This window comes from Paramisgurnus dabryanus, chromosome 24, assembly GCF_030506205.2.
Source record: "Paramisgurnus dabryanus chromosome 24, PD_genome_1.1, whole genome shotgun sequence".
Taxonomy (NCBI): domain Eukaryota; kingdom Metazoa; phylum Chordata; class Actinopteri; order Cypriniformes; family Cobitidae; genus Paramisgurnus; species Paramisgurnus dabryanus.
The window spans coordinates 26,642,244-26,786,422 of NC_133360.1; the positions used below are offsets into that span (position 1 = coordinate 26,642,244).

General features: G+C 36.4%; 6 protein-coding genes and 1 long non-coding RNA gene across 8 annotated transcripts in view; 3 read left to right on the forward strand and 4 right to left on the reverse strand.

The window, feature by feature from the left end:
• Nucleotides 1–8,536: 8,536 nt before the first annotated feature.
• impg2b (interphotoreceptor matrix proteoglycan 2b) lies at nt 8,537–47,248 on the reverse strand. The gene is made up of 18 exons (XM_065259784.2): nt 47,182–47,248; nt 46,864–47,103; nt 38,512–38,678; nt 38,367–38,395; nt 36,277–36,332; nt 32,145–34,273; nt 30,577–30,738; nt 30,383–30,441; nt 26,886–27,160; nt 26,515–26,573; nt 21,256–23,244; nt 20,485–20,704; nt 19,097–19,307; nt 18,580–18,768; nt 14,714–14,915; nt 12,351–12,430; nt 10,056–10,123; nt 8,537–9,212 (listed from the first exon to the last, which is right to left on the reverse strand). Exons 1-17 carry the CDS (start codon nt 47,246–47,248, stop codon nt 10,087–10,089), a joined length of 6,171 nt encoding a protein of 2,056 aa, XP_065115856.1. The 3' UTR covers nt 8,537–9,212; nt 10,056–10,086.
• Nucleotides 47,249–53,215: 5,967 nt separating this feature from the next.
• Nucleotides 53,216–89,126, reverse strand: senp7b (SUMO specific peptidase 7b). 2 transcript variants are annotated; one of them, XM_065259694.2, is made up of 22 exons: nt 88,971–89,126; nt 88,300–88,404; nt 88,031–88,137; nt 86,319–86,519; nt 85,810–85,898; nt 81,878–82,056; nt 79,423–79,723; nt 77,393–77,490; nt 75,662–75,796; nt 73,899–73,932; nt 70,845–71,054; nt 69,725–69,957; nt 68,791–68,873; nt 66,395–66,511; nt 66,150–66,269; nt 65,914–66,006; nt 63,037–63,170; nt 62,187–62,251; nt 55,847–55,890; nt 55,474–55,542; nt 55,171–55,321; nt 53,216–53,529 (listed from the first exon to the last, which is right to left on the reverse strand). In XM_065259694.2, the coding sequence occupies exons 1-22, from the start codon at nt 89,010–89,012 to the stop codon at nt 53,383–53,385; spliced, it is 2,757 nt and encodes a 918-aa protein (XP_065115766.1). In that variant the 5' UTR covers nt 89,013–89,126; the 3' UTR covers nt 53,216–53,382. The 2 variants fall into 2 exon arrangements, with proteins under 2 accessions (XP_065115766.1, XP_065115765.1); XM_065259693.2 differs by having other exon boundaries at nt 85,795–85,898.
• A 4,423-nt stretch (nt 89,127–93,549) lies between these two features.
• On the forward strand, nt 93,550–97,090 carry LOC135741236 (myelin-oligodendrocyte glycoprotein). The gene is made up of 4 exons (XM_065259893.1): nt 93,550–93,698; nt 94,683–94,723; nt 95,259–95,579; nt 95,767–97,090. Exons 1-4 carry the CDS (start codon nt 93,667–93,669, stop codon nt 95,898–95,900), a joined length of 528 nt encoding a protein of 175 aa, XP_065115965.1. The 5' UTR covers nt 93,550–93,666; the 3' UTR covers nt 95,901–97,090.
• A 3,457-nt stretch (nt 97,091–100,547) lies between these two features.
• On the forward strand, nt 100,548–102,206 carry LOC135741265 (uncharacterized). The gene is made up of 5 exons (XM_065259913.1): nt 100,548–100,671; nt 100,751–101,071; nt 101,197–101,331; nt 101,410–101,513; nt 102,137–102,206. The coding sequence occupies exons 1-5, from the start codon at nt 100,626–100,628 to the stop codon at nt 102,191–102,193; spliced, it is 663 nt and encodes a 220-aa protein (XP_065115985.1). The 5' UTR covers nt 100,548–100,625; the 3' UTR covers nt 102,194–102,206.
• Nucleotides 102,207–108,350: 6,144 nt separating this feature from the next.
• On the forward strand, nt 108,351–109,048 carry LOC135741276 (uncharacterized). Its single transcript, XR_010529409.1, has 3 exons — nt 108,351–108,434; nt 108,660–108,793; nt 108,947–109,048. It is a non-coding gene; the product is annotated as an uncharacterized lncRNA (long non-coding RNA).
• A 24,572-nt stretch (nt 109,049–133,620) lies between these two features.
• On the reverse strand, nt 133,621–136,420 carry LOC135741237 (uncharacterized). The gene is made up of 3 exons (XM_065259895.1): nt 136,322–136,420; nt 135,205–135,317; nt 133,621–134,406 (listed from the first exon to the last, which is right to left on the reverse strand). Exons 1-3 carry the CDS (start codon nt 136,408–136,410, stop codon nt 133,718–133,720), a joined length of 891 nt encoding a protein of 296 aa, XP_065115967.1. The 5' UTR covers nt 136,411–136,420; the 3' UTR covers nt 133,621–133,717.
• A 6,909-nt stretch (nt 136,421–143,329) lies between these two features.
• Nucleotides 143,330–144,179, reverse strand: part of LOC135741100 (uncharacterized) — a 1,228-nt gene continuing 378 nt past the window's right edge. Inside the window, exons 2-5 of the mRNA XM_065259765.1 lie at nt 144,037–144,179; nt 143,793–143,936; nt 143,600–143,709; nt 143,330–143,446 (exon numbers count right to left, since the gene is read on the reverse strand). The exon at nt 144,037–144,179 is cut by the window's right edge and continues 178 nt beyond it. Coding sequence (XP_065115837.1) covers nt 143,417–143,446; nt 143,600–143,709; nt 143,793–143,936; nt 144,037–144,179 — 427 coding nt within the window. The 3' untranslated portion in view covers nt 143,330–143,416. The remainder of the gene's footprint in view (nt 143,447–143,599; nt 143,710–143,792; nt 143,937–144,036) is intronic.

The following is a 144,179-nucleotide window of genomic DNA, read 5'->3' on the forward strand; positions in this document are numbered from 1 at the left end:
AACTATCTGAAAAAGTAATCATTGCTCATACTTCTAGCTTTTACTGATAACATTAACAAATTTGTTATATTGCTATTCATCATACTTAAAGTAACCCAGATAGCATGCAACCATTGAAACAATGTTAAAAATCGTTGATTTGTCAATGTTAATACCATTGAATCAATATCACGTTTGCACCCTCCATTAATATTGAAAAAAATATTGAAATGTCAACAAATCACCATTATCGTGATCAGTGTTTGCTTTAGTTGGGCCCTTTACTCTTGTGTTTTAATGGTAAGTTTTCTTTGGCTGCTGAAGCAGTGTTTTAAAATACATCTGCTATTGCAAAGAAAACAAAGATCTAATGTTATCAAGTAGTTTATTCTTGTAGATATACCTAAGTGATATTAATGAAATACTGTTCAAGTTATGCAAAAAATTTATTTTATAGTACTAGTTGGAAACAGTGTCAGGTCTGTTATTTTGAGGATTATATAAACACATTTAAAAAGTTAAACTACTGAATCTATCTCTGACATCATGAATCGGTCTATGAATCTCATCAATGGTGACGATCAACAAAAGAAAGCTTCATGCTGCAATGCATGCTGGGTATCATCGTAGTACTAAACTAATTTATAACTCCCAGCATGCATTGCAGTTGATCGTTTTATATGAATTTGTTTGATGATTGTCACCATTGTTGAGATTTGTAGGATGAGTAATGATGTCTGAATGTGTCAGGAATTTTTCTGTTTGTCTTGTCACAGTGGATTTACAAACCAAAACAATTATAAATGTAAAAAATGGATCAACATAATCATGTAAAGCAGCTTAATTTTATATCATGTTGACATCTTCACAAAAAGCAATCAGGTTAAACTTAACTTTGAAACACATCTTTCTTTTCCAATGCACATGTGTTTCTACATATACACATACAAACACTAAAAAAGAAAATAAAGATTTACATTAGTGAATAACAAGAGTCAAGGACCCAACTAAAGCAAACACTGATCACGATAATGGTGGTTTGTTGAAATCTCAATATTTTTCAATATTAATGGAGGGTGCAAACCTGATATTGATTCAATGCAGTTAACATTGAAAAATCAACTGTTTTTAACATTGTTTCAATGGTTTGCATGCTATCTGTGAAGGGATTTGAACAAACCTAACCATTAGAATAAAACTTGGTAACTCATTGTACTAACATAATTATCTCAATAACCCAGATTAGGGGAGAGATGAGACTGGTAAATAAAAACACACGGACATATGGGCACATTTCAGATTCTAGGAAGTTAATGGGAAACTAGACAAGACTTTCGCTGTGTGTAAAATTCTCATCTCAGGTATATAATGGTCATTGTCTTAAAGCTGCTAAACTTCCATTTTTGTTGAGAATAGTTTTGCACTTGACTTTACTACTTGAAAAAAGTTTAGTAATAAGTGGTTGCTGTGTGTTGGCATAAATAATTTTATTGCTGGGCGCCTGTTACAATAGTGTGAGTGACTGCTTGTATTGCTTCATGACTGATGAAAAACGTGCCTTGTTGTGTACAGTAGAATTCTGATGCATCGTAGAATCGAATTTAATTGAATCGTTACCTGGTGAATCGTAATTGAATGGAATTGTGAGGGCAGTGCCAATTCACACCCCTAGCAACCGCACATAGCAACTGCATAGCAACACATTGAAAAAAATGAAAACTATCAGAACACCTTAGCATCTGAATATTAACACACGCACGCACACGTGGTTGTCAGTTTTGCACTTGCCAGCAACACTTACTGTACACCCTCTTTAAGGATAAACATCTACTGTACTGTAGTTAATAACATGTTAATAACACAATGTATAAATCTAACAACTTGTATTGGTATATATTTTTGTGTATAAACTACTAATCAGTAAAACATTTACTGTAATATTGAAATCTTCTGTCATAATCCCCCACCTTCCTTGAGATGCGTCTCTACAAAAAAAGAATGAATAACACATGCTTTTCCCAGCCTTGATCCCATCTGGCACTGTTGATCACAGGTGCGATTCGCCTGCTAATGCTAAATTTCATTTTCTCATTAACCTGAACTTTATTATAGTCAATATTTCACTATGACTAACAAATAAATCTCCATCGCTTATCACCTTGCATTCACTTATGTAATGGGGTCATTCAACCTTCCTGCATTTTTATTACATTTCATAGGGGTTCTGCAGGCTTTGCGGAAAAGTCTACACAGACAGCAAGCGTCATGAAGAATATTCAAAACATCCTTCTTTTTGAGTAATGCGGTTCAGACTGCGTCTCTGCTCGCCCCGGGACTGTATTGCATGGCAGTAATGCAAGAAATCCCACAGGGTGGCTCACGGCTCCGGGCAGGATTGTGTAAGATTTTCCTCATTGCCTAATTCATTGCTATTCCATCATTTACTCACCTCTCTGTAAATTGGTTGTGATATGGTGTTGGTCAGGGCGAACAGAAAAGCGTCTTTCAGCAGGTTTCACAGACAGAGATGTTATTGCGGTGTCTTGTCATCACCTCATCAAACACACTACTGTCCTTTGACAGATGGGGTAAAACATGTCAACGGCTAGCAGGACAGGTTGACGTGATCGCGCAAATAGGTCTACGGGGCTGTATGCATATACGTTTGCATGATCTCATCACGCATAACACCCTCTTCACAACATCATTTACACTCAACACAACACTTTGCCCAATCCAAGCCCCGAGGATGGAAGTCTGTATGTCATTTGCTTGTTGGATCTATTCAGCTAATAAACTCAAAAGCTCATAGCTTTGATTCTTCACAGGCACGTGAGACGCGAAAGAGAGAAATAATCCAGCCACGTGCTGCTGTCTCTGTCTTTCTTTCTGCTTTCTGCTCAGGCACTCAAATTCTGCTTAATATCACATACTGAAAAAAATACATTTCATCAAATGTTGCCTCGTTTCTTTCTTTTTCTTCCTTTATTTGGCTACATTTTACCGTGGCTAGACAGCACCACAGGTTTAAAATGAGTCTGTCTGCCTGACTGTCTTGGCCAAATTGCTGAGCAACTGTGGACTCAATTTGTATCTCAATTTAAGCACATTTAAGTCATTCTGCCAAAGCGTTTGGAGCTGCATATTATGACAAACTGCAATGTAGACTAATGTGAAGTAAAAATAGTGCAAGTAATATTTATAGAATATCGAATTAAGGAGAAATTAAAATAGAAACAAATGAGGCAATTGTTAAAATACATTATGAGTATCAATTATGTAAAATGACTTAGTATAGGTTTCCAATTGCTCTCCATTTGATCTCATTTAGAAATAATTGAGATATTTAAGATATATATTTTTCTTTTTTAAATGGGAAACTAAGAAAGTAGGAGATTAAAACAAAATTGAATTAAAAAAGTAATATTACATTTAAAAAATAAGAAAAATCTCATAACAATAATAATTTTAGATATTTGTACTGAATAAAAGACAAATATACTAAGCAAGGAAGTCTTTTTATGCAGTGTACAATTTGGGAGTGTGGCTAAGTCGTATTCAAGTTGAAAAATGTCACCTTTTAAGCACCTTTAAAGGGGACAGAGAATGAAAACCCATTTTTACCTTGTCTTTGTTGAATAATGGTAGTCTCCCACATTCACGAACATACAAAAAGTGCTAGACATGCTAAACATCTCAGTCTCATAGAAATTCCTCTTTTAGAAATGTCAGCTAGAAAACGGCCCAATCTGAAAAAATGATGCTTATGACATCACAGGTATCTCCCTGCCCCTCAACTTTAAAATAATTGGCTAAATTTAAAATAAGTGGCAGCAAAGTCAGCCAATCAGTAATGAGATTGCAAGTTAAGCCAGTAGGGGGAGCCAAATAGGTGCAAAACCACTTGTTTAAAATCCATCACCCTAATAGAGCAATCTGAGAGAGGTTTTTAGGAAGCTTCTAAGGCATTACAGACCCAAACAAAAACATTTTTGTCTACATGTCACATCACAGAACAAGGATAAATACACCTTTCAATCATTCTATGTCACCTTTAAATATTGCTCTCTATGTAATGTAATTAACCAATAAGCTTAAACCTCACAAAATTTGCATACATCAGCCAGTTTCAGAAAGCTGCAGAAAAAGCACTGCTCTACTTCTAAACTGATTGCTAAATCATCTTAACGGATGGGTTATTGCAAGAGCCGTGGCAACCAGGATGGACAGACACTACATTATTCACCTGCGCATTAAAAATTATCTTTCAGCAATGTTGCCACCATTCCGAAGAGCTTTCCCAAACTTTCCAGAGACTCTCGCAATGCTTCATCCGTCACATATCTGTCTCCACATACTGTACATGAAGTATGCAGCAGTGCGTCTGTTGGGGTTAATCAACGCATGGGATATGTTGCAAACACATCTATCCACGCTGGTGTCAAAGGCAAGTGTGTCCCAACAATGGATCAATCACATACGCAGCCAGATTTTGAATTGCTGGCCTCCCAAACCAAACTTCGCCTCAAGGACTTCATTGTAGTCTCAGCTGTGCAAACTCAGCATTCATGAGCTCAACTTCTGTGAGTCAAAATTCCGCCATGTACACAATGGGCATCAATCAAGGTTGCGCAAGCCAAAACTTCTCCTGGGTTTACAAATAAACAGCCAGGGGAATGTTGACATTAATATTGGCCTCTAATCCCAGCATTATGGGTTTGACGAGTCAGCTACGCGTTTACACTTCATGACATTTCCACCCTACGTAAATTAATGATTCACCCATACAGCTGCTGCGGCAAATGTTCCTCTTTCCCACAAGCTAATTTGATGTCGCCATCCAGTTTTAGAGGTGCGTGATTTGAAACGCAGCCACTTGTCGCCCATTCCCGGGCCCGTGTTGTGCAAGCGTTGCCATGGTTCTGCTGTAATAGTTCATAGGGGGAGTTGGTTTTTGGATGGGGGCTGACTGTGAAAGTGTTGTGGTTTTGAAGGTCCATGCTGCATTTTGTGCATTTCATCCACTGGAGGCAATTGTCGGAAAGGCCAGCACCAATTGGACGGCCTAGCCATTTTTCCCCAATCAGGCCACTGCTGAGTTACTTAAGATTTGCATGGAATGATGAAAACAGCAAGCTGGATACAAAGCAGAAAACTTTATTAAAGCATTAGAAAATTACAGAGAAGAGTTCACAACATAAAATATACCAACTTGGTAAATTAACCACATTTTTAACTAATCTAACCAGTTTTCCCAACTTGGCCAAGCTTGGTGTTTAGGTGGTTTAGATGGTTAGCCAGACACAGAAACCTCTAACATTCAAGCTACGGTGATCAGGGTGGGAGACCACCTAAATCCAGAAAATCAGTTTATTTTTATCAGTTAAAGATTTTTTCAGGAAAATAAACTTATCCACAGAACAGAGGCTCTCTTCTCAACAAGTGGGAGATTCCCTCTCCGGTCTCCATTTGTAGGGCTGTGTTCAAGGAGACACGCACATTACAGTCATTGCATATCCAAAGGTTAAGTCAATTGTTCCAGCAGAGTTTGGTAGATTTACCTAATACACCCGGGGCTGCCACAAGTACTGTAGTTGTGTTATTAAAGGGCACTTACTGAGTCTTCTGAACAACGGTCGAAAAGAGTTGGCACAGACAGAGAAAGGGAAGGAAAGAAGGTGATGGAAAAAGCAAGCGGAAAACAATAAGATAAAGAGAGTGTCTCTGGTAACCCTGTCCTCTCATTGACCTCGACTTTCTGGCCAGTCGCAGGATAAACAGGAGTAGTTGCAGTCTTAGTGTTGTAGTACTGACATCCGTTTTCCATAACCCGGTGCAAACCAATATTACATAACCTTTCAGTTACAACTTTATGAGATTGAATAGTAAACCACAACATCCAAACAGGGAAAAAGTAGGTTGATTTAGTAAAATAACTAACAGTTGGTTTGTTGAGTAATCAATGAGACTTGCTGATGGTGGAAATTTATGCAATCTCAACGGTTTCTCGCCTCTGAATGAGACGCACATGTTTTGTGCATCGTCCTGGTGGCAGTGACCTGCAATAAGTGTAATAGGAGTTTTTATCCTAATCCTTTCCCTAACCCTTAACACAATATCTCACAGGATTTAGGCCGTATTGTATCCCAACGAGCAAGAACCACTGTTTTCATCCTAATCTAAACTGTGGTGGCCGGTGACTTCTTATCGAGGGCACACAATGCGAAGCTCATCACAACATATATTTAACCAGCCATGTGTGTGGCTCGTCATTTCAAAATACGTATGTGTTGGGCGCGTTATGTAAACTTATGGGCATACTTGCGTTATACTAAATAAGATGCTCACGTTTGCCAGATACTCGCTTAATCTCATGTGTAATCAGAGTTTAGCGTTAGGTTAGTGTCTTGCGAGTATTTTGTAGACGGGAGCATCTCTTTTATCATAAACCCTTTCGACGCATTTGCAGCAGGCACATATTTTGACAAACCGAACATATATTTTGGCATGACAAGCAACAGACATGACACTCCGAACACATATTTTGAATTTGCGCCCCTCGGAAGAGAAGTCCCTGCCCTCAAAACTAACCCTAAACCCAACATCTAATGTGATTTATGCGTTTGCTGTATCCTTTCTATAGGTAAAACACCACATGAAGTCGAGCACATCAACTATTGCATGTTTGATAGATTATCAAATCCAAAAACAAAACCAATATGTGTTAGTACGGTATAAAAATTACTAAAACACTACAATTTAAACCAGGGGAGGGCATTGCTGGTCCTGGAGGACCACTGTCCTCCAAAGTTTAGCTCCAAACAAACCTGAGAATACCAATCAAAGGCTTCAGTACGAGTTGGAAATGACATTCAGGTGTGTTTGATTGGGGTTTGAGCTAAATTTGGCAGGACAGTGGCCCTCCAGGACCAGAAATGCCCACCCCTGATTTAATCTGTGTTCTCCAATAGTGTACACGAGCGGCCATCTTGTCAACAACATCTCGTTTTGACATCTCGAGTGATTCTGTGTGATTTAGACATCAAGTTATGCCCCCCAACGCAATGTGGTACCATTTAAACCCAATTTTGTTTGTTAATGGAGTGCTAAAAACGTGTAAAGCCTAATTTCAAGAAGTCAAGTACTGTAGTACTGGGACTATCTTTGTATATGTAAGGTTTTGTGGACCTGCTATCAGTCATAGTTACTGCCAAAGAAGAGACTTTGGATAAAAACATTAAGTTAATGACTATAAGCTAATAGCCACCGTCTTTAGCGTAACCACATGTATTTTAAAGCAGCTCAACCCTGTTATTGAGTAAGCTGTTGGCATGCGGCTAGCAGTGGCCGGTGTCTGGCCAAAGACGCAAATGTTATCTGAGGTAATCGAACACAGAACAGAGGTTAATCTGACAAAGAACAGACTCACAGCATCTGAAAGAGCTTTTCATCAGAGAAGTAAATAAACCTGCAAACCAAAGGTTTCGCTAACACTATTTAAATATTGGAACGGTCACAACAAACAAGTTATCATTTAAGATGTAAAGATTTCTAGATGGAATTTGTGTCATGTAACAACATTGTTTATTCATAATTGTTGGAGTAAATGTACAACTTTGAACTCTAATAGAAACCTTTTGACATTAAAGTATCGTAATTATTTCCTCACTGTTAAGAAACGATGAAACAAAACATTGTGTACTATTCTTTATTGAGAAAATAGGACCTGTGCTGTAACCAATGAAAATTACAGTGGAAAGCAATATACATAAATATAATCTGTTGTGATGACAGATGTTAACGTTAAAGTGTTTAATACTTTTGTGTCTGCGTGTGTGTCAAATGTTTTACAAAAGTAGAAAAAAATTACATCCGCAGGAAAAAGAGGCTAAACACGAAACACATTTCTAAAAGAAACATTTGAAAATTAAACTAAATTTTATTTGATGAAATGATTATATGTGATGGCCAAACATGTCAAATTAAAATTGATGAAATTACAAACATACGCATGAAGTATTCTGTTCTGCATTTGTTAAAATACTATTGCATACCGTTCTCTCTTCAGTCGGTCAGTCAGTCCATGTTTCAGGACATAATAAAAGATGTCCCACATGTACATGAAGAGTAACAATCAAGCCAAGGCACTGACAAACGAAAAGACCATACAAATACAGACTTTCCATTTAAAAAAAGAGAGGAACTTTTAAATCTATATGTTGCTCATACAGTTTTTTGACCAGGTCATGTGTATTATGTACATAGCTAATATATAATTCAACCCAATCTGAAGGAATTTTGTGGTATAGTCACTAAATATTTGATTTATTTATTCATCTTCATGGACACGATTTTCCTCTTTTTTTCGTGTCACTTAGCACAAATGACTATAGTTTGTTTTCGTGTCCCAGAGCACGACTTTCTTTTTTAAGTCTTTATATGTATTGGTTTCTCTATTTTTTACCATTGTCATTTGGGGTTGGAGTTATAACGACTTTCTGTTATATTTCAGAAGTCCTAACCCCAAGGGATAATGGATTTTTTTGAGAAACCAATACATAAAATGACACGAAAAAGAAAGTCGTGTTTGGGGACACGTAAAAACAATATATGAAGAGTTTGGTTCCAAAACGCGATAAACGGCATTTTAAAACATTTGTTACCTCCAAAATCACTATTGTATCAGGTCAGTATTAAAAAGTCAATTCTTCATTTTACGCAAAATCTGATATCCGCCGTGTAATTTTTTGTAATTTTTTTCAAAACGCGACAAACGTTGCGTTTCGTAACCAAACTCTTCAAAAAGAAATTCATGCTGACTGACACGAAAAAGACATTCGTGCTCAATGACTTAAAATAAAGAGGAAAACCGTATCCATGAACATGAATAAATAAATCAAATATTTCGTGCCACGTAATGTCTAGGGTTCTATAATTACAAAAAGGGCCATAACAACACAAACAGTAAACATTAAAACTTCATGCAAAACATCCTGTACAGTGTATTCATAATCCACATAAAAACACAAATACATAACTTTACTAAATAAGATCACAATTCGTATACTTCTCCAAAGTGTTTATCCATCCTTGTAATGGCTCAAAGCATGTCCATAAAAGAATATAATCACATCTTTAGTCCATTTACTGTACATCTTTGCAGATTACATCCCCGCAAAGTTTAATGTGGCAAATGAGGACCTCTTCTTGCATTCAAGAAAAAAGGCAAGTGTCTGTTGAGCATAAGACAAACAGAGTTACAGTACATTCAGCATGTAATTCAGGCAAATAACGTAAAGTATAAAGTGTTATGCTTTTTAAATAACTGCTAATGCTTTTATGCTAACCAAACTCTTTGACACATTTTACCAAATGCACCAACTCAGTGTAGTTGTATTTGTTTGTATCATAAGGCATATCATTATATTCATTATATTACACACATTACATTAGATATTTGGGGTGAATTAGTAAATAGTCAAGAAGTATAAATTCTGTGATCTTATTTGCAACACTTGACAGTGACACTCTGCAAAAAATGTTTTTTTTTTGTCTTGTTTTCAGTAAAAATATCTAAAATATCTAAATTTAGCAAATAACTTAAAGTATAAAGTGTTATGCTTTTATACTGATCTTAAAATAACTGCTAATGCTTTCACTGCAAATTTTCAAGAAAAAAAATCTTAGTATTTTTGTCTTGTTTTCAGTAAAAATATCAAAAAATTCTTAAATTAAGATGCTTTTTCTTGATGAGCAAAACGATCCAAGTAAATAAGTCTAACAAGCAAAAAAATTCGCCAATGTGGTAAGCAAAAACATCTTGAAAATTTTTCTTAAACACTAAATTCAAGAAAAATTTTCTTACCCCATTGGCAGATTTTTTTGCTTGTTTTATGCACAAAATCACTTAAATTTGATATTTTTGGTCTAAAAACTAGACTTATTTACTTGGATCGTTTTAATCAAGAAAAAGCATCTTCATTTAAGAATTTGTTGATATTTTTACTGAAAACAAGACAAAAATACTAAGAATTTTTTTTCTTGAAAATCATTTTTGCAGTGAAAACTTCAAGTACCTTGGGTTGAACGGAGATTTGGTTTTCAGCTTTATTTGGAAGAGCTCTCTCGTCGAGCATCAAGCGCCCTGCGATGAAGACACAAAAACTCTTTTAAAAGGTTTGAGTAATGAAAACAAAACAAACTTCTTCAGATAAGTGACAGAAGCTTGTTTACATATCAAATTATTTCTTTAACTGGTGACTTTCTGCTAGCATTTATAAAGTTGTAGGTAAGGTATGTTGTCAGATAAAGATGATCCCTCACAATATTAACAATGGTTTTATTATAGTATCCAAACATTTAACCATGATGTTTTTGTTGTATTGGTCATTATTTGTATTGTAAAACCACGGTTTTACTTCAAAACTCTGCTTTCGGTGATGTCTTTAGCCTCTTGCGCTGATTGGCCAGACTCGTGACTCCCAACAAATCAGATGGGCGGTGTGCAGGGCTTTGCTGTAGGCAACTGACTAGATTGCCCCGTGTTTTACGGCTTTCAGTAAATCCTTGGCTGCATCAGAGCCAAATAGCGCATTTCAAAATTACACTTTATCGGAAAATCGGCTTTTACAATTTGCCAATAATGGGCAAAATGCTTAATATTGACGTTGATAATCGGCCAGATTGATATTCGGTCGACCGCTAGCCCAGAGTATAGTTTTTTTACCTGTACGCAAATGTACACTCATGGTCGAAACATAGTTTATTTAACTCGTACGTGTATACAGACGTTTGACGCATTCGCATTGCGAAAAAGTGTAAGCATCTTCTAGACTACATCCTACATTCTCATGTACGGACATGCGTGACCTACGCATATAAAATATGCTTGGTTATAAAAATAATTGGCGGTATGAGGACCCTTGCATAAAACTGAACTGTACTTCTAGCGTTAGTTGACATGAAGTTGTGTAAGTAGAATGTCTAAAGTGGACTGTCGAAATAAAGTGCTACCAAAGAAAATATCTTAGTAAGCGGCATAATCTGAACAAATGTCATCCTGTATATATATGATGACTTAAAATGCTGACTACATAGGCAGCTCACAAGGTTTCAAAACAGAACCCGAGCGTGAGTGTGTGTGGCCTAAGTCCAAACTAAAGTGAATGATCTGCCCTATTCTCGCAGCTGGTATGACAGTTAAACATTACTCAACCCCAAACTTAATTTTTCAGTCTGGTACTCTACACCTGTCTGGAACTCTAGACGGCACCTGGCACAGGTAGAGCGACCAAAACAGGCCTGCTGTCTGGATTTGTCTTGCCATGCCATTGTAACTCAGAACACTGAGCTCTTTTGAAGACATATTACCCAGCAGAGCACAAAGACTTCAATTCATATCCAAAAATGGGCCGTCTCGAAAAGAAATACTTTCTTTGTGAAATAACAGAAACTAATCGACGCAGGCATGAAAATGATTTTTCAATTCACACCTCAGTCTTAAATACTGTTTTTGGATACGATGGCACCAGTTTCAAAGTCACAGGTGATAAAATACATTTTAATAATGTTATGTGATCGTGTAAATTATAATTTTTCTGTACTTTTAGGACATAGGAGCAGTTCTCAGTCTGTGGTCTGTACAGAACCCACATTAAATTGACCAAATTGACCGACTTATCAACTAGCAATGAATTTTAAGATCATGCTAACATTTGATTTGTTTGTGGTATGTTTTTGTTTACTAAATGACAGTTTTGCATCAGTATAAGAACATATCCTACACTACTTTGCATAAATATACATTATTGCATGAAGATACTAGCTGTTTATCCTAGATTTAGGATGGCGAGGTGGTCAAGCAAGAAGGTTATCATCTAAAATTAATTAAGCTATTAATTTGTTTTCAACCTGTTAAAGAAACACTCCACTTTTTTTTATAAATATGCTCATTTTCCAGCTCCTCTAGAGTTAAATATTAGATTTTTACCGTTTTGGAATCCATTCAGCTGATCTCCGGGTCTGGCGGTACCACTTTTAGCATAGCTTACCACAATCCATTAAATCTGATTAGACCGTTAGCATCACGCTAAAAAAATAACCAAAGAGTTTCTATATTTTTCCTATTTAAAACTTGACTCTTCTGTAGTTACATTGCGTACTAAGACCGACGGAAAATTAAAAGTTGTGATTTTCTAGGCAGATATGGCTAGGAACTATACTCTCATTCTGGCGTAATAATCAAGGACTTTGCTGCCGTAACATGGCTGCAGCAGGCGCAATGATTTTACGCAGTGCCTGAAAATAATCCCCTTGGTAAATTTCAATAGACTGTTTTGGTTTGAGCTCTGTGTATTGGTACATCCACTTACACCTGGTGATGTCGGACAAAATCTGCAAATTGTCGGTCTGTGGCGTAGAGCTCGATGATGCGAATACGGTCCTGGATTTCCTATCATGTGAGCATGGAAGATGAATGACAAGAAACAGACAGTTATGTAACAACAAGAACCGCCTTCAACATCTACATGTCTAGACCAACCATGTCCCACACTAAAGATAGTGTAAGACACAAAATCTTAAGGATAGTACAAGTTTATATCAGCACTTTAATATTCAGAAAGCACTTTCAATACACTGCTATGTTAGCGAAAATCTACATTTATATTTAAAAATAAAATAAGTTTTCATTTTTGGGTGAATTATTTCTTTAATTTTAACATGCAATATGTACAGGAAACAACCCTCACTGCTATAAGCAATATGATTGATCATAACCTATAAAATATGTTTTGCAAAGCAGACCAGGAGAAATGTTGAACAATTCTCCATATTGCCAGGACGCACAAATCACTCTGAAGTCCAAGATATATCAGTCAATCACATTCTGACAGTTTCATTGTAAAACTAAACTGCAGCTTTAGTTACATGCTGAGTGTTTAGTAACTTCAGTATTATTTTCCTCAAAAATCCACCACAGTAGGCAGTATTAACATGCAAAGTGATGTTGCAGACATTGTGAATAAACGCACATGCACAAAGACTTTGTGGCCAGTTGTGCTTCAGTGATATGGTTGTACAAAGTGTGTGTATTTGTGTTGTTATCAGTGTTTGGAGTTACTACTTGAATGGTCATTTAAAATGACTTTTTTTTTAAAGGGCCCCTAACCTAGGTGTGTCTCTGGTATCCCCAGAATGTGTCTTTAAAGTTCAGCTCAAAATACACCACAGATTTTTCATTATATGATACACAATGAACAATAAATGGATTTGAATAATAACAGGATTTTTCTGCACACACATCAGCGACTTATTTTCATAGGTAAGGGGGGCTTTAAAGGTTTTTCCAATTACTTAATTCATGATTAATAATAATAATCGACGTAACGTAACAATATACAAAAAATATGCAATATTCAAAACCATACACTGCAAAAAATGATTTTCAAGAAAAAATGTCTTAGTATTTTTGTTTTGTTTAGAGTAAAAATATCTAAACATTCTTAAATAAAGATGCTTTTTCTTGATGAGCAAAACGACCCAAACAAATAAGTCTAGTTTATAGACCAAAAACATCAAATTTAAGTGTTTTGTGCATAAAACAAGCAAAAAAATCTGCCAATGGGGTAAGAAAATGTCTATTGAATTTTTCTTGAGTTTAGTGTTTAAGAAAAATGTTCAATATTTTTTGCTTACGCCATTGGCAATTTTTTTTTGCTTGTTTTATAAAAAAAAACACTTAAATTTGTTATGTTTGGTCTAAAAACTAGACTTATTTTCTTGGGTCGTTTTGCTCATCAAGAAAAAGCATCTTTATTAAAGAATTTTTAGATATTTCTACTGAAAACAAGACAAAAATACTAAGAATTTTTTTCTTGAAAATCAATTTTTTGCAGTGTACATATATACCCTGTAGCTACTATAGCAATGCCATTCAATTTTGCATAATTACATACAACTAACCTTAAAACAAAACCTAACCCTATTGCAATAAACATCTTGTTACTGTTAATAATATTTCTCAGTACTTAAATGGAAAGGTTACCCAAAAATTAAAATTCTGTCATAATTTTCTCATCTTCATGTCGTTCTAAACCTGTATGATTTTCTTTATTTCTGATAAACACAAAAGAAGATATTTTTATAAATGCACACAGCTGCTTGTAACCATTGACTTCCATAGTAGGAAAACAAATATTATGGAAGTACTGTGTTGACGGTACCAATTGAATTCCATTGTATTTGTTTTTCCTACTATGGAAGTCAATGCTTACAATCAGTTATGTGCTTACCATCATTTATCATTATTTTGTCTTCATCAGAAAAAATACATTCATACAGGTTTAAAACAAACATAAGGATGAGATAACAGGATTTTAGAGTTTAACTACTTTAAACTACAAAAAAAATATATAAATAAAGATTTCAAAGTAAGTAACAAATCTTAAAGGTCTAGTTCACCCAAAAATGAAAATTCTGTCATAATTTACTCAACCTTATTTTGTTCAATCCCATATAAATGTTTCTTCTATAAAATACAGTACTAAAGGTGATTTTTTTATTAAAATGGCCACTGGCCATGGATAGGATTATGAAAACTAATGGGGATCTGGGCCACATATCAAAACAACTCCCACCCTTAAAACTAAGCTTTCATCCACGTCAAATAGGCAAAGCAAATAAAATATGGCGTCTATACCTATTAATTCTCAGACACACTCATACATGTCATTACCTCTTTTGTAAGTTGACTGTTCTCATAAATATGTTTGATTTCCTCGCTGCTGAAGTCTGTGGAGTTCTCAACACTGCCGTTGCTGTAAGCAGAGGCTTCTGGGTAACGACGGTAATACTGATTACAGCCCAATGTTGCTTCACTTTCAAACATGGGGTTGTATTTAGTGGCTCGCTCTAGAGATGGCATGCTGTCCAGATGCCTGAGAAGATAATAAAAATTACAAGTCAGTTTACAGACTGACCGGCATCATGTTCTGACTCCTCACTTCTCAACATTTTATTTTATTTCGGTACTGTATCTCAAAAATTAGACATGTACACTCTGTCTAAAGCAAATGTGAGGTGTGCTTGCCGTAGCAAAAAACTCAAGCCACGATATTACAACAATACTAACATGTTTTAACATGATGTTGGCATGATTAAACATGATGCTAATATATTTTTTCACTAGGCTAGGTTGATTTGTCATGATGCTTGAATGATGCTAACATGTTTTAACAATATGCTAATGTGTTTTAACTGGATATTGACATGATTTAACAAGATTTAGAATGATGCAATCATGTTTAATATTATGCTAATGTGTTTAACCGGATATTTACATGATTTAACATTATTTAGAACGATGCTAACATTTTTAGCATATTTAACATGATGTTAGAATGATGTTTATTTGTTTTAGCATTATGCTAATGTGTTTTAACAGGATACTTGCATGATTCAGAATGATGCAAACATGTTTTAACATTATGCTTATGTGTTGTAACTGGATATTTACACGATTTAGAATGGTGCAAACATGTTTTAACATTATGCTAATGTGTTTTTACAGGATATTTACATTATTTAACATGATTTAGAATGATGCAAACATATTTTAACATTATGCTTAAGTGTTTTAACCGGATATTTACATTATTTAGCAAAATTTAGAAAGATCCAAACACATTTTACCATTATGCTAATGTGTTTTAACCATATATTTACATTATTTAGCATAATTTAGAAAGATCCAAACATATTTTAACATTATGCTTATGTGTTTTAACCAGATATTAACATTGTTTAACATGATTTAGACTGATGCAAACATGTTTTAACATTATGCTAATGTGTTTTAACCATATATTTACATTGTTTAACATGATTTAGACTGATGCAAATATGTTTTAACATGATGCTAATGAGTTTTAACCAGACATTTACATTATTTAACATGATTTAGAATAATGTAAACAAGTTTTTACATGTTTAACATGTTTTAACATTATGCTAATGTGTTTTTACAGGATATTTGGATTATTAAACATGATTTAGAATGATGCAAACATGTTTTAACATTATGCTAATGTGTTTTAACCATATATTTACATTGTTTAACATGATTTAGACTGATGCAAACATGTTTTAACATAATGCTAATGTGTTTTAACCATATATTTACATTGTTTAACATGATTTAGACTGATGCAAACATGTTTTAACATGATGCTAATGAGTTTTAACCAGACATTTACATTATTTAACATGATTTAGAATAATGTAAACAAGTTTTTACATGTTTAACATGTTTTAACATTATGCTAATGTGTTTTACAGGATATTTACATTATTAAACATGATTTAGAATGATGCAAACATGTTTTAACATTATGCTAATGTGTTTTAACCGGATATTTACATTATTTAGAAAAATGTAGAAAGATCCAAACATATTTTAGCATTATGCTAATGTGTTTTAACCATATATTTACATTATTTAGCATAATTTAGAAAGATCCAAACATATTTTAACATTATGCTAATGTGTTTTAACCAGATATTTACATTATTTAGCATAATTTAGAAATATGCAAACATATTTTAACATTATGCTAATGTGTTTTAACAATATATTTACATTATTTAGCATAATTTAGAAAGATCCAAACATATTTTAACATTATGCTAATGTGTTTTAACCAGATATTTACATTATTTAGCATAATTTAGAAATATGCAAACATATTTTAGCATTATGCTAATGTGTTTTAACCATATATTTACATTATTTAGCATAATTTAGAAAGATCCAAACATATTTTAACATTATGCTAATGTGTTTTAACCAGATATTTACATTATTTAGCATAATTTAGAAATATGCAAACATATTTTAACATTATGCTAATGTGTTTTAACCAGATATTAACATTGTTTAACCTGATTTAGACTGATGCAAACATGTTTTAACATGATGCTAATGTGTTTTAACCAGACATTTACATTATTTAACATGATTTAGAATAATGTAAACAAGTTTTTACATGTTTAACATGTATTAAAATTATGCTAATGCGTTTTAACAGGATATTTACATGATTTAACATGATTTAGAATTATGCAAGCATGCTTGAGCATGTTTACCATGATGTTAGAATGATGCTAACATGTTTTAATATTATGCTAATGTGTTTTAACAGAATACTTACATGATGTAGAACGATGCAAACGTGTTTTAGCATTATGCTATTGTGTTTTAACAGGATACTTACATGATTTAATATGACTTAGATTGATGCACACATTTTAAGCATATTAAACATGATATAAAATAATGATGCTATCATAAATTAGAAAGATGCATTCATTTACTGTACATGATGTTACCATGTTTCAACCCTATCATGGCTCACCATGACTTAAGAGTGATTGTTGCATGGTCTTAGTATGATGTTAATATGATTTAGCATGGTGCTATTAATAAATCAATTCAATAAAATAAAATGTTCTCAACATGCATCAGTGACTGTTGAGATGTGCTACAGTCTGTTTGACTGCAACAATTTTGCACAATATGACGAGCCAACTATGGCAACACGCTTTTGCTGTGGGATCAAAAAACAAAGAGATTGTCCCACCTATTTATATTCGCCCCAGGGTCAGATAGATTAGACACGGGATAAACAGAACAATGTATCAGTATTTATTCCACTGTAACCTGTTGATCAGGATCAATGACAGATCCCCTGCAGAGACATTATGTCATGTCTGTCTGCCCGGACAGGGAAACAAATTATTTAACAAAGATGGCTGACGTTTATATCTAAAGAGGAGATCCAAAACTGAGATAAACTTATTAGTTTTATGAAACACAGAAAGTTTTGCTTACTGGGACTTGTTTTGAGTTAATACTAAGCAGTATATTTTATCTAGAACAAAGACTTTAAAATGACTTTTGTGATGTTACTATCAGAATAACGATCAATTGAAGAGAAAAACTTATGACAAGAACAGGAACATCTTGTTCGAGAAAGATAATTGAAACAACCTGCTTATCTTAAACCCGAGAGTTTTCCGTTTCATAATTACCAAGAACAGAAGAACATTACGTCTGTTCAGGTCTTTTCATACAACAAGGTCATGCAGGATAAAAACGTGAACGCTCCTGTCTTAAATACAGCCCTGCATCCCATACAATCTTCCAGTTTGTAGGACTTTTAACAGAACCAGAACTGAGCTTCCCTGTACTTCCAATAAACATGACTCAATGTTTAAAATAAACAAATTTAAATCATGTGCTGATGCTGGTATACGTTACACATATTTGTTGCTTTTGGGGCGTTCGAAGAAATCAAATCAAATTTCCGAGTAAACAAATCCTGATGTTTTTTCCCACCAAAGGCAATTTGTGTCTTTAAACCTGATAGCCTTCAGATGAGCGTGCAACTGACAGTACAATGTGTTAAAATGAACTGAACCACCCAGATTTGTAGTCCACTATGGAGTTCTGCTTATCTTGAGGTCTAATCCTTCATCCAAACAACATGATCTGCGGGTTTGTAAAGAGCATTGGGAGGGTGTTTGTTAAAGCTCTGTTCTCACCGCAAAGGGTCTTCTGAATCATCCGTGTCATATTGGTCTCGCAGAGTTCTGGCAAGGAAGAAGATCACGCCCGAGGCCACGAGGAGGAACCCAGCCACCGAGGCAATGGCAATGCCGACTACCAGCGGTTCTGACACATACTCCTCACAGTGTTCACCACGGTACCACCAGTTCTCACCAACACGACACCTAAACACAAGACAAATTAAGGTGTGGGACAAATGATGATGAGGATAATAATGCAACATTGGCTGCAGCTGAAAAACTCTGGTGATACCTCTTATTGACCTCACCATTTAGGCATATAAAAGAAAACCCACAGTCATTGCTATAATATATAGCAATTTTTATATAAATGTCTTATTTTGAGGTGCGTAATGAATCTTTAATACATTCTTCTTTTGCGTTAGACAAAAAAATAAAAGATTACGCTTTGGATATGCTAATATGCTTTTTTGATTGCGTAAATACTGGCAAGTTGTATTTTTGGGTGAACTATCTCTGAAACAGCACATACCTGCAGATGGCTCCCTTTCCAGGTATGATATCACATTTCCCATCGTTCTGGCAGAAGTCTTCCTGTATTTCACAGATGCTCTGACATGGGAGCCCATCCACGCTAAAATAGCCAGCGTCACAGACGCACTCCGCCTCGCCCGACCAGCGATTGACCAAACATTTCGAGAACTCATTACACGCTTGGAACTTACATGGATCTGCCTGTTCCCCTATAGACACCAGAGAGAAAAAGATATCATAAACACATACAGTATATACAAACTATATCTCTTATAAGAACTATAAGGGTGCGTGCACACCAAAGCTTTTAAACGTGGCTGAAAATGCCAGGCGATGCCTAATGGCATCTGTTTTTCAGCCGACTGCCAGCTTTCTTCAGCTGGTTGCTGTGATACTTCTGCTTTGTTTATCAGTCGGTGTACGATAAGCTGGTTGGTTGTTGTGATATTTATCCCATGTGAGAACTGACATTGACAAGCTAAGCTTTTCACCCAAATTTGAATATTTTGCAACTCTCTGCCCTGAGCGCAGAAAAAATGCAGACCGCCTGCAATCAGTGCAGCAAAAAAACGCTAGCTGCTGGCTTTTTGGAAAAACGCTGCGCTTACATTGGAATCAATTGAAAACATATGCCAGCCGTGTGCGTAAAAGCATTGGTGTGCACGCCCCCTTAAGCTTCACCCATGTTTGTCTGTGTTAATGCCAATTGCATGTTGTTAGGGCGTTTTCAGCCACTTTCAAAAGCTTTGGTGTGCATGCCCCCTAACTAAGCTGACGTCTTCAAATCTCTGAATAATATGTTTGCATTTGCTGCAATTGTTTTAGCATAATGCATTTGAACGCTGGAATGAGCATTGAGGGATGTTGTGTACACATAAAACAGCTAAGCAAGAACACACACACAAAATGTAAACACAATACACAACGTATGTGCAGAATGGAGTCACTTAACTATCAGAAGGGCGGTTCACATTATAACGTTAACGATAACTAAATTAGCGTCCACACCACCAGACGATAACTTTATGCTAATCCATACTCCCGCAAATCCTTTACCTTCAATGGCATTAACTAATATTGCATATTCCCTTAAATAAAAATGCTTGTAATTGTTCACATGTCATTAAATGTGTAAATATGCTGTTCTTGTTGCATTTAAACAGCAGGTATAACCATCCGAAATCGCTCTGAAAGTGATCCCAATGATGTATCTGTACAGTTACAATTGTGGCGTGAACTTCGCTATTTTGTTTAATATAAAACAAGTTATTAATATTTTTTATAGTTATCGTTATAATGTGCACAGCTATTTACTGATGCCGTCGTATTGCCTGACCTCTGTTTGCTTTCAATGTTTTGTGTGTATATGTATGTTCTATGAATTACCTGATTCAACATCTAGTGAGTATTTGTCTATGGCAAGATTCATTGTTTTGTAAGCGGTGTTACAGAAGTTCTCGAGGATAAGGTACACTTCTGTCGTCACACTATGGGGAACTGGCTTTCCAAATTTCATCCTGCTGTTTACAACAATGCTGCCATTCCTGAAGTTCAAGATCTCCAAATTTTGGAAATTGCTGAGGTTGTATTGTAAATATGGCACAAGCTAGAATTTTTTGGGAAAGAAAAGAAATACACTGAAAATGTGCAAGTTAAGAATGCAGATCAATCAAAATTGTGATTATAAATGAACAGTAAAGCTAACAGGTGTTTTTAGTTAGCATTTTATCTGACTTGCAAGTAGGGTGTAGTGGTATTTCGCGATACATACCAAAAAAACACAAATTTTATGCACAGCTCTTTCATGTACTGCTACTCTTTAATCATTAGTAATCTAAAATCTAAATGAGTATGAGTAGTTTATAACATACATTTGAGAAAGCAACACTCGTCAAACATAATAATTATACATGTTCTATATTATGATTAAAATATCTGCCTGTGTAATGGTACTTCTTCAGCAGCGCATATTGAGTTCCTGCATGAGAGCGCCCTCTGGCTTTGGATGTATTCACCATAATTCATTGAGAAGCATAGCTAGCAGAATCGCACGAAGTATCGTTACACCACTAGGTTGATTAAGGTCATTACTGCTTAACAAGGAGACAGTGGTCCCTAATGACATATGACCCTGCCTATGACTACCAAATAACTTACCAGCTCCAGAAAGCGCTGCTCGAGAGCCTTGTATTCAGTAGAGCTCTTGTTGAACAGATCTTCTGAAAACATCATGTTGGTGACCCTGAGACTGAAAAACACTACCAGTGCCCTGCCAGGACTGGCTGGCAAGGCAATACTTGCCATGTCCGTCCCATGAGGTAACCCACTACCACCATCTTCATCGTCGCTTGACCCATCATATGGGAAGGCGTCAGATGAAACGTCAATTTCTGTTATCTTGGAGTTAACAGAAATAGGAACATTAACAGTAGTACTCCCAGAGTTCACGGTTTCTGAAGGTTGGCTGAAACCTTTTCTTGTACTGTTTTCTTGTACTAAATCATTTAAAGTTTCTTCTGCATTAACATTCTGGTCGGTAGGTGTAAAACTTGGTTGATTAAGTGGTGGCAGAATCATTGAACTAGGGTTTGTCTCTGAATGTTCTGAAATGACAGTAATTGTGGATGAGTAAAATATTCCAGTTGAGTCCCCATCTTCAGCCTTCTTTGGTAAAATAGGCTCCTCTTGATTAATGAAGTGAGTTGCAGTATAAGCATCCACATAATTGTCTGGAGTCTCTGGAGTCATCTCTTTAACAAACAAATGAGTAGAGGATTGGGTGTGTGTAGGTTCTGTTATTGAATCTGGTGCAAGTTCATGCTTATCCGCTGATGAATGTGATACACGTGTAAACGGGGACTCTTTCTCAGGAATTAGAGATGTCGAATGATCTAAATTGAGTCCCTCTGTGACTCTTGTTGGAGTGGCTGTTGTTGCAACTATGATCTCCTCTTCAGCTAAATCCTTTTCAGAGAGTTCCGTCACTGAACTTTCGGTAGACAAAATCTTGATGTCCCCCAAGACTTCATCTAGAATTTTAACTTCTTCTGAATTACTGATAGTATCTTCCCCATACACAATATCAAGGTTTGGGTTTGCAGGCAGTTGCGTGGTTGAGGGGATATCTTTCATCTTTGTCGTTGAGGCCAATGTTGTACCCAAATCTTCCTGAATCTGTTTGTTTTCTGTTGAAGGAGTGTACTCTTCTGTTACCTCTATGGCTGTGCTTGGCGGCATCACCGTAGATGATATACTATCTGTGAGGTCCTTATGAACAGGTGAACTCTTAGTATCAAGACTTGGTGATCCATCCTCATCTACTGTGGTGTAAACACGTAGCAAAGGTTGATCGGTTACATGTGTAACCAAAGTGGTAGATTCATTTGGAAAATAATCATCAGGTGCTACTTGTGTCTGCATGGAAAGCTCGACAGTCAGAGACTTCATAGTCCAGAAAACCGGGGCTTGGTCAGCTGTCGTGTAGCGAGGATTGGCATGAATGCCTCGCGTCACAGGAATCATGTCCAAGAATGTGTCCTCACGAGTCGGTTCTTGGTGAGGAGGCTCAAGTGGTCCATCTATATGTTCTGGATCTTCCTTGGGTTGCTGTACCTCAGCATCTTTATCTGAGGCTTCATGGGGTTTTTCAGACACCCGTGACCAAATGTCAACACTTTGGTCATCCCCAGAGAAACCTGAGCCTGAACCCAGGTCTGTCAATTCACCAAGAGTTGCAACCTCCACACCAGGAGAATCTACAGGGGAAAGTGGTATGTCATTTGGCCTTTGTATTGATACTGCAGGTAATGCATCTTTAGTTGCAGTATCTATAACGGTACTAAGTGTAGTTGCAGTCTGTAGAAATCCCTCCTCTTCAAGAATAGACTCACTTTCTGTGCCACGAGATGGTACACCACTTGACGCCTCAGATTTAGATGTAAGCTCAAAATTCAAGTTCTTTAAAGACGTATCCGCAGGAGAAATTGTGGAACTTTCCTCAAAGACGATGACATCATTCACATTTGTGTCATCACCTTGTCCATCAAAAGTGGGAAGAGGGTCAAAAAAGTCATGATTTGTGATGAAGATGTCATTGCTGGATAATTCAGGAATGTCTGGTGGTTTCTCTGATGCAAGAACATTGTCCTGGAATGTAATATTAAATTCATAGTTAATTAATGTTTAAGTAAAACAAATTACAAATATTTACCATTTATTATTACATTGTTCATTAGCATATCATTTTGTGTTGTCATGGCCTTTTTGGTTTAGATATATGGTTTAGATATATGAACATTTATATACATTTACATTTATAAGCAAAGTTACCATACTAAGGAAAAATTTTTCACCATTGCTTCACTGGACAACACTGCCCAATGTGACAGTTAGTCAGTGTCGGCGCCACGAGCGGGCCCTGGGGGGCATGGCCCGGCCACTTGAGTCACTGTGCCCCCTTACTTCTCAAAATAACAATGAACTTAATAATTAAAAAAATGTGCTGCAAATACATTTGGTTATACAATGAATACTGATTAAAATTCGGAGTATAATTAATAAAACATAATAATTAAAATACTAACCCACAATGCAATGCTAACATAGTCAGCCAGTTACATACACGCAGCCACTGTCACGTTCGGGGGCTCAATCGCCATGCGTGAGAACTCATTTTCTGTCTAAATAATGTATACTTGTAAGTCTTGGCATTTGAGCAAGACGAAGAAATTTCGCGACAAATAAAAGGACCTTCTTAAAAAGTTGAAAAAAGTCCTCTCGTCGCCTGCAGCTCTTCTGAAGGTAAAACGCATAGTTCATTCTGGTGTTAGATATGTCAGTAACATTGTTTTCTTTTGCTGTTATTTGGTTATGTACTGGTCTTTATGATTTGCGTGAGTTATCCAGTCTTGCACTTTAACGTCTTTATAAGTTATGGTTTACTATAGTGAGGGATTTATTTAACAACTTGGCTGGCTGTAACAATCCCGCTGATTTCACGGCTAGTTGCTATATGATTAAATATATAGACATAACATTTTGATTTGATGTCTTTTATTAGCTTATTTTAAAGAAATACAAACCTTCTGGGAAAACGTTTCCAGACGCGTTAAAACAAGTAAAAAGTCAAAAGACGAACGTTCGGTTTAATCATTGTAAATACAATCTCATATACGTGATTAATTATGCATATTTATTCTGTATTAATTCGTAACTGTCTCTGTTAACGTGACTCGCTCGCAGTACCCGGGTGAGGCTGTGTTTCAGGCGGTTGTTCAAGGAATAAAATACCTTTGAATGTTGCGACTGGCCAATCAGTACCAAGCATTTTACAGTGCCATGTAGTAATAATAATAGTAAAATAATAAGATGAACCAGGTGCCCCCACAGTAAAACAGGAGGCCCGCTCATTCTGTATTCTCTGGCGCCGACACTGCAGTTAGTCCTACTTGAATTTCCCTAATAAATTTCAATGTTGTCATAGCTAATGTAAAAATCTCTTCATACAGGTCTACACACTATACACGAATTGGTAGAGCATTGCATTAGCAACGCAAAACATTGTGTGTTCAATCCCGAGGAATATGCATACAAAAAATGTATACCTTGAATGCATTGTAAGCCACTTTGAATTAGTATCTGAAAAAATCCATAAATGCAAATGTAATTTTAAACTGCCACTAGTTTGGACCCAATCGCATGGCTAGAGTAAAAGAAAACTACACTCAGTTTTTAAGCAGAACAAATTTTCCCAAACTTCTCCGTAAATCACAGAGGACAAGGAAAAACTGCATGGGCATGTCAAAAAACCACACATGAATATTGGTGCTTCAGGCCATCCTGAGGGCCTGATCCCAGGTGGGGTTTAAATGATGCATATTTGAGTAAATAACAGATGCGTTAGATTTAGTTTAAAAAAGCGAGCAACAATTTATATCCTGTGCATGGCCATTTTCTTACTGTTTATGAGGCAATCAAACCAAATACCATCATCCAACTAAAACAGACAGCATTCTGCTGAACACATTGGCCGGTTATACATAAATCGCAGAATTTATTTTCACATAAATAACAAATGAAGTGCTACTGGAATATGATCACCAGCGGTCACACGCACTTCACGTCGTTTATGAAACACAAGCTGAACGAATTTCTGTGTAATTCATTCGTTAAACCATTCATACGTAAACTGTCACATTCAATTCAACAATATTGGTTTTATGAACAATTTACACAGAAATTCATCCTCCTCGTGTTTCCTAAATGAGGTCCATTTAGTATCCCAGATGAAAACGTCTTTCATGGACAATTCAGTTCTTAATTATGTCTTACAAAACGTACAGAAATGTTTAAGTTAATACTGAAATCTCTGACTTTTATCCGAGCACATTGTAAGATCTCTCTTAAGAATAGAGAAAACACAGAATGATTCAAATCTTTTTCCTAGAAGAAGAAACATAAGCTAACATAAATATCATAATTTTTCAAACAAATCATTTTTTCTCATTGCTGTCTAGGAAACAACTGAAATCTTATTTGCGATATTTCTTTCTTGTGAGACAGGACAATGGATTTACGATTTAAAACTAGTGTTTGACCTCACTATTGCCCCGAAGAGGTTTTGTATTTGGCAACCTCCACGTAAACAGTTGATCTGCTAAACGCTGTTTTGCCAAAAGGACAACAATGAAGATCTTTCTTTAAAAGGACAGAGCAGGTAAAGAATCAATCTCAGATGTTGTTATTTGTAACTATCAGTAACAAACATGTGTCTTTGCAGGCAAGCATAGGCCTGCTATAACCTGAGAGAAAGAACATGTCCTAGACTTGGACATGATGCACCAGCCAAAACAAGGCTGTAAATCATTTTGAAAAAATAGTTGTGAAAAATGTGCCAGTTTCACCATATGTAAAAGGGAAAAACCGAGGGCGTCAATTTGGAAATTATTGACATGTTTTGGTGTTCAAATGTGTCTAATTAAACTACAGTACAGACTGTGAAGAAATTGAGACGTCTTCGTTATAGCGGTAATAAATATGTCATTCTGATATTAAAAACAGATTCTTTCAAAATTTCATAGTGCCAAAGCTAAACACAATGTTCATACAATAGCATGCTTGCTTGTTTCTAGAGAAGAAAACACATTGGAAAATCCTGCTGTATTATCCCAAAACTGTGCTTTAATGACTTGCCCTGAAAGCCCATTTTTAGTGCAAGGTAATGTCTTGAAAATGATTGCCATTAGTGTGACTTGTTTAACTTTTAACATTTACTGCTTTTCAGGTTATTTATTTTGAAGTATTAAAATGCACCCTTCAAAATAATTGCTCAGAGGTGAGAAAGTCCTACAATCTGCAGTTCTTATAAGAACTGATTACCCTTTTACTGGGTGGTCCTGCCAATGTCCATTGACTCACCATCATGTTGCTGGAGTCAAGCGGTCTGCTGGTTGGTTTGGAAGGCGGCAATGTCTCCACTGCAAGCCATAACAGACAAAGAATATCAAATTATATTTAAACTGACTCTAGCACAGAGCATACAAATACTGCTGTCTCTTCAAAAGAGATTGGCTCTGAAGGCCACAAGATTAGTCTGCCAAAGCCAGAGATAAGAAACCACATGTGAGCAAGCATGGTAGGAGGATATGTAACCGTTGTCAACATGGTGTATTTCAGCTTTGTTTAACTACAGTTTGCAATTTACTACTGTGACAGGACGCAAATTTGCAACCGACTGTTTATGAAAACATTCAGTTGAACTTTCAACACTCTTTTGGAAGACAACCTACCGTTTTTCAGTTGCAAAGATTCGGGGTCCACATCTAGGGTCGAGTTTCCGACAAAATATTCCCTGTGGAGGGCCTCTGTGATGTAGTTCCGGAAGTCGGTGATGGTGTACACCACGGTAGGTAGCTCCTCGGGATCTGTAAATGAGTTCTCGACCTTATTTGAATGCAAATTAATGTAGTCCATTGTCTCGTTGCTTATCCCCGCACCATCTCCTTCAAGAACGACGGCGTAGTGCACCACTACTGCCAGGCCTCTGAAGAACAGAGAAAAATATATTTAAGCAGTGGCTCCTCGTAATCAATAAGCTGTTACAACATGCTTATCACTGGCAGGCACAGACTGGTCTCAAGACTTAAACTGGTAAGTGTATAAAATTGTCAATAAGAATTGAAACTGGAATTGAAACTATTGCGCATTGATGCGATTAAAACTATCACACATTTATGCAATTGACCCTATTATGCATTTATGTGATTGAAACTATTACGCATTTATGCGATTAAAACTGTTGCACATTTATGGGATTGAAACTGTTGCACATTTACGCAATTGAACCCATTGGGCATTAATGCGATTGAAACTGTTGAGCATTTATGCGATTGAAACTGTTGCGCATTAATGCGATTGAAACTGTTGCGCATTTATGCGATTGAAACTGTTGAGCATTTATGTGATTAACACTATTATGCATTTATGTGATTGAAACTATTACGCATTTATGCCATTGAAATTGTTGCACATTTATGCAATTAAAATTGTTGCACATTTATGTGATTGAAACTGTTGCACATTTTCGCGATTGAACCCATTGCGCATTAATGCGACTGAAACTGTTGAGCATTTATGCGATTGAAACTGTTGCGCATTTATGCGATTGAAACTGTTACACATTTATGTGATTGAAACTGTTGCACATTTATGCGATTGAAACTGTTGCACATTTATGTGATTGAAACTGTTGCACATTTAGGTGATTGAACCCATTGCGCATTAATGCGACTGAAACTGTTAAGCATTTATGCGATTGAAACTGTTGCGCATTTATGCGATTGAAACTGTTGAGCATTTATATGATTGAAACTGTTGCGCATTTATGCGATTGAAACTATGATGCATTTATGTGATTGTGCACTATTGCAATTGAAACTGTTGCACATTTACGTGATTGAACCCACTGCGCATTAATGCGACTGAAATTGTTGAGCATTTATGCGATTGAAACTGTTGCGCATTTATGGGATTGAAACTGTTGCGCATTTCTGCGATTGAAACTATGATGCATTTATGTGATTGTGCACTATTGCGATTGAAACTGTTGCACATTTACGTGATTGAACCCATTGCACATTAATGCGCTTGAAACTGTTGAGCATTTATGCGATTGAAACTGTTGCGCATTTATGCGATTGAAACTGTTGCACATTTATGCGATTGAAACTGTTGCACATTTATGCGATTGAAACTGTTGCACATTTATGCGATTGAAACTGTTGAGAATTTATGTGATTGAAACTGTTGCGCATTTATGGGATTGAAACTATTATGCATTTATGCGATTGAAACTGTTGCGCATTTATGCGATTGAAACTGTTGAGAATTTATGTGATTGAAACTGTTGGGCATTTATGGGATTGAAACTATTATGCATTTATGTGATTGTGCACTAATGCGATTGAAACTGCTGCACATTTACGTGATTGAAACTGTTGCGCATTTATGCGATTGAAACTGTCGAGCTTTTATGTGATTGAAACTGTTGCGCATTTATGTGATTGAAACTATTGCCCATTTATGGGATTGAAACTATGATGCATTTATGTGATTGTGCACTATTAGGATTGAAAATGTTGCACATTTACGTGATTGAACCCATTGCACATTAATGCGCTTGAAACTATTATGCATTTATGTGATTGTGCACTAATGCTATTGAAACTGTTGAGCATTTATGCGATTGAAACTGTTGCGCATTTATGGGATTGAAACTTTTGCGCATTTATGGGATTGAAACTGTTGCGCATTTATACGATTGAAACTGTTGCACATTTATGCGATTGAAACTGTTGCGCATTTATGTGATTGTGCACTAATGCGATTGAAACTGTTGAGCATTTATGGGATTGAAACTGTTGCGCATTTATGCGATTGAAACTGTTGAGCATTTATGCGATTGAAACTGTTGAGCATTTATGCGATTGAAACTGTTGCGCATTGATGGGATTGAAACTGTTGCGCATTTATGGGATTGAAACTGTTGCGCATTTATGCGATTGAAACTGTTAAGCATTTATGTGATTTAAACACTTACACATTACAGTAAGTGATTGAAACTGTTGCGCATTTATGCGATTTAAACTGTTACACGTTACAGTAAGTGATTGAAACTGTTACGCATTTACGTGATTTAAAGTGTTATCATCTAAATGTACATCAGTTGCTATAAGTTCGTTTATATGTGAAAAATGTGCACTATGCACAGTTTGTGCCGTTTAGTTTGCCGGTTCAGTTTTCTGATTCAGTTCAGCATGTTGTTATTGTTATTAAACTTGGGTAAAAAAATAGTAGGTCAGCTTGGTTCAGGTCGTTCTCGAAAATTGGACTGTATATGCCTAGTAATAAAAACTAATGGCTTAAACAAACTCCCAGTCTACGGTTAAACTTGCACCCAAATGCCACAAACTACTCAGCAATCGTCTCCAGACCGAAGTAAATTAAAAACAATGGGGAGTGCATAGAACTGACCTATATTTTTACTTGTTTATACCGCAACGGTTTGAGACCTGCTGAGTTTATAAAAAGCTACATTTTCTCTCCCATGAAAACCAAAATCTAGTTTATAATTCAGCTCCTTGGCATCCCACAAACTGTGTGCATGCTAATAAGCTTTATAAAGGTTTTAAAAAAGAACTGCACTGTGAGGATTAGACAAAGATTTGCTGATAAACCCACAGAGAAACCTTACCTTGACGACTTCCCATCAAGCTCAAGATTTAACCATGTGTTAAGCACAGCAACTTAGGGTGATAATTGGTCATTAAACACAAAAGAGTAAAGCACTTATGGTTGTTTTGGAAAATCAGTAGATTAAAATGATGATGAACACCTCACATCTAACAATATTAAGAAAACAGTAAGAAAGCGATTTAAGGGAAAGCTCTATAAAAACAGTACATATGGTGGATGGAAAATTTAAGGACATGACTTTCTCATTAAATATTTTGGAGGAGATATGGGTCAGGCAGCTGTTTAATATGATAGGACGGGTAGATGGATTTATCAGGCCCTGGTGTAACAATTCAGATTTGAGATTAATCAAATCTAGTGTATTCAAACGTACAGTAGATCCAAGATTTGATTTCAGTGAAAATTATAAAAGTTAAAGTACTCACCCTTCGATGTCCTTTTGTGGACTTTTAGTGGAGAGAAAAAAACAACATGAAATGACTGATGTTTTTAAACTCTATGCAGGAATCTATTATGCTAAATATTTTTTTACCTAAACTCAAGGACATATATTTTCTTGAAACCTGGGAGCCTTTCAAAAATGTCTTCAATCTACAAGGAAAAGAAGATGTTATCACGAACATATTATAGTATACAACATAATATAATCATAAGGTTATGAAATCTAATAATCATCACTCCCAACATTTGTCACTATAGTAATGTAAAAATAGAGTTGCTTCTCACTTTCTCAATGAACTGCTTGGAAAGACTTTGATAGTAGTTACTTGATGGATCTCTTAAAGCATCATCATAACTTTCTCCTTTTAGCTTGATGCTCAGCTCCAGCTTATGGTCTCTCACAGGACGAATCGGTCGGGCCAGGATATCATCAATTTCATTACCAATCTAAATAAAAGAGGACAATATGCTGTCAAACACTCTCAATTATTAAGTACTATAGATGTAAACGCATATCTATTAAAAATAAAAGTTGCTTCAAATAAGAAATAAATAAAGCTGAAAGTACATAAAGAACCTTGTTTGTCTTGTCGAATTTCGCAGAAAATGTCAGTTGTTTATAAATATTGAAAATATAAGTACAAAAAGTAACCTGCAATTTTATGTTTCAAACAGAGATGGCGATAGAGAGGCAACAGTTAATGCCGCACTGCAAAAAATGACGGTCTTACTTAGTATTTTCGTCTTGTTTTCAGTAAAAAAAAATATCTAAAAATTAAATTAAGATGTAGTTTCTTGATGAGCAAAATGGCCAAGGAAAATAAGTCTAGATTGTAGACAAAAATATATAAACTTTAAGTAAATAAGTGATTAAAACAAGCAAAAAAATCTGCCAATGGAATAAGAAATAAATCTTGAAATAAGTTACTTTTTTTTCATAAACGCTTAATTCAAGAAAGATTTTCTTATTCCAATGGCAGATTTTTTTCTTGTTTTAAGCACAAATTGGCTTAAATTTGATATTTTTGGTCTAAAAACTAGATTTATTTTCCTAGATCATTATGCTCATCAAGAAAATACATCTTATTTTAAGAATTTTTCGATATTTTTACTGAAAACAAGACAAAAATACTAAGTAAAAAAGTTATTTTTTGCAGTGCAAAGTATTGCACATTCCAGATTTTTAAAACTTTGCGTACAGTGTACACGTATGTCACACATGCAAGTAGAGGAGAATGTATTATGTAGCTAAGGAGATGCATTGCATTTTGTCGCAATGTGCATGCGTCAAACATCTGTGTACATGTACGACTCAAATAAACTACCCTGCAAAAAATGATTTTCAAGAAAAAAAATTCTTAATATTTTTGTCTTGTTTTCAGTAAAAATATCTAAACATTCTTAAATTAAGATGCTTTTTCTTGATGAGCAAAACGACCCAAGCAAATAAGTCTTTAAGACCCAAAAAAAAAACACAAATTTAAGTGATTTTGTGCATAAAACAAGCAAAAAAAATCTGCCAATGAGGTAAGCAGATTTTTCTTGAATTTAGTGTTTAGAAAAATGTTCACGTTTTTTTTTTATTTATTTTTTTGCTTAACCCACTGGCAGATTTTTTTGCTTGTTTAATGCACAAAATCACTTAAATTTCATATTTTTGGTATAAAAACTAGTTATTTTCTTGGGTCGTTTTTAGATATTTTTACTGAAAACAAGACAAAAATATTAAGAACATTTTTTTTCGTGAAAATAATTTTTTCAAGGTTGTGCGTTCGACTGACTATATTTCGGGCATTATGCATTGCAGCTTTACAGAAAAAGTGCACTTGGGGTTTCAAACTTGGGGTGCTTACCAGGTTGTTTTCATCTAGAATGTCATTCGAAATGTCCTTTGATGAGGTTTGTACCGAAGTTGAAAAACTTTTTTGAATGGTAGTCGTCAAATCATTTTGTACAACTGTGATGTCCTCAACTTTCAGGTTGGGCGTTGGGTTTTCATCCTTCTCTAATTCAGGTAGGTCTACAGGCATGTCAGATATAACATCAGGCGTGTCTGTTATCTCCGGTATCTTCTCAGGTGTCTTTGAAACTATTTCCGGTAAGAGCTTAGATGTGAACACAGGTGTCTGATGTGTGACCTCTGGGGATTTAGTTATTTTTTCACTTGGCTTAAGTAGAACTTCAGGTACTTGAGATTTTACACCAGTCGTGTTTGTTTTGACATCTGCTGTTTCTGTAACAACCGTAAATGTGTCTGTTATGACTTTAAGTAAACTGTCTCCTCTGGTCTCAGGTAGGTTTACTGTGATGTTTACTTTCTGTAGTATCTCAGATGGTTCTGTAACTTCATAACCCTTGGAGACCGTATCTACGGCAGTCATCTGTGTATCCACCTCTGTAACATCTGGCATTGTGTCTTTAGGAATCTCGTATGGACCCTCTCCACCTTCACCAAGTTCAGGTGTTTCTTTTTCTACTGGATCTCTTACGTCTTTGGTAACAAACTCTGCAATGTCTGTTTCAGGAGTACCATCCACAAAAGCAGTATTAAGGGTAAGCTCATGTATTGTTACAATTTTGGCCTTAGGTGTGATTGCAGTTAAGGTTTCTAGTGATGTCTCCTCAACCAAAACTTCAGAAAACTCCATGAAGTTGGTAGCTTCAGTGAAATCCTCACGTTCAGCAGCATCACTTGTGTCTTCCCCAAAATCTTCAGGTTTGTTGTTGTTAAGCACTATTTCTGTGCCTGTGCCAATGTCTTTAAATGTAAATCCTGTAACTTCTGGTATGTCTGTTGTCATCATATCCAATTTCTCAATAGCAGTCACATCTTCAGCTACAAATCCGTCTTTCTCAGTAGTAGGTGTGTCTTCATATGGTGAAACGTCAACTAGGTCATTCTTCTCGGTTCCTTTAGCAGTTTCTTCCATAACTTTTGGTGTTTCTCTAGTCGTCACCTTAACAACGTCTGGTAATATGGTTATGATTTCCTCAACCATACTCTCTGTTGTGTCAACTAGTGATTCTAGCGTTGGTGCAAACTTGTCTTCTTTACCGTGAAGTGTCTCATTATCATCTCTGTTAAATAACGTTACTACTGCAGTAACGTCCTTCGCAACAGAGGTGTCCTCAAGGGGATCGTCTCCTGTATTAGCCTCATGTAATGTAGTACGCGTTGTCAATGGTACCATTTCTGGCACATCTGTTGGAGTATCTGTCAACCATCCTGTGGTGGTGTCAGGTGAAACCTCTGGCAGACCTGTAGGAGTCGTCTCTACAGGACTCTCCGGTAAGACACCCTGAACATCTACTGAAGACGAATCTATTAGTGTTTTATCAGTGACCATCAATGTAACAAGACCTTCAGTAACGTCTTGTGCCACATCAAGTTCACTTTCTGAAGTAAGGTCTTCTGTGGATTCTGCAGGTGTAATAGTGCTTATCCCCGGTGAGTTAAGCTCTTCTTCAAAGGCTGCGGGAAGATCAGGCTTGTAAGGAACTGAAGTATCTTCTGATGAAACAACTTCTACATACTGAATAGTAACATCTACTGTTCCAACCGGACTTTCAGTAGCAACCTCCCCAACTTCCGGTTTGGTTACTAAATTAAGCTCTTTAGGGGATTTAGTGGCCACTACTGTAGTAGCATAAGTACTTATCCCTGGCGAGGTTGTGAGAAGTTCAGGCTCAAATGTGCTATCAGGCTCAGCGTCAGGCGATGTATGTTGAATGGTATAATCTGCAGTCTTCGTTTCTTCAGGAGTGTCCGCTCCCACCTTCTGTTCAATTTCTGAGTTAGGTTTTTCACTTGTAAGCTCTGTATTACTGCTTATCCCTAAGTCCTCAAAGGTTGTGGTAAGATCATTCTCTGGGGTGATCATTTTAGGCTTTGTAGCTATAGTGGTACTTCGGATTTGATTTGCGGTGGTTTGTGATGTTATGTCTTGTGATTCTGTTAGTGCCTCAGGGAGCACAATGCTGACTGGAGAGAGAAAGATGGAAGGAAAGTGAAAGAAAGTTAGCATTGTATGTGAAAACCCAGCTAATGTCTTTTTTTAGTGATTTACTGTTTTTTACATAAAATCATCCTCCATAATATAAATATACAAAATATAACCTTGATTTCCTACTAAGGCAGGGGTGTGCATTCCTGGTCGAGGAGGGCCACAGTCCTGCAAAGTTTAGATCCAACTCTAATCAAACACACCTGAAAAAATGAGTTTAAGTCTTTGGGATTACTTGGAAATGACATTCAGGTGTGTTTATATAGGGTTGGATATAAACGCTGCAGGACTGTGGCCATCCGGAACCAGGAATGCACACCCCTGTAACTAAGGTCATGCAAAGAATGCAGAGCAAAAAAATATTTTTGTAAACATATTCCAAAATATATTTGCTTAAATATATTTTGGAATATGTTTACAAAAATATATTTTTCAACACATTTTTTGTATAGACGGTTTCATCGGACACACGTGATACAAGTCTGGATCCGAACTTTATTTCCGGTTTCGTTTTTTTAATGGTCTGACTAGTTACTAAACTGATCTCTTGAACGAATGCCTCGTCGAAAATAACAAATGTTTTGGTTTCCTAGGTAATCTATGTGTTGTTTTTTTGCTTGTTATATGAATAAACTACGTTTAAAGAACTTTGTTGTTATTTATTCTTAGCGGAGTTTACCGGAAGTTACGTGCAGACTGCGACATCCGCTTGTTTATGTTGTTACTGCTGAAACGGTCTATGATTTGAAATATATTTTAAAAGTAAAAACATTTTAAAGCATTGAAAAATTTATTTAGCCCTCCATATATTTCAATCCAAGAAAAAATATCCATGTCGCATTGGAAGAAAAACTTAGTTTATGTTACGAACCTGTAAACATAACAGTTTAAAAGGTTAAAATGAAATATATTTTCAACTTTAAAAATATACTTTATAAAATTAACTTGTATTTAACAAAAAAAAATTGTCATTTGGGATGTAAAATTAGAAATGCATTTGTCCTTGAAATACATTTTGAAATATATGTCAATATATGAAAGTTAAAACTAAATATATTTCTAAATTCAAATATATATATTCAATTAAGCATAACATTCTACAAAATGAATTAAGTATATAATTTAAATTTACTTATGTAAATTATATGTCATTTATATATATATATATATATATATATATATATATATATGTATATGTATGTATATATATATATATATATATGTATATGTATGTATATATATATATATATATATATATATGTATATGTATATGTATATGTATATGTATATGAATATATATATATATATATATATATATATATATATTATATATATATATATATATATATATACAATATATAATTGATAATACATAAGTGACAGGTATTATAAGATTTTCTTCTTCCTGTTTCTTTTCTTTCTTCCGTTCATGCATGTTATGAATGAATCAAATGAATAGTTTATTATTATTATTATTATAAAATATATTTTTGGCCAGAATTTTTTTTTTGCTGTATGGGCAATGATTCAAATTAAGATGAATCATATATTTATATTAATATCTTACCTATGAACATAATTAAAAAATGCTTCCATGAAGCCCTTACTTCCTCACAGAAACATAGATCAGTTCAACTTTTTTTAAGATATCAAAGTCAAGTGTGGTCTGATGTTGAAGGCAGACACATGCTCAAACGATTAGTTACACTTGACTTAACAGCAGAACATGAAGATCCCAACACATCTACTGCATTAACAGCCACTGAGTAACTATAATGGATTAGCGTCTATTCTGAGAGCGTTGTATTGTATATCCCGAGCCAGAGAGCAATGGGTCTCTGTCGACACAACAACTACTGTTTACAGTAACAGTAACAATACAGATGATTAATTCAACAAAACCCCATACAGCAAGACACTTTGAAGACACATCGATTGTGGAAAGATCTATGTTTCAAACGGTATAAAGAACTGGACTGACCTTGCCGAGTTGTGACCACATTTGCTTGTGTTGGAGAGATTGTCGTCGTCTGATGTCTGTGAGAGAAAGAAGACAATCATGAATTTTTTTGATGGTCAAAAGTACATCAATTTTTTGTCCTAAAAGGGTGCTCTCTAAAGTGTCTCTTTTAAGGTAACTAGCCTTTGCTGGGACTAAAAAGGCAATGTAAAAGTTTTGCAAGGGAATTCGCTATGAAGCATTGACTTTTAATGGGTTTGTCTGCAAATCCCAGTGTCTATTTAACACTTAGCTAGTTTAGCTCATTGGCTAAAGATTGAAAAGAGTTCAGATGCAAAACCCTCTAAGTGCGTCAGCCATGTTTTCTGGTAAATGAGCATTTTTATCAGGCCTTTAGGTTTAGGTTTAGTAATTTCACTTTAATGGCAATGAAAAGATTATTAATTGAAGTCATTCATAAAAAAATTCACAAATGTCACTTTAGTCATTTCATTAACTAAAGCTGCAAAACTGAACCACACACAGTGATTAATGTGTCTGCCACATTTGGATTGTATTCTGGTCCAAGTACAGTACTGTACACACAAGGGACCAAAGTTTATATATGATGCACCGTTGTTTTGCATGCTGTCATTCATCCAATAAATCTTTCATGCACTTTGGTGAAAAATGGATGTGGCATTTAAAGCGAAGGTATTTGTTGAACATATATTATGTGCCGTCATTTTTGACAGATGTGCGGTTTTGCATCTGAGCTCAATTGTGTGGTTGTTCATTTAGTCAAGTTGAGCTTCACACTGGACATTGGCAGATGAATTTATCACAACATTAAATGCATAATATATTTAGGCTGCTGAGAAGTGCTATTTGTTTGCAGATTTTGGGGGCCCTTAAAGTCCTACCTGCATTCAGGCTGCCATGGGCTGGTGGGGGCACTATTATAGGATAAATACATGAATGGTTTGATTGATAAAACATTTAGATTCACCAGTGAATGTACTGTTATTATAGAAATATTTAGAAATAATTTGATGATGAAAATTTGTTGTTGAGAATCAATGCTTGCATTTGTGATGATGTATAAAATGTTTCAACATACCCTTAAACTATTGTTTCGAATGTATTGTTATGTCTTGTGTCTAATGGAATGCATAAGTAAACCTTTTGGGGCGGTTTTCCGGACAAGGTTTAGATTAATCCGGGACTAGGCCTTAGTTATATATTAGGACATTTAAGTAGTTTTTACAAACATACCTTACAAAAAAACAATACTGGTGTGCATCTTGAGACAGCCACAGAAAAAATAAGACACCATATCAATAAATATTTATAGGTATGTGTAAAATTATAATTTTTGTTTAATTTAGTCAACTACCGACAACATTTCTACCAAATTCAATAAAAGTGATGTTTTTATTTGCATTTATTTACAAAAAATTAAAATGAGGAAAACATGGTCAAAATAGCAAAAAATCCAATACTGCAGAGAAAACTAGTTCAAATGAATTTCTCAACAACTAAATACAAATGTTTTTACATGTATTTTAGAAAAAATGAAAAATAATTTTTGGAAAAACTGATTTTTGTTGAAATTCAACAGACACTCGACTGAAATAGTCACAATACATCTAGAAATGATGATTAAAGTCAAAACTGGAGTGTCAGTACAAAGTGTTTTTACCTTAAAGCAGCTTAAACATTTTAGTCTGGGACTAGTATAAGGCCTGTCCGGGAAACCACCCCAATAAGTGTGTTATCTTAATAAAGTAAGATAATGGCAAGACCATCATTGTACTAAAATATTATAATATTCATGTACTACACTGTCAGACAAAATTGTCATAAAATTGTTGTCACTGAGGCAGAACCCTTTAAAAAGGTCCTAATATGTACCATTTGGGTTTAAATATGTATACATTTGGTACAATTATGTACTTTTAATATGCACTCTTTAATACCAATATGTACCACTATGGTACTGGTATGCACTCTTGAGTTGAATCTTCAATGTACTTTATGAAAAGGTCCACACCAGTAAAAGCTATGGACCATTTTAACAGTGTATAAGACGTGTCCGATCAAAGAATAAACATTTACATTACGTTTCTTACCTTGTTGTCGTTGAAGCCATTCCTATCCTCTAGAAACAACAAAAATGTTAAATTTGTAAGACTACTTATATTTATATCTAGTAAGATATTAAACTCATAATGAAAACATGTGTTTATTATTATTATTAAAGTGGGTATTTCTTACCCTTTCAATGACAGTGAGGTGTTCAGACGATTCGCTAAAGGTCTTGCCAATGTCAGACACACTGACACTACCTTCCTGACATTTTTGCATCCAGATCTGGTACTCATCTTTCCCTGGCAAACGATCCCAGAAGATCTTAAAAGCTTCCCACACCGTCTCCTGGCACACTGAAGTACACACAAAAATGTAAATATACACAAGAAGTAATGGATACTTGTGGAAAGAATACATTTTATACGCATTACAAAAAAAGTGATCTGTAAATAGACACTAGAAAACCTTTCAAAACAAATTTTTTTCAGCCATATTGGCAATGGCGTTCACACAAGTTTCAGTTTTTAGAGTTTTTGTTTCTAATGTAACAAAATTCAATCCCTTTTTAAATACGGCTTAAATGCTTTTTTTGGGTCACTGCATATACAGTATAGATACACACATGTATGCAAACATAAGCATGTATTCATGCATATATGCACAAACTCACACATACACAAACATTTACTTCTCTAAAATGTGGACTTCTATTGTGTTTATACAGCACAAGTTATAAATACTATAACCAAACCTTACCCACACTCTAAACCTAACCAAAAACTTTCGCTTTTTTACCTATTTTTACTAATAGCGTTTTACAAATGAGGACGTCCCCAAAGGGAGGTTTTGTTCAGGTTTGTCAGGTTTTAGTAGCTACACACACAATTATAATGGTCAGGGCTGCGTTTCCCGATAACGTTGTCTCTTAGCGCGCTACGAAGACTCTTAAGTTAAACCTTAACTACAGGTTTACCTTTTCTAGGCGTGTTTCCCGAACTGTACCTTAGCGGGATTCTTTCTAACGTACGACGTTACCAGGTGCTGTCCATGGCGATGGTGCTGAATAGGTTGATATCGATTGCTCGACAATCAATTATTCACTTTATGTAATAGGGACTTCGCTGCGTTATGAGATAGTGGTGTTCTTTATTAAAGAAACATTTCAGAAATAGTTACATTTATTAGGAATATCTTGTAAAAATATTTCAAACTGCAAACAACTAAATATAAACCTTGTATATTTTATTTTATATCAAACGCGTGCAAAACCCGCAACTTTATGTCCAAAAGTATCATGCATAAACTGCTCCAATGCATCCATTATTCCTTTACTTTAAAGGATAATTTATATTAGGGGTTCCCAATAAATGCGTTGCACAGGGGAAAGGTGGGTCGTGCAAGTCACCTGGCTTGGCTGTGCATTACACTTAAAATATATAAAAACAAACTGTTGTTCATTAGTTCACGCATTTATTGTGCTTGGACACTGGATGCGCAAGCAGCGCGTTTACAATGCGGATAACGCTTAATTAATGGACGCATTTCTGGAGCCGCGCCTGGCTGTTTACCTTAAATATAACATAAAAATATATATTATATGATATATAAATATATATTATGATTGCTTTAGATTTAAGCTTTGATTAGATTTAATGTGGAAAATTTGTTGACCTATACAACCAGTAGATAATCAAGTGGAGCAGTTTCTTTTGAGTGTTTATAAAGAATATGGCATGCAGTTGCCTCAAAGTTAGAAAACATTAAAAAACTTCGATGCAAAGTCGACTTAAGATCAATAATAATATTATGGAATATCAACAATTATGATTTCGTGATGAATGTGCTCCCGTGGCATGCGATTTTTACTTGATTTGTTTAATTGCAGCTAAAATAGCCGGTAAAGTAAAGTATTAACGGATATGAAATGCACAAATGAAAGGGTAAGATTCGTTGTATAGCTGCCTGCCATAGTTTCACCAACTCCTCCACCCAAAATCTTTTTTTTTTATAGTTTCTTAAGCCTGTAATAATAGTCCGCAGCTGATGTTTATTTGGAAAAAAGTAATACAAAATCTAACAACCATCAGTTTAATGATGTCTAATTATGTGAATGTTTTATTCTTTAAATTTAAAACTAATTTAACACGGAGTGTACTTCAACTTTTTTTTACAGATATTTAGTTATATAGACTGCAATCTACACAAACTTTTATCACAGTCATGGCCCCTAGCGGAGTCAAGTGGGATAAGGTATAGCTAAGAGTGCTCCAGACCAACCTTCCGAACGAATGACTTACAGAAGGGATACGTAACTAAGAACGTTTCGGGGAACACGTATTAACGATAAGGTACAGCTTAAGGTACAACTTAAGAACAACGTAGAGCTAAGAAGGTTTCGGGGAACGCAGCCCTGACAATTTTGTAAGAGTAAACTATGCACACTGCAAAAAAAATGATTTTCAAGAAAAAAATGTATTAGTATTTTTGTCTTGTTTTCTAAACATTCTTAAATGAAGATGCTTTTTCTTGATGACCAAAACGACCCCCTAGACGAAGTCTAGTTTTTAAACCAAAAATATCAAATTAAAGTGATTTTGTGCATAAAACAAGCAACAAATCTGCCAATGGGGTAAGCAAACACATCTTGAACATTTTTCTTAAACACTAAATTCAAGAAAAATTAGCTTACCCCATTGGCAGATTTTTTTTTGCTTGTTTTATGCACAAATTATATTTTTGATATTTTTGGTCTAAAAACTGGACTTATTTTCTTGAGTCGTTTTGCTCATGAAGAAAAAGCTTAATTTAAGAATTTTTAGATATTTTTACTGAAAACAAGACAAAAATACTAAGAAAAGTTTTTCTTGAAAATCATTTTTTGCAGTGTAAGAGTAAACTATGCACACTGCAAAAAATTATTTTCAAGAAAAAAAATCTTATTTTTTTGTCTTGTTTTCAGTAAAACAATTTTCACATTGGCAGATTTTTTTGCTTGTTTTATGCACACAATAATTTAAATTTGACTTATTTTCTTGGGTCGTTTTGCTCATCAAGAAAAAGCATCCTTATTTAAGAATATTTTAATTTTTTTTACTTAAAACAAGACAAAAATATAAGAATTTATGCATATTTTACTCATACACTGCAAAAAATGATTTTCAAGAAAAACATATTAATTTAAGAATTTTTAGATATTTTTACTGTAAACAAGACAAAAAAACTAAGAACCTTTTTCTTCAAAATCATTTTTTGCAGCGTGCAAGCTCTCGCTGTTAAAAAAATTATGTCTTACTTAGTATTTTTGTCTTTTTTTCTAGAATAAATATATGAAAATTCTTAAATTGAGATACATTTAATTGGTGCTTAAGATATTAAATCTTGTTTATTGAAATAAATGATACAAATCAAGAGGTTTATACTTAAAAACAAGTATAAAAAATCCGCCCATGCAGTAAGAAAAATAAACTTAATTCCAGTTTTAACTTAAAGGTATTGCGGAGGATTTTCTCGAATTTTAAAAAAGAACCGCCTTCTCCACTTTTTTAAAAAATGCAATTGCGCAACACTCCTGATTGACAACTAGGAGGACCAATAGTCTGGATGATCCACCCGGAAAAAGAAAATCTTCCGCTATACCTTTAATTCAATAAACTCAATTTAAGTTTATTTTTCTTACCGCATTGACAGATATCTAAAAAAAACTCGATTTCCATAATTTAGTTCAGTAAACAAGACTTAAAATCTTAAGTCACTTTGCTTATCAAGTAAATGTATCTCAATTAAGGATTCTTAGATATTTTTACTTGAAAACAAGACAAAAAACTAAGTAAGACATTTAGATGAAAAGATGGAGGAGTGAATAAAGGATACAGTAGGAACTACTGTATAATTATAGTAAAAGAAATAATCTGCCGAATAAACCCTGCTAGTGGAAACTGACATCTCTAATAATGGATACCACTTTTGACTTAGAAAAGACAGAAATAAAGCAAGCAAAAACTAACATAATGGAAACATTTCTTATCCTTATGCAAATACGTCACTTATTCCGACTTTCGTTTCTCAGTTTGTGAACCAAAATGACTATTTCGGTATGTGCCGCATACCTTCTCAATGTACCCTGCAAGTGGAAAATGAAATGCGCAGATGGGGGATTTTAACTCTTTCTGAACGTTTTGCGGCCGCAGTTGATGCGTTCCACCTCCATCTGCCCGCCACACTGACACTGCATGATGACTACCAGAGCTCTAATGCGCGGGAGGGCAGAGGTCAACAATTTTCCTGGCAGAGCGAAGGATCTGATCACCGTCTCAAAACGGGATACGGTAGCAATGGGGAATTCAGGAGGGCGAGAGGGAAAGATGGGGAATTTTGCGGCCTCCCACACTTTAACAATACGTGCTGACAACGTTTGACTTCTTTTAGGGGCTAAACGTCACCTGAGACTCCTTAAGTCAAAGCCATCTCGTGAGAAGCACACCTTCATTAAGAGTTATGGAAGGTTCATCCAAAACTAAAATGAAAATTCTGTCATTACTCATTAACCTTAATTTTATTCGAAACTCGCAAATGACTTCATGGAGTTCATAAGAATTTGTTTAGCTGAATTTCTTGGCTAACTTATTTATGCAACAAGGTTAAAACTCAGGCTGTCAGGTTCAAAAACGCAGTTCAATTGACTTGTCTGCAATATTCCAAGTCTTCTAAAGCCACACGGTGAGGGACAGACTGAAATTCAAGTTTCTACTGACTGAAATTCTTAATTTGAAGTTTATAAACAATGACAGGTTTTTTTTTGTTTTTTGTTTTTTGAGTAAGCTTCCTATAATATATACTGTGGGGTCTAAAAGTGAGATCATACGTTGAAATATATATATTTTCCTTTATTTAAAAGTGGATATGAAGGTTTTTCTTTTTCAAACAAAAACAAAGACAAAAAACAACATAAAAGTAAAAAAAAAAATTAATAATTAGAATTGTGCATTATTTCTAGTTCACTAATGGTATTAAGATACGTTTGGTTGTTCGGATAACAAGTGGACAAGAGAGAAACATTCACGTTTACACCTGGTATTTTAGTAGACATGAGGGTTAAAATTGACGCAAACTAATATTAGGTCAGAGTCAGCTGCTTGTGTTGTTAGTAAACATGTTGCACAATGTTTGTACATGTATATTTAAAAACTTTCTCTGATTTTTCAGAGCAATTAATGAAATAAGCTCACACAACTTTCACTCACTCGCAAAATAAAACAAAAATAAAATAGGTGGAAGGCATCCGCTTCAGTTTTATTAATGACCACACTTACATGCACCCTCATAATGCAATTACACTGCAAAAAAATTATTTTCAAGAAAAAAAAATTATTTTTGTTTTGTTTTCATTAAAAATATTTAAAAATTCTTAAATTAAGATGATTTTTCTTTATGAGCAAAAATGACCAAAGAAAATAAGTCTAGTTTTTAGACCAAAAATATCAAATGCAAGTGATTTTGTGCATAAAACAAGCAAAAAAAATCAGCCAATCGGGTAAGCAAATTTTTCTTGGATTTAGTGTTTAAGAAAAATGATCAAGATTTTTTCCTTAACCCATTGGCAGTTTTTTTGCTTGTTTTATGCACAAAATCACTTTAATTTGATATTTTGGTCTAAAAACTCAAATTATTTTCTTGGGTCATTTTGTTCATCAAGAAAAAGCATCTTAATTTAAGAATTTTTAGATATTTTTACTAAAAAGAAGACAAAAATACTAAGATTTTTTTTCTTGAAAATCATTTTTTGCAGTGTATAATGGGATTTTGGCAATATTGCGAATATACTTAATATTTCGATAAAAATAATTAGATTAAGCTCATAATCGTAGCAAGTATAATCGTATTAAAACAGGTGGCGTACGGCATTTTTAATCACAGTATGTAAACACTTAAATTGTCCATATAAACACTTTAAATAGCATCTATACTGCACTAACTGAAGTGCGAGTGCGTTTTCTTGTTTGAACTTGTTTTAAACTTAACATACAGAAGTTCTTCCTAAACTTCAACAAAACTTGCTGTCAACAGTCTGCCTTTATCTAGAAACAGCTTAAATAATGCGAAAGCAGCATAAAAACCATTACAGGACAATATTTCTGTCTTTATCGTGACACCAAATAATGAAAAATGTCCATAAGAACGTGTTTGTCATTTAACGTAAGTAATTTAAATAATAATTTTATTTAATTTAATAATAAGCGCAATTATATGCGAATAATCCAAAAATAAAAACTGCATGTAAACAGGAGTGAAGAGGTTAATAGCTTCAGTCATGTAAACATCTTACTGCGATTAAGTCCTCCTTACGCTGATTATTGGAAATAATTGCATTATTGGTGTACATGTAAACGTAGTCAATGGAAGCCCAACGATCGTGCTGAACACTGTGTGTCAGCAAAAAGCATCTTAATACCAGGTGTAAACAGCCTCTTGGTTCAATTTCCTTTCGCCTCAGTGACATTGGGAATAGGGGCGGGGTTACGTTTCATCAATGCTTTTCCTCATAATTATACTTTTTTTATGATTCACATTGTACAAATTTATACAAATTGGCCACTTCGTAAAAATACATACAAATGTCTGAGATCAGGTTGGATTGTCCTTGGATCACAATGAGTAAACAAGGTTTCGGACAATTATGTGGTGTCCGTCAAAGAAGAAGAAAAACAGTGGGATGTATGTGTAATACAAAATTTACAACTTAAAGGATTAGTCCATTTTCTTAAAAAAAAATCCAGATAATTTACTCACCACCATGTCATTCAAAATGTTGATATCTTTTTTTGTTCAGTCCAGAAAACATTATGTTTTTTGAGGAAAACATTCCAGGATTTTTCTCATTTTAATGGACTTTAAAGGACCCCAACATGTAACAGTTTTAATGCAGTTTAAAATTGCAGTTTCAAAGGACTCTAAACAATCCCAAACGAGGCATTAGGGTCTTATCTAGCTAAACGATTGTCATTTTTGGCAAGAAAAATAAAAAATATGCACTTTTAAACCACAACTTCTCGTCTATCTCCGGTCCTGTGACACGCCAGTGCGACTTCACGCAATACGTCATCACGTCAAGAGGTCACGGATGACGTATCGAAACTACGCCCCAGTGTTTACAAGTGTGGAGAAAGATGTATGTTAAATTATACTAATTAATGTCTTTGTGTCAGTTTATTGTTTAAAATGGTCCGCAAATGTGCGTTTCATGTAACACGTGACCTTTTCACAGTATTACGCAATTACGTGAGGTCACACTGGCGCATCACAGGACCGGAGAAGAAGTTGTGGTTTAAAAGAGCATATTTTTTTTTCTTGTCATAAATGACAATCGTTTCACTAGATAAGACCCTTATGCCTCAGTTGGGAGTCCTTTAAAACTGCAATTTTAACCTGCATTAAAACTGTTACGTGTTGGGGTCCACTAAAGTCCATTAAAATGAGAAAAATCCTGGAATGTTTTCCTCAAAAAACATAATTTCTTCTTGACTGAACAAAGAAAGACATCAACATTTTGGATGACATGGTTGTGAGTAAATGATCTTGATTTTTTTTTATTGGCTAATCCTTTAATTCAAAGAAATGCTAAAACTAGGGCTGCACGATAAATCGCATGCGCATCTCGTCAGTAAAGCCGGTTCCTTGATTAGTAGTAAATCGCCATCACCTGCTTTCAGATGAAGCGACATTTACTACACAAAGCCGTTGTTCAATGACAATCGGGGCAATTTCGCATTAAATATCATTGACGCATCGCCTGCAATATGGCTCAGCTTGTCAGAGAACTACAGTTTTGTGTAGTAAATGCCACTCCATTTGAAAGCAGGTGATGGTGATTTACTTTAGCATTTCTTTGCATTAAGTTGTAAATTTAGTATTACACATGCATCCCACCATTTTTGCTTCTTTGACGGACACCGCATAACCTTGCTTACTCATTGTTATCCAAAGACAATCCAACCTGCTCTCAGAAATGAATATGTATTTTTACGAGGTGTGCAATGTAATACGGTATGACATGGCTAAATATATTGACACACAGTTTAAATAACCATTATGTTTGATCAATGGCAACACTTGATTCCTAAACTGTCATGATTAGATTTGCTAGGATCGCCTGGGTCTTGTTATTGCCAACAAGGTTTAATACTTCGATTGCATCTAACTTTACACACCAAAATGTGATAGGAAGAGCATGCTGTGGAAAAGTCTTCTTGCATGAGTATTTACACATAATTACATGTCAGAAAGAGACAAAGAGACAGTGTGTTTCTGGATTTTCAGAGCTGTGCGTCAAATATGTGTGGTTAGCGGGAAGTTAATGAAATTGGTCAGGTTGGCATAGTTCATTATTATTGACGAAAAGTAAAGCGGTATGAGCTCATTGCTGTTGCAACTCTCACATAACGTTCTCAAAGAGCATCCATCCACACCAAGGACGACTTTTTACGCAAGCCACGCCAGAATCGCTCAAAAACAAGGGGAAAAGCCAAGATATTGTGCTGTTACCTCGTAGGTTGAAGTACTTCAAATGATTCTGCACCGCCTGCTGCACGGTTTCGTGTGAACACAGTTTAACTCCACTGGGGAACAGCAAGTCCCTTTTTCGTCGGGACAGAGCGCTTTTCCACTCTTTTACAGATTCGTGGGCCAACGTTTCACCTTTAACTGCGGCAGATGAGTTATTGGTGTCCAAAATCGTCGTATATCCATTTGCCAAATAATCCCTGTGAATTTCATCAATTGCATCTGATGGAGAACAAAGAGAGTTATGATCACAAACAGCAAGCATCACAAAAACCTTAAAGACTGTTAGTCGATACTTACCTGTGTTTAAATAAAAGTGTCCTGTTAAAATCAAAGCCCACCAAATGTATTTCAATACATCAGGCATCGTTAATCCTTCTTTTTAGTACTTCTTAAAGAAAATCAGTCGAATGGCAGTAATTCGGTCATCCCGTCCCACCAAAACTCATACAGTTATCAAAACTTCAAGTTAAATTATCGTATCGTAAATGCTTTCTTGGCTGTGGAGGGTTGCGATCACGCAGCTTTGAGCTGGTGGCTTAGCAGATGGCTCTTGGGAAGATTTTTCTTGCTCACTAATCCCATTTGTTAATTCTTCTGATAAAGCCTGTCGAGAAGTCAGCGATACTCACTTACAGCCCACCTGTACAATCCGTCTGGACGCCCAGATTCAGATCCGCAGGCAATTTCCTGTAATTGACGGCTTGATCATTTGACAAGTTTAAATACGAAAATGGCTTTCTTTCATCCTACGACCCCAGTTGTGCAATGACATTTTAAGGGTTACAATAAATGCACAAATAACTCCACAATGGCGTCTGCAGTAACCACGTGGAGCGGACACAGTTTACAGAGACAACATCTTTATTGGGTTTTAAATTAGGGGGGATGCTGAGCTGTCAACCGGTTGTTATTGGTTGCTGGAGGATAAAACCAAATATTTAAACCTATATAGAGTTACAGTTAACTAAATTAAACAATAAAAACTACAGACTGCCACTACTGTATATATAACGTATATATAACAATGTACCCACTAGGCTGATGAAATTGTAGTGTTTTTGCGCAACAAAATGTAAACGTTAGAATGTAAAGTCTTAAGATAACTGATAATGTACTGAAAAAACTATATTCACAAACATACTTGTTCCCATTTTCTTCCCCTAATGCATCATAGTTTTGTCCATTCTGAGCAATACATACAGATAGATTGGTAGATAGATTGGGTAGCTTTGTACTATTCTGAAAAGGATTTGTACAAACTACTTAAACCCGCCAACATGACAGCAACCAGGTGGTCTGGATAGTGACCTGATGGATGACTCGAATCCATTGTTTGACAGTAAAAGGTATTTAGGATGGTGGGTGGGTGGTGCTGGATGGGTTAAGGATAACCGAGATGTAACAGGTCAAATCCTACTTGACATCTGACACACCTATTGACATACCTTTCAATTAAGTTGTCAAAATTGAATAAATTATGCCTTAACTGTGCCTTGCATGACTATATTTGAGAACATATATGCATTTCTTCGTCCTTTTTGTTAAAAGTACTGAAAAATGCAAACAAAAAGGATGAATATTTAATCTCTAAGATTAGTGTGATTTTAAAAGAGATTAAAAAGTTTATTTATTGTAATCATATTTTAAATGCAATATGTAATTATTTAAAATGTTTTCATATTTTTTTTAAATGCCTTCTCCCAAAATTTGTCTGAAAGCTGAATAAATAAACTTTTTATTGATGCATGGTTTGTTAGGAAAGGACAATATTTGGCCACTATTTAAACAACTATTTAAAAATATAAATGATATTACAGAAAGTCGTGTTATAGTCATGCAAAATTGTATTGTTTATTTGTGTCAATGGCACAAAATTCAGCTTTTTTCGTGCATTGAGCACAAATTTCGAAATAGTTTCTCGTGTCTGTTGCACAACTTTCTTTTTCGTGTCATTTTATGAACTGTTTTCTCATTTTTTCCTATTTTTAGGATGTATTTTCATGTATTTATAGAAGTTTGTTCGAGTGTCACGAAAAAGACATTTGTACGGAGCCCCTAAGGGGACATGGAGCACAAATTAAATAAAGTTTAGTTTCATGTGCTCACCCGAAACCTTCATGTGCAGAATTTTTTTTTAAAGTTTAGTTTCTCGTGCTCACGTGAAGCTATCGTACGAGCACGTGAAACTATCGCATGCTCACATGAAACTATCGCGCGCGCACATGAAAGTTACGTGAAGATAGTTTCACGAGAGCACACAAAACTAAATTTTAAAAATTCTGCACATGAAGGTTTTTCGTGAGCACATGAAAGTTTCACGTGAGCACATGAAAGTTTCCCGTGAGCACATGAAACTAAACTTTATATTTTTTATACTCCAATGTCACCTTAGGGGCTCGGTACATTTGTGCTCAAAGCACGAATAAAAGCTGAATTAATTAACAAAATTTTGCATGACTATAACACGAATTTCCGTGAGATCAGTCTGTTGAAAATCTGAGGGTAAAAAAATCTAAATATTGAGAAAATCAGCTTTAAAGTAATGCATTTTTTAAATGTACAAAATATATTCATAAAACATAATCATTATTTAATATCCTAATGGCATATTTATATATATTAATAATTTTTGGCATAAAAAAAGATCATTCTGACCCATACAAATGTATTTTTGGCTATTTCCACAAATATACTTCTGCGACTTGGTAACTGGTTTTATGGTCCAGGGTCACAGATGTGATTCCCCGAATTCTAATGAATTCATAATTTTTCTCAGTATGTTGATACAGTCAGGTCTATAAATATTTGGAAACAGAGGCACATTTTGTGTTACTTTAGATATTTACCAAAATGTATTCAAGTTACAGTCAATTTATGAATATTGGCTTACAGTGCAAACTCTCAGCTTTACTAAGAGGGTATTCATGTCCAAATTGGCTAAAGGAATTAGGAATTACAGACATTTAATATGTAGCTTCCCCTTTAAAGGAGTCAAAAGGAATGGGACAGTTGTTTTTAAAGCTGCTTTATGGACAGGTATTGATTATTTGTTAAATAATATTCTCATAAATGAAGGATGACATTTGCATTTGGAAGCTGTGGCCCCACATCATTTGGTTCAGGGAGATCCCCATACAGACCATATTTAAGTTTCAATAACACAACAAATCCATCAGATGTATAGCAGGAACATTATGAGTGGCCAGATCAACAATTTGGTACATCCTGACAAAAAATAAAACACTTGTGAGCTCAGCAACATAAAAATCCTGGACGTCTATATAGGATAACAGTAGTGAATGATCGCATTATCCTCTCCATGATAAAGAAAAATCTCTTTTACGATGTCCAGACAAATAAAAGTAAAGATGACATTGGGAGAGCTACATATTAAACATCTGTAATTCCTAAATCCTTCAGCCAGTTTGGATGTGAATACGCTCTAAGCCGAGAGTTTGCACTGTAAGCCAATATTCATAATATGACTGTAACTGGAATACATTTTGGTAAACGCTAAAATAACACAAAATGTGCCTCTGTCCCAATATTTATGGATTAACTGTATTTAATTGTGATTAATCTGTGTATCATGTAAAACTGATCCTGTCAAGCTAAAACGTGGTGCTCAGAATAAGCATTTGTAGTCATAAGTCACCTTACTGTAACTGCTTACGTCAACGGGAAGTTGTGTAAGCGTTTAGGTAGCTTTGCCCGGGCATCAATTGGTGCCCTATTAAAAGAATGAATAGAAAGTGAAGGGACGGGTTGGACCAGGTCATCACAGGCAGCGCTCCAACACCTCCACTGTTTGTATCAGACGCTCTGCCTATTTATAACGCAAACCGCCAGCTTTCTTTGCACTTGGACGGATAGACCAGAACAAACGGGGCGATGCTAGACGTCATTAAAGGATGAAAATACTGTAAGCTGCTGGATGGTTGCCCTGCCATCTGGGCAATCATCCAAAGAGACAGATAATGCTTTTAACCATCACATTTACAGTAAATATAAGTTGGCAAAGACACTTACAGTTCATTCGCAGTTTTTACAGGAACTGCTCTTCTTTTTTTATATTGATAGATATTAAAATATATCTTGACAGTGACCAATCAGAATCAAGCATTCAAGAGCACCGTGTAATAAAATTGATAAGCCTTTAAAATAATGATGAAATAATTCCACACATTAATAATGTAATGTAATGATGCACATACAAAGCATCCTTGTTTTCAATAATTGAGACTAAAACCAGTGGGGGGTGGCATCTCATCTTTTAAGAGACTATAATACGGCACTAATCTTATCCTCTAGTCCAGATTAACCAATCCAGGGCCGTCTAGTGTAAAGTTACATCAGTGGGCCTTGGCTACTTCTATTGTCAGATCTGATTAGAGGAAAGCCAAACCAAGAACCTAAATCCCACTGCAATATACAAACCCTCGTGAAACTGAAGGTGGTTGGCTTTGGTTCTTCTCGCTGAAGACAAAAGGTTTGCATCGAATGCCAAAAATATAATTGTTCCCCGTCATGCATCCATTTCATCACATATGTCTTAACCTATACTTATTTTCTTGCGTGCACATGAAAAACCATTCAATGCTGGTCATCAAACGAAATGCTAAAGGTGGCTCAGCAGGGGTTGATGTTGGGCCCGCTCTCATTTTGATTATTTTCTTGAAAACCGTACCTTTATTTTCATCGCTCCCCGCTTTTACGGTTTTCCATTACTGAAAAGCATTTCAAGTATATGCCAGGTTGGAGAAAACCTTGGATAAATAAAGTTTATGATGTTTATTATTATTTCAGAAGGGCGTGTGCGGTCCAGCTGAGCTCTGGCCAACTCATACAAGCAGAAAAGAAGCAGAGCGATGCTTTGTTTCAATTTCATCCACTGTTGTGTTCTCTATGGAAAACGCCTGGTTTATGCTTCTTCTTTCTTTAATGGACCAATAACGGCATTATGGGAATTCCAGTGCAACTTGAAGCCTCAGGGAACGCTTTGGTTGTTTAGTGATGGCAGCTGTGGTTGATATTTTAATATTACTGAATGAGATGTCAACGGGGAAACTGCTGCGCAACATTGGACACAATGTCAGACCTTAATGATAAGCCAAGTATATTTGAGAGACATATTGGTCGTCTTTGTAATGATCAAATTGAAAACAACCATGCAGCAGAACCAGTGAGTTTGATTCACAGAAAAGTCTTACAAATATATAATCTTATAATCTGTTAAATCGTTCTCTGATAACTACATAGAAGGTGTGGGACTTTATCAAGTGAGAAAATTATCCAATGACGGTTTTACATGTCCATTTACAACCCTAGGATTGGTCGCCAGAGTGAAATGGTCTATTATTACCTTATTTGAAAGAGTCATGAATAATAATGTTGAGCTCTGCTCTGATTGGTTCTTTCTCAGAACGGCTCGTTTCAGTAGCTCTGTGTGTGTGCAAAGCCTGACAAAGATACCAATTTTGAGGAATAATCAGTTATTCTGAGATTGTTAATGGACTTTTCTGAGTTGTAAAAGTTTGGGTTTTTTTAGTATGGACCTGCAAAACGTAACTGTAATGTCAATAATACAACTTCAGCCTTAACATTAACATATAGCATTAACTACAGTAGCATATAGCCCTAACTCAGCAGTCACAACCTTGTTTTTGCATTGTAACAACATAGTAATTAACTCTTTACCCGCCATTGAAGAGTTATCTCATCAATTAAGAGAAAATATTTGCATAAAAACGTGTTCCTGATGAGTTTTATGTTAATCTGTAATACCGCAATTATCCAAAAGATGGCACACTTACCCAAAAATTTTTTACAATTTAATTTTAAACTCTGTGAATGTTTTTATTATCATTTTGAATCTGATCTCTAACAAAATTCCTTCACAAAAATGCAATTATTTCAGCTTTGTGCTATTTTTGCTATAAAATGTTGGCGGCAACTTTTCAAAAAATGTCTTGTGGGGAATGAGTTAATTTATTGTGTAATTTAATGTTGGGGTGTACATCTAAACATTTTCTTGAATTAAGTGTGTGATAAAGTTTTTTTTTGCTTGTTTTATGCACAAATTCACTTAAATTGTATATTTTTTTGACTTAAAATTAGACTTATTTTCTTAGGTCATTTTGCTCATTAAGACAATGCATCTTGACTTAAGAATGTTTCGATATTTGTACTTGAAAAAATACAAAAATACTAAGAAAGCCATTTTTTGCAGTGCATGTCTGCAAAAAAATCCTGTATCTTTGGATTTACTTAAAATTTCTATCAAGTTATATTTCTTTCATAACCACTGTCATTGATTTTAAAATAATAAAAGCAATTCAAAGTCGATTCAAAATATCCAGCTCCTTTTTTATTAAAGTATTCTAACGTTTAAACACTTTAAAAGCCATTTTAATAAAAATAAATACAAACTTAAATTATAAATATATTCTTTGTTACATTAACTAATAAAAACAAAAAAACAGATTCATCCTGCTGTTTTTATTGGATGCTCTTTTCATTCTCGCCCCCTTGCCTGCGGTACAGCTGTAGCACCAGGTCCCGTATCTCCTCTCTTTTCCTGCGCACCTGATTCCGTGGAAACCAGTGGTCCAATCGCAGCGGGAGTTCAAAGTGCACCACTGGATTCTGGGTAGGAAAAAGACACAGAGAGGCATAAAATACATTAATACATTGATGCACTAAAGTTGACATTGAACTATTATAGTTGTCAGCTTCGCCGAAGTTCAATACGAACTCACAAGCATGCTAAATAAGAATTAGTGTAACTGACTTTTTTAGTTTGCATCATGGCATGCTTTTTTTGCTAAAAGTGAGTGCGTTTACATGTCACATATATCTTATGTGGCATTCACACCAGTCGCAGTAGAGGCGGCAAAAATGCGCTATTTGCGCGTAGTTGGACGCTTGAACATTTTGAGTTTACGCACTTCATTCGCGCATAAAATTCTAGTCATTTGAGACATTCAAGCGGAAATTCACGCCATTGGAGGGGCTTCTGCGACTCCGCTCGCTCCCTGTAATCACTTCAGTACTAGAGTAAGCTCCTGATTGGATATCGCAAATATCCGCCAAATTATATTTTTTTCAACTCGCACGTTTTCCGCGGTAGTGCTTAAATCGTGCGGAACACACACCATCTGCGCCGTGCGCTCTGTGCTGGCGCTCTGCACCGCGCCTTCCGTCCAATTCGCACCGTGCCATACGCGCGTACGGCACCGCAGGATGCCTATTCACGTCTTTGCAATGACTTAACGTGTAAATTACTTGCGATCTCTTGCGCGTCTGGTGTGAACGCCACATTCCACCGATTATGCTTAATAAACGTACAAAGTGTAAGGTCGTGTAATTTCTTTCTTTTGTTGAACACAAAGGAATATATTTTGATAAATGATGGAAAGCACACAGTTGAAGGTACATTGCAAAAAATGATTTAAGAAAATTTTTTTTTGTATTTTTGTCTTGTTTTCAGTAAAAATATCTACAAATTCTTAAATTAAAATGCTTTTTCTTGAGCAAAACGACCCAAGAAAATAAGTCTAGTTTTTAGACCAAAAATATCAAATTTAAGTGATTTTGTGCATAAAACAAGCAAAAAATGGGGTAAAAAATCTGCCAATGGGGTAAGCAAATTTTTCTTGAATTTAGTGTTAAAGAAAAATTTTCAAGATTTTTCTGCTTACCCCATTGGCAGATTTTTTGCTTGTTTTATGCACAAAATCACTTAAATTTGATGTTTTTGGTGTAAAACCTAGACTTATTTTCGTGGGTCGTTTTGCTCATCAAGAAAAAGCATCTTAATTTCAGAATTTTTAGATTTTTTACTGAAAACGAGAAAATACTAAGAATTTTTTTTTCTTGTAAATAATTTTTTTGCAGTGTAGAGCTATGCAAATTGGGATTTAGCACAAAGTTGCATATGAAAACCCAGAAAATGTTCCTGTGATCACAACCTGTGTCAGTTATATAACAATAAATGTCAAGTAACCTGGATGACTAAAGTTTCTCTAGTAGTCAAAGATTAGACAGCATCGACTAAGACCACAGTTATGTTTAAAAAAAGTCTGTATTGTTGGAACAAAATGGGTTCAGTGTTGAAATTGGAGCGTGTGAGTTCAGATTTGGGTTGCACGGTATACTGGTACAACAAAAGCATTGCGGTACATTAAAGAAAGTTTGGTTCTGGCATTTGATTTACTGCATAGTTTGCAAAAGTAACGTTTATAGTGTAAAATGCATTGGTGTTGTTGTACAGAGCTACATAAGTACCTGCAGAAAGCTCTCCACATACTGCAGCAAATACAGGCCGCAGTCGCTGCTGTTGTCTTGCAAAGGGACCTTGCAGAGATGCCCGCCTATGTTTTCATTTGTAAAAACTCGAGGGGTTGCTTTCCGAACCTCCCATTCTACCTCAAGGTACCTGAGAGACGATACATCACACACAGGTAAATTAAAAGGGCAAGCGCTCTCTTACTCACACAATTGGCATCCTACCGTTTAACGAAACTTGCCCAAACACATCAACGGAAACAAAGATCAATAAAGTTACGGACGATTAAATAAATGACTCACTCGCGTAGCAGTGCGTAGACGCGTTGGTGGGATGAGAGCTTTAGAGAGTCCATTACCAGAATACATGGCCTGAAGTTGAACCAGAAAGAGAGACAAAGAGAGAGATTGCAACCAGCAGATGAGTTAACCTTTTCAGTCAAACCTTGATAACAAATGGATCTTTTGCATGCGGCCTGCAAAAACATGTCGTGTTTGTGTATTGCACTTATCCATCACCGCCCCCCTGCAAGGGCGGCAGCTTGCTTATTTTATTTTAAAGATCTGTAATTTAATTAAATGACGGTCATGATGGATAAACCAGACGAGGCGGCTGGATGGCAGAAGTGGAGTGATGCTGTATGGCGTAGTGATGTAGGCAAGATCAGTCTCTTACCTCCTGCAGACGGTCTCTCTTGTGCAGCGGAGTACTGTGCAGTCCTAAAAACAAATAAAAAAAAACATTAAAGGGAGTGCTCACCCAAAAATAAAAATTCTGACATAATTTTCTCATTTTTATGATGTTACAATCCTGTATACATTTATTTGTTCTGATGAACATAAAGGAAGATATTTTAACGAATGCTTGTAACCAAACCGATCATGAACCACATTCACTTCCATAGTAGGAAAAAATAATACTATGGAAGTCAATGGGGCACACAGACGGTTTGATTAAAAACACTCTTAACTCTTTCCCAACCAGCATTTTTTTTTTTTGTTGGCAGCCAGTGCTAGCATTTTTTATGATTTTCACAAAAGTTGAATGCCTTCCAGAAAATTTTCTTCTTTAAATATATAAACATACAATATATCAAATGAAAGAACAGACCCTCTGCTTAAAAAAAAAAAATATTCTACCTTTATTTGTTCTCTTTCCATATGGGTAGGTTTCTTAAAAAAATTGCACATTTTGAGCAAAAAGCTGAGATAACTGCATTTTTGTGAAGGACTTGATAGAGATCAGATTCAAAGCGATGATCAAAACATACACGGAGTTTGAACTGTTTGCGCTAAGGGAATACTTCCAGGTTTAATAACTTGGGTAAGAGCACCACCTGGTGGATAATAGCGTAAACACGGATTGCCGGAAAAACCTGTCATTGGCAGGAAACGTTTTCTCTTAACTCTTTCACCGCCATTGACGAGATATCTCGTCAATTAAGAGAAAACGCTTCCCCGCCAATGACGAGATTTTCCGTCTTTCCGCAATACCGCTATTATCCACCAGGTGGCGCCCTTCCGCAACTTTTTTAACCCGGAAGTATTGCCCTATGGCAAGCTGCTGCATGTCCGTGTCTGTTTTAAAGATCGCTCTGAATGGGATCTCTATGAAAAGTCCGTCACAAAAATGGAATTATCTCAGCTTTTTGCTCAAAATGTGGTGTTTTTGCAGAAACCTACCCGTATTCAAAAGCTGATTACAAAAGAACCACTGAAGGTAGGATGAAACGTTTTTTTTTTTTAAAACAGAGGGTCTGTTCTTTCATTTGGTATATTGTATGTTTATATATTTAAAGAAGAACATTTTCTGGAAGGCATTAAACTTTGGTGAAAATCATGAAAAACGCTGGCGCTGGCTGGCAACTTTTTTTAAAAATGCTGGTGGTGAAAGAGTTAATTGACAAGTTAACTCAATTCCTTCATGTTCATCAAAACAAAGAAATTTATACAGGTTTGTAATAAAATGAGAGGGAATAAATGATAACAGAACTATCCCTTTAAAAACTCCCTAAATATTTACCCAAAAGACCAAATTTGGATCAGGTACACAATGTAAATTTTATTTAAAGTCACAATGAAACAGAAGTAGCAAGTGTCTTATTTTCTCAGTGGTGACGTATATCTGAGTGAAATTCGTAAAAAGGTAGGGAGTGACTTGAATTCGTCCATCAAGAATTAATTGGATCGTTGAAAGTTGGGACATGTTGGTACTTGCATTATCTTTTCCCAAGCCCCGCCCTCCCACCATTTCTCATGACTGGAAGTAAACAGAGATTGTTTCAAGGAGAGGAGATTAGCGTTTTTGATTAAAGATTATAAGGGGAACATTACTTTTTTAAAAAGATTCTTAAAAAAATACCACAATAGTCCAAAAAACTTTTTTCATTTAAATTTCATTGTGACTTTAAAGGGTATTGAAATTGTAGTTGCAGTGCTAAATTTAATTAAAATAACTGTATTAAATTGTATATACATGTTCTGCAGATGTGTGTGTGCACCTTACAAAAAATGCCTTTAGTGGACATCCTAATTTTAAAAACAATATAAATTAAAACTGCAAGCAGTGATGGAAGGGCCCTCGCACACCTGACACCGCCACGCCGTGGCATGAGAAGAATTAAAGGGAACAGTAGTAAATAGGCATTTAAACATGTAAACATAGGTGAACCATTTAAAAGTGTAGTATAATGTGCCACATTTCCTGTTGCTAATTACAAATGACAGCGAGGTAGCATCGTGTAAGATAGCATGAGAGAGAGAGAGAGAGTGAGTGAGTGAGCGAGTGTGTGTGTGTATGAGTGACTACATGTAAATATTGGCACGTAGATGTGTTCTGTCCAGGACTCTTATCAATCATGTGAAGTTTGGGACAAATCTGACATTGCATTATCATTTTAAACATGTTACTTCCTGTTACCAGCTGGTGGCGCTATGACCGTAACTGACTATTGGCATCATAAGTGACTATCAGTGATGGGAGTAACGAGTTACTGTAACTCCACTATTTTTTTAAATCAAGTAACGCAATTACAATTACTGAAATTTAAATGAGTTCGTTACGCGCGTTACTCTATTTTGTAAAAAATAGACAAGACATATCTGACGTCGCAGGACTGTAGTTGGCGGCGCAATGATTCATTACACTTCATCATAGCTGACAGTGCATATAGAATGAACATGAAAAATCTAAACGGGACAACATACCTTTGTTTAAAAATTGTGCGCAAGTCATAATCCATCCGGTCTCATGTTTGTAAATTATCTTCACCAAGCAATCGCAGTATGACATCAACTTGCATTTGTAGTCCACAAAGGTAATAAATCTAAGAAATGATCATATATTCTTAGATGTTTACATCGGCTTCATGGAAGAGAACGATCCGCGATTGTTGTTTCCACTAAAATATTCACACTGCGGTGTACACCCGTGTTAAAACTCCATAGTATGTGTGAGCTCGCTTTTAGTTTCAGTTTCAGTCTCTCCGTATCCGAACAAAAAATCCACTCGCTCAGTGTCCATCTGACAAAACAATCCACTCGCTCTGTGTCCGTCCGACAAAACAATCCACGTAGCCTACTTCGTTTTCTGAATAAATATCTTCCTTTAATCCTGTGTATCATTTAAATCCAACAGAAAACAAACAATATATGACCAAAGAGCGCAGTCCCTGTGGCAAGCTTCACAAGCTGTGTTCCAATTCAAGTGCTGCACCCTACTAAGCATGCAATAAAAGGTGAGCACTTGCCCATTCAAGGCGCTCAGAAGTTCGCGAAGAGAACTGAAATGAGACGGTCTAACCTTCGGAGGACCCATAATTTGCCTCATCTGCTGCACACGCATCGTGCCTGTCAGCAGGACACAGCGGAGACGTTTCTAACTTATTAAAATAAATATGAAATCAGAAAAATTATAATTTATTTTAGAAAATTTGACATGTTGACACAATTGTCTCCAAATTTTTAAAGAGACACTACACAATTTTAACACATTTTATATTTTTGTAAACATGCAGAATATTTGTCTAAATGGTCTAAATGATATACATAAATAAACTAAGTTTAAATATTAAGATAATTTCTAACAAAAATATTCAAAGGTTGAATCTAAAGCAAAATAGGCTCCTACAGTATGTGATATATTAGAGTCTTATGTGTAAAATAGCCCATCCATATCATTTTACTGTTTGACTGTTCAGTACTGTTCATATTTACATTTAAAAAGCAGACATAAAAGTAACTTAAAAGTTACTTTTCTAAGTAACTAATTACTTTTGATATACAGTAACCGGTAGAGTAATTCAGTTACTTTTAAAAGAAGTAATTAGTAACTGTAACTAATTACTAATTTTTTAGTAACTTGCCCAACACTGGTGACTATTGACATGTAGATGTGTTCAGTCCAGGACTCTTATAAATCATGTGAAGTTAGGGAAAGATCGGACATTGCATAATCAGTGTAAACATGTCACTTCCTGTTGTCAGCTGGTGGCGCTATAACCATAAGTGACTATTGACATGTAGATGTGTTCAGTCCAGGACTCTTATTAATCATGTGAAGTTTGGGACAGATCAGACATTGCATAATCAGTGTAAACATGTCACTTCCTGTTGTCAGCTGGTGGCGCTATAACCATATGTGACTATTGACATGTAGATGTGTTCAGTCCAGGACTCTTATTAATCATGTGAAGTTAGGGAAAGATCGGACATTGCATAATCAGTGTAAACATGTCACTTCCTGTTGTCAGCTGGTGGCGCTATAACCATAAGTGACTATTGACATGTAGATGTGTTCAGTCCAGGACTCTTATTAATCATGTGAAGTTTGGGACAGATCAGACATGGCATAATCAGTGTAAACATGTCACTTCCTGTTGCCAGCTGGTGGCGCTATAACCATAAGTGACTATTGACATGTAGATGTGTTCACTCCAGGACTCTTATTAATCATGTGAAGTTTGGGACAGATCAGACATTGGATAATCATTGTAAACATGTCACTTCCTGTTGCCAGCTGGTGGCGCTATAACCATAAGTGACTAATGACATGTAGATGTGTTCAGTCCAGGACTCTTATTAATCATGTGAAGTTAGGGAAAGATCGGACATTGCATAATCAGTGTAAACATGTCACTTCCTGTTGTCAGCTGGTGGCGCTATAACCATAAGTGACTATTGACATGTAGATGTGTTCAGTCCAGGACTCTTATTAATCATGTGAAGTTTGGGACAGATCAGACATGGCATAATCAGTGTAAACATGTCACTTCCTGTTGCCAGCTGGTGGCGCTATAACCATAAGTGACTATTGACATGTAGATGTGTTCACTCCAGGACTCTTATTAATCATGTGAAGTTTGGGACAGATCAGACATTGGATAATCATTGTAAACATGTCACTTCCTGTTGCCAGCTGGTGGCGCTATAACCATAAGTGACTATTGACATGTAGATGTGTTCACTCCAGGACTCTTATTAATCATGTGAAGTTTGGGACAGATCAGACATTGGATAATCATTGTAAACATGTCACTTCCTGTTGCCAGCTGGTGGCGCTATAACCATAAGTGACTAATGACATGTAGATGTGTTCACTCCAGGACTCTTATTAATCATGTGAAGTTTGGGACAGATCAGACATTGGATAATCATTGTAAACATGTCACTTCCTGTTGCCAGCTGGTGGCGCTATAACCATAAGTGACTATTGACATGTAGATGTGTTCAGTCCAGGACTCTTAGCAATCATGTGAAGTTTGGGACAGATCGGACACTGTATGCCTGAGTTCCAGCAACCTGTTTCATAGCGAAACATCAAACTTTGGCTGGCCGAAACAGACACAAATTTTAATATAGAATCAAATCCTTCGCAATTTAGCATCACAAAGGCCTTAAGATGACACTCGCCAAATATGATGATGATCCGACGAAAACTGTAGGAGGAGTTAGTTAAAGTATGACTGCTGGAAATGAGAAAAACTGAGCCAAAATCTGAGAAATAATTCAAAATAGCTGACTTCGTGTTTGGTTTAGGGCGTTGCTCCAAGAGACTTTTTTGTAGGGCTTGTAATAATACATGAGCATACCGAAATTCGTACATGTAAGTTAAACACAGTCCAAGGGCTGCTGCATTGAATATTTGAAAGTGGCGCTAAAACATGTTCCTTCAGGTTGCCAGCTGGTGGCGCTATGGCTATAAATGAAAATTGTTATGTAGATGTGTTCAGGTCAGGACTCTTAGCAATCATGTGAAATTTGGGACAGATCGGACATTGTATGCATGAGTTCCAGCAACTCCCTGTTTCATTGGAAAACATCAAACTTTGTCGGGCCAGAACCGACACAAATTTTTACGCAGAGTCAAATCCTTCGCAATTTAGCATCACAAAGGCCTTAAGATGACACTCACCAAATATGAAGATGATCCGACGAAAACTGTAGGAGGAGTTAGTTAAAGTATGACGCCTGGAAATGACAAAAACTGCGCCCAAATCACAAAAATAACTCAGAATAGCTGACTTCCTGTTTGGTTTACGGCTTCGCTCCAAGAGACTTTTTTGTAGGTCTTGTCATGCTACAGAAGGGTACCGAATTTCGTAATTGTACGTCAAACACAGTCCGAGGGCTGCTTCGTTGAAAATTTGTAGGTGGCGCTATAGAGCCATTTTCTCACGCCTAATTCTAAAGCATACACCACATGTAAATTTTCATCACTCTTGACATCTGTGCAAAATTTCATGAGTTTTCGAGTATGTTTAGGCCCTCTAAAGTCCCGCTGAAGTCGGAGAAAAAGAAAAAAAATAATAATAACTCCTTGAAGAACAATAGGGTCCTCACACCCCGGTGTGCTCGGGCCCTAAATATTGCAAATTAAGTTTTGCAAAATGTGTAAAGTTTGCTATTAGGGTTACTTTGTGGGATAGGTTAAAGTTTTTTTTCTTTTTAAGTTTGTATATAAAAACAAAAGAAAAGTCTACTGAATGTAACTATTTAGATCGCCAAGTAAACATTACCAGTTGATTGTGGGATCTCATCTCACTGGCTTTTGAACTTTTGTTCTTTGGTTGATGTGAACTACCTAGAAATCCAGAAAAAAAATCAATGTCAAAGAAATGTGAATGGTTTATACCACATACAGTAGTTTGTTACACATTGCTAAAAACATATTGAAAATTATTTTGAGTATTTTTGTTGCTATAGTATGTCCCTGCAAGGGCACAGCTTTTGTAGGCTGACGCATACTGACATCAAAAACACATTTTAGTTCAAGGGCTGCATGGTATTGAAGACAAATGCAATAACTTTGTAAATAAGGTGGTATACAATATGCAATATGGCTATGGCTTTGAGTTTGTAAAAAAAATTAGTTCTAAAAAGATCAATTTAAAAGCTACATATTCATAAACAAACATGCCAGGTTGTTTTTAAGCCATGAGTTTATATAACCCATCAATTGGGTTAGAATAACCCATTTGGGTAATTTTTAACCCAGCTGTGTATTCTGTCTAAATATTTACACAGCATGGGTTAAAAACAACCCAGCATTTTTTAGTGAACATACAGTCTTCTGGAAAAAACAAAACATCGCTCTCTCAGTCTTGCCAGTCTCTGCTGCTATCCGTGTTAACCTAAAACCTGGATTAAACTTGGTTTATAACTTCTTGAAGTATTAAAAGCACGCAAACCATTGCAAAACTGCACAATTGAAGTTAGTAAACAACATTGATTATAACAAAGAAGTTGGCATTACTGTAACATTTTTCTTCCCATGAAGACTAAATGCATGGGTTGACAATGCCAAAACTGATGAATAACAGTATGTGTTTGTTTGTGTAGTGATGTGTATGTGTGTGTATGACACACCTGTTTGACATTCTCCTGCTGAGCTCACATTCACTGTTTGGCCTCCAGCCTGGGACGCAGCTTTGCCTCCCCACTGTACATACCGTGGGCCTTCCAGACCAGGAAAACAGATCACCACCAGATACCAGTGGGCCCTGGACAAGAAGAAAAGCAAAACGGATAAAGACACAGCGGACGTGAAACTTACGGTACATTCACACGGGGCGAAAGCGTTCATTTACTATGAATGAGGGACATCATGCGTTGCCAATCTGAATTGTAAATCCGTCAACTTCGCGTCACTGCCGTTGTTTGCGGCAAAAGTTTAACATTTCTCAACTTTTCAAGCACCAATGCGTGCGTCAGCCAATCAGATCGCCTTATGCAAATTAGAGCTGAAGATCTTTGCCCGAACCCGACGGGACCCGTCGGGAACCGACGGGCTCGGGCGGGTTCGGGCTTTATTTCTAACATTTTACACGGGCTCGGGGCGGGCTCGGGCTTCCGCTCCGGCTTTGTGAGGTAAATGAGCGGTCAAGTTCAAATCAGTAGCGCAGGATCGCGCTGAATTCATTTACAGTGGATTTAATGATTTTCCTCATCAAAAACATGTAGCCTAATCTTGGTGAGTAGGTTTTTCAATGTATAACTAAATATGAATCGAGTCTTACATAATAGACAGAGGATATAGACTAATGTTGGCAGTAGGCTAATGGAGAGAAGTGCCGACGCAAATCCCGCGGAGCCTGCCTCTTAATTTCGTTATTGCCAAATACCCATCTTAATTCAGAATGTATTATCTTAATTTAATTCGTTAAGAAATAATAATTTTATTGGCATATTTATAGTGTATTGCATAAGCCTATTTAGAATGAGATGTTACAATGTTACAGATTACTTATTTCTTTGTTTCAACTTCCAAGTGGCGTGTAGATTATTAGTCATGAATAAATAATGTTAAAACCTGTGTAAATGTCTCATTCTTGACAAAAGCTGTGTGTGTGCGCACATTTAAATAATGTCGGGCTGTAAACGGGTTCGGGCTTTTAAAAAGCTGTCAATCTAAATGTACGTTCGGGTTCGGGCTGCATTCTGTCGGGCTTCGGACATTTCGGGCCTAACTTTTAAGGCCCGATTACAGCTCTAATGCAAATAACCTAGTGCAAGCCAGCTGATTACGTTTATGCAAGACCAGAGCATGTGTTGCAGCCACTGTGATTGGCTGTTGGCCACCTTTCAGACAAGAATTTCGTCAAGCGTTAACACTTTCGCATGTGTGAATGTAGCGTTACTGTGGCTTCACACCAATCGAGAGTTCAGCGATTTGCGCAAGTAGATTTCATACAAAGTCAATGCAAAGACGCGATCACACACGTCCTGCGTGGGGCGATGCGAATGACGTGCTAAAGGTTTTCGCGACAGACGCGCTAAAGGTTTTCGCGACAAACGCGCTATTCAACTCGAGCGAAAAATTTGCATGACACAAAGTTAAATCCCGCGAGTAATCTAGAGCGAGTAACGCGATGCCCCGCGTTTGGTGTATACGTAGCATCAGTGTTTTGTGAGCAAACTTGTGTTGCATTGACGGCAATTCAATTAAAATTAAATTAACAATTATTTTAACCATTATTAAAGGATTAGTTCACCCAAAAATAAAATTGTGTCATAATTTACACCCCCTAATCTTATCCAAGATGTATTTTATTTTCTTCAGTTCAACAAAATAATATTTTTGTTAGCCAAATTAACATATATGTCACCAAATTGATAACTGCATAAATAAAATTTATTTTCGCATGTACTAACTAATGTCGCTAGTTTTGTCACAAGTTATGGACATGTAGCCAGATTTAGATCTAGATTTAGCCAGATCACTTGTCTGCTTGTTTACATTTTAATTTAGCTAAATAAGTTTAAAATATGATTAGTTTTTATTTATAAACATATTGCTTTTGCAACCATTTTTAGAACGGTTATACAACAAAAACGGTTTGGCACGACGGTTGGTAAGCATTCAGTTATTCAAAACATTTACAGTAGAAACAGTCACACAACTTTATAAGTAATAATTGTATAATTTATAGTTATGTTGCTAAAATATTTAAATGAGTAAAAAATGTCGCAAGGGAACTTTCATATTTCTAAATAACGATGCACACAGTTTGAGATTCGAGTTTCAGTCGGACACTGATTTATAGAAATGAACCTGCAGCATTTGTGCTACAGGACTTGCGCATCTTGTAAATGCAAGACGTCATTCCAAATTGTAAATACTTAATCCATTTCCCAGCCCTCGTACAGCTAACAGTCTAAATGTGTGCCGCTGACAGTTTCCCAGAGCTCCACCGAAATAAAGGACATTCCCAAACTTGTGAAGCAGCTGTGTCGTTCTGTGCCATGTTGTACCACGTGTGCGTGAGAGCGTCCGGAAGCACGCAAGCATGTGCGTCTTTATGCGGCCGTTAGGTTTTACGAGAACGCCGAGTACCATGCGAGAATTCGCCGTTTTCTCCCAGTTTGGCGTCGCTTGACCTCATTGCACAGATTTATTCCATCGTTTTTAAAGTTTGATCCAACATCTCTCGCTGTTCTCAGGAAACAAACACAGCTTGACACTAAACCTAGCTACCTCTTTCCTGATGAAACCTTAAGAACAGTCTGTAAAGTGCGCTCGGGACGCCGTAACTATTTACGAAACGGTCTGACGTTGACAGCTCAGCTGGTGGCCTCCTGGCACGTTTTGTGTCATCTTCTGCCTCGTTTCCTTGTAATGAGAGGAAAAACTGGGAAAGCTGTACTTTGTACTCACAGAGGAGTTCATGGGTGATAAAGTTTGGGGCTCCTCCTCACTTAAGTTAAGTTTGGCTTGTACATGTGTGTGGTTCAGATGGCACTTACTCCTGGTTAACAGGTATGAAGAGGAAGTCCTTGCTGAAGATGTCCACATGACGGGTCCAAGTTCTGACTCGATGATGTCGTCTGTGCCGAGCCCTGTGGAAAACACAATGTTACACCAACAGCGTATAACTCTTAAGATCTCTAATCTAATAAAAGGTACAATTCACCCAAAAACAAAAAATATATAATTTTCTTTCATTTTAAAGAAATTAGAAAATTTTCTAGCAATTTCTTACGTTTTGCCGATTTCCTCTAGGCAGCTGTTGTCTTTTCGAGTAAGTTGTTTGTAGAAGAAACTGCTAAAGATATGAGATCTTTCTGCAACATCTTTGTCGGCTCTCTCCAACATCAAGTACCTTCGAAGAACATGTAAGAGGACATATGAAAAGCTCAAATTCGATATCCTATTGGTTTAACAGGGTTTGCCAAAACAAATCAACCCAGTTAAAACCGACAGCTTGAGTATTTCGTGAGCTCTCACTTGAGGTAGAAGTCGATGATGACATCATTGAGAAACTCGCCATCTTTAAGGCACTCCAGGTCTTCGGCTGTGACAGTAATGCCGCCCTTGGAGGGGGGAGGTGGGTACTGGATCAGTCTGGTGGAAAATGTCTACTGTAACTTCAGCTTTGGCCCAAAAAAATTGAGGTTTCAACAATATAACCCTCTGTGCTAATTGCGATGCATCAATTATGCCTTACAAATTAAATTGCTTAAGCTTATGGAAACTTCAACAATTCAACGGAAAGGTTTATGTCAGTGGTATGTTAACCTTTCCTCTCCGAAAAACTGTGAGGAAAGAAAGTCATATACGTCTGGGATGGCATGAAGGTGAGAGAAAAGTTTAATATTGCGTTTGGTTCCAACGATTGAAGTTATGGCTGAAGTACGAAGTATGGCATTACTATCAAATAGGACTTTAAAGACCAAAAGGATGTTTTGCCAGAGACTTCCAATCAAAAGTACTTTACTATAATTTCACCATATTGTGTAACAGATGTTTTACCAGTCAATGTCTTTTTGGAGAGCTACAAACAGTATCAAGTAAGTAGGGCTGCAACAACTAATTGATAAATTCGATAATAACAGACTATGAAAATCGTCGCCAACAAATGTCACTATCGATTAAGTTGTGTACAACACTAAGAGTGTTTACAACTCGGTACTTGTTTTTATGGATATTTAAAGAAGTTATACTGCTTAAAAACTAAACAAATATTTGTGTTTCATTGAATGTTATGTAAAAATGAAGGATTATTGGCCAGATTATTCGCAAGCGTTTTCGTCATTAAAAATTACTGTTTGGATTTACAGAGTGAAAAATGAGCACTGGAAAGGCGTGGAGACATTTATATTTGTGAATGAACTTATTGCATATGCATTTGTAGGTTTTTCTCTTTCAGGCGCTAAATTTATGGGAGAAGAGTATTAGGACCAATGACGTGACGTTAATTATGTTGTGTCCGTATGGTTCAATTAAATGTAAAGGGTTAAAATTTTTAAATAAATTTGCTTGAATACATTCTCATTTTTTGAGGACAAAGTCAAACATTTCTGGGTTTATTTCATTTTGAAAGAATATATGGGGGATATTTAAAAAAATGTCAATGTGGTGTAACATGTCTAAGTCAATTGGTGTAACTACTATTTTTTTAATTGAAAATATAAATATATTTATGAAAAATGTGGAATAAAATATAATCTAGTTTAATATGATTTTTTTTACATACATTTTGTCAAAGATTATTCAGAAAACAGAGCTGTTTTCAGCATATGTTCCAACAAATAATACAAAAACGCATTAAAATTTACATTTAGAAATAACTAATGAAATGTATTTTTGTGTGATATTTTAAAATTATTTTTTATTTTTTGATGAACATGCCATCAAGGTGGATAAAATATTTAATATTTCTAATGCTTTGGCACAATTGGCGGTTACACCATTTGACATTTTCAGGTCCATTCAGTCTTAACTTTCATAAAAATGTGTAATTTTTTATTGCATAATATCAAAATAAATACATTATATTCATTGAAATATACCTGATGCTTGCATTTAAAACGAGTTTTTTAAAAGATTTTTGAATTTCTTATCTTGCCAATCCGTTTTTGTTACTGACGCATTAAAATCGTCGTTATTGAAATTACGTTACGGAAATTACATTTAGGCCTCAACATAGTATGTCAGTAAACTTAACACTTTAACACACAAACTTTTATTTAGGGTTAATTTAGCACCTATCCACACTTGCATGTGTATTTATTTTTAAAACGTAGCTTTTTCTATGCGATTTTTGCCATTTGTCCACACGCAAACACAGTATCAGGTGACTGAAACTGAACTTTTATGAAAACTTCTAGGGTGAAGATATTCAGAAACTTGTTGTCGAGTAGCCAGTGAAACCAGATCAGTTTTTGGCCTGTGACTCTGTTGATCATGCCAAGGTGAGACTCTGCAATGACTTCTGATTGGCCAAGATGGCTCTAAGGTTAGGGATATATTGTCAACTGTTGGTTTGGCATGTTTTTGACTGCGCTTCATACAGTTTTTTGCATGTTTATGTGGACGATGAGATTTGTTTTAATGAAAGAGGGGACAACTCGGTTTATAAAAATACCCTTGTATATAAATAATTAATCTGAAAAACAATTGATTTATTTTATCAATAATTAGAATAATCATTAGTATGAATTTACTGTATGAATTTAACTTCTTTTTTTGATAAATGCAAAGAGTCTACTATAGAGTGTTAAGTCACGTGACATGTACAGCTCATCTGATTGGCTAAAAAAATTGACTACTTATTCTAGATACAAGACCTGATTTAAAGACAAAAGTCATGTTTTGATCATGGCTAATTTTTCCGTCTGTACCTGCGTGGCAAGCCCTGCAAACGGCTGTGACTGCGGAGAGGTCTCCTGACCGCTGGATCTTTGCTAGATTCACCTGCGCTCACCTGTTTGGAATAAGTAAAGCAGGTCAGAACAAAACAGATCCAGTGTATAGAATCTATATGTGACATGTTGTGGCAATTTTGTTTTGCCAATTGTTTAGAGCAAATGCTGATATCCGATGTGAGTCGCTTTTAAAAGATGATCATGTAATAATCGGATCCAGGCAACCAATCGAAATTGTGCATCAAGATCTGCAATGTAAATCCTGCAAAAGCTGATCAAGAAAATGTGCAGAAATGAGAAGCAGAGAGAACAAAAATGCCACGTGCCGCACGTTTGGGCCGGATTGCTATGCTCGATCTCTGTTAATCTCCGAGCCAGCTCGTAAAAGACATAAAGGAGAAAGCGAGGTGGCCTACTTCCACCTCTGCCAGCTGGCACGGTCGACAAACGAAAAAGAAACGGCCCGTACCCCAGAGGCACAGGCGCCCACACGCACCGTAGTCCTAGTACCTCCGAGTAGAGCCATGACTCCTCAACCAGCTCATAAACACTCTGGAGAAAGTGACAGAACGGACACTTCCATAGTGCAGGGAGCTACTAACACTAAACCAGCCAACTTTATTTCATACCTCAACCAACACGGGCTCTATGGACCATGGCTAACCTCATTCCTGCACTTATATGGGGCCCTAAAAATTTCTCTGGTGCCTCTATCACATCTGTGCTCAGGTTCCGGCCAAGCTATTGAAGATGAACGTATGATATATGAATGGATGAAGAGCAATGCATCTATGTGATTGGCACACATCTGAGGCCACATGTGATATTCACCCTAGGAGTCCTTGGCATGTTCAACAGTGTCAATTGCCCAAGTCCGATTTACGAAATGAAAAAAGACCTTTAAACCTACCTTTGCAGTGTCCTGTCCAGCATCCTCCACATTTTGTCCCAGTAGAGAGAGGAGGTTTACGCCCTGCGGGTGGCAATGAAGCCGATTCAGGCCATCTGCCCAATTCAAGGGGTTACTCAAAGCGGTTTGACCGTATTTCAAACCAATCATGTCCATTTGAGATTCCAACATGGCCGTCTGAAGATCTCCCAAATGGTCAGCCAACACAAACAACAAGAAAGGACAAGCCTGACCTAAAGAGAGGGAAAAAACATTACCCAAATTCATCGTTTGATTAATTTAGTTGACCTTTTTCTTACTTTCACTTCATTTATTAGCTCATTTACAACATTTAATATGAATCAGATGGTTGTTGATCCATCCATAAATGCTCAGTGTGCGGCCGCAATGAATTCAGTATGAAACCAACAACAGTGCCAAACACCTGTTTAGATAAGTTTCCAGTATTAGAAACAGATTGAATGAATTAATACTTTAATGGCCAATACTTCGACCAAACACACACCTGTTCTCTGTTTAAAGAAACTTGGCAAATGTATTAACATGCAGCTACTAGTTGATGGCCCATTCCAGGTCTTGCATTATGTGTTCGCTAACGCAAAACTTTACCAACTGATCTATTTGACTACTTTCACCTTTACATGTTGGAACGATTGTTTATTATGATTGTTATCAATAATGTATAAAACTTTGACACAGACACGGTTTATGCCCAGCTGCACTACTTCCTGAACTTCAGCCAGCTCCTTGTTTCCTGTCTGCCATTATTGGACAAACTGATTAATCCAGGTGTGTCTGATTATTGTTGTTGTGACTACTGAGGTCAGGCACACCTGGATTAATCAGTTTGTCCAATAATGGCAGACAGGAAACAAGGAGCTGGCTGAAGTTCAGGAAGTAGTGCAGCTGGGCATAAAGCCTATTGATTTCAATAGACACTGCTGTTAGCATGTTGCTAAGCTAAGAGCTAGTAAAATGCACAACGCATTAACAATACATTAAAAAGTTGCATTTGGGATTCCTTTTCCACAAACAATCCGTACTACCCCAGCTATCCCAAAGAGGATCATGTATAAAAAACATCTACAGTTAACCAAGGATGGTCCAATGGTGTCCTCACCTGAGATATGTACAGAGTGTATCACAGATAGCTCTTTCTGAATGAGTCTGGCTTGAGCGTCCGACACTACGAGGAACAGGAGAGAGGGGGCGGGCTCTTCGGTACTTGAAAACAAACTGCCATCGTGAGCCAGGCCACCATCCCAAACGCCAAACAAACGTAGCTCTAGGCATGCCACGCTAATGGCTATCTCCCCTTCTTCACCTGCACCTGAAAGAAACAGCATTGAGTTATCTTAACAATAATGTATGGTTGTGTATGACATGATATTGAGCAGCTTTGATGCATCAACTTCATGCAGATTGATTGGTGTATGCCAAAAATTAAAACGAGTGCACTTCGAATCGGATGACTGTACATTCGTTCGAATCGATTTTGAAGTATCACATACAGACCTTTGGTAATGGGGAGAAACCTAGTGAGGATTTTTATTGGACAAAATCCTATCAACCCTGTGATAAACATGAAGAGACTTAATTTGACTTCATAGGGTCTTTAAAAGAAAAGTGTACCGATAAATGTAAACAACGCAGTTTCGTCCTTTAACTAGCTTATGAGATCCAGTCCCCATTAAATTGAACGTAATTGCATGACGTGCACTGTTTGGGTGAACTAATCCTTTAAGACCCGTTCACTAACAACAGCCTCATAAAACTCTGTACTTGCTATTGAAACAAGATGACTTTGTTTGCACAATTTGTTTGCGATGACTTGCTTTTATTTACTTTATTTTGAGAGGGCAGTTTGCGTACAATGGCCATAGAAAGATCTGAACAGAGAGCCGTCTGAAACCAACATAAGCATCTTACACACACGCTCACAGGTGAACTATTGAACATGTTAAGTAATGCGGGGGTGACTGAAGTCAAGCAAATACCGTCACCGCACATCCTCTGTCTCGCATCCATAAATAGAGCTTTAATCTGAGCCGTCTTAATGCTGAAAGAGAGAGGGTCATAGACAGTTGAGGACAGCTGTCACACGATAAAATAGGTGAAAGGGTCAAAGAACTTTAGCCTGTGCACCAATCTAATCTGTGTGTGATTATACTGCTTCACCACAAGGGGCAGCACCACACACACACACACACATCCATCAAACTGCTATTGTGTCTTTTGATAGTTTAAAAATTTAAGATTTACAAAGAGACAACTATTCTTTAGTTATCTTTTTTTCATATTTATATTCACTAATATGCAAAAATGTTACATGGTGGTTGCCAAATCATTTATTAATTAATCAAACATGCATTTTCACTTAATAAAACAAATCACGTAAAATAGCACCAAACCAGACATTTATATGGGTCTAATGCCGCAGACGGTTTCCTCCTTCCGATTGTTTTCCGCCTTCCTTCTTCTGTTTGTTTGCCCCCGCCGGTTTCCGCCCTCCCATTGTTTGCCCCCGCCGGTTTCCGCCTTCCCATTGTTTGCCCCCACCTGTTTCCACCTTCCCATTGTTGGAGGCCGCTGGTTTCTGCCCTCCCATTATTTGTCGCCGCCGGTTTCCACCTTACAATTGTTTGCAGTCACAGGTTTCTGCCTTCCCATTGTTTTTCGCTGCCAACGGTATCCGCCTTTTGTTTGGTTGCCGCCGCCGGTTTCCACCTTCCCATTGTTTCCCGTCGCCAGTTTCCGCCTTCCTATTGTTTGCTTCCGCCAGGTTCCACCTTTCCAATGTTTGCCACCGCCGCCGGTTTCTGCCTTCCCATTGTTTGCAGCCTTCCCATTAATTGCCGCCACCGGTTACCGCCTTAAAATTGTTTGCCTCCACCGGTTTCCTCCTTATTAATGTGTGCCGCTGCCTGTTTCCGCCTTTCCATTGTTTGCCACCGCCAGTTTGCGCATTCTATTTTGGTTGCCGTCGCCGGTTTCCACCTTTCCAATGTTTGCCACCGCCACCGGTTTCTGCCCTCCCATTGTTTGCCACAGCCGGTTTCCGCCTTCCCATTGTTTTCTGCCGCCGGTTTCCACCTACCCATTGTTTGTCGCCGCCAGTTTTCACCTTCCCATTGCTTGCCGCTGCTGCCAGTTTCCGCCTTCCAATTGTTTGGCGCATGCCGACGGTTTACACTTTCCCATTGTTTGCCACTGCCGGCGGTTTCCGCCTTCCCATTGTTTGCCACTGCCGGCGGTTTCCGCCTTCCAATTGTTTGCCGCCACCGGTTTCCGCCTTCCCATTGTTTGCCGCCACCGGTTACCGCCTTCCCATTGTTTGCCGCCACCGGTTTCCGCCTTCCCATTGTTTGCCGCCACCGGTTTCCGCCTTCCCATTGTTTGCCGCCACCGGTTTCCGCCTTCCCATTGTTTGCCGCCACCGGTTTCCGCCTTCCCATTGTTTGCCGCCACCGGTTTCCGCCTTCCCATTGTTTGCCGCTGCTGACGGTTTCCACCTTCCGTTTGGTTACCGCCGCCGGTTTCCACCTTTCCATTGTTTGCCGCCGCTGGTTTCCGCTTTCCCATTGTTTGCCGCATCCAGTGTTCGCCTTCCCATTGTTTCCCGCTGCTGAGGGTTTCTGCCTTCTGATTGGTTGCCGCCAACAGCATACCTCTTCCCATTGGTTGCCGCCGAACCACATCATAGCTCATAAACGCCTCCAGTGTTCGCCTTCCCATTGTTTCCCGCTGCTGAGGGTTTCTGCCTTCTGATTGGTTGCCGCCAACAGCATACCTCTTCCCATTGGTTGCCGCCGAACCACATCATAGCTCATATACATAAAGATGAGCTGATTTAATCTCTCCTTGACGCTCACACTGTCTAAGATGTGCCGCACAGCTGCTCGACAGAGCTTGCCGTTTGGTGTAAACGCACACTTTTACTGCTTGTTTCAAGTTACCCAAGCTGCATTTACACTGAATTACATCTATTACATTTATAAATTTGGTAGATACTTTTAAGCAAAGTGACTTATTCATAGCATACTTAGTATGCAGGTTCCTCTGGGATTTTCATTTTTGCTTTACTAAGAAAGCAACAAGAGGACTGTAGCTGTTTGTGGGTGGACTGTCCCTTTAAATGTTCTTTAAAAAAAAAACTAGTTCTAGTTGTAAATACCTTTCAGTGGTATTGAAATGCCTTCATCTGTGATCTATAAAAGAGAGAGAGACAGAGAAAACATCACAATTAAAAGAAAAGACAAACATGGCTTACAAAGAACTGGCAGTATCTTGAACTTGTAACTAAAAAGTGCACCGCGAGATATTGGACAGACTGAACAAATAAAAATGTGTCGTTATACTGCCACAGCTGGAACAGCAAACAAGTACGCAGTCACATAAAACAGTGTTCAATAAACTCACTTTACTCAGAAGATGTACTTATCCTGATAAAGACAACAAATGCCTGACACACTGACCAAAGATACACAGGTGTCCATTGGAATTCAATGGAAACCATCAACTGTGTGCTGACCATCATTTATTAAAATATCTTTTTTTTGTGTTTAGCAAAAATATATACAGGTTTAAAACAACATGAGGATGAGAAAATTATGACAGAATTTAAATTTTTGGGTGAACTTTCCCTCCCTGTAATATTCTTTCAGAGTATTTAGGATCAACGGTAATAAACTGTGTCGTATAGCACCACCAGGGCCAGTTTAGGTTACAGACGGTTCATGTGCTAATGAACACGTGACCTGTGGGTCTCTGGCGCTTCACAGTGTTTCAGGAATAGTTGGATTTTACTGGCACGTGAACATTCGTTTTGTGCAAATGGTCTCTAATCACATCTGCAGTCTGATGTTGGCTCGCTGTTGTTTTGCGGTTTGTAGTAGGGACAGCCATTTAAAATACTACAATAACAGATGTCCTTTATTAAAAAAACAACAACAACAAAAATTGAAACGCGTGATTGGCCAGCGTACTGAGCGAATGAGCTGGAAGCAAGTGTTGGAAAATAATCCAGGGAGATCGAGGAGAACAAGAAAAGAAAACACAGGAGAACCAAGAGGCCTAATTTAATGCGCACTTCATTTACAAAAGAATTGGGTATAATTGAATTAACATCTGCGGGTTGATGCAAAATACATAACATCCTTTTTTATAGTTGATTATTTGTCCAAAAGAGTAGCTAATTATTTGTCTTTATGTGAATGTTTGTTTTTATGTTTACGTTTTCAGGGTTCCCACACCTTAGTTAACTTCAAATTCAAGGACCTTTCAAGGACCCTGGTCCAAAACCCTCAAATTCAAGGACTAAATGTGGGGACACATTGTGTTACCTTTAAAGATACATTGTTCCAATTCCCTTTCGAGGGAACTCGCGCTGCGTCACTGCGGTGACACTTTGGGGACGCCTCCAGGGGTAAGTGCGTCTGAATGTGTATATCAAATTCAACCAATGGTGAGGCTTAACAACAAAGACAGGGTGATGTGAGAGCCAGGAAGTATATCGCTATCTGAAATATTGCCAAAGACGCGTTACAGGGACGCAGGAAGTATGGCAAGGGAGACGCAGCGTCTCGTTCCCTTCTCAGGGAACAACAGTTGCATACGTAACCTGAGACGTTTTCATGTGTCAAACACAACTATGCAAAAAAGCATTTTGTATGAATCAACATTCGCATACAGAAGATATAAGCATTTAAAATTAACAGTTTAGCACGTGTGCTTAAAAAGTCTAGAATTTTTATGATATTATCCTACACTACACAGGGAAACATATGGATTTTAATTTCAAGAAAACGTCTTGCATAAAATAGATTCAAGCACTTTCAATGACCTGTATCTATGTATTTATATTAAAAAAAACCTTTACAAATAAAACATACACTGTAAAAAAACTTAACTTTCATACATTCAAACACATTTTCTTACCACAATGGTCCCGTTAGACTGCGCCTCTACTGTATCATAATGAAGGGTGGAGAAGGGCAGCTCCATGATGGAGGGCACTTCTACTTTGCTCATTGACTTCTCACGTCCTGTGTTTGCCTTCTTTTGATTCTCAGTCTGAAGCATGAGAAAAAACAGAGATGAAAAACAACCCCATGACCCCAAGACTGATCGACTACACGATAGTTTGTGAAAACCGAAAAAAGATATGGCCAAAAATATCTCTCAACATTTCATACGCGAGGCTTCGAAATGTTTTTAAAAGCCTTGCCAAAACTGCAACGGAAAGTGACGGACACGAGTAAGCCAATTTATTTCAATCAGCCTCGATTCATCTCAATATGCTCTCCAGTCATGTGGTGATTCAACCTAGAGTGACCCGGGCTCGTCCGAGTTTGTGGTTTTCATTTTCCTTGGACAGAATAAAATAAACAAAATTCTTCTTTTTTTAATCGAGTGAGAGAGAGAGACAAAGATGTTATTGATGAGTTTTTCATTTCGGCCACATGTCAAACTTTGTATATGCACGCCAGCTTATGTTGACAAACACTTGAGTCGTATTGTCCTAATCCACCTCAAACGTCCCCACTCTTTGATTGAGAGCCAGAGGTCACTTTCAATGTGAAATCGAGGGCAAATCCAACATGTTGCATTTCAAATGTCACAGCAAATGAACACTTTTATGCCATTTTGCCATAACTGATTTGTCCGCCCATCACAAAACAGAACATGCTAGAATGAAGCTGCTTCCAGCTCGGCCAAGGAATAGCAATTCTGATAAACATGTTTAAAGGCTTTGCATGAATATTTGTAAACAAAGTCAGATTAAAAAAACTTCAAAAGACTAGTAAACATTATGATGGTTAATATAAGTCTGAGTATGTTTGTCTGGTTGCCTTCTGTGGCCGGCTGCATACATGGTTTAGACTAGTATTACAATTATTTTCCTTCAAAACAGATCATAACTGTTTTAACTCTATACCCGCCAAACGCTTCCCTGCCAATGACGAGTTTTTCCTGCAATCGCTGGCGGGGAAAGAGTTAAGGTAGTTTTTATCACGCTGATATATGTTATAATCATTTATCGTTATGATTGGCGTTGTTGAATTGGGCGCGTGAGTGTTTGGGTGGAAGTGATATTGATATTGCGGCTCCGCCTCATTTTACGTAACATGGCAGCGCTCATGGTCAGACATTTTTGGCTTCAATTCATTTCCATGGCGTCATCCATCTTTTTTTTACAGTCTATGGTTCAAACCTTACTAACTACCGTGGGTTCACACCAGCCGCGTTTGAGGGATCAAAATCACGTCTAGTTTGTCGCTTGAACATTTTGAATGCATTTGCGCATCTAGAGCGAAGTAGACGTGCGGAAAAAGCAAGCATTTGACGTGCGTCATAGGCGAATTACGCTTCTTGTGGGAAGGGCAAGCGCTCGGGCGTCCGACGCAAATTCGCGTGAAATGCACAAAAAGCACCATTCGTGTGTACCGCGCCAGATGCTCAACTAGACGCGCGAATGAGGCGGAAACGCGTCTATTGCGCCGCGCTAAACGGCTCATTCACACCGCAAGACCTCGAGACCCCACATCTTCACATTGACTTAACATTAAAATCACTCGCACTTGATGCCTCTACCGCAGCTGGTGTGAATGCAGCATTAAACACACAAATTAGGCAAATTCTTGAATACACAAAGGCTTGGTCCGTTACCTGGGCATCCCTGAGAGCATCCGATACCTGCTGCTCTCGCAAGCCTCGCGGCGTTTCATTGACATCATCTGATTCGTCGTCATCACTGGACAACACAACTGGGAATAGAAGGATATACCGAAGTTAGACGTTTAACAATTTTTATCCCTGCAATTTAATTTTTAAGCTAACAGGCTTGACCACCAGTCTTTAACAGTAAGGGGTTGTTATGATCATTATGACCATTATATTACATTTATGCAAAATTAGTTCGGTTTACCCAAAAGTAATTTACAGTAAAATGAAAATACAGATTTTTATCAGTATGTGTGTTCCCTGGGATTCGAACCGACAACCTTTGAGTTGCGAATGTATTGCTCTACCAATAAGCTACAGTAACACAAGCCGCATTAGCGCATGCCCTAATACGAGGAAAATCGCACATGTGTTGAAACATTGAATTATAGAGGGCAAAAAACCAACTTGCGTCTCAGATAAACATCTGATGGGAAATTTTCCACTGAGAAAAACATTGTTAAAAGACGCACGAGTTGTGACACGTATCCTCTAGTAAACAGTTTATATGTGCTTATTCTATTATATTACACGTTTTTATGACCTCATGTTGATTAAAAGACATTGGATATTTGTATTCCGAAACATTCATGTTTTTCTTGTCAAGGCTATTTAAACTGAAGACTAAAAGGTTTAAAATCTCATTGAATTTAATTGCCCATGTGAGCTGTGAACGTGTACTGGGTCCTGGCTAGAGAGGATACAGCTGCTGCCAAATCTTGCAAGATGTTCGGTTTACGGTAGGATTATGGTAAAAAACAGCGGTTCTGGCTAGATAAGATACAACTACGGCCTAAATCCTGTGAAATGTTGGGTTTATGGTTAGGTTTGGGGGTAGGATTAGGATAAAACAGCGCTCATTCAGCAAGAATTCACAAAATGACCCTTCTAGCCACAACCCATGTTATGAAGACCTTCTCTGTTTTTTATGGGTGCTTCTCAATGTGCTTTCTAACTCAAGTGTTTATTTTACTTTATTTTTATTGCTAAATATTTATGTCACACAAAATCGTACCCGACAGCTAAAATCATCTTTATAAACTTACACTTGCAATAAGATTAAACAAATAAATAAATGGTAAAATAAAGACAAAGTTTCAATTACTAACTTTTAATGTGCTTGCTCAATAAAGTATTTTTTGTTTATTTTGACCCCCCCCCAAAAAAAGTTAAAGATTGCAGCTTTAATCGCCTAAGCCATTTTGGTACTTGAATATTCATTTTGGACTCCGTCTTTATCTCTGTACTGAAAGTCTTGGCTGGGTACCATAATGGGCTTTGAGTGGGACACAGGGACACGTGTAATCCTCTCTTAATATTCAACTCTTGTTTTCCATCCCTCCACTTCCTCCTGTCCTTTTCCTTTCCAACCAATCAATCAATCCATCCAAAGCCACTAACACATTTAATATCTTTTGCTTAGCAAGTAAAAATACAGAAACCAAAAAATACATAAGATAAGGCCATCCTGAAGAAATTACAGCAACTATAAGCATAGAGTTAAATGTTTAAGGACTGTGAAACTGCGTCCGAAACATGATGAGATGAAAGGTATTTGTATCTTTGTCTCTCTTCAGCAGACAGAGGTTTAAGGGGCTTTACCCGGACCTCGAGGTCAGGATTGCTTTAATCTAGATTGTAAGGGTGAATGATGCTATTCTGCAGGCTTCACACTTCAAGACATTAATCTTTATGAGGTCACCCTTCTCTAACAACAGCTCAGAATAGACCACGCCTATCTGAACAATGTGTAGACTCAAAACAGGCTATTTTCTAACTTTTTAAGACGTAATATTAGTCTCAGGCGTATCCAAAATGTGGCATTTACTACACAGAGCCTTAATTCACTGCAAAATCCCATTCATTATCGCAGGCGATTCTTCCGTGATTATCGTACAGCCCTATATAAAAGTTAAAATAACTAGATCGAGAAGTTTTGAAAAACAATATACTGTACGAAACACAGGAGGACATACTTGGCTCGGTGGAGCTGGGCTTAGTTCTCTTGTAGGTCTTGCCAAAAACCCGGGACTTCCTGGTCAATCTGTTCTTATAAAATGATGTAAAAGGGTCGTCGCTTTTGGCGCCTGGAGGTGAAACCAGCGGGTCTTTTCTGACAGGCAAAGGAGGAAGGGCAGCTCTCTCTTTAGAGGTCCTTAAACCAGAATCCTCTTCCTGAGCGTGACGGCCTGCACTAGACTTGGCTTCGTGATTGGAAGGTTTGAATGTGGACACTTCATTCGACACATTTCCATTCTTACAGTGTTTTGTTGTGCTCTGGAGTAAAAAGAAAAAACACACAGTTATTTTACAGAGGTTTTAACATAAAGTGGAATCTTATTCACAGAAGCCATTGGCACATGGCACTACGTTTAGTGGCTCATCAAGTGGCACTTCTGGTGTCAAGTGGCTCACGCCACTGCGTTTAGTGGCTCATCGAATATTATAAAATATTAAAATATTCTGTGATATTCGTCGAGTTTCTTATAAATGGCACTTTTTCTTACATCACTGGTTACATAAAAATCATGCCACACATACTAAATTTTGAATGACTACATTCAAATATATTATATACTATATAGCTCAGCCAAATGCTGTGCTTTATTAAAATAAAACACACAAAATATGATGCCATCATACTTTAAATATTTAAATTATTAATAAATAGATTATTAATTATGATCATACAATCTCTTGTTGAATGAGCGTCAAGATTTTGCGTCCTGTTTAGCTCTTGATTTGTTTCACGCATTGTCAGTTACCTAAAACACCAGACAGTCAAAAAGGACACACAAAAATAATTTTGTGCCACAATGAAATGAACATATAGCAGCAGTATGCATAAGTCACTCTCGGTACTGTACTGAACCGTGATTGTCAGTGCCACATGCCTCAATCCAACAGAGAAGTTTTACTAACCCGTCTCACTAAACGGAGTGGCATGAGCCACCGGAAGTGCCACTCAACAAGCCACTAAATACAGTGGCATGGGCCACCAGACAACGGAAGTGCCACTCAACGAGCCACTAAACACAGTGGCATGATACACCGGAAGTGCCACTCGACGAGCCACTAAACACAGTGGCATGAGCAACCAGAAGTGCCACTTAAAGAGCCACTAAATACAGTGGCATGGGCCACCAGACATCGAAAGTGTCACTCATTGAGTCACTAAACACAGTGGCATGGGCCACCGGAGGTGCAACTCGATGAGCCACCAAACACAGTGGCATAAGCCACTGGAGGTGCCACTCGACGAGCCACTAAACACAGTGGCACGAGCCACCAGAGGTCCCACTTGACAAGCCATTTAACACAGTGTCATGAGCCATCGAACACCGGAAATGCCACTTGATGAGCCACTTAACACAGGGCATGAGCCACTGGACAACGGAAGTGCCACTCGACGAGCCACTGGCACTAAACAAATTGGAATGAGCCACCAAACACCAGAAGTGCCACTCGACGAACCACTAAATACAATGGCATGAGCCACCAGAAGTGCCACTTGACAAACTACTTAACACAGTGACATGAGCCACCGGACACCGGAAAAGCCACTCGACGAGCCACTAAACACAGGGCATGAGCCACTGGACAACGGAAGTGCCACTCGATGAGCCACTGGCACTAAACAAATTGGAATGAGCCACCGAACACCGGAAGTGCCACTCGACGAACCACTAAATACAATGGCATGAGCCATCAGAAGTGCCACTTGACAAACTACTTAACACAATGGCATGAGCCACCGGACAACGGAAGTGCCACTCGATGAGCCACTGGCACTAAACAAATTGGCATGAGCCACCGGACACCGGAAGTGCCACTCGACAAACTACTAAACACAGTGGCATAAGCCACCGGACGTGCTACTCAACAAACTACTAAACACAGTGGCACGAGCCACTGGACACCGGAAGTGCCCCTTGACGAGCCACTGAACACAGTGGCACGAGCCACCGGACACCGGAACTGCCACTCGACGAGCCACTACACACAGTCACTGAAAGCCAAAAACTAAATAAAGTGGTACATGCCAATGGCTTCTGTATGTTAAGTTAAGATGCCATGCCACTTTATATTAAAACTGCTACTGTGAAATGAATGTGACCCCATCTATGAAAACCCAGCTAAAGTAATTTCTGTGACTTACTGTTTTATACATAACATCATCCTACATAATGTAAAGAACATTGTGTGAAAATATAAACATGATATCTTCAATATTGACTTAGTAAGGTGAAGACAAAGATTGAATTCAATGTAAAATCAAACTTGATGCTCCTAATAATTAAAATATGAGACTTAACCTGGATTTCGCAGACAGGGTCACAAAAAAACTGTGTCTATTGGTAAGACTGCAGAAACTCTTATATTTATTTAATAGTGCAACTGCTGGAGTGTTTAACCTGAAGATCACCTCACCTCCGCAGAAGAAACAGAAGCTGTAGATTTTAATCTGCGGTCAGTCTTTGATATCTGCAACATGTCTTCGGTATTGGAAGGCTGCTGTGTCTCCGTCACTCGAGATGGCCCTTGTGTTTCTTCAATATCCTCTTCCTTACGGAAAAACCCACTCGTCTCCGTTTTCCCTGAATCTGCGTCTGTCATAGATGAATGACGTAGTTCATTGTTAAAAAAAAAAACAGAAACGTACCACTTTTACAAGCAGCACATAAACTTCTATCAACTGTTTTCCTCTTTATGCAGTCCCCGGTACATACTGAATAAAATGGCCTTGCTGACCGAGTATTGTTTCTCCACCTTGACTGAGGTCACACCAGCCATGAAACGGGGTTAATAGCTTTAATCCCCGGAGGCAGAAGTGGACACATTGCGATAGAGAAAGCCAGTTTTTAAGAAAAAGAGCAGGAGGACCACTTTAACAGATCCATAAAGCTAAGCATTTGTTTATTTATCAGCGATCCTAAGCCAGGAAAACCCTGATGCCGTCCAATATTATGTAGAGTGGGAGTGAATAAGGGTCATGGGAGACAGCTGCGAGATGTTAAAACGTACCGCCTGAAGCGTTATGGAGAGAAAGACTAAAGGAATAGACACGCTGATCATTAAGGTGCCTAATTTGATACGATATGGCCTAAAAATTGGTCTTTTTCCCTTATTAGTTTCTTGATAAGTCTACATTACTTATCCCAGCCAAAGTTTACAGTTTACTTTAACTGCTTACTTAGTGTAATGATCCAACTTATTAGGAAGAAACCCAAGACTCTTTCTGGTTCCTGCAGGAACATTCATGCCATATAGTGTTTGTGTCATTGGCAAAACTATGATAACGCGATAACCCAATTTTTCTATTTTTCTGTGTTTGTTGTGCCAAAGGCACCACCATGATGCTATGATTTCTGTGTGGTCCCGTGGCTATACTGCTAAGTTGCTAAGGTGTTTGGGGGCTAATTTCTGGATGGTTAGGGTGTTGCTATATATTGTTAAGCTGTTGAGAGGGCCTGGTAGTGTGTTGCGATGCAGTTGTTAGGGTGTTCCGGATGGTTAGGGGGTTGCTAACTTGCTTTATATTGTTAAGCTGTTGAGAGGGCTTGGTAGTGTGTTGCCATGCAATTGTTAGGGTGTTCTGGATGGTTAGGGGGTTGCTAACTTGCTATATATTGTTAAGCTGTTGAGAGGGCTTGGTAGTGTGTTGCCATGCAGTTGTTAGGGTGTTCTGGATGGTTAGGGTGTTGCTATATTAAGGTGTTGAGAGGGCCTGGTAGTGTGTTGCCATGCAGTTGTTAGGGTGTTCCGGATGGTTAGGGTGTTGCTATATTAAGCTGTTGAGAGGGCCTGGTAGTGTGTTGCCATGCAGTTGTTAGGGTGTTCCGGATGGTTAGGGTGTTGCTATATTAAGCTGTTGAGAGGGCCTGGTAGTGTGTTGCCATGCAGTTGTTAGGGTGTTCCGGATGGTTAAGGGGTTGCTTACTTGCTATATATTGTTAAGCTGTTGAGAGGGCCTGGTAGTGTGTTGCCATGCAGTTGTTAGGGTGTTCCGGGTGGTTAGGGTGTTGCTATATTAAGCTGTTGAGAGGGCCTGGTAGTGTGTTGCCATGCAGTTGTTAAGGTGTTACGGATGGTTAGGGGGTTGCTAACTTGCTATATATTGTTAAGCTGTTGAGAGGGCTTGATAGTGTGTTGCCATGCAGTTGTTAGGGTGTTCCGGATGGTTAGGGTGTTGCTATATTAAGCTGTTGAGAGGGCCTGGTAGTATGTTGCCATGCAGTTGTTAGGGTGTTACGGATGGTTAGGGGGTTGCTAACTTGCTATATATTGATAAGCTGTTGAGAGGGCTTGGTAGTGTGTTGCTATGTAGTTCCTAGGGTGTTCTGGATGGTCCCTGAGGCATTGCTACACAGTTTCTAAGGCATTATGTGGATTTCTTATGTGTGTTTTGGGTGTTTATGGCGTTGCTTTAAAGTTGCTACAAGCGTTTTGAGGGCTTGTTTGGACGTTGCTATGCCACTGCTGGGGTGTCAAGGATGGTTAGGGTGTTGCAATTTGTTGTTAAGCTGTTGGAAGGCTTGGTAGTATGTTGCTATGCAGTTGCTAGGGTGTTCTAATGAATTGTTAGCATGTTACAATGTGGTTTCTAGTGTGTTCTAAGTGTTCATGGCGTTGCTTCACATTTGCTACATCGTTTTGAGGGCTTGTTTGGACGTTGCTATGCCACTGCTGAGGTGTCAAGGTTGGTTGGGGTGTTGTTAGGCTTGGTAGTATGTTGCTATGCAGTTGCTAGGGTGTTATGAGGAATTGTTAGCATGTTACTATGTGGATTCTAGTGTGTTTTGGGTGTTCATAGCATTGTTTTACAGTTACCACAGTGTTTTGAGGGCTTGTTTGGACGTTGCTATGCCACTGCTGTGGTGCCAATGATGGTTAGGGTGTTGCTATATATTCTTAAGCTGCTGTAGGCTTGGTAGTGTGTTCCTATGCAGTTGCTAGGGTGTTCTGGATGGTCCCAGAGGCATTGCTACACAGTTGCTAAGGCATTACGTGGATTTCCTAACATGTTGCTATGTGTTTTCTAGGGTTTTCTGGGTGGTTAGGGCATTGCCATGCTATTGCTAACACGTTTTAAGGACTTGTTGGATTGTTTCTATGTGTTTTTACTGTGTTTTGCGGGTTAATGACATTGCTTTAAAGTTGCTATGAATTGCTACATAGTTGCTAAGGTGTTAAGAGGAATTGTTAGCATGTTTCTATTTTTTTTGGGGGGTGTTTTGAATGTTCATGGCATTGTATTACAGTTGCTAAGGCATTTGAGGGCTTGCTAGTATGTTGCTATGCCATTGCTGGGGTGTCAAGGATGGTAAGGGTATTGCTATGCAGTTGCTTAGGTGTTCCCGATGGTCCCTGAGGCATTGCTACACAGTTGCTAAGGTGTTATGAGCACTTTTCAGCATGTTACTCTGTGGTTTCTGGGTGTTCATGACATTGCTCTGCAGTTGCTAAGGCATTTTGAGGGCTTGTAAGTGTGTTGCTATGCCATTGCAGGGGTGTTTCGGATGGTTAGGGTGTTGCTATATATTGTTAAGCTTTTGTAGGCTTGGTAGGGTGTTGCTATGCAGTTGCTTAGGTGTTCTGGATGGTCCCTGAGGCACTGCTACACAGTTGCTAAGGTGTTATGAGGACTTTTTAGCATGTTGCTATGTAGTTTCTAGGGTGTTCCAAGTATTTATGACACTGCTTTACAGTTGCTAAGGTGTTTTAAGGGTGTATTGTTAGTAAGTTCTGGATGGTCACTGGGGCTTTGCTTTATTTGGGGGGCTTCTTGGTGTGTTTCTATGGTTCTGGGTGGTCCCTAAGTTGTTGCTACACAGTTGCGAAGGTGTTATGAGGACTTGTTAGCATGTTGCTATCTGTTTTCTACAGTGTTCTGGTTGGTTACAGCATTGCTATACAGTGCTTATAGGGTTTGCTAGCATGTTGATATGATATTTTGGGTAGTTGGGGCATTGCTATTGTGGTTTAAGCGCTTGTGAGGATGATGCTGTGTAGTTGCTAGGGTGTTCTAGATCAGTGGTTCTCAACTCCGTTCCTGGAGGCCCATTGCTCTGCACATTTTGTATGTCTCTAATATCTGACAGACTCAGTTCAGTTCATAGGGATCTCTACTAATGAGCTGATGATTTGAATCAGGTGTGTTAAATAAAGGAGACATACAAAATGTGCAGAGCAGTGGGCCTCCAGGAATAACGTTGAGAATTTATAGTGTGTTATATGTATTTATCTCAAATCTTTTCTAATGTGGTTTTTAGAATTGCTTGTAAATAAACCAAGTAAGCATTGCTTATATAATGTCCCAGACACAAAGCATCTGATGCAGTTCAGACCTGGCACGGACATACCCCTACGAATCTTGAACGAGGGGGTTTCAGAGGCCCGCATATGGTTCTCATCATGGCACAGAGTGTCTGACGCTCTCTTGGGTCTCCATCTGAAACACATACAGTATGTGTTATAAAACCCGCTAGATACTAAAACATGGCACATTCAAAAGTCTGCGGTCCACAATTGATGTTGTTACAAACCCATATAACTTTCTTTCTTCAATATAACACAACAAGAGAAGGATGTTGTTGCTCTTTCTCATTCAGTGACAGTTTATAGGGATTAAGGCTGAGGGTCATGCTAACATTCATTTTATAGTAAACTATTCCTGTTTTCTGTGAAAATATAGCCTTGATATCTTCAATATTGACTGAGTAAAGTCATGTCAAAGACTGAATTCAAACTGTGATGCTTTAAATATTATAATTAAATTATAGCAAAGGTGGACACAACAAAGAGCAAGAATTTAACAAATATTAATAAAAATATTAAAAGATAATTTCCTTCTCAACCCTCAGGCCCTCACCTGTTATTTCCTGTGAAGTTTTTGCCTGTGGTGGGGGTTTGACATTGGACCCTTGAGCTGGCTGTTTCGGACACCTTGCCTGGCGTCCCGTTAAATCTACCAGGATTGACTTTTATCGGCTGCCTGTTTAGTGCAAAGCGGATTTTTTCACGTGCAGGTCCTCTGTGAATGTTATCTGAGCAAGTGCGTGCTTCCGGAGACCTGTAAGAAAGGAATGATGTATATTCAAATACAAAGTGCCACTACGCAAATAAAGCAATGATAAACATTTATGTGGCTTACATGTAAAATGCTTTAAAAATCATGTTGACGACCACAAAGAGTCTCTAAGTTCACAAAATGTGTGTGTTTATGAATTAACTCTTTTGAGTTAACACATCGATTAAGAAAAAATGCTTCCCTGCCAATGACGAGTTTTTCTGGCAATCCGAAATACCGCTATTATCCACCAGGTGGCCCTTAACCAACTTATAAAACCCAGAAGTATCCCCTTAGGGCATACAGTTAAAACTCTGTGTATGTTTTGATCATCGCTCTGAAACTGATCTCAATCAAAAGACCTTCACAAAAATGTCAATTATCTCAGCTTTTTGATTAAAATTTTGTATTTTTGAAGAAACCTACCAATATTGGAAATTGAGGGTCTGTTCTTTCATTTGATATATTGTATGCTTATATTTTTTTTTAAATAGTTAAGATGTGATAAAAGGTCTAGTGAAAAAAATAGGATTTTTTTTAATCTGATAAAATTTTTCATATTTAATCTACACTCAAACCGTCCAGGGTTAGATGCTGGGATAAGCTCCAACCCACTCGACCCTGCTCAGGACGAGTGGGTTTGGAGATTGGATGGATGACCCTTAAGACCCTTAAGTGTGAGCTGAAGTAAATAAGCCTGATTTCCTCAAGGCATTTACACCACCACAGTCCAATAAAATGTGTTTCAGAGACAGTGGGCTCTGGAGTGAGTCACATAAACAGGGACATTCAATTTATTATGCAAGCAAAATTGTAAGCACATGTGCATTATACAGTCCAGTCATATCAGATGTGTTCCTTCTGTAGCTAAGGTAGAGCATTGCATTATTATCTTACAATGAGCCGTTTTTATCTACATACATCACGGGTCCCCTTACATGGAAGTCACTGTCATGTTTATACTCCTATAGAGCTCAATTCATCCTTATGTTGTTTTAGACGACAACATGTTTGTCCTGTATGCTTTTTTGAAATTAAGGGGTGATATGTTGGTTGAAATTCGCAATCTCACCACTAGATGCCGCTTAAATTCACACGCACGACCTTTAAAATACATCAGTGTCATTGTTTTGTCTCAAGATGCACGCTAGTATGTTTCTCTAAGGTAAAAACTACTTAAATGTCCTAATATAACTAAGTCCTAGTCCTGGATTAATCTAAAACCTGACCCAAAATGTATGGCTTGAATGCACTGTAAGTCATAAAAGTGTTAACCAAATGCATAAATAGATAAAAATAAATTACAGTATGTCTCCCAATGCGATTTCTTACAGGTCTCATTCAGTACCTATGAACAATAAGATCATGAGTAATAGTGATGCATGCTTTAGCAAACACCAGTCATTACAAACTGAACCAATAACTCCATCTAGTGGTGATTTCAGTTTAAACCACTAGCAGAGTTTATAAACATGAATAACTATTAGTTAAAGATTCCACAAACAGCATCTTACCTCACTGTTTCACACCTCTGGCTCTGGTGTTTTGAATGCATATTTCCATTAGTAAAACTGGATTTATGATTTGTTCTTCCATTATGAGTGACAGACCCCCATTGTTTCTGTAAATAAGACATGTGTTGGCAAACAAAAGAGACATTACATAAAATAAAGTGTGTCACTTGTAAAAGCTAACACGATTTACCAGACATGACTGAATTTATATGTGAGTCTTTTACTGTTAGTGCACGATGACATCATCACAAAACACTGCATCATTTTACCTTAGGCGAGCTGCTGTCCTGCAGTCGAGACAATGGCGACTGCATATCAAAACTGGATGCATCTGATGGCTGCTTCTTCTTGGGGATTCTGAATGGGACTGCCATCTGACAGAAATATAAGCGATACAAGTGCAAATACATTATTAATATAAATATCAATGTTATATTTTCACACAATGTTCTTCTTTACATCATGTAAAATGATTTAATGTAGAAAACAGTAAAGCACAAAAATAAATTTTAATGGATTTTCACAGACTAAGTATATATGATGTATACATATTTATAATGCTTTAAAAGAATGTCATTGTCATTACTAATATCTTGAATCATTCTTATATCAGATTAGATCAAAACTTTAAAATGCATAAAAATAATTTAGTACAACTTTAGCACAAACTGCTACTCTCTCTCTTTCTATATGGGCTGTGATTTTTGTGACGTCGTTTAAATGACAACATGACAGTCACTACAGCTGCATGCATTTAATATAAAATCACACATAATCAAAATTTGTCTATATGCTGAAGAGAAAAGCTGAAAATATGACGTGAAACGCGATCGAGCAGATGTCTGCATGTTTAATCTGGCTTGTTTGGGTGTTGCACTCATGGGACAATAATATTACAGTACAGTATCTGTCTTATAAACTTTGCAAATTAAATACTTACAGCACACATCTGCCTTGGACTCGCTTTATTAATATCAGGCATGAGATTTCGACTGATAAAGTTGCGAATAAATCATGCTGTTCAGTAGACTACCAATATGTGCAATAAGAAGTGAGCATCTTTGTTTATATAACGCTGCTCTTCCGTCTTCTTCCTGTTTCTCTTCTTCTGCTGCTGCTGCTGCTGCTGCCGCGGCTGTGGCGGGTAAATATTCCAAATAACTGTAGCGCCATCTAGCGTATTATTATTATTATTTATTTCAATAACTTTTAGTTGTGTTAAATGAACGTCGCATTAATGTCAATCACATAATTTTTACACATTTATTCTGTATTTAGATGTTATTGTTTACTATTATTAGAATGTTAACAATTTTAAAATTATTAAAATGTTAAAACTTAGAATATTAATATTAATATTAATATTATAAAAGTGCTATAAAACATCAGTCTCTTGTCTTTTTCCATGGAAAGTTTCAGGCTTATATATTCAACATCACTACAAGTATAGCCAGTTATTTAGGCTTCTAAACAATCTGTTGTCTTTATAAAAACAATATTACCACTTATCTTATACAGTTTAAATGTTTTATTATGCAAAACATTTATATGGATGTATTTTTTAGGAGTCCCTCACAAAAGAATCATCATATTTTGGGGTCCTTAGCATTATCAATGTTAAAATCTCCATGCATAACAAAATATCACTTATTTAAAGAAAGCTATAATAAAAGCAGGAGCACAATACTTAGAAAGAGGCTTTGAGATTGTCAAGCAATAGTGAAACATTGTATATTTTTATTATTATACTGTAGCTTGAGGATGTGAACTTAAGGAGGACTGACTAGTTTATATAAAATCACCTTGAAACAACCTCTTCAACCCTGAGGACCCTGTCCCGGGTCCAAAATTTCGTATTTTGACTTAATATAAAAGATTCTTTTAATCTTTAATGCTCCGTCATGGACCCCAGTAACACATATGAGATACTGTTTGAAAGCTTAGTTTCTCTACTTTCTGCAGATATGCATCACTTTGACATATCTTTTACTGTAAGAAAGTTATTTACACTTAATTTACACTATCACCCCCCCCCCCCCCAATATTTTTTGATATCATATAATATTCACATATTTCATATTTTTCAAAAATGACAAACATGGGCAAGTCTTATATCAAATGAAAGCTCTCACTCTCAGGAATAAGGCTGCAGCATTATTTTTGTTCTAATATCAACACATATCCAACAATCATCGAATGAATAATAAGGTAAAAAATGGTCTTTTGTAAACATATGTGAAACTTGAGTGTGAACTGCCTCAGATAGCACAGATAGCCACAAATGATACACCATCTTTTCTCTTAGGTCCTACTCTAAACAATGAGTCCATTCACAGCATTTTCTTTGGTTGTTTGTTTGCATAATTAATCCCTAGCTTTTTATTATATGTGCAAAACAAAAATTAATATTTTTATGAAAAATGTATTTCCGCACCCTTCAGTAAAATAAGAATATCTTTTGAATGCGACATGCTAAAGAGATCATTCTTTTTTTGGGTGTTTACTGTCTGCTGCTGCTAACAACCAGAACTGTCTGCAGTCTGCTAGAGCATCCAGAACCAGAGTTATACACTATCAAAGACAGTGTTTACAACATAAAAAATAAAATTTGGTGTTTCATCATATGAAAAACAACATAAATAACAATATTTGTCACAAACAGCAGCTTTTTATGTAACTTCAAAGGGTTTTCTGCAAAATGATATAAAGAAATTGCATTTATTCCACTGTATGTGGTTATGGTAGCACTTCAAATGTTTTTTGGCAGAAATTGTACACCATAAGCGTATTATTCCTCCCATCAGTTGGAGTAAAATAACTTTTGCATATATATGATAGAGAAAAAAATCCTTTTTCCTGTGGAAGCTGACAATTGCTGGAATCAAACAAAACTGTCTGCAGGGACCTGAGATACCCAGGGCCAGAGTTATATACTTTCAAATAAAAACTTTTGAAAAAAAAAAAACATAAAAAGCGCCTATTTATTTTTGTGTTTATTAGAGGCCTGACATCACATACAACCATATTTAGCACTTTCAACAGTGTTTTATGTAATTTCAAAGGGTTTCCTGTAAAATGATACCAAACTTTTGTATGTAAACCTCTGCATGTGGGTATGGGAAGCTTTTGAAATTGGGTAGGCCAAATCCAGGCAAAATCCCCAAAATAGCTTCAGGGTGGAAGAAGTTAAACTGTAAAATGGCACAGACAGCAACAATATTTAGACATTTTCAGTTAAGCTTATATGTGAAGCTTTTGGCGCCACTGTAGGGTAGGACTATTTAGTTTTTGTTCCGTTTTTAAAAAGTAAAACTGGGTTAACAATTTAGATTTTAAGTGGCTATAATACAAAATTAAACAAGATTGATTATTATCTGTAAAACCACACTTTTACTACAAATACCATGGTTTTATCAAATATAATCAGTGGTTACTTTTACTACAAAACATGGTATTTATAGCTATTTTTCTCAGAGTATAATATGTAGACAGTTGAAAGAAGTTTATACCGGTCAAGAAAATTTAACATTTTTGCAAATATTGCAGAAAACATAACAACATTAACAAACACCGGACTTATATATCAACGATTGTGAGCATACACCACATAACAATAAGTTAGAAGTGATCACTATGCCTCATTCCTTTAAATTATTATCCACCTCTAGTAACAAAAAGGCTACTAAAACTATAAATGTATGCTCACTTTTTGGTGTCCTTGTATAATTTTGCATTATTATTTTCTGAATTCAGAGCTATGTATTTTATGTATCAGTTCCCTTACGAAAATTAACCATGGTTTAACTACAATTTAAAACTAAAAACCATTACTGTAGTAAAACCATGGCTTGCTAATAGTAAATAATACTCAAAAAAAAAAAAAAACATGGTTACTACACTTTTACCACAAAAAACATGGTTCATTTTAATAAGGGTTGGCTATACTTAAACCCCTTGGTCTTCTTCCTTTTTCTTTCTGTTTGTTGATTTGTTGTTCTCTTCAACTATGTATTCTTTAAGCAACTATCTAATAAAAATAAAAATAAATAAAAATAAAAACTTTAGAGGGATTAAAGCAATTTTATTATTTATTTTTTCATTCTATTTGGAGCAACTGTTTATGCGTCCTGTTCCCAAAGTGCTTTTATCCAACATGATAATCTTTCTTGAACACAACTTTTAAGTCTAAATGCGTTTACCAGAATTTCAAATAAAACAAATGTAAACTTCAAAAATTCATAAATGTGGTTTTCATAAAAAACTATCATCTATATCTTACCTTTTGTTAGGCAAGGCAAGGCAAGTTTATTTGATTATCACATACACAGGTAATTTCAAGTGCTTTACATAGAAATAAGAAAACAATCTAAGAGGAAAAATATCTGTAAAAGAAAGAGACATGTATAAGATACATGAGAATTTAAAATAAAATTAAAAGAAAATAAATGTGATTTTAATAAAAAACAGTTCGTAATGTGCGTGTTAAAAACTAATAAAACAAAAAGAATAAATGAGCTTTGTGTTAAACACAGAGATTGTCTATGGGAAAATTAATGTTTTTTTTTTGTTGCTGGGTCCCAATTCGCCTACTTATACTACGACCTAAAAGTATGTACTGTTTTTGTGAGGAAAATGTACGTACTTTTGAGTGTGTAGCAAAAGAGTATGCACGTTCTGGGACGTACTTCGATGACGTCATGCAAAGTGAACGACAACGTGGTTGCCTAGTTACGCACACCAAACGCAGGTCGTTTGTGAGGCGGCTGGTTATGATGTTCATGTGCAACAATGTGTGTAATGAAAGCTACTTATTTTAAAGTCAAAATAGTTAAAGTTTATAGTATAACTATTGTTTAACGTATTCTATGCTTATTTTATACTTATGTTTGCAAATCAGAAATACCGCGATGAAAATGAACCATGCTTTTACTATAGTAAAAGTTTAGTAACCATATTTCTTAATAAAGTTAACATTTGTACAGCCACAGTATTACTACAAATAAGTCAGTGTGGTTAAACTATGATTAGTGTAGTAAAAGGTGTTTTTTTCATAAGGGTTTATAGTAAGGTATAAATCTAAGACAGAAACATAAAAAGAAATACATAAAAAAGACACATGCATGACACAGTACTACAGCCATGGTACTTTATTTTCACAACATCAACCGAATATTACGAGACAATGAAAGATAACTTTAATTAGGGTTAAACATTTAAATTCTTACACTTAAAAGCTGAGGGCGCATCTCCGCTGCTGCGTCTGGCTGCCATATTTACATAACCACAAAGCTCCTCCCTCCCGCACGCAATGGGTTGTGGGCAATATTAGCCGTTAGAGTGTGGATCGATCTGCACTTCGAAATCTAACCGGAAATAGTAGACCATCCGGGTATCTTTGGGATACTCAATTCAACATACTACGTTTTGGGACGTACTAATTCTAGTTTCGAATACTATTTAGGACGGATAGTATGCGAATTGGGACTCAGCATGTGTGTGTGTTTTTTGCAGCCGCGGGCTAACTAACTTCCGGGGATCAGCCTAGTACGTCATCGTCGGTCCATCCCTGTCACTTTATCATCATCTCCACGGTTTATATTTCTGCGTAGGGGATTTCAACAAATTCAACTGTTTGTATGATTATAAATATGTACACCACGACGAAAAGGTATGCTGTGCTGAAATATTTGCCAGGGTACTACTGTATTTTGATTGGTTTTACTTACGTTCGGTTTGTATATACACTAGTCAACATTCGAAGTGGATCAAAACCATTCAAAAAAGTTGACATAAAACCAATCCCTAATACCCATTCTTTTCTCAGGACAACTTTGATAAACTTTTTTGATCCACTTCAAATGTTGACTAGTATATTTTTCACATATGTAGGCCTATCGCCTAATTTGAACTGCATTATATAACAAAACATGAATACTAACCGAATTCAAACTGCCCGCCTGACGCATTACATAAATTGCGTTGGTAATTTGATATTAATTCATGTTTCGTATATATGTATGATCTTAAACGCTTTAAAAATGAAGCGAGAAAACATTATTGAGGTCAATATTGTCGAGGATATCAATATTTTATCAGCACCTGTGCAGGGGTGTCATATGGCCTTTAAGAGGCCTGTATCACATATTCATCATTGTGTTTTATTGATAAGCTAGCCTACATAAAATTGTGTGTAATTTGTGTTACACAGTAAATGCACGTTTATATTTTAAATAATCAAGCTTATGTTGACGATTAAAACATGAAAAATATCAAAGATATTTAGGTTACATTTATGTCAGGACCAAAATATCATATGGGCAATTTTGACTGCATTAGTAAGCAGCACTTTGACTTTGAATTAAGAATGGCAAATTGGTTCAAATTTATACTTACTATGATCACACTTTTGGTTTTGTTTGTTAAAATATATATATATATATATATATATATATATATATATATATATATATATATATATATATATATATATATATATATATATATATATATATATATATATATATTATATATATAGGCTTTGGTAACCAGAGGTTTCATCATCCATGTTTGTCATCTATGTCTCAAATTACATGATTTACACATCGTTAATGCTTGTGTTGTTATCTTATGCCAATTGGTGTTTGTTTTGCAGTCTGCAGTGCATTTGTTTCATTGTGCTGTTTATTATTAAAGGTAAGCACCTAAAAGTAGTTTTTTTTTTAAGTTAAACATGTGTATGCAAAACAAAATTGTACTTTCCATAAAGCCAACACAAATTACAAAAGCCATAAAAAATCCATACAGTATAATAGATGTGTGTGTCCTTGGTTCCAATCAAGCTAACTACATGTATTGTGTCATATGTTTTGGAGCTGAATTAGATGTGGTGGTTAAAGAGATAAGCCTTTAATCTGATTGAGTGTGTCTGCGTTTTGCACCAGCTTATTCACTTAACTTGCAGGACACCCAGCCAGCAAAGAGTTAAGAGAGTCATTTTGTGAGGTCATAAATGCATGGATAAGCATATAAGCATATCGCTACCTAAACAATACATATCTGGACCTTTTGAAAGGTTTTGATTTCTTGACCTTTTTTTACAGTGTACTTCACGCTGTTCAGTCAAACCCTGTTGAATAAAATCAAGTGCAATGAATATATTGTTTCACGCAGACATTTTACTAAATAAATGTTATTTTTAAAGTGACAATCGTTTTATGTGTCTTTTCAGCATCTCTTCAAGAAACAGTTCAGGGTTTTGTTGGAAGTTCAGCATTGTTGCCCTGTCGTTCATCACAAGTCCTTACAGTACACTGGAGATATAACGACATCAAGAATGTTTATGACATACAAAACGGCAAAGAGTCCACTAAAGAGCAAGATTTTCACTACAGTGGCAGAACCCAAATGTTTCCTAAAGAGTTCATAAAAGGCAACTTCACCCTCAAGCTTACAAATCTTAAACAAAGTGACGAAGGAGCCTACTGCTGCTTCATCCCTGACAGTCCTGATCCCAAAAATGTACAGCAATGCACAACGCTTCAGGTTAAAGGTATGATAAAACAGATGCTATTTCTTTTATAATTCATATTGTTAAAAAGGATTTTCATGTGGATGTTTTTTTGCCATTAAATTCACTTTGCACCTTTATAAAAGTGCATTTCCTATAATGTTTCTATATTGTAGTTTAGTTCTTCTATATTTGTGTCTCAAAGTAATCCTAATTTTTTCATCAACAGATGTTCCTGTGAGACCACGTCTAAACCAAGCAGGACAAGCAGAACCCAGGAATCAAACACCTGAAACAAAAGCAAACAGAATCCTTTTACTCTTAATGTCTCTCATATTTCTTAATATTCAGTGTTGCATTTGATGGTGAATGCAGATGGTTTGTTTACAGGTTTATGATTTGGTAGCAGAGCTAAATTGAGACATTTCTTTAGGCATCCTTATTACATAATTTAACTTCTTTGTGAAAGTAATTTGAAAATTTCAAACCTGTATAGGGATGATGCTGTTCTCCTCATTGTTCTAACTTTACCATTATATACCATTAGATTTTAAACACAAAACAAGGCTTTAGGAGATATAAACATTTTGTGATATATATTTCAGCTTTGTGTTGATTTGTGTTGACAACTCACTGAAAATATTTTTTTTATAAAAATGACATGAAGATGGTGCAACACTTTGACTAGACTTTACCTCTATCCTCAAAAGCTTTGTTTTCAATAGCATTAAATAGGGCTGTAGGTCTGTTGCTTGTTTATTAAGCCTCATGTTTTATGAGATGCAGTGCTGTTCATAATGCTATATGTAATATCTAAACGAGGTATAGTTTAAAAGTTGTGAATAGCTTTTCTGGAATTAATAGCTTTTCTGATGCTCTTTAGTTACACAATTTCTTATTTATTAGTTTGTTTGTTTACTTATGTATTTATTTTTGTGCTTGCTTGCTAATTTATACATTTATTTATTGGTTTATATAATTTATTAAATTATTTATTTATATTTTATTTATTTATTTACTTGCTTATATATTTTATTTAATTATTATTATTATTATTTTTGTTTGTTTAAAGTCTCCTAAAATGTTACAATTCTGTGTCGTGTAACTTAAAGTTGTTGTTGGAACATCTACCTGCAAAAATTAAACTAGAATGTTTTTTGAAAAGTCAACGTTTTATTTTCAAGTGCACTCATATCAGTCCGGTACCTTGTAAACATGACTGTATTCATGTGGATTGCTTGAAAAGCCTCTATGGCTTGACTTTAACGTTAAATGTGATGCATGGGCTGAAATGAATGAATGGACTGTGGCCATAATGTTTGAGACTGAAACTATTGTCTGAATAAATGCATTGCAATGCATTCTGGATAAGAATCGCCCGCACAGAGTGGCACTGTTTTTGCATGCCATGGATGGTCAAAACTGAAATAAATTTCTACATGATAACCTCTCATTATGAGATTAACATTCATGAACTCTTCATTTGAATTCCTGCAGCAATCCCAAATCGTGAACTGAAGAACAAATCTGAAAAATAGTTTACAATCTAGACCATGTCTTTAATGGGTGTTCAAGGGACCGTGGTGGTTTACTGGTGTTCCTTAAATTTTTGTTTGGAAAATTTGCAATATAAGCTAATGATAAACATCAAAACATTATTAAAATAAAAAGCATAAAGTTCACATTATAGTAATTTAGTTTCTGTTTCAAGTTTCTGTATTTTTTGCTCAAACAGTCCCTCTTTTTGTTTATCCCCATGCACTTTGCATTGATTTGTTTAAGGGTTAAAAAATAAGGTGTGTCACCACCTGTCCACAGGTCAGGTGTGCCATGTTTCCTATACGAGTACAGCTTCTACTGAAAGTCAGATAAATTTCCAGCAAAATATTGTATGGTTCGACTGGACTATGTTGGATCAAATAAAGCATATTTCTTTTTGCAGTATCAAAACAATGCATGGTTTTATGGTCTGTTGCACATCTGTCACCGCATCAATTCAGGCCCAGTGGAACGCAGCCCACCACAGAAATACATTATTTGGTTGCTATGATGCAGAGATCTGGTTTAGCAGAAATAATGAACACATTGTTATTTGTGTTCAGTACAAAGGACTCAGAAATCCTTGCCATCGGACGGTAGTGATGGTCGTTTTCGAAGCACTGCTTCATGAGGCTTCGAAACATTTACGAATCTTTTGTTTCGATTAAGTGGTTCGGAGCTTGTTTCAAACTGGCCAAAGTCACGTGATTTTAGCAAACGAGGCTTCATTACGTCATAACTGTTTCGAAACGTTTCGAAAATCCGACGATTCACCACTAGGGGGAGTTGATCACATGACCAGTGTCTTATATGTTTCGGTGAACTCGGGCCAGTTTTATTATAAAAGTTCATAAAACATTTATCCTTCTGACTAATAACATTAATAATGACTAATAATGCCATTTTGTCTATTTATTGTTTATAGACAGATTTAATGACAAAAATGTGCATAATTAAAAGGGTAGTTAGTTTTAATCATTTGTTTGCCCTAAATAAAACTAAAAACACATAATACACTTTTAACTATGTCTAAATTAAGTTAAATAATTTTTTTAACATATTTTAATAAAAATCTTGCTATTATTTTGTAAAAAAAAAAGTGTAAAATGTTTGGCCATATCTGCTTTACACTATTTTGACCAGTTGGGGTCGCCAGCGTGTGTGGTGTTTCGAACTGCTTCGAAAAACTGAATCAATTTTCAAAGCAATTGGTTCAATTGATTCGAAGCTTCGAAAAGCTTCGTTTCTCCCATCACTATCGGACGGCATTAAAGTACTTCAGGTTAAATGCATCTTCGTATCCCCTTACATTACCAAGCTTACCTTCAACTCTTATCATATCCATTAATCTACTTAACTCCACCTTGTTTGGACATTAGTTATGTTACTCATGCTATCATGAGTGGAACCACTTAATCCTGGGTGTCCCCACCATTATCTGGAGAGCTCTGCCTTATAAACCTTTTGTCACCAACACTCCTCTTCAAATAGATTTCTTATTTCTTTAAATAGAATTCAAGTTTAAGTTTTCCAGTCAGTGGCGGAAGTCCTTGCCACCCCTGTTGCCACCCCGCTGAAAACATTACTTTGTTTGATTTTTACGAACATTTCTCAAATCTCCCAGCGGACGTGAATGCATCCTACGCAGCACGCACAAGCGTGGTGTTGCTGCTATCTTTTCATTACGCTTGTTCGACTTCATGCGGCGCCGCAAGAACCGACTGCCGGATGATGTCAAAGTTCCGCGAGAGCAATTTAAAAGCAAACTGCTCCGTATGATTTCGCGAATCACTCTCGCGGTACTTTGACGTAAAGCAGCTGTCTATTCTCGCGGCGCCGCATGACGTCGAACAAGCCTATTGGTTAAGCTGACACGCAGCTCCTTCGTACTCCAAAACATAACGCGCCAACACGCACATGATCGATGAAGAACGTTTTGCTGGTATGTACGGCTTTTATTGGTATTAAATTAAACGAAGTACTGTTTTAACGGGAAGTAAGGAAGACATTGCACTGTAGTGCTTAGCATTAATACTTCAATGAGCATTACTAGTCTTGTGAAACTGACTAATACTGTCACGCCTGCGTGAAGATGCTTAAAACAATAAAAAACTTGTCGTTAGCAAATGTTCAGCAACAATCGGGTAGGCTTATTCATATTGTCACGTGTAATGCAGCATATTGAACTTAATAAAACGACCGTGGATATAGAACAGGGTTGTAAGAGCATATCCTTATATCATGTGGGAAATATATTCAGGAAAGGCAAGAAGTGATGGCACAGCTACAGAGTGTTGAGCAAATAGATGTAAGTGTTAAAAATATCTTATATTTAGCGGGAAAGGGACAAGGAGCAAGTTATTTTTTTGACTATTTAAAAGAAACTGGACTGGATAAGAGAATTTAGGAGGAGACAAGTATGAGCAGAAGATGGCAGTAGTGCAACAAACTGGATGCAAGCTGCCGCTAAACACCAAAGAAGAAGAAGAAGAAGAAGAAGAACAGGGTTGTAAACAGCGCGCTTTTCGGCGCCTCACGCTTTTTAAACGTCAGTTTGGGTGACTTGGGTCTGAGAGGGTTGGATTATAATTTCACAAAGTCATCTGAAGCCATTCCATAGCTTAATGTGAGGGACAGAAGTCTATTTACATAAGTACATTAAAGTTAACGGAAACTAGTTCCCTCCTCCCTAAACATAACATGTCTAGATGTCTGTAAGCAATATTCCTTGTGTTGTCAAATAGGCTAGACCTCAATATACTCAGATTTTGTCGTAGTGTATTATTTTAATATTTGTATTATTAGTAACGGTGTACTTGGTAAATAATAACAAGCAAATTGTTCAAAATTTTGGTTTCTTCATGAGGTGTGTAACTATAGGGACGATATTACCAACTTCTTTATAAAGAAGCAAAAGTCAGGTGCAGATCAGGTCCACTCCAAACAGATCCCAGTTGTTCTATTTTTGCTGTATACTTAATACATATATAATTGTGTACATTTAGGAAAATAAACAACTTTAATTTAATCTATATACAGTGTACTTGAACACTTTGTATATTGACCCCCCAAAATAATACCTCGTCACCCCTTTGCCACCCCTGTTTTAAAAGTCTAGCTCCGCCACTGTTTCCAGTAGAGGGCGCCAGACAACAGAGAGGTTTTGTTTATATTAGTGTGATTTTGACATACAGATGAGGCCTTCAAAGCTGCCCGTGCCTTGTGGCCTATAGCAAAACCATCATTATTGACATTGTGTGGCTCCACAGTGAGAAAATATATTGGACAAATGTCTTCTTAACACTATGTGGGTCAGTGGTTTTGGATAAAACATATGCAGACTTTATAAAGCTCAGTTTCTGGGAATCTGTCAGTGTAATTGTTTGACTGTAGCTTAAATTGAGGAAGAAAATACAAAACCCAACACATGAGGATATAAAGGGAGTGTTTCATTATGACTTCCTCTCAGTGGTTTGTGTGAAATGTCTCTCACTTTGGTCTCAAGTAAAGATGTATCGCAGTTCTTTGTGAAAGAAACAAGAAACCTTCATGCAAAAGCAAGAGATCAACATGAAGATCTTTCAGCTTCTAATCTGTAAGTCTTACTGCATAGACAACAATACATTATTCATTGTGAAATTTAAAATACTTTTATAAAATAATTTTGACTCTAGATCTGTTCATATCGTGTCAAACGGCAGAGACTTTGGATCAACTAACAGATTTGGGACAAAATGTGACTATAAACTGTGATCTGGACTCAAATGAAGTTTATTGGATTTTACTGAAACAATCAGATTCTCATACAGTGATACTGCGTTCATTCTCAAAATCAGCCCATTACTTTAATAAAACATTTAAAAAGAAATATTCAGTACAATCTAAACACCGTCTGGTGATATATAATATTACTGTAGATGAGTTAGGAGTTTATTACTGTATGAACAAAGATACACCTCCAAAACTCAGTACCAGCACAAGACTGCACATCATTAGTAAGTATTTATAATTAATTGCCAAGTTATTTAAATACTATAACAGCATCATTTACCAATTGTTTAAAAAAATGAAATTGTTGACAATTAGTCATTATTAGATAAAAAAATTATTTTCCGTTCAGAGCCGACTGAACTCACAAAGTTCTCATTGTATCTGAATGAGACTTTAGTGAAGTGTATTCAACACAATGAGACACAATGGCACTTTATCATCATTATATCTGCGCTACTAAACGCTCTGATCATTGTCATCACTGGTGAGTTATTTTTATTAAACACATACAATTAAATATACAGTAATGTGACTATAATAATATTCATGTTTATTTCTCCAGTAGTTAGTTGTTACTCTAAAGAAAGATTAAAGCTTCAGGATACAGATCTACAGCAGACTAAACACGTCTATCTAAAACAACACGAAGAGATGAGCCGAGTACAGGTAAACTATCTTTATATATAATTTAAATACAGTACTGTACAAAAGTTTTAGGCCACCACCACCAGCATTGTTGTTTTAGCAAAGTTTTAATGTCAATCATTATTTCTTTTTCTCTCTTTTTATTAAGATACAAACAGAAATACAGTAAACATTATTTTCTTCTTCATGCATTCAGTCAGTATTTAATGTTGACCTCTCTTGGCACGAAATACATCTTGAGCTTTTTTAAACAGACTGAAGTCATTAAGTCGTTCGATTAGAAATTAGGATTTAATTTCATTTAGGTTTAAGAGATCCAGCTGCCTGCTTTTGCTGAAGTGGAAGTTTACTCTAAATTCTTGACACTTTAGCTCATACTTTTATACTGTTTATAATATTACAAACAATGTCCTGTATTTTTTGGTTTTATTCTAATAAAGAGACTGAGAAATAATTATCACTATACCAATACCGAAACAACAAATTATTGCTGGCATGGTGGCCTAAGACTTATGCACAGTACTGTAAATGTACTAAAAAGTGATTTTTTAAACTTGATATCTGTAAGACTGTAGTAAAATAAACTACAGTTTTAAATTTTTAAAATGAAATTTTAATAAATGTTTATATTGCCGTATGTTCAGTACACTGCAGTGAGATTTTCAACATGTGAGGAGTCTGAAGACACTCGAGTCATCTGAACCTCTGCTCTTCTAACGTATCAATGTTATCAGTTAATGTTGATTATAAATATATCATAAATAAATCATCTTTGTGAAATCTACCATGTTTTACTGTGGTAACTGCTATAGAGGTTATAATTTTTTTTGTTTTTGATTGTTGATTGACAACTGGAACTTGATGGTTGGACTCGATGTTGTGGGAGTTTATATAAAGTCTAAATAAAGATCAGGTGTTGATATTCAACAGAAAACCACTGAAGACAAATGACAGAAATATACTATGACTAAATTATTAATGTGAATGTTTTGCATCGACCCTTTGTTGGGTTTAATAGAACATTAAAAATTAACAAAATAATAGACAATATAAACTTATCAAGTGTGAAGGTTTATTTCATATGTTACAAATGTGTGACACTGAATATAAAGGTCGAGGTTTACAAACAATGAACATCTCTTCATGAAGTATAAGACAAAGTTTAAACCACAGCAGCAATACTGAAATACTGCCCTGTTTCCATTTGAGGTTTAGAAAACCATGAGCGCTGTTTTACAAACACGTTAAAAGATTTCAGCAAAACACCAAACTAGGTTCAAGGTTAAACCACCGGTCTAGTTAAAGGTGAACCTCTATAGTTTTAAAGTGACCAAAGTAGTGGAAAACATCTCTGGGTTTTGTTAAACATGAGTTGCCTACTTTTGGCAAAAAAAAAAAAATCATCTGCTGTTACAATGAAAAGTACAAAAAATACAAAAAAATAAAAATAAAAACAGTTTATTAGAAACACAGAACAATGTTCATTTTGTTTGGCAGAATTTCCTTTTTTAATTTAAATAAACATTGATTTTAATAAACATTGATTTTACTTTTTTGTATAGAAAATAAACTGTAAACAATACTACACTGAAAAAAATGATTCATTGAATTTAATCAATTTTTTTAAGGTAAGTGGTTGCAATCAATTCATTTAAGCTACATTTAAACAAAAGTTTTATATTTCATTTTACGTTACTAATCTTTTTTGTTTAAATGTAGCTTAAATAAATTGATTGCAACCACTTACCTTAAAAAAATTGATTAAATTCAATGAATCATTTTTTTCAGTGTACACAATTTCTTTAAATATACAAAACTACCAATAACCAACAACAAAAAGGTCTAAAGTTTAAAGTATTTTCTTTTGTGATAAAAAGACTAAAATTTTATCTGGTTAATGTATTCAGTTCAGTGTGTGGTTAGTTGATGGTTAGTTTCAGAGAGAAATCAGATATTTTCTAGCTAAGTTAGGTTATATGATTCATACTTGTTATTAATTGTAAGTGTATATAAGTATAAAATCAAGCATATTGTTTTTGGCGTCCTTATAGCATGGGTGCTGTCGTGGTTTGACTACAAGTTTTTACACTGCTTGGAAAACCACCGTCACATACTGAAAGATCAACAGGAGAATCACTATTAACATTTAAACAACAGCTGTGCCTTAAACTAAATTTATGTTTCACAATGAAATCCAACCAGTAGTGTACTGGGGTTTGTTTGTTTGCATTCATTTAATGTAATGAATATAAGTAATGATAGTTAATGGTTTTACCTGTTGTTGGTTTGGGTCTTGATGTTCTTCTTGTGTCAGGTGTTTTATAAAATCAGTTTTATAAAGTTGTCCTGAACTGTTTCCAGATCTGATCCAACAACTATTATTAACAGCACACACAGCTGCCACCAGACCTGGTTTTGCACAATTTTTTATCACAATTTAAAATAATAAACAATGCATGCATAATACTTATACATTAACCAGGAAAATGATGTTATATTTTTAAACAGAAAGTATGATAACATTGCAGGTCACCTATGCCTAAAGTTATGAATGAGCCTCTTATGAATTATCTTTATTTAGCCCCTCTTAAAAATATTTTTACACAATTACCTCTAATAAAACAACATCATTATAGTTTAAAATCACATGACTGTATTGAATAGCTAAAAATATCACCTGTATTGAATAGCTAAAAATATAACCTGTAATGAACAGCAAAACAATCATCAGACCAGAAATGAGGATGAGAGTTGTGCATTGTGTTGAGTTTTGCTCAGTTATAGTTGTCTGATTGTTGCTCTGTTGTATTGTTGAATGTTGTGTGATTGTTTTACTGAACTCAGTCAGTTGAGTCGGTTCTGTAAATAAAGTTTGTAGAGTTTAGCAGTCACTATTACTGTCAGTTTACTACATTAATATGTTTACATAACTGAAAATGTACTTACCAATGATGTGCAGTCTTGTGGTGTTACTGAGTTTTGGAGGTGTATCTGTGTTCATACAGTAATAAACTCCTAACTCATCTACAGTAATATTATATATCACCAGACGGTGTTTAGATTGTACTGAATATTTCTTTTTAAATGTTTTATTAAAGTAAAAAGCTGATGTGGGGTTTGAGAATGACTGCAGTATCACTGTATGAGAATCTGATTGTTTCAGTAAAATCCAATAAACATCATTTATATCCAGATCACAGTTTATAGTCACATTTTGTCCCAAATCTGTTAGTTGATCTAAAGTCTCTGCAGCTTGACACAACATTAACACATCTATAAGATAATAAAAAACATCATGCGATCACAGTCTCTTAAAACGACTGTACAAAACAATTTATAACAAAAACTTTCAAGTTTACAAATGTATAAAAAGATAGTCAAAACATTTATAATAAACTCACAAAACTGAAGTTGAATAATCTTCATGTTGTTGTTTAGTTTAAAACGGCTGAGCGTTTGAATAAAACCTCTACTGCAGAGACCAGACAGGAAAAAAACACCTCTGTGTGGTATCAGCACATATCTGTGGTAAATGAACACGACTATTATTAATAACCAAATAACTCATGACACTTTAAAAACAGACTTATAAAAGCCAAACAGACTGCCTGTCATTTCTAAATACTTATTTAATTATTTATGCATTTGGAAGATATAAATATTTTTTCATCATTTATTCATCTTTGTTATTGTTATATGCTAAAACAATTGTCCATGTTAGTTAGCACCAAAAGTGGTTCTTTGCTCGTAATCATAGAAGAACCATTTTAGTGCCATATTGCACCGGTGAAGCACATGTGAAGCACCCGTGTAGAACCATATAGTGCTATGTAGAACCATATGTGGTGCTATATGGCCCCTATATGGTTCTACACTGGTGCTAACAGGTGCTTCACAGGTGCTATATGGCACTAAAATGGTTCTTCTATGATTACGAGCAAAGAACCACTTTTGGTGCTATATAGCACCGTTTGTTTTTAGAGTGTTCATTGTGCATTGTTAACAAATTTAACTAATGTTAACAAATACTTTATTATTGTAAAGTGTTTCCATATATTTGAATTAAACAAATGGCCAATGGTCAACTAAATGAGCTACGGGAAAAATATAATCAGTATAATAATATACAGTATAACTTTAAACCAGTGATTTCAACACAGATAAGTGCTGTCAGTCAGAGGGGTTTGGTTTATTATGTGTAAAGAAATGTATTGTTTAAATAAATGATTAATGTTAGAGATTTCACAGATTGTGTTTATTTCAGGATTGTGAATACTTACAAATAGGAAATTTAAACCTTTTGTTTTAGTTGTGGTATAAAACTACACGAGGAGTGGAAAAATGAGGAAGTGCAAGTAAATGTCCATTGGTTATGTTATAACAGTTTAAGTCTTTACAGAATTGCGACCATCTTATTCATCCACAGTTATCTGGCAAAAGACGCTAAGCATTTTTATTTGAGTGTTATATTTCAGATTTTGGTAACAGTGTTTTATAACGGTGCATTGACAAATCACAACAGTAAAAGTTTAAAGTTTTTCTCTTTTATACCCAGTTTATTTTGAACAACTTAATTTTTTTATTTCCTAACATTTTACAACCATCAGGATCAAGCACATCATTAAATTAATCACAAGATGTCAGAGTTGACTTGACTGTGTTCAGACTCTTCCTGATGAGGAAAAGCTCACAGCGGTGTACTGAAAGAGTCAAAGATGAACTACTAGTATTAGTAAGAGCACACATATAACCAACTGATTATCTTAACAGTGAGAAATTTGATAATCAAATCAATGATTTATTTACATAACAGTTTTAATGTGTTTTGTGTGATTTACCAGTGTAAAGCTCTTTGACTCTTGAAGTTGATCTGGAGACACAAACTGACTCTGTTGTAATCTTTTATCTTGATGTTTTGTGTTTTCTCTACAGTAATAACACACACAAGCTAACAAACAGAGATGTTGTGTTACACTATTTTAAATATGGAGGCACATTACTGAATATTTTATTCAAGTTAAAGTAAATAACTCACCAATGACCACAATGACCAGAAGAGCATTTAATAGAAAAGATATGAGAATAATAATCATCCATTGTGTTTGATTCGGTTCAATATATTTGACTACTGTATGATTCTGATGAATATAATCAACTTCAATCTGACTGTGAGCTGATGAGTCCTCTGTGAATAAAGATTTAAAGTCAAATCTAATGAATGCTATTGTTATGTGTTGAGCTTTAAGCTGTTTAAAAAAAATCAAAATATTACAGAGGAATCACAGGCCCTTACCATTCACATGTAGTCTGGTGCCACTGCTGAATTTTGGAGGTGGTGTTGTATTCATCTTCATACAGTAATAAACTCCTAATTCATTAATAGTGATGTTATTTATAGATTATTTTTAGATTGAAGTGAATATTTGTGTCTGAATGTTTTGTTGAAGAGAAAAGCTGTTGATGATAAAGTGCGTAATATCATCACAGGAGGATCTGATGTTTTCAGTAACAACCAATAAATCTCTTCTTCATCCAGATCACAGTTTATAGTCACATTTTGACCCAAATCTGTGAGTTGATCCAAAGTCTCCGCAGCTTGACACAATACGAACAGATCTAGAGTCAAAATAATTGTAAAAACTATTATAAATTTCACACAAAATAAATAATTATTTTTTAAAACAGTTATAGTTTAGACTTACAGATTAGAAGCTGAATGATCTTCATGTTGATCTCTTGGTTAAAATGCTTTCACATGAATGTTTCTTGTTTTTTTTCACAAATACACTGAGAGGAAGTCAAACTCACAGACAGACAGACAGACAGACAGACAGACAGACAGACAGCTTTAAAGACATCCTGTCACATATTAAAGAGAAGTCATGTGTTGTTTATTCATCTCTCTGTTGTCTGGCGCCCTCTACTGAAAACTTTAAACTTAAATTGAGGCAGAAATACATTTGATGAGGAGTGAGCACCTATAGCAACAACTTAAAACAGCAATTGGGAGTATACAGACAGTCTACATATTCTGGTGACATGCATGCACATGTGCTGTATTTATGATGTGGTAAGACAGTCAGATGACCAGCATGAGTATCTCACTGCAGATGAAACGGAGTCTTGTGTATTCTCTCTGTTTTACTAAACAATGCAGCAGCACAACTAAACACATTCACGTGACTGAGAGATGATCTGATAATAACACAAGTGTTTATGTACGTAATCATTCAGATCAAAGCAGCAACATGAGGATTATTCAGATTCAGCTCTGTAAGTTTATTACGTTTTAAGCATATGTTTCATGTTCATTGTTTAATGCATTGTTAATATTTGTTACAGTGAATATATAAATTTCAGTCAGTCCATGTGTTATTATAATAAATGTGTGTTTTTCTGTGTTTCTTATCTTATAGATGTGTTAATGTGCTGTCAAGCTGCAGTGACTTTAGATCATCTAACAGATTTGGGACAAAATGTGACTATAAACTGTGATCTGGACTCAAATGAAGTTTATTGGATTTTACTGAAACAATCAGATTCTCATACAGTGATACTGCAGTCATTCTCAAACCCAACATCTGCTTTTTACTTTAATGAAACATTTAAAAAGAAATATTCAGTGCAATCTAAACACCGTCTGGTGATATATAATATTACTGTAGATGAGTTAGGAGTTTATTACTGTATGAACACAGATACACCTCCAAAACTCAGTAACAGCACAAGACTGCACATTATTGGTAAGTACATTTTCAGTTATGTAAATATATTAATGTAGTAGACTGAAAGTAACAGTGACTTCTGTAACAAATTGTACAAACTTTATTTCATACAACCTCCAACAATGCAACAATACAACAATCACAGAGCAAAACTCATCACAATGGACGACTTTCAATCTCATTTCTGGTCTGCTGAATGTCTTTCTGATAACTACAGGTGATTTTTTTTAGCTATTCAATACAGTCATGTGATTATACAACTAATGATGTTGTTTTATTAGAGGTAATTGTGTGTTTAAAGAGAGGACTTTTAATTCTATTTAAATAAAAATCATTCATAAGGGGCTAATTTTTAACTTAAAAATATAACACAATTTTCCTGGTTAATTTACTGTATAAGTATTATGCATGCATTGTTTATTATCTTAAAATGTGATAACAGGTCTGGTGGCAGCTATTTGTGCTGTTAATAATGGATGTTGGTTCAGATCTGGAAACAGTTCAGGACAACTTTATAACACTGACTTTATAGAACAGCTGACACAAGAACAACATCAAGACCCAAACCAACTACAGGTAAAACCATTAACTATCATTACTTATATTTATTACATTAAATGAGTGAGAATTAATGCCAAACAAACAAACCACAGTAAACATTATGGTAATTTAATTTAAGGCAGAGCTGTAGTTTAAATGTTAATATTGATTCTCCTGTTGATCTTTCAGTATGTGACGGTGGTTTTCCAAGCGGTGTAAAAACTCAGCCAACACAACAGCACCTGCTAAGTATGCCAAAAAACATAATCACAAGAATATGCTTAATTTTATATTTATATACACATACGATTTATAACAAGTATGAATTATATAACCTAACTTAGCTAGAAAATATCTTGGAAACCTAACAAATTGATTTCTTTCTGAAACTAACCATCAACTAACCACACACTGAACTGAATACATTAACCAGATTAAATTTTAGTCTTTCTATCACAAAAGACAATACTTTAAACATTTTTGTTGTTATTTATTGGTAGTTTTGTACAGTTAAAACAATTATGTAGTATTGTTTACAGTTTATTTTCTGTACAAAATATTAAAATTAATGTTTATTTCATTAAAAAAAAGGAAACTCTGCCAAACAAAATAAACATTGTTTTGTGTTTTTTAATATACTGTTTTTATTTTTTAGTATTTTTTGTACTTTTAATTTTAACAGCAGTTATACCATGGTCTGTTTAAATACTCGATTCTGATTGGCTGTAAGGTGTGCATTAAAACCGTTTAATGCACAGGTAGTTCCAGTCAGTTTGATTACAGTTAGAAATTAATCTGCTACTATAAACATTGGTAACCATAGTAACACAGTTACACTTGCAGAGAGAGCGAGCGAGCGAGCGAGACATAAGTGCGTCTCTCTTTAAAGTGCACAGGTTTTATTTCAGCACTACTTAATTTAAAGCGGATGGAGTGCAAGCCTTAACTTAAGAAAGTGACCGTTATTTTTACCCGTCTGTTAAAAAATTACACTGTTAACATTAATTACAGCTTTAACTTGGCAAATAACCAAGGTATAAGCGGGATAATCCACGGCTAGCCATGCATTAAAGGGTTTTAATGCACTTCGCAGAGACAACCACCCTCCGCTACGCGTCGGGTGGTTCTTCGCCTCTACGTCGTGCATTAAAACCCTTTAATGCATGGCTAGCCGTGGATTATCCCTTACATGATACTTTTGTATTTTTGTTTTTAGCAACAAAACTCAACATGTTTAACCAAACCAAGAGATGTTTTCCACTGGTTTGGTCACTTTTAAACTACTAATAGAGTCTCACCTTTAACTAGACCGGTGGTTTAACCTTGAACCTAGTTTGGTGTTTTGCTGAAATCTTTTAACGTGTTTGTAAAACAGCACTCATGGTTTTCTAAACCTCAAATGGAAACAGGGCAGTATTTCAGTATTGCTGCTGTGGTTTAAACTTTGTCTTATACTTCATGAAGAGATGTTCATTGTTTGTATACTTCGACTTTAAGTGTCGCACATTTGTAACATATGAAATAAACCTTTACACTTGATAAGTTTGTATTGCCTATTATTTTGTTTAATTGACAGAAAAACAGGCAGATACAAAGATTAAACCCAACAAAGAGTTGATGCAAAACATTCACATGAATAATTTAGCCATAGTTTATTTCTGTCATTTGTCTTCAGTGGTTTTCTGTTGAATATCAACACCTGATCTTTATTTAAACACCCACAACATCGAGTCCAACCATCAAGTTGCTGTTGTCAATCAACAATTAAAAACAAAAGACATCACAACCTCTATAGCAGTTACCACAGTAAAACATGGTAGATTTCACAAAGATGATTTATTCATGACTTTATAAGCAACATTAACTGATAACATTGATACTTTATTAAACATTATAAGAAATGAAACCGGTAGAAGAGCAGAGGTTCAGTTGACTCGAGTGTCTTCAGACTCCTCACATGTTGAAAATCTCACTGCAGTGTACTGTACATACGGCAATATAAACATTATAATTACATTATAAAAGTTTAACACTGTGGTTTATTTTACAATAGTCTTACAGATATCAAGTAATCAAAACACTTAAATTATTAACATATTTATATATATATATATATATTAAGATAATTTACCTTTCATAAAAGTTGTCTTTAAAAGTTTTTTAATCCACTTTAAATGTTGACTAAGTTCTCTGAAGGAAAATTCTGTCTACAGTGACACACACTTTCATCCAGGTTGATTATGAATTATAAAATAATTAACTTTCCAATTAACTATAAAGGCATGACGCACTTTAACTTAACCACTTTAAAGCATCATGTCTTGTTCCACTAGAGGGCGACACACAACATAGACTAATGAAGCATTCACACAACACATGAGAAACACAGAAGCCACCCCACACTAATTTACACTGGTTGTTATTCACAGAAATTAATTTTAAATGGTATTTTCATTGTAAGTATGCAAATAAGTACAGTAAATTTGTGTAGTTTTAATGGTAATATATATTTTATTATTTACAAAATGTGTTCCTTATAGTACAAGTAGCAGTATACAGGGTTCCCACACCTTAGCTAACTTCAAATTCAAGGACTTTTCAGGTCCAATACCTTCAAATTCAAGGACTAAATGCGGGAACACATTTCAAGTGCGAGCAAGGTTACATCGTGTTACCTTACCTTTTAAGATACATTGTTACAGTTCCCTTTGAGGGAACTCACGCTGCGTCACTACGGTGACATTTTGGATACGTCTCCAGTGGTAAGTGCATTTGAATGTTTATATCAAATACAACTAATGGTGAGGCTTAACAACAAAGACAGGGGGCAGAAAGTATGGCAAGGGAGACGCAGCATCTCGTTCCCTTCTCAGGGAACAACAGTTAAATGTGTAACCCGAGACGTTTTCATGTGTCAAACACAACTATGCAAAAAAGCATTTTGGTATGAATCAACATTTGCATAAAGAAGATATAAGCATTAAAGCGAACAATTTAGCACGTGTGCTTAAAAAGTCCAGCATTTTAATGATATTATCCTACACTACACAGGGAATAATATGGATTTTTATACTGAATTCTAGTTTTAACTTGCAACAGATATGCCAGAAAAGGAGATCATCCCTCAGCAGGAAGGGTTGCAAAGCAGAAATACACCAGGGATTGAGTACAGATAAACAACATCCACAGAATAACAGGAACTACTGATACATTAGGATAAGCCGCGTGAAGAATGTTGTTTGTTCTCCAGACTTCGGTCACCATCTACTCCCATTGCATTCAGAAAACCTTTCAAGCTTAAAAATTAAGTTTTAAATGAAGAATTCAGATCCATTACACACTTAAAAGTACAAACTGCCTAAGGAAGATAATGTGCACTGAAAGAGATGAAACACTTTTAACCCTCTTGTTAAATTTTAGCATCACTTTTAATGTTTGGGGTTAAATTGACCCTACTATGCTAAATAACTTAATTTAAAATAAAATTGTAGGAAAAAACATAACTTTTTTATTTTTTATGTACATAAATTGTTTATTTAATAGATTCAATTCTATGAAAACTTAACTTTTGTATTGTAGCACATACATTTAGTGTATATTTAGCAGAGGTGGGAGTAAGTCTCAAGTCTTAACCTTCAACTCTCAAGCAAGTCCGAGTCAATCTTTGTCAGAATCAAGTCAAGTCACTGCTTTATGGCAAGCAATTCAAGTCAAGTCGCAGCTTGGGTCAAGCAAGTCACTGGCAAGTCATACAAGTGTTTAATGATTTAAAATGTATATATTAAACACTGTTAAATCTACAGTAGTTATGGACTGTGAGTTTTTTATTTGCAACAAAAAATTATTATATGCATTTCTATTTAAAAGGTGTCCACACAAAATCTAAAAAGAAATAAAAATCAAAACTTCAATGCCTAATATGTAAATGTAACTAAAATTAGGCCAACATAAAAGCATTAAAAGTGTTTAGGTACAACTGTGTCAATATACTGTATGAAATGCAAAGTTAGTGTATTGGCTGAATTACTGTTTGACTGTCTACATTTTGTATAAGTATTCGGTCTCAAAGCCTAATAAACAGTATACCTGTTAAAGTCATTAAATGTTAATTAAATGACTGGTCCTGACTGTAACTTCGTAAAAAAGATTAATCCATATTTACTTTATTACTAAATTACTTATTTTGCCCAAAAATTCTTAATGAGCTCTGCTATTTGAAGTAAGTTTAAGGTTTATTATGATTTCCTGAACAACTTTTACTAAAGTTACTGCAGTTAACAAGAAGCCTTTTGCTTCATTAAAGGTGCAGTGTGTAATTTTTAGAAGGACCTCTTGACAGAAATGCAAAATAATATACAAAACTATAGTATCAGGGGTGAATAAAGACCTTTTCATAATGAACCGTTATGTTTTTATTACCTTAGAACAGGACGTTTTTATCTACATACCCTTACGTGGAAGTCGCCATTTTGTGCCACCATGTTTCTACAGAAGCCCTTAACGGACAAACTTTTTTTACTAAGTTGTCTGTCAATGACATTTTTTTTCCAGTGGCAGCTACCATAGCTTCTCTATGTGTTTCAAAAGCGAGGGGTGAGCAGTGGACTAAGCCGTTGGTTGCAATTCGCAACCTCACCACTAGATGCCGCTAAAATTTACACACTGCACCTTTAACAGACAGTCAATAAGATGTAAGAAGTTTAAAATTCAGCCATGTTTATATCTTACAGTTAGTATAATGCATGCATTTATTTATCTGAATTAAGAAAGACAGATGGATGTTTAGTTCAAATGACATTTGTGCTTTTATTTAAGTATTCAACTCCACAAATTATAAGCGTTTCTCTACATTTTGTATATTTACTCTAATGTTTATTTAAATTTAAATTCAGATATTTTTGAATTTATGAATTGCTTGCTTATTGTTCAAGCAAATACTTCTGACAATATAAACAACAAAAAATTAAATCATACACGAAAAGCCATTGATGTTGATGTTTAAGACAATAAGTTAATTTTATCCATACGTTTAATTGTCAGCTTGACTTCGGTTATGCTATCTTGATATTCTTCAGAAGCTGGCCTGAAATCCTCTAAAGCATCGTCATACTCTTTAAGAGCTTGCTTAAGCCGATCACGCTCAATACTCCCTAGGATGGCCTGAAAAATCATATCGATCCCCATGAATAGCACCCCAAAGACAACACAGCCTAATAACCCAGTGGCAATGACCCCACATGTGCCTGTTATGCCTGCCAGAATCGCCACGTTTTTAAATAACCAACCGACCAGAAAAGGGGCTGCAAAGCCTGCAAAACCACATTGAATTCCACGAAGAACTCCTGAAACTTTTGCACGTTCAGGAATAGACAGATCTTTTGTCTTCAGTTTCTCATATAAGTCAGGTTCCAGCATCTTTATCAGCTCCTTGTCAATCTTCTCTAGCTGAGCCTGGATCTCACGGACGCGTTGAATTAATACATCGCAGTTGGCCTTTACAGTAGCGCTCTTATTCAGGGTGATTGGACTGAAGCGCAATCCCAAGTGTTCCTTTAGAACATCAATGAGTTGGTTGGTGGCTCTGAAGTTGTTCTTCATCAGTTCTGCTATCTCTTGACTTTTGCGGATAAGCGTCTCCCTCATTTTAGGATTTTCAGGGTAGAAGATATCAGCCCAATTCATTGTGCTTTGTGTCTGAGTCTTGAATAAAAGAGAGATAATGAATTAAGGATTACAGTGTAACAGGTGATTCTGTTTAAAAAAAAATCAAAATCAATTTTTGATGAGCCATTATAATTTTTTTTTTTTTTCATTTACTCTTGATGCTGCATGACAGGAATAACAAGTCTACAGTCAAATAATTTTTTTTGAAGCATGTGCTGTACTGTAGATGGAGATTGTGAGTACACAGGAAAGCCGTTTGTAGTCTGGGTAATTGTATATAGCAAGGGAGAGAGTCTGTACACCTTCTTGGAGAGCAGACAAAGCCTGCATCTGAAATTGCAGTACATACTGAATTAGATGAAGTACCTACTCATTGATTGTTAAAACAGTAGTATGAATATGGATAGTATGAATGAATTCGGACGTACTACATCCGCATCAGTCTACAAAGTGACTGGCTGTGTCCGCATACTTTCTTATTATATAGTAGGAGAGGCAAGTAGTTTGTCCAAATTCATAGTATTCGAAAAACAGTAGACAAAAATTACCTGGATGACCTACCAGGAGAGGAGTTATTCAACGAAAAAAAGACGGAGGGACGTAGTTTTATTCAAAAATGCCCGAAAGCAGTAAAGTGCCTCTATTCAAATGCAAATACATATATTAAACAGCTGTCCCTTGTGGTTGAATTGCACTTGTTTAACATCATCATAACTTGTTGTTATGAAGACGTATGTCACGTGATCTATCAACATGTCTGGTCAAAAGGAAGTAGATTTTTTTGCATGCACTTAGAGGGTTTTGCAGTCAAATTTGTTAAATGACAAAAGTGACATAAATGTATACAGTATATATGAACTTGTCAACTTGATTAGCAAAAGAAAGAAAAAAGAAACAAGTTTAGGTTCACTAAATATCAAAACCTTATCATTAAAGCAACACTATGTAGTTTCCAGGTAAAAATGACTTACAGCCCCCCCATGTGGTTGAAAAGCGCAACAGTGCCTGGTATCAGACACTCTTCTGCAGGCAGGGGGAGGGGCGGGGCTGTGTTTCCTACCCTCCACCGCCACTTTCAGAGTGTGCTTGTAGCAGCTAGGAGGCTGCTCAGGTTGCAGCAACAGTACAATTTGTCCACTTAAAAGTTGTTCTATCACTGAAATAATTTTAGAGACATTATTTAAAGGTAAAAAAACTACATAGTGTTGCTTTAAGGGAACTCAAAAATCTTACTGCATGACGTGCCTTATATATTTTTGTTTTCTCAACTATTTATTTGTCACAGTTGAGGTTTGTGTTCAGTGCTGAATGCATTATGCTGCATTAGAGTAAATTTACAACAAACTGTTCAAACAATTCACTGATCTTGGAAAATAAAATATTGTCTTAAACAAAAAACTTGTGCGCCTTTTGCTATTTACAGTTGTAAATCTGTGCAACAATGTTAATGTGCAACATTTAACACTTACACAATCACTTAACTATTAAATGTACTGTATTAACCTGTAAGAAGTAATTGAAATAAATGAAATGAAATAAAAGTTTATTGTTCTTGCTCACCTGGGTTTATTCTAAAGAACTGAAGATTGTGCTGTTGGTGATTCAGATCTCAGTCTCTAACACACTTCTAATGTTTATTCATTCAACTTAAATGTTGGACTGGACAGGAATGAAACCGTTACATTTTTATACTGCACTGTGTTACTTTCACTTTTAATGCGACGATCCTAACTGCACACAAAAAATCCCCAGGGACAGGGAGGGGGCTCATGTTCTGGCTGGGTTTGTTTAAAGATTGTTTACTGCTGAATTGTTTATCTACTTCAGTGAAGAACTTCCTGTATGTAATTTATAAAAAGACTGAGATCCTGATGTGGTCTTTACGGGATCACGCTGCATTTACAGGAAATTAAGACTGACAGTGATTTGGGGGTTTGGATTAAATTTAACTTGATTTAGCACATTCCTGCACCTTACAGTCGATAACATGAACTATCGCAGAATACGAAAAAAATGAGTTAACCAGTTTATAGGTTAATAGTTATGTTCAAAATAATAGCAGTGGCACACCTGTAAGAAGTAATTGCAGGTAACTTGCTAAACCACTGTTATTCGTAGTAGTAATATTTCTGCATTGGAAATGATCTACTTACAGATGTAGTAGTGTAATAGAAAAACAATAGACCCATCTGAAATGATATCCACACTACTTGTTCTGAGTTATAGACTCATTTATTGAAAGTGACATGATCAAAATAATAGCAGTGTGAAGTTTAATTGGAAAATGAGTTCATTATGTGAAAAAAACATCTCTTTTTGTCCTTTATTAGGAAAGAGTGGAAGCAAATATTTCACCCATTGTTATAAAATATATCTGCTGCTGAATTTCTAAGTAAAATGGACCATTCCATCATTGCTCAGAGGAACAATGCAATTTTATTAAAAAGTTGATTTGAGAGGGGAAAACGTATAAAGAAATGCAGCAAAGTTTATGATGCTCAGCTTTAAATGATCTCAAATGCTTTAAAATGGCAACAAAAACTCAAAGCGCATGGAAAAAAACAAGCAACTACGGTTAATACAGATTGAAAAATAGTCAGGAACGCAAAGATTCAGCCTTTCATCACATCAAAGATGATCTAAAATGATCTGTAAGTACTATAACAGTCAGAAGACATCTGATTGAAGCTAAGCTGTTGCAAGAAGCCCCCATTAAGCACCATTGTTTAAATAAAGTCATGAGCAGAATCACATCAACTGACCCAAAGAAAAATGACGTGACATTTTGTGTCCTGAGCCACAGTACACTGTAAAGACAGTTGAACATGGTGGTGCAAAAATCATGGTATTGGGTTGTTTTTCATACTACCATGTTGGGCCTATTTATTGTACACAAGATAAAATGTATCAGTTTGAATACATCAGAATACCTGAAGAGATTATTTTGCCCTTTGCCAAAGAGGAAATGCCCCTAAAATGGGTGTTTCAACAAGACAACAACCCCAAAAACACAGCAAGAGGGCAAAATACCTGTTTCTGGGTGACAGAAGTTGGTTGACTTGATTTGACACAGATGTGCAGCAGATATCAACTACAATGGTAATGCAACTAAATAGTTACTCACTAAAAACAGTTGGGTTAAAAATAACCCAATAAATAACCCAATCAGTGTTGCCAGATTGGACTAAAGATTTCCAGCCCAACTACAGCTTAAAACCCGCCCATTTCAAAAAATACCAGCCCAAAATACATACTGTTATTAAAACTGTTATACCATAAAACACATAGATATATATTCTTATTAAACAACCAGACTAACATGTTCGCGCCAAGTATCCAGTGCATCTTTATTTAAATATAAAAAATAGTTTGAATAAAACACAAGGTATACATCGGAAACCCCAGAAGGGGACAACATTTTTTATTGTTCTTATGCTATTGTCAGAACTACAGTTATTTTATAATAGGCCAATTCTTAAATCATTTTTACTTTTCTTTTTGTATTAGTACTTAAAAATTTGTGCTTAATTTACAACTCATTTTTTTTTAAATAATTACAATTATTTTTATTATTTAACTTATAGACCACTGGGCGAATCAAGATGAATTCTCTTTTTTCTTCCTTCTTTTAATTTTAAATAAAATAATGACTGAATGATATGATTAGGTTAATTATGATTAGGTTTAAGAAATGATCAAACATGACATCAAAATTATACAGCAAACTAAAAGTGTAGGCTATAGCATATACGCTTACCTTTAAATATAGAGTTAACGTAGAGAATCTCAGCAGAACTGATGAAAACGTCTCTATTATAGAACAATTGTAGAACTTTTAAATTATAGAACCAACTTTGTCAAGTCACAACCATATAGATTAATAGATCGTTGAGTCAAATCTCTTCAGCAACTGCCGGGGAGGTTTGAACGTTGCCGAGGTAAAGCCATTTCTGGCCAGGCCAGTGCGCACATCCATAATGCTGGAGAGTAGCGGTAGTCCCATACGATTCCTAGTGTCATCTTTTAAAAGTGAGACGAGAGAAAATGCTCGCTCAACATGGGCATTGGAAACAGGCAGAACAAGAAGTCTTATGGCACCTTGTGCCAATTCCTGGAAACACTTGTGCCCCCCTGCATCTTTAAACGCCTCGACTTCGAGCCAAAACGTGTCAATGTCCTGATCATCAGAGAAGCTTGCGGTTGCCACATTCCTCCACTGCGTTTCTAATGTACCAATAGGGCACGAGAAAAGATCAGCTGGTAAGTCCTTTACTCCAGGCCTATTTATAGGGGACATAACAGATTTCGGGCAGAAGAGCTCCAGTTTGCGCAGGATTTCCATTGAAGCAGGTAAACGCAATTGGTACTGTTTTACAAGTTCTTTCAGAAAATCCATACAACGCAAAGCAATTCTCTCCTTCATGTCTGGGGCTAAAGTGCTTTCCTCCAGTTTGTCCATAAATGTGGTACCCAGGTCCGCATCCAGAGGGGAAAGGAATATGCCAGACTGTGTGAGGTCAAGTTCACGAAGCGGCTTGTCATTACGCAAGACGCTCGGTTTAAGAATGCGTCTAACAGTTGTCATGTACAGCCTTTCCAAGTCTCTAAACACACCGAGAGAGTTTCCTGTTTCTAATTGAAAGCATTTATTTACAGCTTTGATTTCCATCAGAACAGGCTGAAGAAAGTACATGTAAAGGAGATTAGTTTTGTCATTGTACATTTCCTTTAAAAGCCGAGCAGTATAACAGTGTTCTGTACTTGAAGCCATGTTAAAGTGCAGTGTGAGGGAATCTTTTTGATCCAGAATGCGGTTAATGCAGTCAGATATGACAAGCCAACGGGTACAGCTTGGACTTAGTAATTTCAAAGGGCAGCCCCCGTTATTAATAGTCTCGTATATGTTCTTGTATTCATATTGCCGCTTTGCTGAATGAGCGAACCAGTTGTAGGTTTCTCTAACCATATATTCTATGTTGCTCGGAAGAAGCTGCATTGCTTTATTTGCAACAATGTCAAGTGAATGGCAAACACAGCGAATAAGCTGCAGGTTGGGCTGTATTTGCTTAAGTAGGGTGAAAACCGAGTGTTTTTTTCCGACCATTACGCTGGCACCATCTGTGGCAATGCACATCATGTTTTTTATCTGCAGACCGTTCTTTGATAGAAAAGCCACAACAGTGTCTGATATGGCCTTAGCATCAGCATCCGTCAGCTCCACAAGTCCGAGATATGTACTGACAAACTTGCTGTGTTTTTTTGAGTGGTATTTCACACAAATGCAAAGAAGTTTGTTCACGGATATGTCAGTGCTTTCATCGAGATAAAGGGAATATGGAGACTCACCAATATCTTCCACAAGTTCTTCTCTGAAGTGTGGTGCGAGGACAGATTTGATAACGGCTGTGCACTTTGTCCGGTGCATTTGGAATGTTCCCATCTCATCTTTCAAAATGTCTGACAAATCGTCCACCGCATTTATTGAACTGTGACAAGCAATGTAGGCAGCGATTCTAATTTCACAACGCTTTTGGTCATCTTTGATCAGAGACTGGCCTGCTGCTCCCGCTGGGACAGTAAAAGTTTTTACACTTGGTGCACAACGCGATTTGTGTTTTTTTGTGTTAGCATGCTCTTTCAAATCATTCAACTGTGCTCGGATTTCGGATTGACAGTATTTACAAAATGCCTTAGACTCATCGCCTACCACGGGTGCAATCCATGTTTTCAGAGACGGGTCGCTCTCCCATTCCTTTCTGTAGGACTTTTTATATTTTCCCCACTTTGGCATGATGATGATTAACGATGATGATGATTTAGTTTTGACGATATAATGTTAACAAATAGAACGATTAGCCTTCATACAACAACCCGCCAATCAAGCTTGAAGTCTGATTGGACAGGATTCCCCTGATCCATAGGCTATTGGCTAACCTGAACCATAACTTATTTAAACGTCATCCTACTTTATATTTATATATAATATATATAATATAATTTATTTTATAGTTCGTTTTCATAAAAAAAATATAATAAATACTGTTTATAGTAAAAAAAATAAAAGCCCGCCTGTTGCATCAAAAACCAGCCCAAATTTTAAAGACCCGCCCAATGCCTTTTTTCCCGGTCGGACGTGACCAAAAGCAGGCCAATTGGGCGGGAACCCGCCCAATCTGGCAACACTGAACCCAATGGTGGGTTACTATAGCACCGACCCATTGTTGGTTTATTTTAACCCAATGCATTGGGTAGAAAGTTTTACCCAATTAGTTGGGTTATTTTTGCAATGCTGTTTTAACCCTATTATTATTATTATTATTATTATTATTATTATAACTATTATTATTTAATATTTATTACTATTATTTGCTTTATAAATAAATAATACAAAACTTACAAATACATTTATTTCCATTTAGTAATTTGCACCTGCACTTAAATGTATAAATACATACATGTATAGAAGCATAAATACATACATACACACATAGATATATACATACATAAATATACAAAAACATATAAGAACAGAACAAATACTCCATCTTATCCAAGTAAAAACTGCTTAAAAGAATAGTTCACACATTTGTCATCATTTTCATCCTCTCACCTGTAGTCTTAATTTGATGACCACAAAGGAAGATATTTCAAAGAATGTTTGAAATCAAACTGATCATGAGCCCCATTCCCTTTCATAGTATTCTTTTTTCCTACTATGACAGTCAATGGGGCTCATGATCTGCTTGGTTTCAAACATTCCTTTGTGGTCATCAGAACAAAGAAATGTATACAGGTTTGTAACAACAGGAGAGGAAGAAAATTATGACATAATTTTTATTTTGGGGGGAACTATCCCTTTAAGCAGGTGACAGTGTGTTAAGGAAACATCACCTGGTACAAAATGTATTGTGTGTTACAGAAACTACCTAACAGTAGTGAAAGGCTTGGGAATATTAAAGCATGTGTCAACTGCTGGTCTTGCTCCAGGGCCATGCCTCCCCACAATAACAAAGACTTGTGATTAGTCGAATTCATCCCATAGCAGGACATGGGGTCTTCGTCATACCTCCTCCTCCAAATACTGAATTATGTTTGTTTTCTGACCTTAAGACAGAATTTTCACAATGTAAATATGCACACATAAACAGGATAAAAAAAACAAGTGTCATAAATGATACTTACAGGTTGAAAATTATTAAATGTTTGCTTTGGCTCTTGCTACTGAAGGAAGGCTGAACCATCTTGCTGGCCATTTTGTAGGGTTTTTAATGCAACATCTCCAAGAATGTCTACATTTAAAGAAAAGAATAATGTATTAAATCTCAAAGCAAACACATCTGGCACGCTGAATAAATACTTTGACAGTAGATGGCGCTGAATTGCAAATTCAACCGTTACCGGGGTAACCGTAAACAGACGTGCAGGATTAAACAGCGCTTTATCAGGGGTTCCCTTTCGAGAACGGTCTCTCGACATTGCGTCAGTAGCTGACGCTATGGGAGAGGTCTAGGAGGACCTCTCCCATAGCGTCAGCTACTGACGCAATGTCTCGTTCCCGTTTCTCAGGGAACCGAGGTTACGATAGTAACCGAGACGTTATACTGAGGTAAAACGACAATAAAATGCCATCGAGTCATTTCTTAATACATTTCCATTCAGAAGCACATTTATATTACAGCTCTGTTTCTATAACAGACCGGCTAAAAAAATATTTGGAGCAAAAAACAGCCGTTTGCATCCCTTACAAAAGTTCAAAACGGTTTTTACTACACTTTAAACAAAAAAGCATTGTCTGTTAGAAGCCATGGTTAAAGCAATATGGCAATCAATACGCCATGAAACTAACGTTATACACAATTCAATAGTTTAAAGTGAAGTTAAATCTTTAAAAAAAATCAGTTTTAAGTGTCTACAGAGAAAAATGTTGACACTGCTATTTTTTAACAGCTTAATATTAATTTTATTTGCTTCCCTTTAAAAGAACAAGACAGACTTGTAAATTGTGTTAATGCTTTGATTTGTAATTGAATGTTTAATGTTTTCAATACATTTGAAATATGGAAATAAACTCTGGAAAGGTATTTCTGGTATAGCTTAAAAGTGGTTTAAATCTTATCTTTCAGAATGCTTCCAGTTTGTCTATTCTGGAACAAATAAATCTCAGACTGTTCATTTACGGCAAGGTGTACCCCAGGGGTCGGTGTTGGGTCCTACTCTCTTCAGTAGCTATATGTTGCCTCTTGGGCAGATTATTCAGAAATATGGTCTAGGATATTTCATTGTAAATACATCAGCATTTACAATTTTATCAGCTTGCTTATTGGAAATACAGGTCTGGATGAAACAGAAATTCCTACAATTAAACGGTTCAAAAACTGAAATTCTCTTGATTGGCAGTTCAACTACTGTAAATAAATGTAATAACTTTAGATTTACTGTGGATAGGTGCCTGATTCCTCCTTCTGCACAGGTCTGTAATCTGACTCTTGATGCACAATTGACTTTTAACACTCATTTTTAGAATGTCACTAAAGGAGCTTTTTATCATCTTTGGAACATTGCACGTATAAGACCATTTATTGCCATGCCTGATGCAGAAAGGCTCATCCATGCCTTTATAACATCTAGGCTTGATTATTGCAACTCTCTATTTGAAGGGTTACCTGCAAGTTTTATTAAGAGACTGCAATATGTGCAAAATTCAGCTGCTCGTGTTTTGACCTATACACCATCACGCTGCCATATTACCCCTGTGCTTTCTCAACTACACTGGCTTCTAGTTCAAGCATGCATTGATTTTAAAGTTCTTATCTTAAAGGAACAGTATGTAAGAAATTTATATCAATTAATCATTAAATGGCCCTGAAATGTCACTAGACATTAAGAAATCATTTTCATTTCAAATACTTCTATCACTCACAACAGCGGTCCGGCCAGGATATTGTCATTTAAAAAGTGGAGTTGCAGCCCTCAACTGATGTTTATGTTGTCGTTTGGTATATTGGCCACCAGCTGTGTGATTGCAGTACCAGTTTTAGCCACACGTTTTGTGATTGCAATACCAGTTTTGGCCACAATCCTACATACTGTTCCTTTAACTTATAAAGCTGTACATGGGTTGGCTACAGATAATATTTGTAATTTGGTTACAGTATCTCTACCAACCCGGTCTCTCCGCTCCGCGTGTTCTCTAACTTTGCATCAGCCTCGCTACAAACTCAAAACTATGGGTGGGAGGTCGTTCTCTTGTGTTGTGTGCCTAAGCTGTGGAATTCTTTGCCTTTTTCTATTAGGAATGCTCTATTTTTTACTTGTTTTAAGAAATTACTTAAAACACATATTTCTAATGAATCTATTTTATAATCTAATAGCTGTTATTGTCATTGTTTAGTGTGTTGTAATTATGGGGTAGTGTTGTTTCTTTAATTGTTGTTGTAGCGCCTTGAGTGTAAGAAAGGCACAATACAAATAAAATGTATTATTATTTTTAATATTAATTTTAAAATGTTTGCACTTTATTCACTTTTATTAGAACACTGCTATTATTTTGAACATAACTGTACAATGATGGTTATACAGTATGATCAGTCATGATTCTGATAAACATGAAAATAGTCTGATTTTCATAATATGTCCCCTTTAAATAAAGTCTGCTTGTGTTCATCTAAGCCAGTGCCTGGGTTCTTTTACTTTAGATTCATAACATGATCACTGTCCATCACTTGCAAATGTGGCGATACATATGCCAAAGGGGCGAGAAAAAAAAACTAAATAACCTGCATACGCAATTATCCTAATGGTTACCAAAGCAACGACTACGCCACCTGGGATATATCCCCCCCAGGAAGGACCCGAAAAGGCCCACAGGTTCACTCTCCCTAAAAGAGGACTCAGAGACGTGGATAATTGGTATTAAAAAGATTCATAAAGCTTTATTCAGATAGAAATGTTAAAAAGATCTTGCCTAAAAAGGGCACTCATCAAAATCACGGCACACCACTGACACGAAATAAGGACTAATCAAACAGAAAATGAACAAGCCTGAAACTGGGGTATAACAACCAGGAGGCAGACTAGAAACAGAGCTTGTAAGTAATAATAATACTAATACACACGTGCACCAAATCACTGCAACACCTAAACAGATTCACTGCAAATTCACACCACATTAGGGGAGGCTATTTCTGCTCAGTCTTAGTCTGCCTTCCTCAGGGCCCCAAGTTACAGACAAAATAATCAAACACTTCCAAAGAAAACCACTCAACATTTACCCAAAGCAAAAGAATTAAGCACAAGACGACAAATAATAAATGGCAATGAATAACCAAAAGACAAATAATAAATTGTAATGATAAACAAAAGACAACAATTAGTAAATTGCAATAAGCAAAACCAAAAATAATAAATTGCAATGAATAAGCAAACGAAAACAAATAATAACTTGCAATGAGTAAGCAAAAGACAAATAATAAATTGTAATAAATAAACAAAAGAACACAAATAATAAATTGCAATAAGCAAACGAAAATAATAAATTGCACTGAATAAACAAACGAAAACAAATAATAACTTGCAATGAATAAGCAAAACAAACAATAAGTTGTAATGAGCAAACGAAAAGAAACCAAGAAAATATTAAATATCACACAAAAAAAGAGACAAAGATAAGCTAATACACACAAATTACTAACCTAAACGAAATAAACTAAACAAAAGAATCCAAAATAAACAAAAAGCAAAACAGCAGTGTTAGGACCTTAAGCCATGATGCCGGGTAACTCAAACACCTGAAACACAAACAATATTAGCAAAATGTCACATGTCTTAAGGAAGGCTGAATGGACAGGAGTGGGTTAAACATACCAGCCTGCATGGGTCACAGCATATACTCCGCGGCCGAATCCGTCGCCCCCATCAACCACTTGTGACAGAAGCCGCAGATCAAAAGCACACGCCTCAATTACACCGCGATTCCCTAATACAAAATGAACCAATCGTTCGTAATGCTCAGATGCCGAGGACACCACGGCAACAAATGCCAGCCTAAGAGAGCTACAATGAGCAAAAAGCATAACTATTAAAAGACCAAAACCAGACAACCGAACGGATGAAAAAAACGCCAATACATACCTTTTGTGTGGAAACAAGCTATCGGAACTGCAGCACAGCTGAGCCTGCAATCTCCCGATTCAAGGAATGCCACGTAAATCACCAGAGACAAAAAGTTTGCGATCCTCTAATAGAGAATGCTGCGGTACAGATACCAACTTCACAAGAGCTTATACTAAACGGAAAACAACTATTAGAATGATTAAAACCAAATAATAGGACCAAGCATAATGACCGCCAGTACATACCTCTCGTGTGACAGCAATGCAATACTGACAAAAATGCAAACAGCTGAGCGTGACATCCGGTCGCCTTACCTTCAGCCTTTATATATACTCATCCTAACCAGAACGCAAGTGAAAGCGATTACCTAGAGGGGCGTGGTCAGGCCGGCACCCATAACTGCCTTCCACCACAATCTACCCCCCTTTTTTCTGCATCATCGACCCGATGATCCATTCACAAACTCAATTCCAAGGTCTAAATAGCGCAGTTACAGAATTGGAAACTGATGAAGCAGGAATTGAACCCCCTACAGTGCGTGGAAGATGATGAGGATTAGCATGGCAACCTGCAGTTACTCGCCCTGTACGTCTTAAAGTGCCACCTTGCTCTGACTCTGATACCGACGCTGGAGCCACCACAGTCAAGGGAGGTACACCTGCCTCTGACTCTATAGACTCTACTGGCCCTCCAACAGGATTAGGGGATAACTGAGTGTTAGTGTGAATAGGTGCCACTACCCTTTCTGACACTCCACTCAGCACCACTCGACTCCTGGGAGGAACCACCCTAACCAGATCTACTTCCTCCTCTTCCTCTGATGAGAGGGAGGTCTCTGGGACATTAATCGGCCCCTCCAAAGGAGGGCCGATCTGAGGATCTCTCAGGACCCGGCTCTTAAGCAGTGAACGATGTACGGTCTTCACCCTGCTCAAATCATCCACGGGAGCAATGGAATAAACTGCACCCTCTCCCTGGGGTGCACGCACTACCTGGTAAACTATCGGGCTCCAGATATCCTGAATCTTATGGCGACCCTTATTGCCATAAGCCCGAAGATACACCAACTGACCTTCTACCAGAGGGGTACTACGGACACGCATATCATGTTTTACCTTGCGCCTCTCCGCCATCCTCTGTAACCGCTCTTGCGCCCCTCCGAAGGCCACTCGCAACTTGGCCTGATGTTCTTGGACCCAGTCATGCACACTGCCAGCCACTGGCTCCTGTACCCTACCCAAAAGAAAATCCACCGGCAACCGTGGTTCCTGCCCAAACATTAAAAAATGTGGGGACTCACCAGTGGCTTGATGTGGTGTGGTATTGTAACAAAAGAGAACCTGTGGCAGACAAGCTGCCCAATCTTTTTTTTTAGAAGCCGGCAGTGCACGCAACAGATTGTGTAGGGTCCGGTTGAAACGCTCGCACTGGCCATTTCCGGCTGGATGGTACGGCGTTGTGCGAGACTTCCGTACATCATACAGGGTACAAAGCTGACTAATCAGAAGGGATTCAAAATTACGCCCTTGATCGGAATGAAGGCGGCCAGGTACACCAAACCTATAAAACCACTCAGTCACCAAGGCCTGAGCCACAGTCTCTGCCCGCTGGTCCCTAGTAGGGAGTGCAAGTGTATATTTACTGAACACGTCAGTAATTACCAACACATTCTCGATTCCTGAACTGGTAGGCTCCAGGACCGTAAAGTCGATAGCCAAAATTTCATTAGGCCTTGAGGCCAAAAGATGACCCATAAAACTCTGTGCTGGGGGCTGTGTCTCCTTACTCGCCTGGCATCTCTCACATTCCTGACACCAAGAAACAACGTCAGAAGACATGCCTGGCCAGTAACACCGCTGTCGGACCAATTCTACCGTACGCTCTATACCTTGATGTCCTTGTTGTTGATGCAACTGATCAAGCACATCCAGCTTTAAGGCCACAGGCAAAAGTAACTGTAGGATTTCCTCTCCCCCATTAGGGGAATAAATCCTACGGTACAGTACCCCCTCCTTCTCTACAAAGCGGTCCCATTGTTGAAGCAACATCAACGCCAAAGCAGACATCTGCCGACGTTCATCCAACCCGGGACGAGCCTTACGCCTCCAAAAGGGCAAGATCTCAGAAATGATAGGATCATCCGCCTGCAGTGCACGAATTTCAGTCAAAGAATGACTTGGTAAGACAGCTATCATTGCCTGTTGTGCTTCTATAACAGGTCTGGCCGCTAACTGCTGTTGCAAGGATGCCGGCACTAAGGTCCCTGGAGCTAATCCACCCAACACTCCCCCTTCAGGGGGGTTCTGCCGCGAAAGGGCATCCGCATTTGTGTTACTTTTCCCAGATCGATAACGAACTTCAAAATCAAATGCGGCCAACTGTGCAGCCCAACGCTGTTCCGTAGCCCCGAGTTTGGCAGTGGAAAGATGGCTAAGGGGGTTGTTGTCGGTAAAGACTACACACCGACTGCCAAGCAAGTACTCCCTGAACTTCTCGGTCAAGGCCCACTTGAGCGCCAAAAACTCCAATTTCATGGAGCTATAGTTGGACATATTGCGCTCAGGTGGCCTCAGACCGCGACTGGCATAAGCGATCGGTCGCACCCTACCGTTCTGCTCCTGGGAGAGGACTGCTCCCAGTCCCCCATGGCTGGCATCCACCTCCAGGATAAACGGTAGGGAGAAATCTGCATATGAGAGCACAGGAGCAGTGGTGAGTTTCACCTTCAACTCATTGAAGCTCTGCTGACACTGGTCATCCCAGGCATCCATAAAATCCAACCCAACGTTCTTCTTGGGCCTGTTCTTACTACCAGCAAATTCCGCCACCAGCCTATGCAGAGGGGCCGCAATCTTAGCGAATCCCTCCACAAAGCGCCTGTAATAGCTGGCAAAGCCCAGGAACGAACGCAGCTCAGTGGTATTTGATGGGCGACGCCACTGCGACACTGCCTGAACCTTACTCGGGTCCGTCGCCACTCCCTCTGCCGAAATGACGTGACCCAAGTATCTCACCTGTGACTGAAAGAACACACATTTTTCTAACTTAGCTTTGAGGCCTTCCTGCTCTAACCGGCCCAACACCAACTCCAACCTCTCCAAGTGCTGCTCAACAGAAGAAGAAAAAACAATTATATCGTCCAGGTAAAGAAGCAACGATTGACATTGCTGATCCCCAAAAAGACGCTCCATGAGTCGCTGGAACGTACTAGGGGCATTACAAAGCCCAAACGGCATCCGGTTCCACTCAAATAAGCCGAAGGGGGTGCAAAAAGCGGTCTTATGCTTATCCCCTTCTGTAACAGGAACCTGATTGTACCCGCTGGCTAAATCCAAAGTGGAAAACCAGCGGGCACCAGTCAACGTATCCAACGACTCATCAATACGCGGTAATGGGAACGCATCTTTCCTGGTTTTAGAGTTCAACTGACGGTAGTCCACACACATGCGCAGACTACCGTCTTTCTTCTTTACAAGGACAATAGGAGAGGCATAAGGGCTACAACTCTCACGAATCACTTGGGTCTCCATCAACTGATTGATATGTGCCCGAACCACTTCATATTCGGATGGAGGAATGCGTCGGTAACGCTGTCGAATAGGAGTGTCATCAAGAAGAGGGATATCATGGGAGAGGAGGTTGGTACACCCCAAATCACCCTCAAAAGAGGAGAAAACAGACTGGTAACGTGAAAGAAGGGCCCTAATCTTACCCTGCTCATCCCTGGACACCTGGGACAAGTCCAAAGCATCCAATTGTTCCTGCACCAAAGTACCCACCTGGGACCCAATAGTACAAACAGTCCCCTGCCCAGGCCAGACCTCAGTGACACCTGGTGGCAAACTTACAACATGCACACTTGACAACGTACCTATCACTCGACGTGGGAACAAAAGAACATCCGTAGTCCCTACATTAACAACCGGCACATAGGCAATACCCCTAACCACCTTAACAAGAGCTGGGGATACTAACAGTCCTACGGGGAGTCCAAACTCCAAGGGCTCAAGGAGCGCAACCCCACTTGAAAAAGAATCAGAACATGTGGCTCCTATCAGTTTAATAGTACCGCCAGGGATGCGAGTTGCTCTGGGACCACGTACCTTAACTTTGCCTATACCCTCTAGAGCTGGCTGTATACCTGCCTGATGACAGTGCTGCAATGCTTGAAGAACAAATTGCGGAGCCTGTGACACTGCCGGAGATTTAAGCCAGGAAGGACCGTGTTGGCCAAAGAGCTCCTGATAACATCGGCTCAACACATTCATGCCCAACACACCAGGGGCTTGAGCACAGATGCCCCCAGGAGGATCTCTGACCACTAAAACACCACAATTCGGGACTACCCGACCGCAAAGCTCTATGTCTAATTCGACATAACCAATATAGGGAATGGATAACCCGTTAGCAGCCCGAAGCTGCAACCAATGACAAGACATCAGGCGATCCTGGCCCCATGGTTCAAAAGACTCCCGGAAACAACTTTCGGTAATCGTAGATACCATGGAGCCAGTATCAACCAAGCAAGATACCGGTGTGCCACCCATAGTTACAACAAGATGTGGACATGACGACATTAGTTGCGACACAGAACCAGTGTTACCCAACATGCCTGAGCCAGAATTTTCCCCAACCGAGCAGTGGCCCAACAGCTCGGCGGGAATTAGTTTTCCGGCAATGAACCTGAACGAAGCTGTCTATGCTCGGGCACCTGGGTATCGATACGACGTAGCATCGGAGAGGAAGGGGGGACACGCTCCCCATCACACTCCGCAGCAAAATGGCCAGGTTTTTGGCACCTTCTACATATAACAGAACTATTACGGAAAGGACGGCCACGACGAGACTGGTCTCGCAACTGCGCTACACTTTGAGTCAGCTGGGTTAACTGCTGTTGCTGCAACTTCAGCATTTCTCGAAGCTCACTCATCTCAGAACTGTGAGGGGAATGGTCTACCCTAACACGTGCATCACCTTGTACTGCATATTGAAACCCATGTGCTGATGGGACAGAATGGCTACGGCCTCTCGCTCCCCCAGGCGTACCCTCACGTTCCCACCTTATGGCTTCACCACGGACATCAAGCAGTGTAACAGTAGGTTGGCGACGGACCAGCTGTTTCAACTCACGTCGAAGTGCACTATCCAACACATGTTCAACGAATTGATCGCGTAACAATACCTCAGCATTTGGCATCACATCTGGGGAACGCTGTTTAACCTGTTCCAAGAGACCCATAAGAGCAAGGGAAAATTCCAACAAGGTTTCACCCTCCTGTTGTCTTCTCGAAAAGAAAGCCTCTTGCAATGCAATATAAGATCGCGAACACCCATATACCTCCTTTAAAGCTGCAATAATTTTGGTAGGGTTCTCCCGTTCCTCTACAGGCCGGTACTTTATCTCTTCCCGAGCCTCTCCCTCCAAGTGATCGAATAAAAAGAACGACTGATCCGCCACCGACAGATGACGTGCACGCATACAGGCCTGTACTTCTTCAACCCACTCGCTAATCCCAATACCAGACCTACCATTGAATTTTGAACACTTTCTATCTCTTGGTATAAAAACCAACCGCTCAGTCAATGTGGCACTAGTATCCACCGGCTGAGATACAGCTACAGATGGACTCAGAGAGTCATTACTAGGACCTGGTAAGCTAACCTGTTCACGGTCCTGTCTCAATTTGTTATTATCAGCTTGTAATTTAGCCACAAGATCTCTAAGTTCCTGCATTTCGTCCTCCATCATTTTAAACGGAGAGAGAGAGAAAGAGAGAGAGAGAAAAAAAAGGACCTACCAATAATTTAGTTGTGTTTCTGCAACAGGGGAATTGTACCCGACAAAAGGATGTTCCCAGCTCACCAATGAACACTGCTGTTTTGCTTCTAGAAGAAAAAGAAAAAAAAAGAACACACCCCCCACAACAAGGACACACTCATACAATAAATTATCCACGCCTCAGGTCAAAAGTTAAGAAAGCCCTGCCGACTCTACGCCAAAAATGTGGCGATACATATGCCAAAGGGGCGAGAAAAAAAAACTAAATAACCTGCATACGCAATTATCCTAATGGTTACCAAAGCAACGACTACGCCACCTGGGATATATCCCCCCCAGGAAGGACCCGAAAAGGCCCACAGGTTCACTCTCCCTAAAAGAGGACTCAGAGACGTGGATAATTGGTATTAAAAAGATTCATAAAGCTTTATTCAGATAGAAATGTTAAAAAGATCTTGCCTAAAAAGGGCACTCATCAAAATCACGGCACACCACTGACACGAAATAAGGACTAATCAAACAGAAAATGAACAAGCCTGAAACTGGGGTATAACAACCAGGAGGCAGACTAGAAACAGAGCTTGTAAGTAATAATAATACTAATACACACGTGCACCAAATCACTGCAACACCTAAACAGATTCACTGCAAATTCACACCACATTAGGGGAGGCTATTTCTGCTCAGTCTTAGTCTGCCTTCCTCAGGGCCCCAAGTTACAGACAAAATAATCAAACACTTCCAAAGAAAACCACTCAACATTTACCCAAAGCAAAAGAATTAAGCACAAGACGACAAATAATAAATGGCAATGAATAACCAAAAGACAAATAATAAATTGTAATGATAAACAAAAGACAACAATTAGTAAATTGCAATAAGCAAAACCAAAAATAATAAATTGCAATGAATAAGCAAACGAAAACAAATAATAACTTGCAATGAGTAAGCAAAAGACAAATAATAAATTGTAATAAATAAACAAAAGAACACAAATAATAAATTGCAATAAGCAAACGAAAATAATAAATTGCACTGAATAAACAAACGAAAACAAATAATAACTTGCAATGAATAAGCAAAACAAACAATAAGTTGTAATGAGCAAACGAAAAGAAACCAAGAAAATATTAAATATCACACAAAAAAAGAGACAAAGATAAGCTAATACACACAAATTACTAACCTAAACGAAATAAACTAAACAAAAGAATCCAAAATAAACAAAAAGCAAAACAGCAGTGTTAGGACCTTAAGCCATGATGCCGGGTAACTCAAACACCTGAAACACAAACAATATTAGCAAAATGTCACATGTCTTAAGGAAGGCTGAATGGACAGGAGTGGGTTAAACATACCAGCCTGCATGGGTCACAGCATATACTCCGCGGCCGAATCCGTCGCCCCCATCAACCACTTGTGACAGAAGCCGCAGATCAAAAGCACACGCCTCAATTACACCGCGATTCCCTAATACAAAATGAACCAATCGTTCGTAATGCTCAGATGCCGAGGACACCACGGCAACAAATGCCAGCCTAAGAGAGCTACAATGAGCAAAAAGCATAACTATTAAAAGACCAAAACCAGACAACCGAACGGATGAAAAAAACGCCAATACATACCTTTTGTGTGGAAACAAGCTATCGGAACTGCAGCACAGCTGAGCCTGCAATCTCCCGATTCAAGGAATGCCACGTAAATCACCAGAGACAAAAAGTTTGCGATCCTCTAATAGAGAATGCTGCGGTACAGATACCAACTTCACAAGAGCTTATACTAAACGGAAAACAACTATTAGAATGATTAAAACCAAATAATAGGACCAAGCATAATGACCGCCAGTACATACCTCTCGTGTGACAGCAATGCAATACTGACAAAAATGCAAACAGCTGAGCGTGACATCCGGTCGCCTTACCTTCAGCCTTTATATATACTCATCCTAACCAGAACGCAAGTGAAAGCGATTACCTAGAGGGGCGTGGTCAGGCCGGCACCCATAACTGCCTTCCACCACACATAGATGAATCATGAATCACAGATTAAACTGAACAGTATGGAGTCTTTTAACGGTGCTACTTGATTCTTTTAAGACTGCTTAAAGGGATAGTCACCTAAAATAAAAAACTAATTCCATGAAAGTCAATAAGGGCCATCAACTATGTGCTTACGAATTATTATTTTTTTGGCCGACCTACTTAAAGCGGTAGGGTTTCCAAGCTTAGCACATTACTCCAGATAAAAAGACTTCACACACATTTACTGTACACAAGAAGTTTAATTTTCTTTTGTAGATTTGTGAGAGTGTTGTAAAATTAAGTTAAAAGCAGTGTAGCACATATTAAAAGTACATTTGCTATGTTTAACTCTTTTATTTACTCTTTAACTTTTTTAATTCTCTCCTACATCTTCTTGGATATGATCTTCACATAGGCTTCCACTTCACAAAGAATATCATTGTAGGAGTCACAGGGCGGCTTCAGAATAGAAAGGAGATCTTGCATTAACTGTATGGCTTCGTCAAGGTTCTTTTGATGGTTTTGCGATCCACACAGAAGCTTAGTGATTGTTTTACTGCTCTGCTCGAGATCTCCCAGCAGGATGAATGATGAAACGGGCTGAGATTTAAGCAGTTCCACTGGAGGCATTACATTTGTCAGATTACTTCTGGCCAGCTGAACAGTGACTACAGGACAGAAGACATTCCCCAAGACACCCATTTTTTCATCTTGCAGGTCCTTTAACACTGTAGCCTTTTCTTCCAGTGACCCAACAGAGAAGGCGATCTTTTCATAAAGTGCAGGTTCAACGCTCTTCTGAACACGTTTGTCCTCCCTTTCACATAGGCCAAGGATTTGGCTCATAACCTGTCTAACCCGGACACAGTTCTGCTCAATACTTTCACTTTTATTCGCTGAGACTGCAGGTAAGATGTTTTGATTCATCTGAGTATTGAGGATCGCCGACAGTCTGTTAGTGATGTTAAAGTATTTGTGTATGTAGTGGTGAAGGGATTGCGTAGATCTTATCAGTTCTTCTTTCAAATATTCATCTTCTTTGCCACAGAACCAAGACCGCATTCTGGTGGTTCCTGTTTATGAGAAGTAAAGCACCTTTATTACGCAAACAATTAACACGGTACATTTTTGTTAGTTCTTGTGTTCTTGGGAATTAAGTTATTTTTAACCCAATACTGGGTACTGTAAATACCCTACCCTATCTCACAAAATTTTGTAATATAGTAATGTAACTTTTTGATTCTTTTTTCATGATATTGTCATGAATTTCCACGTTTTTTCGTGATCGTATCACAAATTTCTGTTTACGTGTAATTGTCACGTATTGGTTACTCAACTGCTTTTTCCTATTTTCAAACCATTGTCGCTTCGGTTCAGGGTTAGATTTGGTGTTTGCGTTAGGATGTCACTTTAAGTATTGGTTTATACAATTTTTTTCTGAATTATTTTGTATATTTTCTGATTTTTAAACCATTGTCACCTGACGTCAGGTTAGTTGGGTTTGGATGTCATTTTATGTAAATCTAACCCTAAACCGAAACGACAATGGTAAGAAAATAGGACAAAACAATTGAGAAACCAATACGTGACAATTGCACACAGAAATTCGTGATACGATCACAAAAAAATTCGGAAATTCGTGAAAATATCATAAAAAATAATCAAAAAGTTACGTGACTATATCACAAAATTTTGTACGACTGGGCTGAAATATCGGACAGAACAAGTGTTGGATTAATAAAGAAACCTGGGATGTAATGCAATGATGGTTTGTTTCAGCTCAAGGTGAGGTTACAATAACCCGATATAGGTTTATTTATTACCCAACCAATATTTATATTTATTTATAGTGATTGGACTGAAGGACAAACCATTGTGGAAAGCCTCAACAATTTGGTTGGGAAAGGTTTGGGAGTTGCTTCTCATCCCTTCTTGAGACTCTTGACTTTCACGGACATTGTTCTCTCTTCTTTCAGACATTCTCCTTTAAAAGAGAGACAATAAAATAGGAATTTCAAGTAATAAAGGTAAATGTTTGAAAACAATAGCATACACTAAAAAAATGTTATGTTGAATTTACTTAATTTTATTATGTCAAGGGGTTGCACAAAATAAATGTTTCTATTTCCAGATATATTTTTAAGTTGGTTGTACTTATATTTGTTAAGTTATTTCAGATTAATTATATTCAGAATTTTGCTAAACTATTTTGAGTATAATTTACTATTTTTTATGTTCAGTACACTGAATTAAATTATGTGCAACCAGAACAATTTAATGGTTTAATTTCTATAAACTAAAATTAAGTTTAACCCAATAGTTTTCTAATCTCTTATTCTATCTTAACCTTCGTTAATATTCAAATGAAGCATAAAGCATTTTTTCAACTCTTACTTTATTAAGAGTTTTTTTTATTATTTTCTCAATAATGTATTAATTTAGAAATACTTACATTTTTGTTTTGTTTTTACAATTTTCTTTTTTAATAGAATTTACTAATTTTTTAAGTTAAATTTACTAAGGCACATAATCATTAATTTAGAATTACTTACATTTTTTGTGTTATTTTTACTTTTTACATTAATTTTTTATTTTTTTTTTGTAAATAGAATTTACTGTTTTTTTTTAGTTTAATTTACAAAGGCACATAATCATTTTTCAGTGTACCCTTAAATATAAAATAATAATAAATGCAGAGATAACCATATGCGTCACAAAATTAGTATACAGTAGTGTGGATTTATAAATCAATCTCGTTGAGAGAACATTAAAACATGACATTGCTATAGAATGTAACATTCCTTTAATATTCGCATAAGTACAACCTGGAGGTTTTGAACATTTGCATAACATTAATAGGAGCTTTTAAGGAACATTCTTGGAACTTCATTTTGTTAGCTGGGAAAAACAAAGAAAGGTGCAGATAAAATCACTGTTTTAAGCAATACATAACAAACCTTAAGACCTTAAAATATTGTTCTTGCTCACCTGAGTTTGTTTTGAAGAACTGAAGATCTGTGGTGTATTTTGTGCTGTTTGTGATTCAGGTCTTTAACACACTGCTGATGTTCATTCATTCAGCTAAAGTGTTGGACTGGACACAAATAAAACCGTTACAGCTTTATATGGCACTATGTTACTTTCACTTTCATTGTGCTGCACCAAACTGTGTAATCAGCAGACTAAAATCTCCAAACTTTGGAGAGGGAGGAGGTTCTCGTCTTAATCAGTGATCTGCCAAAGTAATCCTCTGGGTATACAGGATATGTCACTGCTGTCTCTTTAAAGTGCAATGAGTTTATTCTTATTAAAAAAAAAAAAAAAAACATTTGTTACCTGCGCAGTGTGATTACCTATAACATTACACTGAATGTGACACTGAGCAACACACAAACATTCACTATTATAAGTTTTCATTTACATTTAGTATAATTTAAATGCCTCATTAAGTTACAGCTAAAACTGTTTACTGTTAAATTGTTTACTTACTTTAGCAAACAACTCCTTGTATGTAAAAGGTATCTTAACTTATTACGAGAGGCTGCATTCACAGGAAATCCAGACAGAAAATGATTTGTCTTTAGATAAAAAAACACATTTTGCACCTTTCTGCCCCCTACAGTTCATAACATGAACTTTCAACAAATCAGAATACAATTAGGTAAGCTGTAACACATGGTTATTTTAAAAGTTTAAAGGTTAATACATTGGCTGTGCACAGACGTTTGGGGGGGGGCAGGTTGTCAAGTGAGAAAATACACCCCACTCCTCGATTTATTAAGAATAAAGTTAGATCTATCTATATGACATGTGACACTATAAATTTGTTACTAGTCTTTTCACTGCAGACCAAAAGCAGCATCTGAAGACTGAACATAGACTGTTTAATGCAGCAAGAGGGTCATGAATGCATTACGCACTTTCCTAAATGCATAAATAATATTTTAAGGTTAATGTTCAATCCAGTTACACAGTCTTACAGTGCAGTTTCATCAACAAAGGGGACACTGCAGACTGTGAGGGCAAACAGGCTGTGGTTCACCCACCGGAGCCACCTCACTTCCGTGGCCCCATTAAAAATTTACCATTAAGTACAGCCTATATGGCCATGATAATATTGCAGAGTCATGCATGTTAAAGACAAAAATGAACTGTATTCATATTTTAGCTAATTAGCTGTAAAATAAAGGCACTGGTAGCTTGTTAGTCTTTTGTTTATCACCACTCAATATTTAGATTTTTGATATTTATTCAATAAATACATTTGTTTGACAGGGAAGCTGTGCACTATGACATAATGGCCAATTACGCGCCATTATGTCATCATCATCCATTATAATGTAATCGCCATTATCATCATCATCATCATCATCATTGTGACATCATCACCCACTACGACATCATCACCACTGTGACATCATCACCCATTATGACATAATCTATTATGACTCCATCATCTATTATGACATAAATTCCCATTAGGACATCACCATACTTTATGACAACATTGACATTGTGACATCATCGCCCAATTATGATGTCATCATATGTTAGACTTGTTTGAGATCCTGAAATTTAGACGAGAGCAGACGGTTGCAATACAAAATACAAAAGTTATTAAAATATAAATGTCATAAGTCAATAATAAGTTGAAATAATATAAAAACAACTATAGGTAGTAGAGTTTTTAGAAGTAAGAAGTCATCAGCTGACATCCCCGGGCCAATGAGCATTAAGCTGTGTCATCAGCAAGTCTTTTCCCATCGTGCTTTTCATCAATGCAGTCGATGGAGGGCAACTGCGCCCGGCTGTTCAACATTTAATGTCTTAATAAAACTGTGTGGGTCAGTGGTTTGGGATAAAACATATGCAGACTTTATTTTGGCAGTTCAAACTAAAACTCAGTTTCTGGGAATCTGTCAGTGTAATTGTTTGACTGTATTAGATTGATGAAGAAAATACAAAACCCAACACATGAGGGTAGTAAAGGGAGTGTTTCATTATGACTTCCTCTCAGTGGTTTGTGTGAAATCTCTCTCACTTTGGTCTCAAGTAGAGATGCATCGCAGTGTCTTTGTGAAAAAAACAAGAAACCTTCATGCACAAGCCAGAGATCAACATGAAGATCTTTCAGCTTCTAATCTGTAAGTCTATAAACTATAAGTGTTTAAACAATAATACATTATTCGGTGTGAAATTTATAATACTTTTATAAAATTATTTTGACTCTAGACCTGTTCATATGGTGTCAATCGGCAGAGACTTTGGATCAACTAACAGATTTGGGACAAAATGTGACTATAAACTGTGATCTGGACTCAAATGAGGTTTATTGGATTTTACTGAAACAATCAGATTCTCATACAGTGATACTGCGCTCATTCTCTAAATCAGCCCATTACTTTAATAAAACATTTAAAAACAAATATTCAGTACAATCTAAACATGGTCTGGTGATATATAATATTACTGTAGATGAGTTAGGAGTTTATTACTGTATGAACAAAGATACACCTCCAAAACTCAGTACCAGCACAAGACTGAACATCATTGGTTAGTGTTTATAAGTCATTGCAAAGTTATTTAAATCATCACTTTAAATCATTTACCAATTCTTTTGAAAAAAGATGAAAGTGTTGACAATCAGTCATTATTAAAAAAAATATATTCCTTTCAGAGCCGACTAAACTCACAGAGTTGTCTGTGTATCTGAATGAGACTTTAGTGAAGTGTAGTCAACACAATGAGACACAATGGCACTTTATCATCATTATATCCGCTCTACTAAACGCTTTGATCATTGTCATCACTGGTGAGTTATTTTTAATGAACACATACAATTAAATATACAGTAATGTGACTATAATAATATTCATGTTTATTTCTCCAGTAGTTAGTTGTTACTCTAAAGAAAGATTAAAACTTCAGGATACAGATCTACAGCAGACTAAACACGTCTATCTAAAACAACACGAAGAGATGAGTCGAGTACAGGTAAACTATCTTTATATATAATTTAAATACAGTACTGTACAAAAGTTTTAGGCCACCACCACCAGCATTGTTGTTTTAGCAAAGTTTTAATGTCAATCATTATTTCTTTTTCTCTCTTTTTATTAAGATACAAACAGAAATACAGTTAACATTATTTTCTTCTTCATGCATCAGTCAGTATTTAATGTTGACCTCTCTTGGCACTAAACACATCTTTAGCTTTTTTAAACAGACTGAAGTCATGAAGTCGTTTGATTAGAAATTAGGATTTAATTTCTTTAAGAGATCCAGCTGCCTGCTTTTGCTGAAGTGGAAGTTTACTCTAAATTCTTGACACTTAGCTCATACTTTTATACTGTTTATAATATTACAAACAATGTCCTGTATTTTTTGGTTCTATTCTAATAAAGAGACTGAGAAATAATTATCACTATACCAATACAAAAACAACATTGCTGGCATGGTGGCCTAAGACTTATGCACAGTACTTTAAATGTACTAAAAAGTGATTATTTTTTTTTACTTGAAATCTGTAAGACTATTGTAAAATAAACTACAGTGTTACATTTTTAAAATGTAATTATTTTATTAAATGTTTATATTGCCGTATGTTCAGTACACTGCAGTGAGATTTTCAACATGTGAGGAGTCTGAAGACACTCGAGTCATCTGAACTTCTGCTCTTCTACCGGTTTCATTTCTTATAATGTTTAATAAAGTATCAATGTTATCAGTTAATGTTGCTTATAAAGTCATGAATCATGAATAAATCATCTTTGTGAAATCTACCATGTTTTACTGTGGTAACTGCTATAGAGGTTGTGATGTCTTTTGTTTTTGATTGTTGATTGACAGCAGGAACTTGATGCTTGGACTCAACGTTGTGGGTGTTTAAATAAAGTCTAAATAAAGATCAGGTGTTGATATTCAACAGAAAACCACTGAAGACAAATGACAGAAATAAACTATGACTAAATTATTCATGTGAATGTTTTGCATCGACCCTTTGTTGGGTTTAATCTTTGTATTGGTCTGTGTTTTTCTGTCAAAATTAACAAAACAATAGGCAATATAAATTTATCAAGTGTAAAGGTTTATTTCATATGTTACAAATGTGCGACACTGAATGTAAAGGTCGAGGTTTACAAACAATGAACATCTCTTCATGAAGTATAAGACAAAGTTTAAACCACAGCAGCAATACTGAAATACTGCCCTGTTTCCATTTGAGGTTTAGAAAACCATGAGCGCTGTTTTACAAACACGTTAAAAGATTTCAGCAAAACACCAAACTAGGTTCAAGGTTAAACCACCGGTCTAGTTAAAGGTGAGACTCTATTAGTAGTTTTAAAGTGACCAAACCAGTGGAAAACATCTCTGGGTTTTGTTAAACATGTTGAGTTATGCCTAATTTGGCTGTTACAATTTAAAGTACAAAAAATACAAAAAATAAAAAGCAGTATATTAGAAACACAGAACAATGTTTATTTTGTTTGGCAGAGTTTCCTTTTTTTATTTAAATAAACATTGATTTTACTTTTTTGTATAGAAAATAAACTGTAAACAATACTACAGAATTGCTTTAATTGTACAAAACTACCAATAACCAACAACTATTTTATTTTGTGATAAAAAGACTGAAATTTAATCTGGTTAATGTACTGTATTGTGAGTTCAGTGTGTGGTTAGTTGATGGTTAGTTTCAGAGAGAAATCAAGATATTTTCTAGCTAAGTTAGGTTATATAATTCATACTTGTTATTAATTGTAAGTGTATAAAATCAAGCATATTCTTGTGTTTATGTTTTTGGCATTCTTATAGCATAGGTGCTGTCTTGGTTTGGCTGAGTTTTTACACCGCTTGGAAAACCACCGTCACATACTGAAAGATCAACAGGAGAATCAATATTAACATTTAAACAATAATTGTGCCTTAAATTTATGTTTTACAATGAAATTCAACCAGTAGTTTACTGTGGTATGTTTGTACTTATAAGTAATGCTAGTTAATGGTCTTACCTGTTGTTGGTTTGGGTCTTGATGTTGTTCTTGTGTCAGCTTTTTTATAAAATCAGTTTTATAAAGTTGTCCTGAACTGTTTCCAGATCTGAACCAACAACTGTTATTAACAGCACAAACAGCTGCCACCAAACCTGTTATCACATTTTAAGATAATAAACAATGCATGCATAAAACTTATAAATCAACCAGGAAAATTATGTTATATTTTAACCAGAAAGTATGATGTAACATTGCAGGTCAACTATGCCTACAGTTATAAATTAGCCCCTTATGAATTATCTTTAGCCCCCCTTAATTTTTTTTTTTTACACATTTAGCTCTAATAAAACAACATCAATAGACTGTATTGAATAGCTAAAATATCACCTGTAATGATCAGAAAAACATTCAGCAGACCAGAAATGAGGATGAGAGTTGTGCATTGTGTTGAGTTTTGCTCAGTTATAGTTGTCTGATTGTTGCTCTGTTGTATTGTTGGGTGTTGTGTGATTGTTGTACTGAATTCACTCAGTTGATTTGGTTCTGTAAATAAAGTTTGTACAGTTTAGCAGTCACTATTACTGTCAGTTTACTTTACATTACATTAATATGTTTACGTAACAAAATGAGAAAATGTGCTTACCGATGATGTTCAGTCTTGTGCTGGTACTGAGTTTTGGAGGTGTATCTGTGTTCATACAGTAATAAACTCCTAACTCATCTACAGTAATATTATTTATCACCAGACGGTGTTTAGATTTTACTGAATATTTCTTTTTAAATGTTTTATTAAAGTAATGGGCTAATTTAGAGAATGAGCGCAGTATCACTGTAGGAGAATCTGATTGTTTCAGTTAAATCCAATAAACTTCATTTGAGTCCAGATCACAGTTTATAGTCACATTTTGTCCCAAATCTGTGAGCTGATCTAAAGTCTCTGCAGCTTGACACAACATTAACACATCTATAAGATAATAAAAAACATCATGCGATCACCATCTCTTAAAACGACTGTACAAAACAATTTATAACAAAAATTTTCAAGTTTACAAATGTATAAAAAGATAGTCAAAACATTTATAATAAACTCACAAAACTGAAGTTGAATAATCCTCATGTTGTTGTTTAGTTCAAAACCGCTTCTCTCTACAACGTTTAAATAAAACCTCTGCAAAGAACTGACAGGAAAAAAACGCCTCTGTGTGGTATCAGCACATATCTGTGGTAAATGAACACGACTATTATTAATAAACAATTAACTGATGACACTTTAAAAACAGACTTATAAAAGCCAAACAGACTGCATTTCTAAATACTTATTTATTTATTTATGGATTTGGCAGACATAAATATTTTTTCATCATTTATTCATCTTTGTTATTGTTATAGTTAATGCTAAAACAATTGTCCATGTTAGTTCATTGTGCATTGTTAATATATATTAACTAATGTTAACAAATACTACATTATTGTAAAGTGTTTCCATATATTTGAATTAAACAAATGAACAATGGTCAACTATATGAGCTACAGGAATATAAACAGTATAAAAATATAAAACTTTAAACCAGTGATTTCAACACAGATGAGTGCTGTCAGTAAGAGGGTTTTGGTTTATTAAGATCTGTGTAAGGAAATGTATTGTTTAAATAAATGATTAATGTTAGAGATATCACAGATTGTGTTTATTTCAGGGTTGTGAATACTTATAAATAGGAAATTTAAACCTTTTGTTTTAGTTGTGGTATAAAACCACAGAGTGCAAAAATGAAGAAGTGCAAGTAAATGTCCATTGGTTGTGTTATAACAGTATAAGTCTTTACAGGATTTTGACCATCTTATTCATCCACAGTTATCTAAGATGCTAAGCATTTTTATTTGAGTGTTATATTTCAGATTTTGGTAACAATGTTATAATAGTGCATTGACAAATCACCACAGTAAAAGTTTAAAGTTATTCTCTTTTATTCCCAGTTTATTTCAAACAACTTTATTTTTTTATTTATTAACATTTTACAACCAACAGGATCAAGCACATCTTTAAATTAAGCACAAGATGTCAGAGTTGACTCGACTGTGTTCAGACGCTTCATGATGAGGAAAAGCTCACAGCAGTGTACTGAAAGAGTCAAAGATGAACTACTAGTGTTAGTATGAGCACACATATAACCAACTGATTATCTTAACAGTGAGAAACTATTAAACAATAAACTTGATAATCAAATCAATGATTTATTTACATGACAGTTTTAATGTGTTTTTTGTGATTTACCAGTGTAAAGCTCTTTGACTCTTGAAGTTGATCTGGAGACACAAACTGACTCTGTTGTAATCTTTTATCTTGAGGTTTTGTGTTTTCTCTACAGTAATAACACACACAAGCTAACAAACAGAGATGTTGTGTTAAACTCTTTTAAACATGGAGGCACATTCATATTTTATTCAAGTTAAAGTAAATAACTCACCAATGATCACAATGACCAGAAGAGCATTTAATAGAAAAGATATGAGAATAAAAATCATCCATTGTGTTTGATTCGGTTCAATATATTTGACTACTGTATGATTCTGATGAATATCATCAACTTCAATCTGAACTGATGAGTCCTCTGTGAATAAAGATTTAAAGTCAAATCTAATGACGGTCTATGTTATGTGTTGAGCTTTAAGCTGTTTAAAAATAATTTCAGAAGAATCACAGGCCCTTACCATTTACATGTAGTCGGGTGCCACTGCTGAATTTTGGAGGTGTACCTTTCTTCATACAATAATAAACTCCTAATTCATCAATAGTGATGTTATTTATAAACAGATGATTTTTAGATTGAAGTGAATATTTGTGTCTGAATGTT

Excerpts from the sequence above, each read along its gene's own strand:
- impg2b (XM_065259784.2), bottom strand. The coding sequence starts at position 47,248 with ATGCCTGATGTATTGAAATACATTTGGTGGGCTTTGATTTTAACAGGA. Across the intron at positions 38,396-38,511 it reads ACCTCACTGTCATTGAAAGG|AGGATAGGAATGGCTTCAAC; the intron begins GTAAGAAATACC and ends TGTTGTTTCTAG. Across the intron at positions 14,916-18,579 it reads GATTCAGAAGACCCTTTGCG|GCATCTGGACAGCATGCCAT; the intron begins GTGAGAACAGAG and ends TTATCTTCTCAG.
- senp7b (XM_065259693.2), bottom strand. The coding sequence starts at position 89,012 with ATGCCTGATATTAATAAAGCGAGTCCAAGGCAGATGTGTGCT. Across the intron at positions 68,874-69,724 it reads CTGGACAGGACACTGCAAAG|GTGAGCGCAGGTGAATCTAG; the intron begins GTAGGTTTAAAG and ends TATTCCAAACAG. Across the intron at positions 66,512-68,790 it reads TTGCAGGGCTTGCCACGCAG|ACTGATCCAGTACCCACCTC; the intron begins GTACAGACGGAA and ends ATTTTCCACCAG.
- LOC135741236 (XM_065259893.1), top strand. The coding sequence starts at position 93,667 with ATGATTATAAATATGTACACCACGACGAAAAG. Across the intron at positions 94,724-95,258 it reads TGTGCTGTTTATTATTAAAG|CATCTCTTCAAGAAACAGTT; the intron begins GTAAGCACCTAA and ends GTGTCTTTTCAG. Across the intron at positions 95,580-95,766 it reads CACAACGCTTCAGGTTAAAG|ATGTTCCTGTGAGACCACGT; the intron begins GTATGATAAAAC and ends TTTCATCAACAG.
- LOC135741265 (XM_065259913.1), top strand. The coding sequence starts at position 100,626 with ATGCAAAAGCAAGAGATCAACATGAAGATCTTTCAGCTTCTAATCT. Across the intron at positions 100,672-100,750 it reads GATCTTTCAGCTTCTAATCT|ATCTGTTCATATCGTGTCAA; the intron begins GTAAGTCTTACT and ends TTTTGACTCTAG. Across the intron at positions 101,072-101,196 it reads CACAAGACTGCACATCATTA|AGCCGACTGAACTCACAAAG; the intron begins GTAAGTATTTAT and ends TTTTCCGTTCAG.
- LOC135741237 (XM_065259895.1), bottom strand. The coding sequence starts at position 136,410 with ATGAATGAACATCAGCAGTGTGTTAAAGACCTGAATCACAAACAGCAC. Across the intron at positions 135,318-136,321 it reads GTTCTTCAAAACAAACTCAG|GAGAATGTCTGAAAGAAGAG; the intron begins GTGAGCAAGAAC and ends TCTCTTTTAAAG. Across the intron at positions 134,407-135,204 it reads TGTTGAGGCTTTCCACAATG|GAACCACCAGAATGCGGTCT; the intron begins GTTTGTCCTTCA and ends TCTCATAAACAG.